We start from the raw sequence: 144,179 nt of genomic DNA on the forward strand, positions 1-144,179 counted from the left end.
AGGCAGAGTAAATTAGATGGCTCAAGATACTGCTTCTCAGGTGACTATACCGGGCTTGGATAACAGATAAGATTGTACTTTAGATTAGCAGAACCCCTCCATTTCTCATGTTCCTCCACTGCAATGTTCCTAAGCAAGAGATCAGTTTTGTTCTCAGAAACTCTGAACTGTCATGATGTGACCCTCATAGAGGAAAGAACAATTTCAACTTTTTAAAAGATCTGTAAACAATGAGTAGCATAGCATTGTTACATGATATATTTTAAGTATTACACAGTAAAAGTTTACTGAATCCTACACAACAATCTGGCTGAGCTTCACCAGTCTGAATTTGGCCATTGCTTTTGTCTAATACCCTGTCCATGTTGGGCTCTGCACATTCATCTACACAGTGTAACAGGCACAGAAAAATATCTGGATAACTAACTAATGTTTGGAAAGCATTTGTGCATTCCAAATTCTTTGGTTGTATAAAACAATTTAAATCTCATGTTTACTGCAACAGGTTAATTGCCTGAATTAGCCATAAATTACAAAAATCTTAATATTGGAATAATTATTTCACCACACCAATGATTTTATGTCTCATTTTCTTCACACAAATCTTTAAAAAAAGTGTGAGAAGTGCCTTATTTATATACTGAAAGAAAAAAAAAAGGAAAAATGTGTCCAATCAACCGGATTCATGAATTTAATTAAACTGATTTTAAAAGACAGATAATGCTCAGATTAGCCTTCCATCCTGTATTCCAGACAGAATTTAGATTGTCTTCTGTGTTCGTCTGATGTTCATGATGATCCCCACAGGATTCCATAGTGACAACACTGTGTGTATTTGTAGACTATCTTCAGATTCCATTTTGGTGGCTTCTAGAAGAATCTACCCCTAACGGTGCATGAATCTGCCAATCCCTCACATCACCACTGACAGTCCACAGGCAATCTAGTGAGCTGAATTAATTAGGAAATGTTTGGAGGGTTTTTAAATTCTTCATTTGGATACTAAGTCATTTCGGATGCTTTTAGGCATCATGCCTGATTGCTCTTAGGCATGTCACAATATTCTCAGACAAAATAGACAAGATTTTCAGCACTGTGAGGTGAAATCTGACCTTGTATTCACCAGTCAGTTAAAACTTCTGTGTGATTATTTGCTTCCCTCAATACATTTTTATAAGTTAATTTCGTTAGTGTCTTTATTACATCCACTTCCCATTTTGACAATGCCCAAGAACTACATGGAATTGTTTCAAATTAATATTGGGCTTGGTGTGTCAAACTGAATCGTGGTTGTTACTACGATTTTATATTCCAGCACTGTGAGCTCAATTTTTTTCCAGTACATCGCATGTATTATTTTACAGCAAAGCTTCAGGGAGTTTTTTGCTGCTGAAAGCCTCTTGCAAAATCATTCTGTTTTGACTGGACGACAGGATATCAGCAGGGGATGACTAGAAACGAGCAATAAGAGAAAAAGTTTCCCTCTTGGAGACTCAGACTCAGCTGGAATGCAGACTTCTCTTTGGATGGGGAAGAATTTTTAATTATGTAGAAAGAATGACTGTAAAAAGAAGAAAATGTAGATAATTAATGACTGGCTTCACCTAACAACAGCAAGCATTCATCTGATAACTTTCAAACAGGGATTAATTATGACAATATTCAGAGTATGAGCAGTAAACTACTTCTTCAGGTACTCTTTTCTGTTTCCTAGGGTAAAACACCCCAATGTGACTGTGTCACTTAAACTTTTGTAAAGGGAAGAAAATCCTCTGAGTCTGCTTATGCATATTCTGATCAGCTCATGGAAATGTCAGAATCTTCACACAAGTAACTGGTGTGTGAAAAGTCTTCAGCATTCAAACGAAGAGGGAAGAAAAAAGCCTGCATATTCTGCCTTCACTGTAATCACATGGGTTTGTAATCAAATAGTACTACTGCAATTTAAAGAAGTTGAAGAGGAAGTCCAGAACAGAAGTTAATCAAGGAAATGGGACAGCAGCTGTTAGAACTGGCCTTCTTTGACACAAGGGTGTACTGTTGGCTTTTGGTCATCTTGCCCACTAAAACCACCACGCCCTTCTCTGGAAAGCTGTTTTTCAGCTATTGGTCCCCAGCCTGTGTTGGTGCCTGGAGGTTTTGTATTCCAGAAGTTCAAGTTTGAATTTTTGTTTTGTTTTGTTCTGTTATGGGTTTTTTGGTTGGTTGGTTGTTTTTTTTTGGGTTTGTTTTGGTTTGTTTTGTTTTGGTTTGGTTTGTTTTTTTGGTTTGGATTTTTTCTAGTTTTTGAGGTTTCTGAGGTTCTTAAAAATCCATAAGTCAACCTATATTCAACCCTAAATGCACTGATATTTTTTTTATAGATTAAAAAAATAAGTTAAAAATAAAAGCACTCAAAAGATATTTTCCTCAGATGGAAAATTTTCTTCACTGAAAGGCTTGTCAAGCAGAGGGACAGGCTGCCCATGGAAGTGGTTGAGCCACCATCCCTGCAGGTATTTAAAAGACATGTGGATGTGGCACTGAGGGACATGGTTTAGTGGTGGACTTGGCAGTGCTATGTTTACAAAGATCTTATCCAGCCTTAAAAGTTGCATCATTCTATGATTCTATGGTTCTTGGAAGCATCGCAAGGCTGCATTCTGCTAACCAATGAGTAAGGTTTGAATGCAACTGTTGATCCTAGCAAATAATTCTTGGTTAGAGAATTATTTTCAAGAAACAGAAGACCAGTAACTCAGACACAATACCTTAGTTCATCTTCAGACCCACCATTTTGCTTTGAGGAGAGCAGCAGTCGAAAGATTTCATTTTAGGAGAAAATGTAGGGCTGAAGGAATCTTCTGAATTTTTTTTTTCAAGCTTCAGGCTTCTTAGAGCAAACATTTTCATAGTGAAAGCAGACATTCTTACTGATATCTCTGCAAGACTTAGCTTTATTTACAACCTGTAGGTATGGGCAGCTACAACCATTTCAGGAAAACAAAAGTTACTGGTATCTTTATTGTGGTTATGAAGGTACTATTGGCAAAATATTTTGCTTTTAAGTTCTCCATGGACCTAAATGGAAATGAAAAAATGATGGTAGACTAAACAGTCTTTAATCTTCTTATTGGCAAGAATTATACTTCACGGGAAACAGACAGGTTTTTTTTATTCTGCCAGGAATAAATTTAAAAAAACCAAACAACCAAACAAAAAAAACCCAAAAACACGGAAATTATCTTATTATTGCTATTATGACCTGCAGCACAGTTTCTCTGATGGCAAGGGTAATCAAGGTGATGGAAACCCACACACTTGATTCGCACTCAGTATCTTAAAAGATGTGAAGAGGCAAGTCCTGAGCTTCTTAAATTAGATAAACTTCAACTAAAAAAAAAGGCACCTGAATAGTAATTTACATTTAAGATTAAATTAGACACACAGTAGCCATTTTTTAATCTGGCTCTCAGTTTATGTTGGTTATAATTATGTTGGTCATCTATAAACAGAATAAAAAAAACAAAAACAAAAAACCCCAAACAAACAAACAAAAAAACCCAACATGTTTTACCCTGCCCAGATAACCAGACATTTAACAAAACATATTTATATGATGTGTTAGGAATTTAATGTCACAAATTTCAAAATTTGCTTTACCCTCATAAACTCTACCTACCTACAAATACATATTTGCGTATTTTAAACTGTTCTGCTGTGCTTCCAAACACTATCTGGGAAAATAAAATACTCTTTAAAGGTTAGTGATAGATAAATTGTCTGAGCAGAGCAAAGAGATGAGGAAGGTTCTTGAAAGACACTGCTGAGGCATTTTCAAATGACAAGAACAGTTGGCAGCACCAGAACAAGCAGAAATAACTGATCTTGTAACCTTTTATGTATGCTTACATTTTTGTGCCTAAATCAAGCCTCTGGACAGAGACTGCATGGTTTGATTAGATTTTGTTTGTTATTTCACTTTCACTGATTTCCTGTTGTTCAGTAATCCAGAGCAAACCATTCACACTATGCTAAAAATAATGTCTGTGGTCCATCCTATGCACACCACAGCAAGGAAGGAACTCTGGTGGAGATGGTCTAACCTATACAGAACATCATCCCATCTTCTCCTAAGAACCCCTGGGTTGTATGAATCCATTCCTGTGGCTGTCCCAACTGTGACAACTGGGCTGTGATTGATAGATGGAAGTTGAATCTAATAGACAAATGCTTTTCCATTCCAGTTACCTAGATGTCCTTTACTTTCCCTGAGTCATTTACCTTCCATACGATTTTGCATTCCACACATCCTTACACACATTCATGACTGTTAATTTCAGACACTCAGCTGAGTTTTCTCAAAGGTGAGAGGAAAATGTTGGTGAAAATGCACTTGCCTCAAAAATGGAATCATTTTCTAGGAGCAATTATCTTGCTTTCTTGGTCTTGAGAGGGGATCTTAAGAATATTTCCCAATTTAAGGAGGGGTCATGATTCCTATTGTCTTATAATCCTATAGGCTTATAATTGGATAATTTCCTTATCATGAGGAAAAAAAAACCAAAACCACCAACCCCCCCCCCCGCCCCCCCCAGGACTGCAGATTGTCTAAGTTTTTCTAAGATTTCTGGAGCTCACTGAAGTAATACTAAAAACATGATTTCACGTAACAGCATTAAAACAAAACAAAACAAAACAAAACAAAGCCCTGGCCAGTCAGATTTTGTCATCCCTAACAGCTGTGTCCTCCTTCATGTACGAAGTGCTTTCACTCATGAAAACCTGTCTTAGCAAAGCTCGATTTGCAAATATGGAGAAATGACAAGGTTCTTCTTGTACTTCTGTGTGTTTTAAAAACTGCCTGAAAGACAGTGGTGAGGGCTGAAGTTAAGACAGTCATCAAGGAAAGTGGGATGCTGGCATAAAAAACTGGTGCAACTTGCGCTCACCCACGATCTGAGAAGGGAGTAATTTATGGTCTTTTTAACTGCAACTGCTTCACTCCTTTTTCTGTATCTCCATGGAGCTCAGCTGCAGACTGGTTGGCTGACCTGACGGGAAGGGGAAGATGGGCATCTGTGTAAAAAAAACCACAGTCACACACTGCCTGTAAACCAGCCCAGCCAAGGTCTTCAGCAAGATCCTCAGGACAACTGAAAGCCAAACCCATGCTCAAAGCATCTCTAAATTTTATTATTTCTTTTTGTTTGTGAATGGAAACCTAAAGGTCATTTAAGTAAAATGTGGTTTGAGACTCATGAAGTAGCAGTGCAAGCTATCAACATTTCTTTGACAAGGGTATTGCTAGTGGCTTCCTGCAGTCTTGCATCGCCTCTCTTGTTGGCACAAAGCTCCTTTGGCAGCTGTGATGAGTGAAAATTCTCCCTCAGTGGCTGTTGTGTGGTCGTTTCTACTGATTTTGTGAGTGCTGTATTCTGGTGTTTTCCAGCTCATTAGAGAAGGTGATACATAATCCTGGGACACAAGTCTGGCCCTGGTTTCTGGAGACCAAAGCACTGCACAACATAAATATAAAACTGTCAGACCTGCTTGTGGGAATGCTTCCAGGTAACTCACAGCAGGGTGCCAAGGGACTTGGTCTCAGGCAGCATCTATGAGAGATCTACATAAACTTGGGGGCATTGTGATGACACGTACAGCCACACAAACAGCACTCAGAAGAACAATGACCCAGGGTATTAAAAGATTAAGAAAAACTACTCCTGATGAGGAACGGATACACTTGATAAGGTGATACACTTGCCAAGATCATGGAATGCTAGAATGGCTTGTGTTGGAAGGGACCTTAAAAATCAACTTGTTCCCATGCCCCTGCCTTGGGGCAGGGACAACTTCTCTACACCAGGTTGATCAAAGCCCCACCCAGCCTGGGCTTGAAGACCTCCAGGGATGGGGCACCCACAGGGTTTATGTGCAACCAGTGCCAGTGTCTCACCACCCTCACAGTAAAAAATTTCCTCCTAATATCTAAATCTACTCTCTGACAGTTTTAAACCATTACCTTTTCTCTTCTATTACTACATCCACTTGTGAAAAGTCTCCTGCTCTCTTGCAGGTGCCCTTTATGTTCTGGTAGGCTGCTATAAGGTCTCCCCAGAGCCTTCTCTTGTCCAGGCTGAACAAGCCCAGCTGTCTCTTTGTGCATGATGAATAGACATGGTGTATTGACACTCAGCAGTGAAGAAGCATAATTGAGATACAAATCCTGAAGGACCCACATCTTTCAGGAATACCTCTGTGACATGACACAGGCTGGTGGTGATGGAAGCCCAGGCATCAGATGCCTCTTATGAGTCCTTTCATTGCTTTGAAGTGTTTTTGCCTGTAATGACAGGAGGAAAAATCAGTTAACCACAGGGAAAAATGTTTAGGCAGGATGTAAAATAATGTAAAATATCTAGAATGAGTTCTGAGTGCCTGAAAAATCCTATTTTGGACAAAATTCCTATAGCCAGACAGTATTTGAAGAATTACTAAATCATTTCCCTCCCTTTATTTGCTTCAGGAGATCAAAGTAATAACTTCATAGTAATACCTTCATTTGATCACAGTTGGAATAATAATAACTTCATTTATTTTCTGGTTAAAATAATCAGAAAAGTTTATCTTCTCCTTGAAAGCAAGCTATGTTGTATTAGTTGCTTAAGGAATTAACAACGCTCACCCTCTTGGCTTCTTCTGGTAGGGAGAGAGCAGCTCAAGTTCTTCCCAAGGAAAATAATCCCATTTCACTACATGTGTCCTTGTTTTGTACCACAGTGAAGGAGCTCAGAAGCAAAATTGTGGCATTTCTTGAAAATTAATGTTTACACGAGTTGTACATTAAGACTTCTCAGCATGATCCAGTTAAATTATTCCAGTTAAGTCAACTTAAATATATTGCTTAGTCTTCTATGTCCTTTACAGGCACTCATACATAGTGTTTGCTTTTTACTCTTTTCATTATTAAATTATGAGATTGTAAAATCAGAATTCAGAAACTTGGTAAAAAGAACAGCCAAATAAATAATCAGTTTGAAAATTCTTTAAACTTCGCTTTAAGTGCTCCATGTTGCAGTGGCAAATCATAATCTGATAGTGGGAGACCTTTAACTGTGTTGGGTTTGGTTTTTTCCTAGAAATCTTGCATATTGGAAGTGATCTAAGTGCATTGCATGTTTTCCCTGCCAACACATGGTAGTTTCAAATCAGCCAGGCTGATGTGCATGGCAGTTCTGTAGGGAGCTCTGCAGTGGCAGTCATGGTGTTTTGTTTCTGACAATAAATTCCTGCTAACTCATTTCTGGAAGTTTGAAAATGCCTTGAAAGAAGACAGGCCTGTGCTTTCATCCTTCCAAAAGTTGGGGGAGGAAGAGTGTGTGCTACCATTACAGTCAAGCGGTATTTATTTCCCATCTAGCTAAATGTCAGCCTTTTAAAAATCCATCTTAAAGACTCATTTCAACAGCACACATCAAAGGCAGATTCTCAGGTGAGCTGGATGGTGTGGAAAAGTAGACAACAAACAGTGATTTAGAGACATGGAGAGTGTCCAGCTGCAAAACCACATTTCTGTGTTAATCTTAAGGGAAGTTCAAGAAAAGTTGAGAGTTTAATCTGCTTTTTGTTCTTCTGGTCTATTTTTACTTTGGAATGGGGAAAAAAGCTGGTTTCACCTTTCAGTTCTTATGCAACAGAACAAATTTATAAAAATGTTTACATTTTTTCCTGAAGGCTTTTGCTCTGACTGTGCCTATTATAAAAGTGTTGTAACAACAAGAGCTTAAAAAAAAATGTTTCTTGCCCTTAGGTTGTGCAAATAGCAGCACTGTGTGCCCTCGGCCAGCATGACTCTCTGATTTTTAAGATGAAAAAGAGGGCCTTTACAACTCAGTTGGTTCTCTTTCCTTAATAACTAAATTTTCCTAAACCTACCAATTTATTTTCTGATGAAAAAAAATTCAAAGAAAAAAAATAAAAAGAGAAGCAAAGAAGTTGAGGAATGCATGGACCACAGGCAAGGCTTGTTCAGTTTCCAGCTCTTTGAAGAGGGAAGCAGAAGGCAGAAAGCAGAACTTTGTCATATAATTTTTTGCTATTTCCTCTGCTTTTCAAAGCACCTTGGCTATTTGATCTCTAGCAGAGAGGCACTGTAGCCATTTTTTGACACCAGAGGCTTGTCTTTATATACCCCTTTTATTTCACTGAGAATGGCAAGAGAAACTACTGACTGATCTTCAAAACCACTTGCAAGCAAAATGGCAAGCTATCACACCATTGTTCTCTTAATTTTTCCTTCTGAGGCTCACTTTAATTTTTTACTTTTTTTTGGATTATGCTCTCCCAATGAATGCGGTGCAATTTGACCTTTAAATGTCAAAATCCCTTTGAATGGTGTTACTGTGAACTCTGGAGCTATACACCACATGTGAATGGCCAGTATAGATAGGAATCAATAGATATATTTCAAGATGCACAGCCAGGCTTATGAATTCATTTTATTATTCCTATCACCTCCCCACCCCCACAAAAACAAATTTTCAACTAGCTACTGCTATTTTAAGAAGAGAGTAGGGAGAGAATATAGTGGCAGGCTGATTGACATAAGTCAGCCAACTCTTCCAGCTAAAGGTCTGAGTCTGCAAGCTGTTTCTTGTGGGTGGATCTCTGTGCTTTGATTGAGAAGCCTGAAGAATTCAAACTGAAATCAGCTAAAGCTAAGTTATAAGCCATAAACTCACACTTTAAAAGATATTCAAGTGAAGAAACACTTACAGAGTGAAGTCACCTTACATATTATTATTATTATTACCATTTTCCTATGAGTTTTAATGTACAAGTGTTGTCCATATTTTTTGTGTGCATTTCTCTCACTTTGGGCAGTAAGAAGAGGTTTCCATCTCTACATCTACCTGGACAAAATCCAACATCTGAGCCAAATATCCTATCTCTTTCCTTGAAAATGTATGGAGAAAGTCAGAGTGGGGGAGCCAGAGATGAGGAGGGAACTGAAAATATTCCCAGTACAGCTGACAGTTTCATTCAGGCTCATGTCCCGAACCCAAGGGTGTTTGGCAATGATTCAGTCATAAAGGTTGTTCTGTACCAATCTCAGCTAGGACAAAACAGCAGATTTCGTCCAGTTCTCATGCCAGTAAAGAAAGGAAGATTAAAGGGCCCTTTCCTCCAACAGTTTCTGAAGCAGAATGTGACAGATTTTGAAACCATTAATTCAAAGCAATTCCCATGGCACTCTACAGAAGAGACTATAGATTTCTACTTGTGGCTGCCCTTTTGCCTGCAAAAGAGGACTGCTCTGTTTTACCCTATGGAGGATCCTTGTCCCTACAGAGAAGACATTTAGCCTTCAGGACGGGAGGATGAAAAACATTATTAACTTGCCATGATTTCTCACACTCACTAAGTCTAGACTGGTGGAAGTGCCTGTCACAAAGAATCAGGATCACGGCTCTGCTGTGCTTCAGAAGCAGTCCATGGCCTGAACGGCCTGCAGGAAACTAGGCACTAGGCAGAAATCTGGGTATTACATCTTTCTGGGTGGCCAGCCAATAAACCCAAATAATCCCATTTTTTGGCGTATGAAAAATATAATCATGCACAGTTGCCACCATTCATTCAATTTTCTTATTTCCTTTTTTCTGAGTTAGAGGACTCTTGCAGGATTTAACTGGTAATGCCTGTCACGTTGAGCTGGAAACACCTCCAGAACATGACAGAATTATAGTGCTTACAACGCCCACAGGAAACAGTTGTTATCCCACAGACAAGTGAGAAATTGAGTCACTGTATCCTCATCATCTCCTACAGCCCAGCCGAGTGTCCTAATTATAACATTCCATATTCAGAACTGTCTAAATAAAATGAAGCCTTAAAGGTAAGTACCTCCATATACTGCGTTGTCTTGCTGTCTCACATTTGAATTACAGACACCTAGGCTGGTGTCAGGGTGACCTTGGGAGGTGATGCAGACCAAAGTAAGGGCTGTTCAATATTCACCTAATGAAATGCACTATCCTGAAGAGAACAGGTCATGGCTATCACTGGGAACTTTCCACCCAGCCATGCAAAGCTCCCTCCGATGTGCTCACTAGTACACATGCTGACCCAGCATTATGTTGGTTTACTGAGCTTTCCTCCCAATCAAGGGAGCTCAGTTGATTACTTAATGGCCCTTAGAAAGCAAATTTAGAAGTAATCATCTATTCTTAGCTCAACCACTTCTCCTTTTAAAAATGTTTTCCCAAGAGCCCAGCCCAAATGAATGGGATGTCAGTGAGAGCAGTACAGCTTGCCTGCAATTTCTAACTCCCAGACTGAAGAAGGTACCCAATAGTTAAAGGTACAGTATAGCAACAAGAATGAAACCCCTCCTTTCATGAACCCAAGAAAATCCTCTTCCAGTTAGGTGACTGTCACCTGAGAACAAGACTACAGGTATCGCAGACTTTTGTGGTTTGTCAAACACTAGCTTCAACTTTTCTCATGGAATGCACATCTCCTCCAAGTGGGCAGACAGGCTGTACAGCCACTCCCCACCAAGCACAGTTCCACTGCTAACAGTGACGGCAATAAATAATCCCATTCCTCCATGTCAAAACCACTGCTGCCGGCAGCTGAAATTGTGCCTTCTAACTGAAAATTCAAAGGCAAAACTAAGATTCAAAAATATGAATCATTAAAAGTCATTAAAAACCTTTGGTATGAAGTATTTCCCACAGATTTTTCAATTTTTAAATTGAAAATAAAATACATATTTTAGAAAAATAAGTATCAACATCTGGTAGTGTATTTTCTTTTTTTAAATTTTTTTTTCTGATATCAAATAGTGTCTTTATTCCAGAAAAGCTGCATGCATGTTGTCTAGACTGACCTCAATTTCCTACCTTTTCTACCAGAAAAATCAAGAAGTTTTTCTTGAAAACTATTTGCATTTCTCTGGTTTGTGTTTCCACTACCCTGTTAAGAGTCAGATGCCACAAAATAACTTTAGATATTGTCACTTTTAATGCTTCCAGCACTGCCTTGGTTTAAAAATGCAGGACAAGATGTATACAAATAGAAAATGCTTATTTGATAAAAGTGTCATACCTGGAGAGAAAATATTCTGGTATTTCTATGCACACTGAAGGGGCCTGAATTTATCAAATCACCAGTCTGACTAATCAGCTCATAGACAAGAGACTTTTGATATCACTGCTTTGTTAAAATTGCCAAAAATCACAACTTTAAACTCTTAAATATCAGTTGTGTTTAAGGTCAGTGAAAAAAATAAAAGAGGGAGACTGACCTGTTATATTTAAAATAAAGATTCTTGGGCAACAACAAAGTGAAATAATTAAACTGATAAGAGCATTGCTCCTGTAGATGTGTGTAATCTAAATGTTGATTTGCCTGTTGATTTGAGTGGGTGAAAAGGTTACACAAAATCTCTTCAGCGTTCCTTAATAAGGAAACCATTTTTTTTTCCTTGATTAAGATTACTCTCAGTGTTATTATACACATACATTCCAAAATGTGAAATGGAATATTAAAAAAAAGCAACTAATAACCTATTTTATTTAACCATTTTAGCAGAGTGTTTTCTGTTTGTCAAACACCAGAGAATTCCGAATGACTGTGAAAAGCATGTGTGTTGCAATGTACATGTAATGACATCAGTGATGCGTTCATTTCTGCTCTGTAGAAAACTCCAGTAACAAGAAACCCTCTAAAGGCTAAACTGTTCCAAGGACACTTGAGAGTTCTGAAATGGAACACAGTGCAGAATTTTCTGGTTAAGTTGCATTCCATCATGAAGTGGCCAACAACTGAAATGGAAGCTCCCCCCACTTGAGCTGGATAAGATAAAGCAGAGTTGACAGGAGCTCTCCACCATTCCTGGTCATCATCCTGGACCTCTGGCTGGATGGCTTAGGCTTCCCCCCATTCAGCATCTGAGTACTCCAAATCTCATGCTACAATTTTTAACTTTTCCCATGCAACATACAGAGTGTCAACAGCACATTCCCTTTCTGGAAAATAACTTACCAGTCCTATATAATTCAGGCCCTCTTTGAATCTACTCTGTAAAGTCCTTTGAAAATCTGGTTCTTAGCATAAAACTCATTCTGTATTATCTGGACCTTTTTTTTCAGAGTCCAGAATCTACTAGATGTTCTTAGGCCATCTTCACACTGTTATACGGAGCAAGTACCTCAGCTATGGTTGCAATCTGCAGCACAAAATAATGCCAAAAACATGCAGGTTTACCTTAGAATACCTTTTTTTCCTTTATATAAGAGTATTACCAGTCCATTAAACTTGTTAAATTTTATCTTTACAAATAAAGAAATTATGGCCTCAGCAAACTGCTTTTGTTCTGTAGCAGAAGAATCTTCCTTGCCTCTGAGCACCATTTTAGATTTAAAATAGTTCCTCAGAGGTATTTAAGTAAACCTTTCAAAGGCTTTTATAGGGTAACACTCCTCCTCTCCCCTCTTTGTACCAATGCTTATTTAAATTTGAAGTTTATATGTATTTTGATTCTGCAATATTTTTATAGTCATGCTGAACTTTTCCTCAAAACAACTCCAGACTTGTAAGGACCAGTTCTGTCTTTCACTGCATAAGCCTGTTATTTAGATTTTAGCAGGGGGTCATTTTGGGTTGGGGATTTTTTGGTGCTGGTGGGGTTCTTTTGTTGTTGGACCTCATCAGAGCACTGGCTGAGAAAGCTGCGGGGTGCTTTGTTCTCTGCAGTGTTAGCGTGTTCTTTTTCCCATTTTCTGTATCTTTAGGCACAGATTGTTCCATCTTTCCTTACTTGGAAATGCCATGGGCACTGCTCCTAAGTGATAGTTGGCCATAGAGCCATTCTAAGCAGTACAATTCAAGTAATTTCCAGTGAAAGTTTTGGTGAGAGGAGAGTGGAGAGACAGTTAATGGAAGGACACAGCAGGCACTGCTGTGGCTGGTGCTGGCACTAGGAAACAGATGGACACCAGGCCAGAAAATAATAATTGAACTCTTCTATGTCTCAGGCTGCAGGTGACCAACTTTAATAAAACAAGATGAAGTTCTAAGTCTGCAGTCCTGTGAAATGCTGCAGTGAAAAAGGATGTACTGCAGACATCAGAAAACACAAGAACCAGCAGTTTAAGCAATTAAGTAGGCAGGGGAGATTACCAGGAGGAGTGAGACAGCTATTTTTGCAAAGAGTTTTGGAATATATGCCCTAAAAACGATTATAACTTCTCCCACTGACTGGCAGCCCAAGGGAACAGTGTGAAATGCCAGATGTCTGCAGTGCCTTTAGCACAAGCTCCATCTTTGTAGCCTTCTTATCCTTCTCAGGAAAGGCTAATTGCAATGATATCCACATAGTGACAAAATGAGCCAAGAGTGAAGAGTGTGCTGTTATCCTGAACCATGAGATACCATCAGATGCTGATATCTACTGTTTAAATGATTGATTTAGTTGTTGATTTTTTTCTGATCTTCACATGTTTAAAACGTGGCTTCCAGTCACACATGAGATCTTAGCATGAAGCAGGGTCATGGAGAGGACAGAGCAAGTGCATGAACCCACCACCCCTGTAAGGTAACCTTACACACGTGCCATGTGCTAACACTGTAAACCCCGGACTGCCAGGAACAATCTGGGGCATGATAATCCCGTAATGAGCAACAGCAGGTGCTAAAGTGCTTAAAGTAAATCACTCCTGCAGTCAGCGAATTGTTTTTTATGTCAGCACCACCAAAGAGTGCAAATCTGACAGGATGGGTGGCAGCCAGTGACCCCTGAAACTGGGGACTGGGAGCTGCAGGGGATCCCTGAGTAGGCAGGGCAGGGCAGGGCAGGGCAGGGCAGGGCAGGGCAGGGCAGGGCAGGGCAGGGAGGGGATGGAGCACCAGGGGCATCTCCCTGGGGCAGGGACACCCACGGCTGGGAAAGGACATCTGCCTGCAAGTGGAACTGGGGATCAGGCCCTGTATGGGGAACCAGGGTCAGGCCCAGCCCAGGATGACTGAGGCATCAACGCAGAGCCAAAGAACTGAGGGTGGTTTTATAATATCAAGATTGTTGTTTTCTAATTTTGATTAGACTGGAAAGAGAGATTTATTCCATCTCTTTCAAGCCTTTTGTTGATTTGAATTGTGAGGAATTCCTATTACTTTTCCAGCTCAGCATATCTGTGGGTACACCCAGAAGCACCAGCCACTGGAGGTACTGATACAATATTCGCCAAGGCAGCAATGAACACAGCACAACACTGTATGTTTCCAGGATTGGTGCTTTACTCCAGATGTCTGGAGTAGAAAATTCAGCACAGACATATGATCCTCCATTCCTCTCCTCTCCAGGCAGTGAAGGACATGGGGCTCTCACACCTCTCTGAGCCGTGGCACAGGAGCAGTGTCCATCCTTGCTGCACAGGTCTCAATGAGACTGAAGGTCTGGCCTGATAAGTGCTTTCTGATGGCAGCCTAAGGCAAGGTAGATGGTTTCATCCAAACATTTTAAGTGTATTTGGACAAGTTATTCTTGCCCTAGCAATATATTACACTAATGAAATTATGCTGTCAGCCATTACAGGCCTGGCAGGAATTGCAAACTATTTTAATCCTCTAAGAACACATTTGCCCAGGCAATAATTTGACTTGTCATCTGTAAATTCTTAACTCAGCTTTTTTAAGAGACAGGAACACACAAAAAGGGATTGATCTCTGGGTTATTGATTCCTATCACAATTGCATCAGATTTTCTTCTAAAGTCTGTAGCAAATTGATCTATGGGCTGTATTTTCCCACCTGTGTATTGGAGGTCTACAGGCTTTGAGGAGGGCTTTTGAGCATAATGCAGCAGCTTGTTGGTTTGATTTCAAAAGAACGTGGACCTTGCCAAATGTACTCAAAGGGAAGAAAAAAAAGAAAGGTAATTTATCCTTGTAAGTACTGATGCAACATGAGAATAGATCTGTGGGCCTTGTAAATTCAATGCCTAAAGAACAGGTCCTCTGTTGAGTGCTGGGCTGCTGCGAAAGAAAAAGATCAGCCCAAAGGAGAGTCAAATTGCAGCTCAGTGTTACTTCCTGGCTGAGACCCTCTACTGGTCTTGGGTGTCACTGTCCCTAGGCAGAGCAAAAAAAAATAAAGAAATTTACAAGAACAGGGTTCAGCTTACCTTTCTACATGCTGGACAGGTTATTCTGAATTTGTCATCCTATATTCTCCTTCTAGGGGAAAGAATTCCAGTTGATGTGTCATCTGATCCATTTTAAGCATCTCTGTTAAAATGAGAGGAGCTGCACTCTGAAGGTGTCTGTTTTGGTTTTTTTTCCCCATTGACTACTCATTGAGTATACAGTGATTAGTTCAGACTTAGATGTATGACTTTTAAGCAGCAAACTGGGACAGATGATTCCCAGGCTAATTTTCCTTCTTTTCATATTTTTAAGAGATTTCTCAGTATCCTATTCCTAATCAGCAGAGGACTAGTCAAGAGAGCACAGCCTTGTTGCTTCATCCTTCTCCCAAAATAACCCCTCAGCTGTGCCCAATTTTTCTGGTCCCCAGTCTGCATTTCTGTGTCACACCACATCATTCCTGAGCAGAACAGGACACTTGCTTGTTGTGTGGAGGGATCAGACAGATGCAGGGGGAAGCGCCTGTTGTAGGGTGGTATGGGAGTGAGGCGTGTCCTGGATCTCACATGGGGTCCTTCTCTTTACAGAGCTGACATTTTTCCCTGTGACAAGACATGCACAGCAACTGGTGTCACTGCTGTGTCACACTGGGTCGTGTTCATCAGGAAATACCCTGACATCAGTCTTTACTGGCAAATCTCTTCTGTAAGCTGCAGCAGCCACAGCTGTTTGTGCCCCAACAGAGTGCCAATATTATCCATCTTCATTGTAAGGCAAAAGAAAACCCATTTGATTTAGGTCAGACTTACTTAGATTCATTGTGGTTTTACCAGCTGGCTTCCCTCCAGCACCAGTGTATTTATCTTTGTGTCACTTCTCAGCACCAGAAACATACTGTTCTCCCCAAATTACAGAGGGGTTCTTGAAGTAGAATTCATCTTCTCCCAGGCAATAGAGGGAGGGGTGAGAAATTACATGGGAACCAGAGCATAGGAACTTTACTAGCCTAGAAATGGAGCCTGCAAGAGCCCTTTCTGTGGGGTGGAGCATCATGTTGTTCCCAGAACCACAGGCAAAGCCTGGCCCCACCTGCATGCTACTCCTGTAGACATGAGAGACCCATTTGATCTCTACATGGTTCTTCGTTGGTAGTTCATGGCACAGACTGATGAAATGCACAAAAACTGGATTCTAAGATGTAACCTATAAGGGACTAAATCCAATGTTTGTATCTTTGGACGAGAGGGTTACACTGATCTGCCAAGTAAATAAGGTACTGCTGCCTTTGAAAGGTCTCATTATCCAGTCCAGAGCTGTCTGTCATTAGTGTGATACCTGTGTGTAAAGAGATAAAACTGTGGCAATTAGCTATAATTTTAGTCCATGCACATTATATCTGCTTCCAACTAGAGTTAGTTCAAAGTACATTTTATTTTTGACACCAGTCTGGCATAACCAGCAGAAGCTTAATAACACAAAGATTTGCTTGCTTATTTATTAATTTATTTATTTGCTTGCTACTGTGTCTGCCTCACATTTGTAAAAGGGTCTGCACAGCATCCTCCTCTACTGGAAATGTATTAAGGCGAAATTATACACTTCATCTTTACCAGTGGAGATAGAATATCATAGGAAACAGGGAAACTGTCAGCTGTACCACCTAGTCAGTTTAAATACAGATACAGAGAACCCATTAAACAAAGTATTTAAGCAATAAAATATCTTCCTTATTATTAATGATGTCCTGAACATAAGGAAGCTCATCACCCCAGTTCTCTGCAGCTTGTGGTTATGCTGCATATTTACACAATAATTAGCCACACAGTCAATGCCTGTCCAATACCCATTTTAATTTTATTCCATCATAGAAGAGTACACTGGTGCTAAACTGATTAATCAAAAACAAATATTATGACTCAATATAATTTTTAATCATGAGACTTCAAAAGAAAAAAAAAAAGGTTGTTTTTTTAAATAAGAAATGTGTGCTTACCAGCATTTGAGATTTTAAATTTATATTTTCCAGAAACACTAGGGGTAAATACTTAAAATGTCTTGGTTACCTCAAAATCATGACTCATCTGAAATTAGTGGAATTACATAAGTAACCATGTAAAGCAGGCATACTCTCAAGTGCTGAGCTAGGATATCAAATTTCCCAGTCCATCAATTAAAGCCACTTACTCACTACAGTCAGTATATCTGGAATCCCAAGTAAATTCTGAACACTGTAGACTGAAGGAAGATGTTTGGTTAGACTCAAACCTTCACCTCCGATCCTGTCCTCCTCTCATGTTTAGCTCCATTCAATCACTGACCACAACTGTCAGCAATTCAGTTTCCCATTTCTGGTTTCAGATTCCTTCAGTGTCATGTATGATGCACAGATACTTAAGAGGAGGCAGACTTTATCTTGAAATGGTTGGCAGCATTACAAAAGATCACCCACTTGTGAAATCAGGGGAAAACCATATCTCACTACACTCCCGTACCTTCCTAAAGTAAGCCTAGCTCTTGATTCTGTCTTCTAGGCCGAAAATAATACTGTATATGCTTTGAAAGAATAATTAATCCTAAATGTACTGAAATATTCATCTAGAAGATATTATGTAAAGCCATCTAACTGTTCATTGCTGCAAATGTCAACAAACTGCATTTCATAAGACAACAAAACAGTAAGATAAGTCCACACAAGATAAATCCAGGAATTTCAAAACACTCATTCACCCAAACACATCAAATCAAAAAAAAAAAAAAAAAATCCAATGTGTTTTGGGAAAGCTAGATGTGTAAAAGTTTTATTTAGATCCAGAGAGACACTTTTGAAACCAAAACCTCTCTTTTTGCTGTTGCAAAGAAATTGGGAGTCATCAAATTCAACTATCAGGTTCGTCCTTATTTTCAGAAAACCAGGAAGAAAATGAAATGCCAAAAAGTATGAGTACAGAACTATAACCATTTTTCACAACAAAGTTTACAGCTGGACATACAATTAGAATGGTCAAACATCACATGTTTAGCAATTAATTATCATACTACTGCATTTCTAATCCCGAATCAAATCAAATTGCTCCTGGCAAGGTGAAGCAAGGACTAAATAGGACATATTCTGCTCTTCTCCCAGATCATTCCTGTACCAATAAATGTCTCTTTTAAGGATTCAAAAAAAAGCCTCTTTTTAAGTCCTCAGAGAGGACTATCCTTGAGTGAAGCACCCAATCTCCTGTTGTGAAAAAATGTTCTGTCATATTAGTGTAGTGTTTCCAGTTATTCTGAGGTGCTACAAAGATCAGACTTGAGTGCACTAACATTTGATTAAGAGACAGCAGTAGGAAATGTTTGCTGCATGAATCCAAGAACTGGATCTTCTTTACTACTGCAGATGTCCCTTGTCTTTTATGCCAATAGAACCATTATGGTGATTTTTTTTCCCTTCTCCTTCACCACAGTGACAAACGTCAGCACAAAAAACATTTCGAAATTTTTCATGTGAATAACACAAACAGAAGAGTGCTAACCTAACCAGCTGTGCTATGATGTGAGGAAAAAACCGACCAGGCAGACCACCCTGCATGTTACCGTGCATCATGGTAACATGACAAATATCTGTAATGAATTCCATATTATATAAGAGAAAAAAAATGGGATTTCCATACTGAATATGCTGTACCATGCTGCAGGTCTTTGCTTTCTGCATTTTAGAATGACACCATTGGTTTGTCTTTTACTGTGAGTTTAATTACAGTGTGACTTTAATGCTGCCAGTAATAAGGTACTATTAGTACTGCTCTTAAAGAGGCCAAATAATTTATTGCAAAGAGTTAGGAATGCTCTTAAAATAATAAAGGGCAGTCAAGCAACCACATTTGCTTTGCCAACAGCTTTTAAGATGTAACCCAGAGGACTGAAGCTTCATTACCAAAACATTTCTCCCACTGCCACTTGAAAAAATTTTGCCAAATTTAATGACTAAAATGTAGGCAATAAAACTGCAACAGTAATTGCACGCTTAAGATTGAAAAGACAAAGTAGTTCTACTTTCACTGAAGAGATGACTTTTAGGACTGGAACTATTTTGGACCCTAAAAGTACAAGGATCAATGCCATTGAAGAAGACAGATTTTTATGACCCTGAGACTGTGGATACAAGAGTTCATCTGAGAGTTCAAATTTCAAAGAGCAATATACCAGTATAGGGATATGTGGTTTTTTAATAGCACATGCAGAGTGTTTAAAAGAAACAACTGTTCCTCAAGATAGGCTCTGAAGATTCCTTAATAAAAAGTGCTCAATTTTTCTGTCATTTCTATCCATTACTGGTTCCTAAGGCAGCTTGAAATGGTGCTGTGCTTCTAAACCATGCAGACAGAAAGCGGTAGTCAACACAGCATCTGTGGCAAGCCAGCTTTTAAAAAAAGTTATATTTAGACAATACTTCAGGTTACATCAGTCTGCCTTTTTCTTCTTGGTTGAGAGGTCAAAAATGCTAGAGGCTTGTTTGTTTTCTGGGCTGCATAGTTCAAGGATATACACAATGTATAAAGACATTAAATACTCTCCAAGTCTTCCAACACCCTCACACTCAGAATCACTGATGAGAAACAGAATGGAAAGGTTCAGAGATCACCAGTACAAAGATGGCAACCAGAAGAGCAATTCCATTAGGCAGGGGAACATTTACACCAAGGCAGCCAAGAAGGCGTTCCAATCTGGGTCTGGCATTGCAATAAGACACAAATGCTTTCATTTTCAATTTAGAAACTTTAAGTTTTTACATTTTTAAAAAGTGACTGGAAGTTCTTGGCATTAACATTAAATCAGTGCTTTAGTTGTGGAAGCTGGTTCACTCCTACAGTCTTTTTAATTGATCGTTTTTGAGGATTAACCATCTTTGGGTTTCCTGGAACACTGTGTCTTCCTCTGAAATAAAACGGGCGAAGTTAGTCAGCAAATGTCTCATTGCCTGTAAGTTTTAACTGCTAAAAATGTGCATGCTTTCTATATTTGCATATCTGATTACTACTGTGAATTAATAAACCTGAGAAAGGAAAAAAACAAGTATTTTTCTAGGTTCACAGGTTAGCAGAGCATCTAATTATTCTTCAAACTCAATCTTCATCTCATGATTCCTGTTACCTAAGTGATGTCATTTGAAGAACATGAACAGAATGCTAAATATTGGGACTAGGAGAGTGATAACTGACTACAGAGACATTTTCACCAGTTAAAGAATTCCCACCAGAAAAGGGGAAAACAGTTCATGCAGATGTAGTTACAGCTCTGCAGGTATTCCACTCTGGAGAGCCAGGCTCTTGAGCCCATGATCACCAGAAATGCCTGCAGGAGATACTACCAGCAGACTTTTGAAGTGGTACTCATCATGGATACATACAGCATCTACATGAAACCAGCATGAGCTTCATCTTGATCTTCTAAGAAATCAGTGGGAATGTAAAAAAATCTCCAGGGAAAGAATGTTGCTTCCCCAAGGTGGAAAGGTCATTCTCCTGACCAAGAAGCCTGCCTCTCTGCTTCTATGCTCCTATCCCTTCGTTTCTCTTCCTGTTCATTACTGCAGAGGAAAGACAGCCCTTTACATACTCTAACAACAATATGCAGAGCTTCAGTGTCTTTCTCAAGCAAAGACATTTTGAAGGAAAATATATCACAACATCACACCATTATATTTGTCACGATACCCAGATATGTGATAGAAACTATGATGATGGTATATGTGCAAGTTTCAAACTTGTGGGGAAAGAGCCAATGAAGTCACACCTAGGGCTCACTAATGTTCTTGGGATTAACAGAGTCTTTGTTCCAGCTCTTACAAGCAGTCTTGGTCTTGAAGGGAGAAGCGCCCATACAGATATGGAGCTACTTCTACTCAGCTGAAAGATCCTAATCCAAGGCCCCAGTGTGCTTGATAATCAATTATTCAAATTCAAATCAGTTGATTACTCAAAATCAACTGCTTAAACTGTAGATCACTGTCAGCTGGACAAAGCAGACAGAAAATGCCTGTGTGGAATTCTGCAGGCAGCAAAACCTCTTCTAGTCAAAACTAGATGGACTTACAGACTTAGAAGCCAGGTAACTGCAGCACTGCAGTGTTGAAACTGAGCTAATAAGTCCCACCATAAGTCTCAGTGTAAAAGTAAAGGTCAGAATGACAATAAATTGGCTGCTCAAATTGCAACAGAGATAAGAGCCATCAAGGCATCCATGTTCTTCCCACTGTGAGCTAGCCTATCTTCTTGTCCTGTAATAACCACAAAAAGGATCTCTGCTGAACTTGCTTCTGTTTTGGACGGCCAGGAAACTGAATGCATCAACAATTAGGGTTCACAACTACTACCCAAAAATATTTTCAGTGTTGGTTTAATACACAGGTTGGGCTTTCTGTACCTGTTCCTACAGTTAAAACAAGCATTAAGCAGTTTCTTAGTATGGTTTGAATTCCAATGCAGGTATTTTGTAAAAGGGAAACAGAGGTGAGATAAGAACTCTAGACAGAAAACTTTCACATTATTCTCAAGAACATGCACATCTTCTCTTATTTTAATGAAATTATTTCTCATTAATGTCAGCTTAAACAAACAATCCCCAGGCTATAAATCAAAACATAATTAAAAAGGAATAATATAACAATGGTTGTAGTTATCTTGTGGTGTTCATGGGGTTCATACTTATATTCTAGTATTTTCTTAAAATACAAACTATACGAAATCCCGATTTGTACATTCATGTTGCCAGCAAAGATAAAAGTTTGTCCTGAAAGTTCTAAGTCACTGGTTATAAAAGTCAATCATTTGAAAACTAGGTCCTTTTATACTAAAGACAATTTAAAGGATGAAAAATTATATTCATGTGTTTAAAGAACATTGAAAAGTAAGAAAAATCCTCTTAGGGAAAATTGATTGAAAGGGGATATTTTGTTTTACCACACATCATCTGAGACCAGCAGTTACAGGACACTTTATCTTCTTTTACACTTTATTTTCTTTTGTTTGATACAAAGAAAATTACAGAAACACACTATCATATAATTTCAGGGTAAGTAATGGTCTACTAAAATAGATTGTAAAAAAACCCCTACCATAATCACAGATCAGTGCTAACCCTCAGCAAACCTCCATATCTGGCTGACAATATTTAATCTCACTGCAGAAGCAGTGAATCCTCCTGGTTCTACCTTTCTGACCTTCTTCATAGGAACCATGTTAAATATCACCAGGGCCAGAAGTGATCATGTTAAATATCACCAGGGCCAGAAGTGATACAGCGACATATGGGGCACTTCAAACCCACACAATGCTTTTTATGTATTGAGAAACTTCAGTTTTAGAACTGTATTCATATTGTACTGCATTAATTCATATTCTACTAATATCCTCTCCTGGAACATGAAGATTCACTGTTCCAATTTATGAAATCCTTTGGTTCTGCGCTTACACAGAATGAAAGGAAAAGGCTGGTAAGCAAATGTGTCTACACAATATCATGTCTATAATTTACTCATTACATTTTTAGATGATCCAAATATGTATTGTGTATACTCATTTTAATAATAAAGGTAAGTGGGTTTGTGGAAGAGTATTTACTGTGAGACACTAAACACATAGAAACCATACTAGCTTAGGAAGTCCCCAAATATAGAGTATTTGGGAGAGTTTCAAAATTGCTGCCACACTTTTGTAGGTATCTGTTTATTGCCACTTGAGGCAGGTGACTGGGTCCAACAAACTTTTGATATATACTCCCTATATTCTTCACACTTTATATTCTTAACATATTCAGTTCAGTTAAAAAATTAATCTCCTCCAATTTCAAGCTTATCCACAAGTATTATAATCAGAAAATAATTTTATTTCTATATATCTCAGAGCAGGTGGACTGTTTTCAAATTCTGTTTCTAACCCGTAAAACTAAACAGAAGTCTGTCAAACAATGATTTAAACATACGTATTTTCAACATTTGCATTAAATAAATTAATTGAAAAGCATTATCAAAAATTATGTTGAGTAATACTTTGTCAGTGGGATTATGCTGTGATATTAACCATGAACAGAAAGCCACAATGTTCTAAACATAGTACTTAGCAAAAAGCAAACAAACAAAAAAAAAAACAAAAAAAAAAAAACAAAAACAAAAAAAAAAAAAAAAAAAAAAAAACCACCTCCAGAAAACAGGGAATATAAAGGAAATTTACCTCAGTATCTGTTTTTCTCCCTTGCCAGTCAGAGTATCTGTTTTTTGCTTTTCAACAATTTTAAGTTTAGCTGAGGTCTGCAATAGACAAATTTTTACAAAACAAGTTAAATCCTAACCACAATCACAGTTTCAGAAGTAAAAAGGATTTGCACAGATTTACTTTATTGAAGGCAAGACATTTTTGAACTTGAGGAATAAAAGATGATGGCTAGTATAACTCATTATCTTATCATAGCTGAGAAGATGTGATTCTGTGATATATGAGGCAAGAGCAATGCCAAGGTTGCATTCACTGTTTTTATGATTTATATGGAGTGCTAGTATATATGATTATTATCCATAGCACTGTTTTTCCTGGTACAGTTTACTCCAGGCCTATCCCAACTAAAATTAGCCATTGTTGTACAAGCAGCTTTCCAGCTGTAGCAATCTATAACCCTGGGCCTTTCCTGCAAAGAAATCCCAGTCACAAATTAGATTCCATTATGCTAGCAAGAGTTTGTAGAAAAATCTGGTCTGAAAGAATGGCCTTTTTAAAGAACTGCTATAGTTCTTCCTTGCTTGGCTCTCAAACTGATTTCTGAACACCAGCAGGGAGTGCCTTTAAGATCTGTGGACTCCAAATCCCAAACCAATGCTTTACCAGATTGAAAACAAAACAAAAAAGGCAAACAACAATACACCAGAAACCAGTGGTGCCTTAAGCATGAGTTCTCAAGATTGTGAAATTTTTAATTTATTTTAAAACTATCATTTAAAACTGACTACATCCTTATGAACCAGACAAGACAAACATCAAAGGCACTCAGAAGATAAATATATTTTGTAAATATAAAAAAAATAAAAGCAGAAAAACACTCAGTAATAAAAAAGGTAAATAAAAGAAATGGCTGCTCAGAAGCATCTCTATCTTCTGCCACAGGCTTCAGGAGAGATCCAAAACAAAGAAGGAAAAACCTAAAACACCTGGTATTTTTTAATACCTACCAGTAAAAAACTTCCATTCTATGATTTTCTATTTTTTTTTTCTTACTGTGAGCTATAAAAAAATTACGAACATAATGAGAGAAAATAAAGGCTTAAAAGAACATTATATCCATTCTCTGTAAATAAGATAGTGCCACTAGGATACATTGTTGTCACAGGATAGCAACACCCTGTGGTATATTTACTGTGTAAGGTATGGAAATTATTAGGCTATGGGTAAATCCTGCTGACTCAACAACAGCCAATATTAGTGTGCAGACTCTAGAACATTGATATTTTAATACAGTTGAAAGAGTCTGTACTGAATGTACATCTACTTCTGCCTCTATTGTTAAAGTGAACTGTTAAAAGAGAAGACATACCTATGCAGATTTTAAAATAATATAAAAGTCAAATCAAAGTCATGGCAGAAGAAGACCTGAAGGGAACAAATAAAGAACTGATCCTTTTGAAATCAACAGTAAACCACAGAATCATAGAATATCCCAAGCTGGAAGGGACCCATAAGGCTCATCAATTCCAACGTCCAGTTCCTTGCAGGGCTACCTAAAATTAGAGTGTCATCCCATTGCTCCTTGAAATCTGACAGTTTTGGTGCTATGACCAATTCCCTGGGGATCACGATCCAGTGATTGACCGCCCTTACAATGAAGACCTTTTCAGAAGTTCAATCTGCACTTCCCCTGATGCAGCTTCATTCCCTTTCTTCATATCCTATCACAAATCACCATGGAGAGGAGATCAGCACCTTCCTCTTCTCTGGCCCCCTGGAGCAAGGTGTAGAGTGGGGTGAGGTCACTGCTCAGTGTTGTGGTCACCCCTTAGCCTTCTCTCATCCCAGCTGAACCAACCAAGTGACCTCAGCTGCTCCTCATAAATCTTGCCCTTGAGGCCAGACCACACTGTTCACCCTCCCCAGGACATACTTGAGTACTTTGATGTCCTTCATAGACTGAGGTGCTCAAAACTGCCCACAGTAGCTGAGATGGGGGGGTGGCTGCCCTGCTCAGATCAGCAATACACAAGGTAGATGTTTAAGTTAAACTACCCACTTAGGCTCTGCTTAGAGCTCAGGAGGAGGGACAGAAAAGTCCCCAAGGAAATTAACTTCATCTTGACCTAAAACAGATGTGACACTTTGCACCTTAGACACGATATTTTCCTCATAGATTACAGAGGATTCCTCTACAGCCATTTTTGAATGGCTATTTGACATTTAGAGAACAAAAAATAGAAATATTAATCTGAAGATGACTATTTTGCTCTCATAGGATACTGGAATCATAACAGTAAATAATTAATTGCTGAAAATATAATGCACTAAAATACCTTGAGTGTTGATGGCAAAATCCTAGACTCCAGTGCCTCATTATGAAATATGTCAGTTACATATATTTAAGTGTTTTTATAGGGAGCTGAACATAGGCACTCCTGTTGCTAGTATGTTCAGTAATAAAATCTGCTTTTGTTTCCTTTCTTCCTCCAAAAATTCACTGCTAATGTAAAGATATTAACAGTCACCATGAGCATTTCCCAGGCTTTTTCTTGATTTCATGCTGGAAAGTTCATTTAAGCAATTCTTTTAGATTTCCCAAAGTAGCAATGAACCATGTGAGGGAATCAGTTGCCCACTGTGCAAACACATTGAAACACTGCTAATTACAGGCTTTTACCCCAGTTAGCTATGAAAGGGACTCAGTGGCAGCAACTCATAAATATCACACTAAGCTATTACTTCTACATTATTTAGGAATTTAGAGCTTTTCTAGAATAAGAAGTACTATAAATCTTTACAGATTCCTTTGCAGGTTCCTCCAGTTTGTGGTATAAAATTTCATGTATTACATAATTTGCAGCAATAATATTTAACCTGCGATTTCACCAAAACAAGGTGTCTTATCCCTGTTATAAAGTTAATGGAAATATGTGTTATATTTCATTCTGAACTGGTTGGATAGTTTGTCTTTAAAAGAAAAAAGGAGAAATATGAAAAGGAGGAATTACTACTTAAGGTGGGTGTCACAACTGCTGATAATTTGCTTCTGTTCGTTTCAACTGCATAGTAGTCTTGTGACTAATGGATGGCCAAGCATCAGAAATTGCTTCAGTTTTCTCAGTTATGGACACTTTACTGTGCTAGGGAACACTGAAACTCCAATTGATACAAAAGCAAAAAAAATATTTAAAATAAGTAAACTGTACAGTCTTGCAATTTATGGCTCTTAAACTTTTTGAAAAGCAGCTTTTGTAAGATATTTGATATACAAGTGAAGTGATAAAACACCCTGATCTAATGGCATTAACAGATGTCGTTATTTTATTAAGAAAGTATTAAAAGTTACTGAGTCACACATTTCTTACCTGTAAGATCTCTGAGAAGTACATGTGCCGCTCATCATTAACTTTGTGGTAAGCCTACAGTTAAAACAAGATATAGGCTATAATTGAGCACAAACCTTAAAAGCCGAACCATAGAGAAGATTCAGATACACAGCAGAACCTTTCTCCAGTGACACATTTTGTGGAACTATTCTATTGCATGTTCCACACACAGTGTCTGTCATACAACTTAACAGCTTTTACAGTCTAGAGGGATAGAGTGATTACAAACCTTTGCTTCTTGTTCCAGTCTAAGTTCATAGTCCTTTAGCTGATTCTGGAGACTTTTCTTCTCTTCTTCTTGCTGTTTAAGAACCCTCTTTAAGGAACCCTGTGATTATGGTAAATAAAACAGTGTTTTACAACTATTTCTGTTCTCTATAAAGATATCACCATAGTCCTTATTCTTAAAGCATTATGATGTTTGTCATTCCCTTTGGTTCCTGTGCATTTTTTGTTTTCATGGTTCTGGCTGGCACACTGCAGAGACAAAGGCAATTAAACATATGCTACAATTATCAGCTATGCACTGCACATTTCCATTGTGTTAAAATGACACAGGTACAGTTTTCCACACTGCTGTTCCTTGGCATCTTAGCAAAATCACCTTGGGGTGACCAGTCAGGATTGCTCCTTTGTTCTAACCAAAATTCCCCTTGATGGCTCTTTTTAAGTAGGAAGAAGATTTCACATCTTACCAGCACATCCATTTTCAAACCACTTGCTGGGCTGGTTGAAGAGCCACATGGGACATCAAAGGTAACTCATATCAATTTGTCTAGAAAGCAGTACTTTGTGGAGAGACTGTCTCAGATGTGCAGCCATCTACCTTTTCTACAATTGGAAGGATTAACAGCAGTAGAGTCCTTTTTTTGGTTACTGGCACTGGCCAAATCTTTGCTTGCTGTGTAATGGAAATAAAACACACATCCAACGCAGGTGCTCCTCTACTTCTAACACAGGAATTTTGTTTTCATAATCCCATTGATAACTTGATGCATTATATCCAGTAGAGACATTATAGAAGTTTCTAACACAGATTTTCGCCCTCCAAGTTCAGGAAGACTGCATTACAACAAAGAGGAATTTGGGAAAACATGCCAGGAGGCCTATGTGGATGAACAAGTAGCTCCTGAACAAATTCAGCTCTAGAAGGAAGCCTAGAGAGGGTAAGAGAGGGTAGAAACAGACTGGTAGCCTGTGAGGAATACAGGGATTGTTCGAACAGTCAAGGATCAGTTTAGGAAAGCTACAGCCCTGACAGAATTAAACAGCCAGGGATGTCAAGGGCAACAAGAAAAGCTTCCATAGGTACGTTAGTGATAATAGGAAGTCTAGGGAGAATGTGTATCCTTTCTGGAGAATGGATTGAGAGCGGTTTTTAGAAGGAAGGCTCGGGGATGTTGGTAGATGAAAATCTTGACATGATCTGGCAATGTGGCTTGCAGTCCAGAAAGCCAACCGTGTCCTGGGCTGCATCAGAAGTGTGGCCAACAGGCTAAAGGAAGTGATTGCCCAGTTCTGCTCTGCTCTCTTGAGATCCCAGCTGGAGCATCCAGCTCTGGGGCTCCCAAGATAAGGATCTGAACCTGCTGCAGCAGAGAAGGACCAGATAAGGACCACAAAAATCACAGGGCTGGAGCACCTCTCCTCTGAAGACAGGCTGAGACAGTTGGGGTTGCTCAGCCTGGACAAGAGAAGGTTCTGAGGAGACCTTATAGCACCTTCCAGTACCTGAAGAGGGCCTGCAGGAGAGCTGGAGAGGGACTTTTTACAAAGGTTATGTATTGACAGGTCAAGGCGTAATGGCTTTAAACTGAAAGAGAACAGGTTAGACAGGATATTAGGAAGAAATTTTTTTTACTATGAAGGTGTTGAGGCACAGGTACAGGTTGCCCAGAGAAGTTGTGCATACCCCATCCCAAGAGGTCTACAGGGTTGGATGGGACACTCAGTAAGACAATCTAGTGTAAGGTGTCTCTGCCCATGGCAGGGGAGTTAGAACTACATAGTCTTTAATGTCCCTTCCAACCCAAACCAAATAGAATTCTAAGATTCTATCATTATTCAAGGTCAGTTTGCATCTGTTTGTTCTTGTGCTTAAATGTGTTTTAAATAACTGTTCTTCCTCCCTTATGTTTGTCCCTAGCATGTACAGACTAAAGACATGAGTGTCTTTTTTCCACATCCATTCTGCTAGGATGATTAAGCTGAACTTGAAAAAATTCTCTTTCATACAGCAGGCTGTCCTTTCATCTTAACACCCTAGTAATCCCTTTGTGCACCAGGCTGGAGCTCAGGCTTCTTATGGCTGGAGAACAGAACTGGCCTACAGTATGCAGTACTCCAAAAGCCATCTCACTGCCTTGAACAATATCAGTAATACTTCTTTACCTTTATAAATTTTAGGATTACATTTTCCTTTTGCACAGCTGCACAGTGATGGCTCACAGTCAACAAGGCATCAGCTAGAATACCCAGATACTCCTCTGCAGTTGTATCAGTTCTCAATTCATAACATAATTTCTTTACTATTTTCTAAATCCTTTGGTATACACTATCAAATTTTACTCACATTTTTAATAATCTAGTCTTCACTGTCTTTTTCTAAATCACATCCAGATCCCAATTATATTATATAATTGGTTTCAGGAGAGAGATATCACAATCTAATTCTACTTTGTGTATCAAGGTCATGCATTAAATATTAAGATTCATTCTAAACCTGGTCCTGGAAGACCTCTGACTGTACTGTCCCAGCAGACTCCTTCACTAATCACCGCTATCATGTTCCATTTGCCAGCTCTTTACTCTTTTAACAAATCTACTCATTTTCATTTTCTCCAAATTAATCAGTCACTTCCCATGTGACATGATATCTTTATCAGAGGTCACAGTGAACAAGATTACTATATTTATTATGACAACAGAACTATTGTTTCATCACAGAATGTCAACAGGTTTGCCCACCATGGGTCCTTTTAATATATCCATTATATTAATTATTAAGTATTCCAATTTAATTTTACAATTATTCCTATCTTTATCTTAAAATTGGAGAAAAAAAAAAGTGATTTTCTCCAGTGCACACAATGTGCACATATTTATTAGAACCACTTGCTATCAGATCAGTGATGTGACAAGTCAGTTCTTTCAGAATCCTAAGATATGGATTATGCATTTCCCTTATTTTAAGCATATCCAGTTCTTTGAGTTTTCCTTAGGATTTGGTTATTGTCAATTCTTCTTCCAAGCACTTGCTGACATTTGCTATTTTTTCCTTTCTCCTGCATTTTTTTTTTGTTTCTGCCTTTACTTAAAACATAAGCAATATATACATGTTTAGTTTAAAGTGAATGAATTCATAATCACTTGATCTGACAGGTTTTTTGACTGGTTTTTCTTCAATGTTCTTGTAGGTTTTAAAAATCTAAAATAGCATTCTGTCCCTTTTATCTATTATTTTCTGTGAAAATGTGCTAATTATCCATTGAGTTTTGTGCCTCATCATTATTAGCACTTGGTTTTTAGTATTTATTTACAAGTCCAGCGTACAGTACATTTTCTGTCAGTAGCCTAATAATATTATAACCAAATTCATCTATCCAACTATTATATTTATATGTATATTTGACTGGATGTATGAGATTCAGTCTGAGGTGAGGGTATTTAGATTTGAGTGTCCAAATGTGAACCGAACTCCTACTAAGAGTTACAGTGAAGACAACCAATGATGTTCACTGATTCATTCAGCTAAAGAGCTCAACTTGGTTCCATCTGAGTTGTTCTAGAGAGTACAAGGCATTCAAATGTGGCAGATGTGACACGTGGGTTACACAAGACATGTCTTTCTGGAGCAGTAACAGGCTACTGTGCACTGAAACATCTTCAAGACTTTGCTTACACAATCATTCTGCTGAAGATGCTAACCAAATAAATCTAGATACAAATCTTTTACTCAGCTAACTGTATTAATGAGACCTGTGGCTGCCTAGAGTAGGATTTAAAAGACCTAGCAAAGAGGTAGACAGCTACATGTAGAAAAGTAAATATTTGTGTCCTAATGTTTGAGACATATTGTTTCAATGTACATTTCAATATTATTTCCCAATACTATTGTGACTAAACTTTGTTTTCCAATCCATCCTCAAGATGAATTTATCCAAACAGCTGAGGAAGAAAGAATCAACAACATTATTGTCAAAGTCTCTCACATCTACTACATACCACATCTATCTCTGTTTTTCTCTTTCCTGGCAAGTGTGTATCTTTAATGCTTGTTATCCTTTCATGTTTTTGCTATCAATGCTATTACATTACTGGTCAGTCAGGTTCTTCCATTTGTTTGCTCAGGTCCCCTGTGTAAAATAAATATCTGTTTTAGATTTTTTTTCTTTTTATTTCTAACACAAGAACCTCCTTAGTCAAAATAGATTAATCCTTTCATTTCTATACTGATTACTTAACCATACCCTTAACAATCAGTTAGTTCTTCTCATGACCTTAATGCTTTGCTAGGCCTTTGTTTACCAGATTTTCCTGTTAAACACTGAAAGCAGATAACAGTTCTCCAAATATTTTCCCCTTCCCTTTCCATGGGAATTTTTAAATTTTTCTCTATTTATCATGCTAGTCTCAGATCCAGAAGGCCAGTATCCATCCATGGTTTATTTCTCAGAGAGTTTATGAATTCTTGCTGCTGGTAAAAAATTACATCTGCCTGTTTTAAGTCTCCAGTCTTTTCTAGCATCTGCAGATTATTGCAACTTTTATTCTTTTGCATAGTTTTCTGCATAAAACATTACTTATTTGGCTCCAAATTTTATTTTTAATTTTAAAAATTCTGGGTTTCATTAAGATTTCCCTGGGAATAATTTCTGTTAAAATCAAGATTTCGCAGGAGCATGGTGAAAGGCACAGTACTAGTAAAACATGTTGCAAGAGAGAATAACCCCTCCCACTGTTCAAAAGAAAAAAAAAGAGATACAGAAGAGCTGTATTTTTGAAGAGTATTTTACCCCTCATTGAACTGTTATTAACTTTAATTTGTTACAACAGGCATACTGGAGACATGAAAAGAATTGAGGGGTAGTTGAAGGGGTTTTTTTCCTAATTAAAGCAGAAGTACCTTGAATGCAGATGAAATCTTTGTCCAAATACAGAGGGCTCCTACAGTCAATTCAGGCAATGTTGGCCAATTTAAGGAGAAAAAGTAAGCTGCAGATTAAAGAGAAGATTTGGCTTAATTCCACTAGGGTCATGTGCTACTTCATTTCAGCATCAGTGTCTCTACAGAATTAAACAAGACAGAGAAGACCTCAGCAGTGTTGAACTAGGAAACTGAATTTTTTTGCCTTCTTGACCTCACCGCACATTAGAGATTATAACCGTGTGACAGCATATTTTGTACAAAACCTTTTATACCACCTACTACATATTTTGTTTTACCACAGTAAGCTCAAATACAGTAAATACAAAATTTCATGCTGCTCTCAAGATTTGTTCTATGTAAATCCACAACAACCTATTTGGTTTTTTTTACTAGATTTTCTATCATTGTTATATAAGACAGCAAGACTTGGTGTTGCATCTATTACCTAAAACAGAGCAATTTGGTATCTTCTCAGTGATTGTACTCTTCTAATTTCTTTGAGCTCTTTCACTTACAAAGTAAACTACTTTTAGATCTTTTTTTTCATTAGTCCTTTCAGAAGCACAGTCTATTTTTTGCTGCCAATGCAGCTGGTCCACTGCAGATGCCTGGGCATTCATTCAGCTCTGGAGCAAGGATGTTATCCAAATGCAAGCAAACAAACCATGCACTACACTGCTTTTGATGAGCAGGCAGACGGAAATAGGTTGGTAATGTGACTAAAAGTATACAGTTACCTCATAAATTGTAATAAACCCATGATCACAAATCTCTTGTGAAATAAGAAAGCTATAAAATGCTCAGAATTTACAGATTGGGAAGTTATGCCCAAAATCAATGTAGGACTGGAATTGTAATTACAGTTCAAGCAGAATTTAACATCTTATTGCTAATAAAGCAGTCTATGCAATGTCTTACATTCTTCACATCTGCTTTTGTCAGATAACAAGGAGGCATCTGAGCTGTTGCTGTTGTGGGTGCCCATAAAACCAAGCTGAATTGAGTTGCCTGGTTTGCTGCTGAAAGCCTTCACGGAGTCTCAATACAAAGCTTCCAAGAGGTCATCCCTCTTACAGGGCTCAACCTGGCAAGGATGCTCTACACATATTACCAGGGCAAGAGAGCCTCTTCTAACATCTTAAAAATTTAACCCAGAAATAAACTAGTTGAGTTACATTTTAGTCCTCTGCTTCCTCAGGAGTTTGCATTCTCATAGCCAGAGAATGACCTTGCCACCGTCACACTTAACTAGTGCTGGGACAATTTTTGAAGCTGGGCTGTCAATGAGTCAGAAATACAAATATTTGCACAGAGGGAGATGGAGAAAGTGAGAAAGGCTGAAACGTCATGTCTATTTCTGGAGCAAAGGCAGGATTTCAGGCACACTTCTTGAGTTTTTCTTACCAACTTGCTATTGGTTTTCTATCTCTAATATGCAACCTGTTCAAATCCCAATCCAGCTGCCTTTCTCACAGCTAATACCTGGGGAACTTGGCTAACCCAGCCTGAGAACAATTATTCCTGCATCCATGAAGCTAATTGATGACACACAGATCTGTATGGCAGTACTGAAGTTCTTGTGGAAATCTCATCACACAGATGTTCCTACTTAACTATAAGACCTCTCCAAGTCCCCAAACACTACAGAATGCAATTTCAAAACCAGACACTCAGAAACTTTAAAAGACAAAACTTCAGAGAGATTCTAGAGGTCTACTTTAGCCAGGAATGGCTGTAAGTTATCTCCCACTCCTACTTTCAAGGCAGTTACTGGGGAACTAGCAGAGTCCTTGTATATCTGAAGGTTTTAGCTGCTGTACATCAATACAAATCAAGAAGTGAGAAACAAGGGCGTATCAACTCAGCCAAATCACTGAGAGCTAGATTTGCCTTTCCTGAATCCTATGGGAGGCATGCAGAAAGAAATCTCACCAAAATGGATTCAATTCTCTATGATCATGGTTGTACAATCAGCTTAGTGCTTCATACTGTAAAACAACACAAAAGTTCACAGAAAACAGAACTTTAAACATGCAGTGACACTAACTTGTAGCAGAGTTCTTATATCACGAAAAAGCCTAAAACAAAGCAAGGACCAGTGAGAACTCAAGCGAACCAGAAGGAGCTTCCCAGCTATGCAGATTCCCCACAGAATGAAAAATTGTCAACAGAACTCCAGGATGAACCACTATGATAAGTTCTGGAAAAACTTTATAGAAATAGTTTAACTGAACCTTGAATTTTTTTCCTAAGGTAGTTTCATTACAGGTTCTTCTATTAAGCTTTATGAATAGAGGGACATTGTATGCCTGAAAAGAAGACATAAGCTGACTAAGCCATTTAACCTGAATTTAAGGTCCTTAGTTTTCAATACATCATCCATGTCAAACCACTCTGAGCAAGCTGGTATAAAAGCTAAAAAGACACACTGAGATTTTAAATGAATACTTCCTTTATATAACAGATTTTTGTGGTGCTTAGCATGATTCACTCTCAGAGCAAAGACACATTAATCTTGTGCTCAGCAATGACGAAGCCCAGAGTTTCACAAAGGGGACACCAATTCTCCAGTTCTTTTTTCCCCCACCATTTTCCTTTCACTTGACTGAAGTTACACACTTGGCTTAATATTGCAAGAAAATGAAATTATATGGAAAGATACTGCAAGTGAATTTTAAGGCCGCCCACACAAGTTGCTCTCATTCTGGATTTTTCCTTGCCCTGCTCTCAGTGGCAACAGAGTTGACAATTTCTAACAATTATTTCATAACAGACAAGGTGAGAAATCCACGGCATCATCAAGCAGGTCAAACTTGTTTTCATCAGAGCCCTGCTCATGCAGACTAATGATCCTTATGGCAATTTGCTTCCTCTTTAATTTTTCTCCACAATTTAGAACAGAAGCAATATATCTGTCAGTTGTGCTGGGGAAAAAAAGCAACACAAGAAGCCTTTTGCAACCCATTCTACTTGATGTTTTTAATTAAGGTTTTTTTAGAAAATAAGCTCCCTTCCCTCCAACACAAGGAGTTGACATTCATCAGGCGACTTAATTGAATCCTTTAACCTACCATTTTAAACCCATTAGTAGCAAAACCAAATAATATATCTTTAGTTTTAGTGAAATGGAAATTGACTTTAGATTGGTATCAAAAATTTAAAAAATCATAATCAGAAAAAATCATACCTACAAATAATTTAGCATAGCGTATTTCTCCAGGCAACATGCACCTGGATCCTGTGAAATCGTCAGGGCGGGCAGGGAAAGGCTTCCTGCGCTTGCCTAAATGCCAAGCGCCCCCTTGTGGTCAGCATCATCCTTAGATTCCAAACCGGACCCGGAGAGGAACCGCTTTAGTGCGCCGTAATAGGGCTGGGATGCTCACTCCCTAAATCGTTATCTCAGTGATCTTCACACAGTGCTCACAGGGGTTATGGGCCGACTGGGGCAGGCGAAGGTAAAACGGAGACCTCCAGCGCTGTGGTTCGGATTGACAGTACAAGGCGTTGCTGATTCAGAAATGTTTCATTTAGCATCTTCTCCTAGTAGGCCTGAAAAAGGCTGGATTCCTTAGACATTTTCTCTGGAAAACATCCCAGAATCCCCATCAATTGCTAAGGAATTCTTGAGAACTGACAGATAGGAATGTCACTTGACTCCAAGATTTTCCTGATTGTTTTCTTTGAAAGACAAAGTGTATTCTGCCTCTGGGTACACCACAAAGTGATTTGAGTGAGAGTCTCTGGTTTGAGCAAGGCCATCAGGAGGAACAACTAATGTCAACTTGACAAGGAAAAGAAAAATGGTCTCTTGGAGGTATTTGAAGTATTTATTTGAGGTCAAATGAAAGGAGTAGGAAGGGGAAGTCTGTGAGGAGGCAGGATAACAGCTCATGGCAGTCAGACCAGAGACAGAACTTTCCCCAAAATACTTCCAGGATTCATGAAAAGCTAGGATACCAGATTTTTTCTTTCCATACAGCCACTGATGGCTTAACCGAGGAAGAGCAACAAGGTTCATTTAAGGGTCACTTGCTAGGAGAATTGTCAAAATTTCCGATGCCATTAAAAGTGCTGATGTTCCCTATAGGCAGTTATCAACGCCTACTGAAATACAAAGTGCAACACTGAAAACACTGCATGTTTTCACAAACCCAAGATTCCCTTCCTGTCACATTGCAATCACGTATGTCTCCAGTGTGACACTGCCACACACTTTGCCTATAGTTTAAAACTGACAGCAAAAACCCTGAGGTGGTTGTGTGAAGCTATCAGCTCTGTGGTCACTGTCCTTATAGAAAAGCAGCTTTGCAAAGCAAGTATCTGGTCCTTAATGTTAGAATTTTCTTCTCTGTGGTGCTGGACATTATGGAAAAATGGTGATTTATCACAGAAACCCTGGTTCCTGGGCTAATCTTAACTAGAGCGTTGCTAAGGCAATGCTATCAGGAGTGTGCTCTTCTGAACTGATTTTGCAGTATGCATTTCAGTATTTGCATACTAAAGCTGCTATCTAGAGATTCATTCTTGCAGAAATGGTGAGAGAGAGAGGAATAGTTTTCTTTCTGCTTATATGGGAAATTATGCTTAGCAAAGAACATGTACTTTACTAAAATTAATTTTATGAAAAAATGCAAACAAATGAAAGCAGCATGTTTAACAGAAGCAAGTAAAATTCACATCTTGTTATACTTTAGAGAGAATGCATTCCTTCTGTAATTATTTCTGAAGTACTGTATGACATTTGTATTATTCATTGGACATAAAGGAAATTACTGACTAAACAGTTTTCACTGTTGGAACTCCCTTGTCCTTGTCACTGTTATTTTTAATCTGCCCTCAGTACACAAAAATTATTTTCTAAATCCTGGCAGTAAGAATTTCTGTGTTCAAGGTATTGGTTCAGCATTTATTGCTATGTGACATCCACATTTTTCCTAATAAAAAAAAAAAAAGGATTATCTCATATCAGTATAAGGACTTCAGAATGATAACTGTATATATAAATGGTGTAGGGGTGTTTTTAATAGAAATAAATTATTCATCAGTACAATTCTAATTCTAAAGCAAAAATAGTGCAAGCCATCTGCAACAATTACTGCAATTTTTCAACACAGAAAATCCTCTGTGCTTCCTTGTTCATCACTCCAGAATTTGCATTTGTATTCTTCTCTTTCATTCAAGTTCTTATAGCCTGCTGATTGCCAGGGTCCCTGATGACTAATCTCTTTTCTTTTTATTTTCCCTGTAGTACTTGATATCAAGAAAATATTTTATGCTACCTATGTCTAAATTGGTTAAATTACTCTACAGACATGTTTTTCTCCCTCTTTTCAGTATAGTAGGACCTTAAAAGACTAGCTTGAGTGAGCTAAATCTCTTTAGTATCTTCGAGATAACTCCATTAAATACAGCAAAAATTGTTTAGTAAATGAGGAACTGTTAGAGATCCTTCTAATAACTCTAATAATTATAATTCTAAGTTTCTTGGGAACACAGATTATAAATACTTGAAAACAATATTTAATTTTCTAAATATGTTGCTCAAAACAAAATCTACTGTCTACTGCTGCTACGTTCTAGAAATTGCATCATCTTGCTGAAAGAACTACTTCTCCATCTTTCCACAGAACTTCACACAATCACAGAATCAACCTTTTTGGGATAATCAAGTCCAATCATTAACCCAGCAGTGCCAAGTCCACCACTAATCCATGTTACCAAGTGCCACAATATGTGTCTTTCAAATACCTGCAGGGATGGTGACTTAACCACTTCCCAGGGCAGCCTTTTCCATTGCTTGACAACCCTTTCAGAGAAGAAACCTTTCCTATGCAATACACTTAGGAAGTATAATTTCATATAGGAATATATTTCCTATTCATATGCAAGTTGAAAGCTGAATATCACAGTATACTTTTGATTTTACAGGCACACACACGATGCTTTATATACCCACTCTCAGCATTTTTACTTTGAGCAAATGTATATTGATGACTGGCTGAAAACTCTTTGTTTTTCTACCACTCACATCTGCTCTTTATCCTCATCTCTGAAGAAGCTAAATATTCTCCCCTAATCCCCTGAACAATTCCCAAAAACCCTAAAAGAATTTGAACAAACTTAATTGCTTGAACACCATGAAAAATTAACTGTGTATTTTAACCAATGTTTTGTCTTCTAAAATTATATATATATAAAAAGAAAAGCAGCTCTTCACTGTCCAAGAGTATCTGTAGATAAACACTGACTTTTCTGATGGCTTCAGTTAAAGAAAAAACACAAAAAACCCCAAACCCAAAAAACAGTAAAGCCCACATAATACCTCAATATTTTTCTGCTCTTTTCATCTCCAAAAAAATCAAAACAAGGAAAAAATGAAACATTTCATTAAATCCTTAAAGCACTTTTCGTTCCTTTACCAAACAGGAGTATTTATTAACTCCAAGATGGAAGAAAAAAGGAAGGACTTGGCATAGCATAGCACATGGGCTCCAGACTTTCCCAGGCTTCACTAAGTGAGCCCAGGACTCTTCAAGCTCTCTTCTAGACTCCTTCTGGCAGTATGAACCTTTCAGCTGGGCTGGCATTCTTCCTTTTATGGGAACAGTAACCAAACCTCTCAGAACCACGGCTCTTCAGTGAGGAGGCAATGCAGTATTTAGCAGGGATTAAAAATGTACAGGATTGGTGGGAAAGGAGATTATCTCACTGGTAAATGCCTCCTGGACTGCCTGGCAAGATGTAATTGGATTGGTTAGGAGAGTACTGGCAACTGGACTGAAATAAATACTAGTGATGCTGTAACTATGCACGCCAGTCTGTGCTTTACAGGCTGACAGGAATAACATTGTCCAAAGCAGACTCTGCTGTAAATTTTCTAGATCAGGGTTCTGTCTTCAAGACTTTTCTTTGAACATAATCCCAATTGTATCTTCAGATGAACTCAGTGAAACAGGAAAGTGGGAATGGGGAAGATTTTGTTCTCTTTTTAATTGGCTGTTAAAGAAAAAAATCTTGCCTACCTACAAAACACCATGGTCTCTAGGACAACACTAAAACTGGCAAAAATGTTGACTATTTGAAAGCCATGGATCACATCAGAAAAAGCAGTTAATTATTCACATCCTGCTTACAGCAAATAAGCATCCTTCCCACTAACAGAGCATGCAGCCTCTAGGGTCACTAAACTACCATTAATCTTCAGAATCTGAAGCACCAAAAAAAGTCAGATGTAAGTAAGTATACTTCTGTAAGTATAAGCAACAGGAATAAAAATCAAAACAGCCCTGCTTCGTAATGTTCATTGTCCCTGCTTGTGTTACAAAGGCATTATCACATCTTTATCTACCATCCCTATTTATAAAAGTGGCTAAGAAGCAGAAAAAGTTGTCAAATATTTCAGCAGATGACAGGCTAAGGAAAAAGAAATAGCAGTTCTGAATCTACAATGATCTTTTACTTCATTTACTGCCTTAGAAGACAAAATACTACTTGGGCTTTTTCCTTGGCATTTTCTTCTCAAGATTGCAGAAAAAAAAATTTATGCTGTGTTGAAATAAAGGACATAAAGTATGAGTGCATTAAGGAATACAATAAAATAAAAAAAAAAAAACCAGATACTTCCTTCAGTGATGCAAAAAATTACTGTAAAATGGGGAGTTTTCCTGTGACTATACTATGCAAAATGTTACGGCAACTATTCATCTAGGTTATCACAGCTGACACAAAACTGGGATTATTGAATGATACAACAGAGGATTGTGTTGCCATGCAGAGGGGCCTCAAGAAGCAGCAGAAATAGGCAGAGAGGAACATTGTGGAGTGGAACTGCAGTCCTGTCCCTGGGGGAGAAATAATCCTAGGCACCAGTATGTGCTGGGCTGACTGGCTGGGAAGCAGCCTGGGAGACACTGACTTTGGGGTCCTGGTGAACAAGGTGACTCTTGCTGCAAGGGTGGCCTGTGGCTGCCTGGGCTGCATTAGGAAGATGTTGCCAGCAGGCCAAGGGAGGTCATCTGACCCTTATCCTTAGCATCTGTGAGATGTATCTGCAGTGCTGGGTCCAATTCTTGACACTTCAGTACAAAAATGATATGGACTTCGTGGAGCAAGTCCAACACGGGGCTATGAAGATGATTAAGAGACCAGAGCACCAGACAGATGAGGAAAGGCTTAGAGGTCTGCAACTGTTCAGCCTGGGGAAGAGAAGGCCCAGGGGTTCTTATCAATGTGTACAAATATGTGATGGCAAGAAATGTAGAGGGAGCCAGGCTCTTCTCAACAGTGCCCAGTGACAGAACAAGAAGACTGAAACTGCTGGAATTCCATTTGGTCACAACTGAAGACATTTTTTTACTGTGAGAGTCGTCAAAGACTAAATGATTCCATGAGGTTTAATGTTTTTAATTTATTCATACATCTAGCCCAGCTATTCCATCTCACATGCCTTACTGCAGATTCAATTATAAAACGTTCATTCAGGTAAAAAAATCACTGCGTAACTCTTCCCACCATTCAGGTTTTATGTACTTCCTGATTCAGGATTTTACTCTATACTTTATAAGCAATTGCATATATGAAACAATAAAAACATAAGCAGAACTGATTGTTTTGGCTTCCAGACCAGGCTTCTGCAATCTTTTGTCATGATAAAACAAAGACTATACAAGTTTTCCAACTAAACTGTGATTTGTTGTTAAGCCAACTAAACGTCACGTACTTACCACAGGCATTTTATCAAAGGTGTGAACAATGGACAGTTTATCTACAAATAAGCAGAAAATTGTGACCTGTTGATATAATTTCAACATATCTAACCCCCACTAATTCTATTGAAAAAGTTATGAATATCCATTTCTACCTGCTGGATTTCCATGAATAAGCTCCACCTTATCTCGAAGCATATTAATTTGCCTTTCCAGCTGTTTGTTCAATTCTACTTGTGTCTCATATCTGGTTTTCCATTCATTATCTTAAAAAAAACAAATACACATCAGTATCTTAAAAAACAAATACAGAATTATTATATTTCCCCAATTAGTTCATGTCATTTTAAGCAAAAGCATTTTTTAAAACTGTTCCTTGTAACTAACTGGGACTGACAAAGTCTTCACTTAGTAATCCTCATAATAAGCATCTTTGCATATAAAAGAGCTTGAAAATATAAATCAAGGAAAATTTTCACTAGGCTTACTGTGGTCAGAATATTAACCAACTCTGTGAACTCATATTATTCATAGTTTCATTAATAATTAACAAAAAAACCCTAGCGTGGTCACATGTAGCATTTCTTAATTTTACATGTGAGGCACCACAGTTATATTAGTCATGTTTGAAAAGTGAAAATTTGAATTTCTATATAACAATGTGAACCCTTGTAGGGCCTTCCCAAAAGAATTATTTTTCTGTGTTTCCTAATCAATTAGCAAGACTGTTGTAATTCACTTACCTTCATTTTCAACATTACTAAGACTTTTTTCCAGCTCTGTTACAGTGTGTCTCAGTTCGAATATTGAGCTTTCAAGCATCTGCCTGTGGTATTAAGAGAAGTCAGTAAATTGCTACAATAGCCAATAAATGGCTCTTGTACTAGTCCTATTATTGAAATTAGAAAAAATTAAGATCAAATATATTTTCAGAGGAAGTATCTATTGGTCATTCCTATGTAGTTACATTATCTTGTCCATTCTTAAATGTATTTTTCTCTATGGTTACTACAGTACCTTTAAAACTATGAAGCATTTCTACTTGGTGAATAAAATTACTTCCACAAAAACCCAAGACAGACATTTCCTAAAATATAATAATTTTCTAGCCGACTACCAGAATTAAAAAAAAAATGTAGAGGGAACATTGACCCCAATTTTTCCTCCAAAAGAAGATGCCCAGTAAGTATGTCCTTTAAAACAGGAATATGCATGAGAGATGTGCTATTTAAAATTCTGAATTAATTCTTCATTTTGACTTACTATGCAGTGATTAATAGTCATTTCCTAAATTGCACCCATATCAAAACCAATCAAAACAAACAATGTGTTATGACTATCAGAAAAGAAAGTGAGCAATTAAAGTAAGATGAATGTTAAAAAAAAATACAGGACCTCAAGGCACCATTTTATAAGGAAATATATTTAAGCCCGTTGATTAATCCTGTATACTGGTCAGCCAGAAAGCTGAAAGGTACCATGAAAACCAGTCTCTTTCTGCCTGGGAAGGTATGACCAAAAGCAGAAGGTAGCAGGGGACTTTGACAAGAGCACAACCCACCTGGCATGCTTCAGACAAGGTGCAGGGTGACTCTCATCCTTCAAAGGGACAGATGGTAGTTTGGTGTCTTACAATGAACCCCATGATCTTGATCACATCAAGAGGACATTACTGATAAGTTATTGACTATATTCGTGCTTACAGCCTGGTTCTTTGAGGGGGATGTCTATGGAGAAATGCTCCTGCCTGTGAGGTCTCAGGAAGTCAGACCACACCGGCACAGGTGCAAGCAAAAAACACAATGCACAAAAATGCAGAGGCAGTTGGTGGTTTTGTCCTTTAAAGTTAAGTTTGGAAGGCCAGCCTTTCAAAAAAACAGTCAATAGTTCTTGGGTACCTCAATTTTTCAGTGCCCAAATTGAGATATTCCAAAAGAATGGAGAACACAAACTCTACAAAGAAGGCCCTTTGGGAAATGCTTTACAATGCCAGTATGATTACTGGTGTCTTTGAAACCTTAGCCTAGTTCATTAAAACATGCAAGAGAGAAAATTATTAGCCTGTAATATTTGGGGGGGGGAGAGACATTTAAAGGAGAGGTTTCATTGTCAACATGGATATTCATTTTCTGAACATGTCCATGAGAAATGTTCTTCAAGAAGTAATTATCTAACCTCTGAAAAACCAAAGCTCTGATGACAGATTGATTACTGAGACATTGCATCACCTCTTGCACTCCTTGTGCTCACATTCAGTTGGTGACAATTCTTTTTCATAGCTTGAAACAACAGATTTCAACGGCAAGCTGCAGAAGCAAACCAACTGGTCATAAGGAGTTGAATAGGTAAGCTTGGAATAAGGAGGGCTGAAGAGCTGAAATCGCAAAGAAATACAAAGAAGAGTAATCTAAGGTAAACCAATTTTGTTTCCAGTGAAAGAGACACGCTGGAGAACAGTAGGACAGACTTCTTGAATGGCAAGGAGAGGTGGGACCATCCCTGCTCCATTGCTCTTTTTGTCTTCACCAACATTATATTAGACAGGGGGCACACTGGCAAAAAATAATGATAGCACTGCTAACTTGCTGGAGAAAAAAAGGACAAGGTGAAAGTCAGCCAAAGATAGCCTTGAAACATGACTCAAAAAGCTTTAGATGTAGGAAAATCAAAGGAAATCTGATTGCTGCTGCCTGTTTTCCCCCACTCCAAATAAAAGAGGCAGTTGGCTAGGAAGAAGAAAGACAAAATCTTCCCACATTGCTGCTATCATTTCAACACAAATAGATAAGGTTTCTGCAAAGCAGGTTTCTATCAACCTCTCAGAGCTTGGAAAAGAGGAAATTAAGATGTCAGTGAGTGCTAAAATAGGATTTTTTAAGAGGAAATAACACTGAAAATTAGAAACAGTCAAAGCTGTAACCAGAGCTGAGCTGTATAAAAATGAAATTGTTTTTGTTTTCAAAGAAATCTTAACTAAGTGCTCAGATGCAGAGGGAAAACACAGGAAGAATGAGTTCTTAAAATCCAGTGTTTCTAGTTTTCAATTTCTGTTACCATCCCAAGACTATATAAAAATTTATTAAGATTTTATTATTCTTTCTGCACCACTAACAAAACTGGAAGCCAAATTCCAATTATATTTTGTTCTGATGAATATATGCACAGAAATGGTAAATTGTCAGGTGTCACACTGTAATTGCTACATTGGCAGAAAGTCTTTTTTTCTGTGTGGCAACAGAAACCAGGTTGGTTTTTGTTTTTGGTTTTTTTTTTTTTTTAAGTATAATAGTTATCAAACATTTAATACACCAGTAGCACCCAGAATTCATCAAGTGGGTGAAACTATATATGCACTATTTTTGGCAGTGCATATTCAGTAAAATGCAATCCCTGCCCTGACAGAGAAGAGCTGTAGAAATAAACCACTTTGAGCGGCTTGGTAAGTGTTACTGGGATTTAATGTATCGGAGTATTTTGCATTTCTGGAGTTATTTCTAAATGTGATAGGAAAGAAGGTCATGGCATGTATCTGTTAGTTGAATTTAATGCAGCTGTGTATAACTGCCTACCTGCCCAGAGACTTGTCTGTGCTTAGAGGGACTGCACTGCACTGCACTTCTTACATGCAACCTAATTATGTGTTAAACATAATTAGACAATTCAAGGCCTATAAATCTTCTCCATTTCAATGGACAATTTACAGTCATCACAGAAGAAAGCCTGTAAATCCTGAAACCTCACATTTAAGTCATCATGAGAACCTAACCACATCTTTGCATGCTAAGCATTACAAAAAAGCTCTTGAGAAGAAAATGAGAAGTGTGCAGTTCAGATAAGAAGGTTCTGATTAAAACTACAAAAGAGAAAAACCCGCTAAATTTCTTCTTAAGGCTGTCTACAAGTTTTATTTTACTTGACAATGGCAGCCACTTAGGATGAAAACAATTTTCCTGCACGTTTTGCTACTCAGGTTTGGACATCTGGAACACGTATCAGGCAAAAGGCTGCCTGAAGCAATTTTCTATAGTGAAGAGAGAAACTCAGGAGAAAAGTCAGGAGAAGCTCAGGGGAAGTCATCAGCTCTAGGGCATCAGCTCTATAATATGGCATATCTTTACTGAGTCCTGTAGAAGATAAAATGCACAGATGCCTTCAGAATCTATGAAGAAAGCAGAAACAATATTGCACAGTGCAGGGACACCACATGGAAGAGCACACTCAGTATTGAAAGCTACAGACTCCTGACACTTGCAGTCAGTAGTGTGCTGGGAAAAATGCTGCAGCTTTCCTGTTAAGGAAAGCCACAAGAAATGAAATCTCACAAGCTGAAGCAACATACAGTTCCATCAACATTACTAAGCAGCTGACATGCATAAATATGTCTTTAAGACCTCTTTGTCTAATAAGTATACCACAGTGATATATATGCATTCTCTCTCTCTCTCCCTCTCTCCCAGAAACATTTGCCATGACATTTCCCAATCAAAACGTGTGCTGAATCTTGATCACAACCATACAGAGCCAGATTTGAGCTGACTTTCATTACAGTCAGAAAAAATTTTGAAAGATTTCACAGCACTACATCTACAATCATCGAGAATCAGTAGGCACATTAGGAACAGACCCCTTACAGACATGAATGATTCAATTTACTCTGTGAAGTAAAAAATCTCTTCTTCATGACTGCTAAATAAGAGTGGTAGGTGGGCTGTTAGCAAACTGCCTAATTGGCACAATAATCAGATATGCCAGTAAAAAGAAGACAAGGGTGAGATGGCAGTGAAGGAATGCAGACATCCATCTGCAAGCCACTCATCCTCAGCTTGCTTTCTACCCAAGGGAGAGAAAGAAACTGGCACCTCCTAGGGTGTGAGTCATCTCACACTAGAACTGCCAGGCAAAGTAGGTCAGATGAATCACACCTTCAAAAAGCTTTTCTGTATCCATTGACTATACACACCACTGGTTCAGATGGAGACGTCTAACGAGCCTGGTCATTGGCAATTAAGCTGAATAAAAAACTCCTGGGAAATAGACAATAATAATACTGTCTATTTGCACACAAAGAAAAGTCGTACAACCCACCCGGAGCTGAAAGTCTCTTACTGTCATGCCATCACCATAAAGGTTTTTATTAAATATACATTTTGCTTTTATGCCATCACCATAAAGGTTTTTATTAAATATATATTTTGCTTTTAAGTAAGCCACCACAACTCAACTTTTTACCTGATCACCATTAATATCAGGATCATGTGTCAGGTAAAAGAACTGGTGCATGCAGAGGATAACTCATCTATTTACCCTGAGAAAATACTAAGTCAGGAGATTTATCAAAGGCCATTTGCGTGTACATTGGTGCAAGTATGTCCAAGATACTTTTTGTGCCATTTTGAATACATAGGGTGCCATTTTGACTCTGTCAGTATTGGGTTTTCCCTTTCCATTTATGAATGAACGTTTTATAAAGTCCACAACTGCAGGACGAGTCTGAAGAAGTCTGCAGTTCAGACACTGAAAGAAACATTGTTCAGGCAAAAAAAACCCAGTGTGCATAGAATGCTTGAAAATAGTATGTAAATGTAAATATTAAGAGTCTTAATTAAGGCAGCACAGGAGCTTCTGACCTTTCCTGTTTTCACTTATTAACACTTAAAAGGCAACCATGTTGTTTAACATGGGGAAAAACATGTAGCTTCCTAAGCAAACTGGGGAAAAAACAGTATCACCAGACATGAGCATCAACAATTATCACAGCACTGAAACAACTGCTGCTTTAGCAAGGAGACTGACTTCTAACAGGAGCAAGTCCTCATCCCTGCAAACTGCATGCAGACATGATACCTTACCTAGAGGTCTCAGAGATATTTACTGACACTAAAGATGGGTGAAATCCAGCTTTCCACTTTTACTCAACATTGTGGAAAAGAAGTGTGCATAAAGAGTGTCACATGGTCCATTTTATTTGTCTGCCCACAGCGAGGCATGCGCCCATGTAAAAGTCTTCTCTGTTTTTCCCCCAAAGTGGCTTCTCAGCCCAGTGTACTGTGCTTCCCTTGGACACATCTAATTCTCTCCATAGTAGGAACTATGGGACTATGTTTCAGATTCGTGATGAAAACTGTGTTGCTGGCACAGTGATGTTTTGGTTATGGTCGAGCATTGCTTACACTGGGTCAAGGCCTTTTCCGCTCCTCACCCCAGGAGTGAGGCCCAGGGGTGCACAAGGATTTGGGAGGGGACATGGCCGGGACAGCTGATCCCACTGACCAAAGGGATATCCCATACCATATCATGCCGTATTCAGAAATAAAAACTAGGGTGTTGGGGCTTGCTGGGGCTGCTTTGACTGGTGAAAGGCACTGTCCCGCTGGTGGTGAGTACCTGGACGTTTTTGCATCAGTTGCTTTTCTTGGGTTTGTTTCCTTTTTGTTGTTGTTGTTCCTTTTTAGTTATTAAACTGTCTCAACCCGACAAATTCATCTCTTTCACCCTTCCTTCCTCCTCCCCCCATCCCACTGGGAGGAGAGGGAGCGAGCGGCTGCCTGGTGTTGAGCTGCCTGCTGCGGTTAACCACGTCAGCCGGCCCTATCTTCTTTTACGGCTGACATTATTTATTCCGCTTCTTCGGGCTTCTCGCGCCACTAGCATCCCTTGGGCCAGCCCTTCCCGGTGCCCAGCAGAGCCAGCGGCGCTCCCGGCACAGCCGGGCCGCGCTGAGGGGCTCCGGCCACACCGTGGGCCCAGCCCGCTCCCCTGGCCCGCGCTGCCAGCCACCATTTTGCCGCAGGGAGGCGGCGGGAGCCCCGCACGGGCGGTGCCGCTGAGCCGCTCCCGGTGCCGCCGCCGTGCCCGGCCTCGCCGCCGTGCCCGGCCTCGCCGCAGCCCCCGCGGGACTCACTGCTTCCGCCTCTCCCGGCCCAGCTCCAGCGCCAAGCGCTCCGGCTCTGCCGCCCGCCGGCCGCCGCCTTCCCCCATTGCCGCCGCCGGCGCCCGCCCCGCTCGCAGCCGCCGCGTCGCCGGCGTTGCGCGGGGTGACGACTGCGAGCGGCCGGCGGAGCCCGAGGGAGCGGCGCGCTTGACATCGCTGTGACTCCTCAATGAGCCAGTACAGCTCCTGAAACATCGAAAACTTACGTAGGGGAAAATGTTTAATGTTCGCAGTTTCTGCTGGTTGGTGATCTCAAATGGCTTACCAGCTGCACCAGACTAGATGCAAGGGACAGAGTGAAACTGGGAGTAATTAGTGCGCTCTTATATCAACTCACCATTACGCAAGACTTAACACTCACTAGAGGAACTATCTGTTCACTTTCCCAGGAAGGGGGTGGACTTTGATTTTCCTTTACTGATATATTATGCAAAAGGGTATGGTTTTCTCAGTTCAAGTAATTCTGTTGCACGAGTAGCAAGCCAAATGCCACGGCCCTAGCACTTGCTGGGTAACAGAGGCATTGCTCTAAAAGTTTAAAACATGGGTTATGTATTACCGTTACTTTAACGGGAATTGCCATCCACAAATCAGTCCTGAAATGCTGTGAACTGTAATTCTAAAGTGGTAGTGTGTCACGTCGGAATTGCCCAATCTACTGCCTCACCGATACTGCAAGAGCAGGGCACTAATTCAGCAGGATCTAATGACTGGGAGTAGAACAGTAGGATGGTGAGTGGGAAGCTTGATTCTAAGACGAAAAAGTAATTATAATTTCACTTGTCTGATATTTATTAGAGCAGGAAGTGATTTTTGAGTCTCAAGTTATAACTGATGCTATCAGCTAATCAGTGAATTATCATCTTTGGAATTCAGAATTTTCTGATACAATTTAATCAAGAAACAAATGTAGAGGAGTGCTGCACTGTAACTGCATTTAAATTTAGCTGCTCATTCTGCCTTCATGTTTTACTGAATGGTACCTTTTTAAGATTCATACTGAAAACACATTTCATAACAAACCAGTAATTTAAGTAATGACTTGGACCTAGGTTAGCATTCATAACTCACTAAGTGTACTGAATATTAACAGCAAAGGTTTTCATCAGTAACCATTTTTCTTGTTACCAGTTTTTATGAACAACTGCTTCAAGATTAATGTAACCACCCTGATGAATTGTTCTCAATGGGTGGGCACATTCAGAAAGCTCAGAAAGAGCCTTGGAATCACAGGAAGTCTGAGAATAGAAGGCACAGGGGAACTGAGGGCTGCATCCCCGCCCACAGTATACTCTTTCTGCCCCAGTAGACTTTAATTTGACCTCCTCTCCAGGATACTTTCAGGTCCCAAGGATTACTAGTTGTCTTAACCAGGTAAGCTCTCAGGAAGCAGGTCACTGTGCACATAAGGATGAGCTCAGACCACACTGGCTGGGCTGGCACAGCACAGCAGGTCTAACTGAGTGCTTCGCCTGATAACTTGGGAACTGGAGTGAGAGAAAAACAAATGTGTCTTGTGGACTAAGGTCTTGTGTGTGTAAAACTTCAGAACACCAATATTTTTAACAATCACAGCAGTAACATAGTGACACTTGCAACACATAAGAATTTTCCTCCATTTCTTTATTCCAAATAAATTGGTTAAAATTAGGTATATGGATACTTCTAAAGGCATTATCATTGTTTTAAGGCTTTTAATGGCATGAGATCAAAAATTTTAGTGAGAACTGATAGGAAATTTGATCACAACACAATGTTTTGAAAACAAATTTTATACTTAAATATGTATTTATGATATGTGAAGGCATTAAACACTTAAGTTACTTAAAAGCAAGGTAAACCAGTTGCTGAAGGCATAAATTAATTTTTACAAAGAAGTTATTTCTGTAGTTCCAGTAACTATGGCATGATGAATGGCTGTGTCGGCAAGGGGAAACTTGTGGACGTGGTATATTTTGACTTTACCAAGGACTTCGATGTAGTCTCCCACAGTACTTTTATAGCCAAATTGCTGAGTTCTGGATTGGATAACTGGGTCATAAGGCTGCTGGAAAATTGGCTGGGCCATCAGGCTTGAAGTGTGGTGATCAGCAGTATGACTGCTTGACTCTGGGATCAATACCTTAGCCAATACCGTTAATTCCTGATTGATAACCTGGAAGACTGAGCACCAGCTCAGCAAATTTGATGACCATGGTAAGTCGAGAGGAGCAGTTAGTCTGTAGGAGGAAAAGAGTGACCATTCACAGGTGGTTGTACAGCCTGAAGAAATCTAATGAAATTCAACAAAAATAAAGTGCAAAGCCCAGTATCTGGCATGAGTAAAAACCCATGGATCAATACAGGCTGGAGCAGTATCTAGAATGCAATGTTGTAGAAGACACAGGCTCCCTGGTGAAGAAGCTGCCATGAGCCAGCAACAGCTTATGGCAAACAAGACTGACAGGCTCCTGGGCTGCCATAGCAAGGGCATGGCCAGGAGCCTGAGGGAGATGGTTCCTCCACTCTGTTCAGCACATGCTGAAGTACTTAGCTTTTTACTCCCAAACAAGTACCAAGGCCTGCATTAGGTCAGGAACTTGCCTTTGTTCAGGCTGGAGAAGGCATAAGGAAAGCTTAGTGCTGTAATCAGCTATGTAATATTAAAGTCTAAGGAGGATGGAAAAGCCAAAATTTCCTCGTTTCCTCCAGAGTGCATGGTGGAAGGATATGCAATAGAATGCACTTGCATATAAAAATGTTTGGTTTAGTATAAGGAGAAATATTGAGCAGAGTCAAGTTGGGCTGTCCAGAGGTTGCTGAGAGGGGCTGTGAAATCTCCATCCTTGGAGATAATCACAATGTGAGCAGAATTGAGGCAGAGTACTGTGCTCCAGGCTGGACCTGTTTTGAGCAGGAGGTGGATTACAGATTATGGGGTCCCTTCCAACCCTCACCTTTCTATTGTAAACTGGTCAGCATGTTGTTTGTAATGGAAGGTAGGTTTACCAATTCTTTTTAAAGGATTATGGATTTATTCAGGGAATATAAAAAATAGGCTATTCCAAGTCAGTTTTAAACCAGTATTAAACAAACCAATCAAATGACCCTTGGAATCTAGAGGAATCCATTCAAATATAGGGCTTTAGATTTGGGATAAGAACCATGGTTTATATCCACAAAATGATGAACATGCCAGAGCTGGCAGTAGCTTAGAATGACTTGGAGATCATTTAAAGTAATCCTCTCAAGGCAAGATTTGAGACCAATTATGCATTAGAAAAGACTTTGAATATATTTGGAAATAAGAATGCCTTAGGAAATCAGGTAGTAGTTCATGCACTACATAGCTTAGTAAAACTTCTAGGACTGCCCTGTATCAAAAGATGTTCGGTGTTCAAAGAAAGAAAACCAAGCTGTGGATAGGAAGACAGGAGGTTTGGGGATCTTAATATATATGGTAGAAGGGAGAAAAAAGCCTATAGAGTTGCTACTCTGGCCCCAAGAAGTGTCAGGTGAAGCAAGGTAAGTTCAACAGCACTATACTATGAGCTGGGAAAATTAACTAAACTTTGGAACAATGTAAAAGGGAAGATCATGGATATATCAGATTACAAACTGTAAAATGGGGTAGGCATCACTCAAAAAATAGTTTTAATCCATTTTGAGAGACTGGATACACATGAAGAGAATGTCAACAGCAGGTTGAGCAGGACACCACTACTTGCTTGATACTGACAGCATTTAATGTTGTTTTTCCTCAGTCTGCTCCAATGTGCTCTTTTGAAGACTGTAACACTTTGATTGTTTTAACATAACTTTTTGTTTTGATGGTTTATAGATGAAATGAAAGAGTATGAACTATATGCAAAACCTGAAAATGGGAGGGAGAAAGAAGATACAAATACCCATATCCCTATTGTAAATACAGCTCACAGCAACAAAAATGCTTTTGCTAATGTGAAGTCTTTAGCAGTCTTTAACTGGTTACACAGGCTGGCATGTGGCAGACTATAGTAACAGAAATTGTTGAAGTGTACTTTGGATGGAACCTTTTAGTTTGAAATATTTAAACTCTATAGTTGATGAGCTTGTTTATACTGTAGATATACCCTACTACTGCTATTTTATTACTTCTGAAGAAGTCCTAGTTTTTTTCCACTTATAGATACACATAGTAGCTTCATATCATTAGAAGGTCAAGCACAGATTTTTATCTTTATTTCCATGTATCAAAGTTACACTTCAAGTGGTTAGATCCTTTCTTTCACATTTCTCAGCTTAAGCACACACCTGCAATAGCTACCACAAAATATGCACCTATTACCATTCTAACATACTGTAGTTGTTACTGTATTTTTTCAATCTTCTACAAATATCATTTGCCAACAACAATTTATAGTTATTTTCTCCATCTGCATGAAATGGAGATAAGTTGTAAGTTGTTGGCATTCTGTCTGCTGCAGGTCCAGCCAATATCAGAATGTGCAACAGCTTTAAAACTCAATAGTAAAGTGTTAAATAATTAGCAGTGTCAAAGCATCTCAAGGATTTAACATCTTGAGTTATTTTACACTGTGCTACAAACAGGATGAGAAATCTACACAAAAATGTCTATTCTACACAACTCTTCATTTAAAGGGTTTGTTTTCATAGTCTTTTTAAACATTTCACACCATTGTGCAACTATGACTTTAATGGAATAAAGATGATGACTATTAGGACTATTTGTTCAAACATTAGGAATCTTCCATTAGGAGGTCATAATATATAATCTGATTCTTTCTGGATCAGCCAAAAGGTACAGAATGCATAGAATTTCCTAGTGCCCTCTAATATTTTCACAGAAAAATACTTTAATTTATGCAAAACCATACTTATCCTCTCTACATAAAAACCTGAATTTCAAAGAATCTTCCTATATTCCTTATGGAGTCAACTGGAAAATGCATTTTTTTAGATCTGTAAATACCCTCTTTTAGAAGAAATGCTTGGTATCTTTGGTTTACTTATATGCTGGATGAGGAAAAATAAAAGTCTGAAAGGGAATGACTACGTAATTACCTGAGGTTCATCTTTCATTTCTCCTAACATTTACTTTGGATAAGATCAGCTGTTTTGTAGGTGAAAAGAGAAATTCTCTACAAAACAATGAAACACAATGTTTTTTTAGTAGTGCATATTAAATAAGACAAGGCTTGATTAGTAAAACTAATTCTTAAGGATAGTCATAAAGCCAAAACTGGTAATTCTACTTGTTCCAGAATTAGTAATCCTACTTTTTCTGTATCACCACCTTCTTTATAAATATAAAGTGTTACAAAAATATTCATAATAGTATTTCTATATTAATCTATTATTCCATATATTATTTTGTAAAAGTGCTTAAAGAGGGAAGTATATGAACTGCAAACTCATATCCTTCCAGTTGCCTAAAGCCCTGATCCAGTTGTTTAAACCCTTGTTCAGTACAGAACAAGGAGATGACAACTTTCATTTTTCCTCCTACAAATACTCTTCCTACTTTTACATTTTCCTGTCAAACTAAGTAACAGTTGCTTGGAAAGTACAGTGTGACTTATGTTCAGTGTCAGATGAGCAATGTAGTTACTTCTAAATAGAAAGTTTAATCTCTAATGTAAGGCTTTGAGAAGTATTTAATTGCTTTCATTTTTTACCCTTCTTCTCATTATCCAATACTTTGTATTCATCTAGCACAGCATGGCCAGTTTCCTTTGCAGTTCTCTTTACAACAGATTTGATACCAATATTTTCAATGTTAAATGCTGTAACACCAACATTGATTGCAGAATTCACAGCGTTGTCTGTAGCATGGCCAGCATCCTCTCCATACCTAAGGGAAGAGAGCAGTTTTGTAGATTTGTATACTTAGTATTTTAGTCTTCATTGGAATTCTTTTGAGAGCAAAAATTCAGGCATTACCAAGAAAAAATAATAAGCACAGTGCCCAAATGTCTAAAGAATAAAATTAGAATTTATGAAGCCATTTGAAAAAAGGCTGCTCCTCATATCAGATCAATTGCTCTTTGAAAATACCAATATGCTTCTACTCTTTTTCTTCACGAACACTTCCAGTCTTTCTCCCTTTTTTCCCCCCTAATTTTGAAGAATAAAAAAATGTATCTATAGAATGATAAGAAGGGATGGGAGAGAAGTTTTGTGCAATAAGGTTCTTTTTCACCTTAGTTCTTAGGTAAAATTCCTACATCTTCTATACAGAAAGCCAACTGTACCCTGGGCTGCATCCAAAGCAGCATAGCCAGCAGGACGAGGAGGGGATTCTCTACTTTTCTCTTGTGAGACCTCCACCTGGAGTGCTGCATCATACAAAACTCCAAAAGGCTCAACAAAACTATCTTGAGGACACAATGAAAATTATGAAGAGATAAAAACCTTTGGTCTCTCCAACAGGCTGTGAGTACAGCTTCTTTATGCTTTAGTGGACAAGCTGGCAGTCTCAAACTAATGACTCAATCATGAACAGAGAGCACAATGAGAGGACAAGAGTACAGTGAAAGCAGTAACTCCCAACTGTTCTGGGTAGCCACATATTTCTTCAGAGAGCACTGCAGTCAGACAAACCAGGGCAAAGGGAAGTATTCCTGGCAGCATCAGAATCCCAGCAGTCAGCAGAGTTACATTTGCCCTGTGCTTATTATGACCAGAGATTCTTTGAGGACCTCAAGATAAGACTAGAGAGGAGCAAAAAATATCAAACAATCCAAAAATCTGTAATATATCAGTACAGCAGCCAGAGCATGTAGCTGGAACTATCAATGAGACCAAATTAAAAGAATGAGTTGTTTTTTTTTGTTTTGCCTTTAATTCTCTGATAGAGCAACAGCCTTGAATCATCAACATCAGATTTGCAGGTCAGAGAATTAATCTCACAGCAGAAGTATTTGATTAGTTTGTCAGTTTGATTAGTTTGATTAGTTTGTCAATTTGATTATTTTCACCTCAGGAACATCACAAGCCAGTATAGTATCAGTAAAATAAATAATCACATTTAAAGTAGGATTGTATGTTATCCACTACAGTAAGACTAACAACTTCTTAATGTCTGATAACTAATTTTTTAGTTTGCCTGCCTTAACTGCATAGTTTTAAACTTATATACACTGCATCTATTATACAGTTTTCTAAAAAAAAATAGTAGCACGGGACTTTGGCAGACATATTACTTCTGAGGCTACATTTTCCCCCCATTCCAATCAACATGCAAATGATGAGCATCTCTTTAAAATTCCATCCACAAGGGTATTGCAGCTAAGTTTTACCCTCTTTTTATTATTTAGAGACACTGATGGTGCTCCTTTAGCTTTGTTTCCATTAAGTGGAATTTAGCTCATTTGCTAGTATTTTAAGTGACAGACATCTTTGTCACTGAAATAAAAAACCAGCTTATAAAAGGGAGATTATATACAGTTTGAATATAAGGATAGATTTTAAAGATCACATATCAAATATTTTCAATTTCAAAAATTTAAATTTTCAATCAGTTAGCTACAACAGGTAGTTACTTATTGTTTTTCACTCTTAGTGTCTGTTGTCTGCTGATCTCCATATTTCCTATATTTGTATCTAAAACAAAAACATTAATATGAATTTATGTGAAAGGAGTACCAGTACAACTTCTTCTGACATTCCTACTGCAAACAAACATTAGCAAGAAACCGCAACTGACTAGAACTTTGCTATTTGGCCTCCTATTTGAAATGCATCACAACACAGCCCTGAATGCCAATCTGCTTAATACTGTATGCTGATGTTTATCTTGTTACCATTGGCTTGTAGTCTGTATGCACTCTCAGCAATCCTTTCAGTATCTCTTTTGCTACACTTATCACCGATCCCACTGAAACTGCTTGCTTCTGCTTACTCTTCACTTTCTATTAAATCTACTGCCCTTTCTGTGAGGGGTGCATTTCATCTTTCACAGTTATTTCAATATATTCCTTTATTCTCCACAGCATATTCCAGTACATGCATACAGCTTTCATCTTTCCATCAACTTAGTAACATCATCCAGCTTTCATCTTTCCATCAACTTAGTAACATCATCTTAATCCCAAATGTTATTGTCCTCTTCCCCCACTATCTTCTTCAAAGAACATCTGTATTCTGCAAGCCAAGGCTGTTCTATTATTGCTATATATGCCTTAGATTTCCTTACAAAATTTTCTCTTTTTTTGTACTGCCTTGCTTTAGCCAAACCAGCTGATAGATGAGGTTTTTTTTTCCCAAATTTAGCTAAGTTTGCATAAATTCAGGATTAGAGCTGAGAAGTTTAAACCAGAATTTTTCTTCATAATGATATACCATAGAGCAAAGATATAAATCTGAACATCATTTGTAACACAGCCTGAAACTGTTATACTTCTACTAAGAACTAAAAAAATACTTCCTACAATCATTTACTCATTTCAGATTTTTGCATACAGGAGATGCTCATTACTGTGCACTTACCACCTTATCACGTGCTACATAATTACAGCAAAGGAGGCATTTCTGTTAGCTTCCCTGCACTTTCATAAAGATTTTTTGCCAGTATTCAGAGACAATAACAATGTGCTGTGGAAGATGAAAAGAATAAAAAACATAACTTACTTGTATTTGACTGTTTTTACAGTCTCAGTTGAAACACTTTTAGCAATGCACTTCGCTGCACTTTCTAAACCTTGCCACACTGTTGAAAACCCTGTAGAAACAATCAGCTTATTTGAGTTCATACTACTAAAAATATGCCATTTAAAAAAGTGCAGGGAATTTTTATTACCTTGAACTCCACTTGCTGCTACAACCAGAGCACCATCAAAAGTAGATTTGCCATCTTTATCTTTCTTTAGGGATTCTGGAACTAATTTGCTGCCGTGCTTCTTCACATGTGGAGCCAGCTCCTTTCCAACACAGCTCGCTATAGAACATACCCCTTCAACTACCATAAAACAATAGTACGCAGATTATTTAGTGAGAACATGGAACATCCTTCTTTAAAAATCTTTACTCATAATTAAGAGGAAGAAGCTTCACTGAAGTCTTAAGTGATGCTTCTATTCAAAAATACACTCATGTGAAAGACAGGCTTGAATGCACATGCAAGTGCCCAACTGATACAGAGCAACCTTGTTTTTCAGGTTCTATAGAACTCCAAATCCTAAGAAACAAGTAAGGTTGGCCTGGTGACTAAAAAGTGCCTTAAAAGACATACATACACATCTTATACTCAAATTTAAAGAAACTGTTTCCACTGCTTTGTTATCTCTAACTTGTAGATAGAGAACAAGCTGCTGCTTTCCTGACTTGACTTATGTAGAAGTCTTTCTAACAAGCATCCCAGCTCTTCAAAGTAGTTTTATAAGGTCAGCACAATTTACTTTTGAAATTGATGAGTCACTAGACGGTAAATAGAAAGATTATATGCAAATAAATAATAAAATGAAGTCACTGAGAGCTGTTAGGGTTGCCAGGCACCTCTGAATACCAGGCCATTTCTATTTTGATATTTATACATAGTCAGATAGACTTGTTTCAGGTGTGCATGTTTAAAAATACGCACACACACATTCTCTTGTGGTACTGTATGTTAGTAATCAGTGTGAGTAGAGCTTTTAAAAAACATGGTTATCATGGTTATCAATTTAAAAAAAAGAGAGACAACATTTTGAATTAACTGTCTAAAGCTTTCAAAAGCATGTCCAACTTAAGGCTATACAGACTATTCTTCTAGGAAAGAAAAGGATGCCTCAAGGCCAAGTAGTATGTGCTAGTCCTAAAGCAAGTCCCTTGCAGGAGATAACTAGGCACCAGCTACTGATCTCTGAATTTTATCACGTCAGTACCTCCTCTAGTTTACCGGCTAGAGAAACCAGCTGGCATTTTATGAAGTTTTTATTGTTTAAGGCAAAAATATTATATTCTATGAGATGGAAATTTTTACCTAAGAATTGGCTGACTTTCACAGCTCCTCCAGTAGCCTGTTTTGCTACATGCAGTCCCTTTGCCACAGCTGGGTTGACTTCCACAGGCTTTTCTTCTGGTTGCATGTGCTCTCGCAGTTTAGAGGCTCCTTTGTGAATGGCTTTACCCGTGTATTCTGCTCCTTTCATTAGGCCCCAGCTTACCCAAGATGCACCTTCAAGGCAAAACTTGTTTTTCAGTTTTACAGACTGTGATTACTTCAGCTATCCCTCCTCTGCAAAAAATGTTTAGAAGCATTCCTGATTACAGCCTGCAATTATATTCTCCCGTGAATGGGGCAGCACAGAAGTCCTGCAATAATTCCTGCACCTACACCACCAGTTTTTACATTCATTTTATTTAAGTTTAATACAGCCAGCCCACATCCAAATGTCAGCCTAATACAGATACTCAGTTTTTTAATGGATATGCAAGCACCAGCTGAGTCAGAAGGGACAGAACTGCACATCTCAATGCTATTAACACTCGGGAAAACATACAAACTCAACCCTCTAGCCCCCCCTTGCAGATTCATATTTATTACAATCAGCTGGTGGTCATTACTACATTCCAAAGCTTCTCAGAGGAAAAAAAAACACATGTTTATCTGCAGAAATCACAACAGATGCCTGCTGTAATATGTGTTCATAGAGGGGTAAAATTGTTCTGTCACAGTGGTTTGAGTCCCAGCAGGTGATATTCTAACAGAGTCATATGAGGAGCCAAATTTCTTTGCAAAGAACAAACTGTTGGCAATGGATTTATATTCTGCATGGTTTTTATAAAGCTCATCAAGGTATCCTTTAGAGGATCAACACTGGAACTAGTGAACAACTACTGATCACTCAGCTTCTATCAGCACCCATGCATTTAAATGAAAATACTATTTAAATGTCACTCACATTGGTTTCTATTCAACACAGTCCCCTTATTACAGCTGTACCTGACAAGATTCCATGGGCAACTTTCTCACTCCATTCTGGTAACTCTTTCTGATCTTCAGCTTCTTCAGGTTGTGGCTGGATATGTATAGTCTGAGGCAAGTGAACTGCATCACTAGAGGCTTCAGCAGGCTGACAAGTGAAAGCAAACATCTGAGCATCTACTTCGTGACATATCAGTATTTCTGGTTTAGATCATACATATCCATTATCCAAACAAACATACACATCCAAATAATACTAAAGTATTGCATGCCATGGGTAAGTGTGCAGAAACTCAAGCTAAATTTAACACTCAATTACTTTTTCCACAGAAATCCAAAAAAACTTATCAGACAGGTCAGCTTTTTTGTACTCTTTTTTCATCCAGCTACAATGAAAAGATTTGCTTGCCAATGCACCCATATGGCCAAACAGCTAAGCAGGGAAAATTTACACTACTAGTTCACCAGCAAAACAGATAAGAGACTGTCCATCTCTCATTTTTATCTTCTCAGACAAAAGTCAACTCTATTGTTATTCAGGATGGGAACTGCAGTCTTTGGTTAGAGAACACAGCTGCACTGAAGGAATGCAGCTGTTGAGGTTGTTTTGTTCCTCATCCTGGCCTCACAAATTCAAAAATAAAGGAGATTATTCACGCTTTGTGCTGTTGCTGCTTTTTCAAACTGGCACAGCCAAGGAAAACATCAAACTGTGCACAATACTGACCCCTATTTAAAGCTGGGTGGACAGATTCTGTTACTTCATGTCAAATGATTTCTGGAGTAGATGTTAATCATTCAAACACAGCAACCACTACCACAGGCTGCTTAGCACTTCTAAAATGTGTGACACGATGTATAATTGAACTTTAATTACAGAAACCTAAAAAAATTGTAATAGGTTTAAGTTTGTGTTAAGAAAACTTTTCCAATATAAAAGTAAATAAACCCCCCTAATATTTCAAAAATTGAACACACTGCTAGTTATTGACAGAAAGAAAAAAACATTTTTGTTTAGCCTAGAAGAGTCTAAATGAAAGTATTTATAGATTAAACCCATAGGCAGATCAGAATACACAATACAGAACAGTATTTGCTATTACAGGGAATTCTGAAATTCCCCTGAAATATTTACTGGATAGAAAAGCAAGCTTTGCATACAGCTGAATGTTGTAGTAAAACCAGCATTAACAGGAAAGAGTAGAGTAAATCTTAGGAGGTTGCTACCCAGAAGGTTAACAATGTATCACTGATATGTGCTACATCATCATTTACTGCTTGACAGAAATATGAAATCTGTGTTCAAGAAATGTCTTCAGCATGTGACCAAAACACTCTGAGGGCTGGGCAGGGGAAATTACTTCAATAAACAGATAAAGGTAAAAAACAAACAAACAAACAAAAACTATTAAAAAACTCAAACTATGTTCCAGATGTAATTTAATTATGCCACAGGTTGGGTCACTATATAGAAAACCAGTCAACAAGACTTCTAAGATCTACACTAAGGAGCAAAAATGGATCTCTAAGAAGACAGGGGACTCAGTACTGTAATTATATTAAACATAATTAGTCAATTAGATCCTCATGATTACTATGTAAAACAGACACTTTAAATGGCCATTAGACTAGGCTTTGGCATACTTGTACTATATCACATTTTTTAAAACTTCAGAAATATGCTGATTTGAAAAATGTGGCAGGCTGCTGTAACTGAATTGGTGTTTGACAAGAAACCAAACAACAACAACAACACAAAAAAGCCACCCAACAAAAAAATAACTACAGGACACAGCATACACAGCTGCTGTCAATCAAATCAGCAGTTCTAACATGCATTTCTGTGACTTTTTTTTTTTTTTTTTTTTTTAACTATAGGACTTTGGAATGTCCTGGGATTTACCTGGACTTTGTGGCCAGACCTCTGTTTAAATTTATCTTCAAAATGTGCTCTCTTAGTTGCTGGGAGCTGTGAAGGTAACCCTACTCTGTCATGGGATCCTGGCACCTGCGACATCGTATCAGGGAACATTAACAAAAACACAAAGTTTTAGGGAAATAAGGAACTATTAATAAGATACCAAATTTGAACTACTTCTACGCAGGAAAAATGACAGAATTTTATCCAGTAAGTCAATATCCCACAATTCTGTAGTACTTTCCCCTTTTAAGTAAAAATTAGTGGCCTCCTGTACTAGTGAAATTCCCTGCAGAATTCACAAGGATTTACACTGTAACAGAATTCCACCCTCATTGGATGTTCCAAACTGGTCCTCCATCATCACTGCGTTCAAATTTTGGTGATTTAACAAAATTTTTCCATGAAAAGATGCTAAAATCTTTTAAGTAGTTATTGTTTACTGCTCTTCCTGAAATGATGCTCCATGGCTCTTACAGCAGTATTTTCCACTATGCTACAAATCACTGAATCTTACTGCACATTTGTTAGACTACAGAGGTTTTTTTTTTGTTTTCTCCACATGTCCACATCTTACTGCAATAAGGCACCAGATTTTTCTACTTTGAGATCTGGAAGGCAGATTTTTGAGGTACTTACTATTTTGATAGATCTTCTCTGAGGCAGCTTAACATTTTTGAACAGTAAACACATTTGGGCACAATATTCCAAGAATAGTATCACCAAAACTACACAAAGAGTTGCATGCATATACACATAAGAAAAAGCATGCTTTCTCCTGAACACATAATTTCGAGTCCTATATTCTTTTTCAGAAAAATAGAGAAAATATAAAAACTGGTCTCAAATTCCACTCTGCTTAAATTTAGTATTTTAAAATTTCTGTTGCCTCATTTCATAGGACCTACCGTTTCACTACAGAGCTGCTTTATTACAGCTCCTTTTTCTATTTCTCACAGATCAGTTTACTAACCAAAACAAAACATCTGTCTTTTTACACAACTAAATGCAAATGTGAGAATGTATTGATGATTTACACCTTTCCTTATTGGTTTATAAGAGACTGCCCAGAAATTTACCTGGATACGTAGGTCAGACATTTGTTTCAAGAGATCCTCAAAGAGCTCTCTGTCAGTTGCTGGAAGTTCTGAAGACAGCACTACTCCCACATAGGACCCTGGTATCTGGGACATTGTGTCAGGGAACATGTAGACTCCAGTATTGCAGCACAGAACAGGAGACTGGGTACACATCAGAGGATACAACCAGTCACAAACCTAGGAAGAACAAGTACATAGATTCAAAGGATACTTTTAAAAAGAAAGATAGGCAGAACATACTGATACACACCATAAACTTAATTTTCCATAAAGTTTCTAGTGAAACCTTATAGTGAAAGGTTCCCTGCTGATGGCAGCAGGGTTGGAATTAAATTATCTTTATGGTCCTTTCCAACTCGAACTGTTTTATGATTCTGTGATGAAAAATAAAAAGCCTTATACCATCTTGAAAGAAAAACAATCCCCGTGATTGAAAAAAAAGTGATTCTGGAACTATCACTCTTGATTAGTTCTGACAGTCTAATACAGAGAAAATCCTAATTTTCACAGGATTAGAATTCAGGCTGGTACCCTATTAACTGAGGTCTCATCTTGAGGCCCAGATGAAAGGAACTGTCAAACAAGGATTCACAGCACCTGTACCATTCTGGAGATCTCAGGACAGGTTTATATGACAGAACAAATAGAAATGCATGGCTGTCACTGGCCTACAATTGAAGACTGCTAACATGGGTGGAGCTGAACCAGCAGACCCAAAAGCAGGATCCAACCGAACCCAAACCACCCAATCCTAGCAGCAACAAGGAGATCCACATTCAGACTCCAGATCAGAATCACAATGTTCATTACAGAACATGCCCACATGAAACACCGAAGGACTGAAAAAGTACAAATAATGCATCTTCTTTTATTTGTAGTTCTGAGTCTGGATTAACATGGACCCTCAAATTCAAATTACCAATTGTCATAACTGCAATACCTTATCACTAATTGAGAATGAAGTGGGTAGCACCCAACCCCATTCTATCTTGATTTGTTACAACAGGTGAACCAAAATGTCTTTTCTACGTAACAAAAGAAGTCAATGTTATAAAATGGAAAGACATGTTAAGTCAAGTCCTTTACATACTGGAATTCACTGGAACAGTGAGCATTTGACCTCGGGAAGACAGAGAGGGGCTTTTCAGAGAGTCGTAAAAGTGTGTAATTGCAGAAAACCATTTCTGCAACACCCATAACATCCTTCATATTATCACAGGGATATTTAGGCTCAGAAGAGCAAGAACCTAAGAAGGTTGCCTGTTATAGCTTTGTAACAGTTCTTGAAATTTTAATTAAAGGAGAAAATTATTTTCCTGTTACCTGAAGAAATGCTGGTGGACGATCCCGAGCAGCTTCACTATCTGTATCCAAGAACTTCACAATGCGCAGATATCCAGGATATGAAGGAGCACTAACCTGCCCATCAGGAGTCACAAAAAATATCTGTACTCCTTGGGGAATCAAGATCAGCTCATCTGCATCCACTCCCAGGTTTTCCAGGGGAGGTGGCTGAGTACATTTGTTGTTGTAGTAGTCCTCACTGACAGTAGAAAACTCCCCAGAGTCTGTGCCATAGGACACAGTAAAGTGGCCATTGGTAGCTTGAGGAGTATAGGCAGGAGGTGCTTCATTTGGCAGACAAAGAGGCTTTGCAGCTGATGGGCTCATAGCTGGAATTTGCCCCTGACTCACAGCTGCAACACTTCCATCTGCTGCAGGCAGCTGACTTGGTACAGACAGAGAATTAGGAGGAGGGGGTCTTTCTGGCTTTTCTTTGGAAGGAATGGAGGGGTATAACTTGGGCACCCCAGGAGGGGTATCCATCACAGCAGGAGATGCTTGTCCCGGTGGGGTGTTTTGCTCCAGACTGCCGAGTCGAGCACGAACATTTTGCAGGGTCTCCCTCATCTTTTGCTGCATTTGCCTGGCTGACTCCCACTGGGACCCTACACACGCGGGACCCTCTGATGGGATGCTAACTCCCCGGAGCAAGTGGCCAAGCCCTTGCTCATAGTAACTTCTTGCCTCTTCCTTCTGACCCAATTCATCTGTATTCAGTCCTTTATTGATAAAAAAGAAGGCTTTCCTGTACTCTTCATTAATGGCTTTAACATTTGCATCTTCTCGAGTAACCGGATCCTGCAGTTGTTCCATTACTGCAAATTTAAATAAAAATCAATATGAATATACAGAGAGAAAGCCAAACAATGTTTACCTTAGAATAAAATATCTTCTTAATGATGACCCTACTGCATGTAATAGCAGAAATTTATCTAGTTGCTTGGAACAGTGTCTGATATGTTATGGTTATCTCCTAATAACATTCAGATTCAGCTGACATGTCTCCAAGACAGCAAGAAATCTATAACAATCAAATCTAGTTACATCACAGATATTTATTTCTTAAAAGTTAAACATCAGAAGACCATGGACATGCCTGATACTAAATTTTTCATCTTCAAGATCAGTAGCAAACAAGAGGAATAAACAAATAACTTTAAAAAATCTAACTTTTCCAAAAACATCTCTAAGGTACTAAAAAATTCAGTTACCATTTTGTCTATTTAAATAAAGGCTGAACTTACAAACAGTACATTTCTATTTGAATAATTTAAGAGAAAACACTCAACAGATTTTTAGATCTTGATCAACTAACATGAACACAGAGAACTATGAAATACTTAAAACAGTTAAAGCTGTGCTTTACAAAATAAAAACATGGAATTACTTATTTCCTTTACAGTGTTTATAGAGTGAGAAAAGGCAATTGGTGTTTTACACTCCTTGCTCCCCTGGTGACAAAAATTGAATGTATCAACATGTACAAAAGTTTGCAGGTTCTAGGTCTGTTTTGGAATGTATTCCTCAAACTGCCTCATTTACTTCAACTGAAGAGCAGAAAAGAAACCAGTAGGTTTATCTGAATTCAAAAATGTGTTAACTCATTGCTTTAGCTGTACACAGATTGTTGTTGGTCTTGGCCAAACACAGGAAATACAAATAATTAATTCAAATGAATTTTGGTTTGGTTTGTTTTTTGGGGTTTTTTTTGTGGGTTTTTTTTTCTGGCAGCCTTCAGAGGCATTGTTAATTCAGGAAAATCAGGCAATGATACTGGAAAAGAATAATGATTGTGGACAACAAAAATGGGATACGATATTAAACTAAAGAGCAGATATTTTCAAGCAAAACCATGATTCTCTGCTGTAAGGGAGATGAAAGAAAGGAGACATCTGTCAATGACAATGATATTAAGCCACAGAAAACACGGGGGTAAGTCAAAGCCAAAGTGCAAAAAAAAAAAAACAAACTTCCATTATATGAGCAGAAGCATTAACACCACCGTACAGGCCATGGGTGAGAATTCAGACACTGAGCCACACTCAAGGAAGCTGTGCCAGAAGAGGAAGAGGTGGGCAGGTTACTGATTTTTTCCCGATGAATCAATCCCTCTTCCCTAGAAAGGTGTAGGTTTGGCTTACCAAGGCAATACAACAAAGGCTAAGAGATTGGGTTAGTTTCTACAAATATAATGGATGAAAAGAAGAAAGTAAATCAGTAAAGAAAAAATAATCATTGGGAAAGAAAAAAGAATTTTGTAATAAAAACTGTAACAAAATCCTGAAATAGTACCCACGTTTAAGTTTACTTAATGTCTCTTCTTGTTTTAGACTATCAACAAACTAGAAAAAAATCTGGAAAATATCCTTCCTCTACTCCAACAAAAACAGAAACTTACGAAATGCAGGTCATGAAAAGATTTTAAAGAGGCAAAGAATGCTGTCTTCTACTCCCACACTCTTTATAATCAAAATGCAGACAGCATTTAGGTGACTGATGCATCTGCAGTCACACAAGAGAAGTGCCATGTAATCTGGGAGGCATCTGTTTTTCTGATACTACAGAATCCAATTTCACGTACAAGTCAAAATGTGTGCTGTCAGTACAATAACAGACACTCGGAATATAACAGGGGTGGCTTGAGAAGGCAGCCCAGTGGAGTGGGTCAGCAGCAACTAAAGCCACCAGGGTCACTGCCCATCATGTAGCAAATTTTGGGCCGGAGAAGATTTTTCTGATTGACTGCAGTCACTTGTTGCCAAGAGGTGCAGCATCTTTAAGCTAAAGAACAACACTGGCATAAGTGTATATTTACTAATCACCAAGGACATCACCTTTAGAAGTTAAAAGTATGCTCCTGACCAGCACAACAGCAAACAATTAAGAGTAAAAGCAACTGGAAAGAACTCCTTGTAAAGTTGTGAATATAGCTGGATCCGTACAGCCAAAAACACCTGGTGACAGCCAAACAACATCACTGTGTGTCAGCACTTGTATTTACTATTGAAAAATCCACTTTTCCTTTTAAGTAAAGTATGAAGATGAAAACAGTTTAACAGCAAAGACCTCTGATTTGAGAATTTTAAGTTCTTAAAACACAGAAAATGTTTTGAAGACTGAGAAGGACAGACAGGTTTAATCTATCATCACCATTTACTTCTCTATTGAGCAAAGTGTACTGGTTTGAGATTTTTAGTGCCTATATGCCCAAGCCCGTATAAAGTCCTTTCTCAAGGCTTGAAGTAAATAATTTATTTGTGTGAACACAACTGCAGTACAATAGCTCCCTTTGCCCCATGTTTATTGATTTGGTTTTTCTCTGGGTGAGGCTAAATGCAAAGATACCTTTACAGATTTCAAATAATTCTTTTGCTAGTGATTATTAGCATATAACAAGTATGAAGTAAAATGCCAACTACATTTCAACTTAATATTTAATTGATTTACTCTTCACGGTATAGTTCTCATACTGACAGCAGCACTGTTCTTGCTAAAGCTGTCTTTATTGCACTAGAAAAGGTCTGTAAGGAAATGGAGATGTCAGCACCATCAGTGTCTACACAGCACAGCAGAGCTACAAAAGCTGGCTCAGGAACTCTGATTGTCTGAAACATCCCAAGTTTGCAGTACATGCGGAGTGTAGTTACCTCCAAATAATGCATTTGGTTGGCAGAGCACTTGGAAATAGAGGAAAGACTTCACAGTAGATTTCAAGCTAAACATGTGATAACTAAAAATCAGCCCAAAGAACTGAATTTCACTCTTTCTTAGTAATTGACTAAAACTAGTACAAAAGAACGGATGGTATTAAATAAGCTTATCCAATGGCTCCCTCACAACGCAAGAAAAAATTTCTCTGAAAGAGAACATTTAAATAGCAATCTGATCATATCGAAAGAATAGCCTCGTTCACTATTATTTTCAGTGTACCATCTTAACATGGCATTTAAGTGTCCTGCATGTTTTAACATTTATCTGTAATCCACTTCTGTACAATGCTGAATCTTATTTCCTCTGTTTTAAAGCTGTAATGAATGGAAAAAGTGTATTACTGAATATTGAGAGCACTGCAAGCCCATCTTTGATCCTATGGCCTGTTCAGATCAGCCCAGATCTGTACCGTTTAGCCTTAATTAAGATTTAGAAGAACTTGTCTCAGAGAAAGCCAGTCCAAAACTGAGATAAGAGCTAAAGGGCACTGTAGATAATCACAGATCAATCCAGCACTTCAGCCCTTTTTCTTTTATCAGTCCAGATATACTCTGTGGTTTTAAGTGACTTGACCAAGGGAGGCTACAGAGCAACAATGAAATAAATGTGAGTTTAGTTTGAAATTGTAAGCTAACATCAAACGCATCCTTCCTCTGAAGCAGCAAAGCCCATTTCATTAAAAAGTAATGTATATTAACAAAAATACAGGTCAATGGTGGATCTCACTGCTAGGCTGTAAACCTGAAGTCTCAGGCTTATTAAGAAGATTAAACAGCTTGACTGACAGAGGTAGGATATACTTGCCAACTCAGTATTTTTGAAGGAGAGTAGGGGAGGAAAATGCAAAACAAATTATAAACACCACCCCCCCCCAACTAAAACACCCTTAATCCAAGACTTTTTCTTATTTGTCAACTGTTTTTCTATCAGCCATCAGTTAAGAAGTGCCAAGCAAACACAACTGTTTAAGCCTTATTTCTGTATGAAAAGAGCAAGTAAGCAACTATTAGTAACTTTAAAGAATTAAATGGTATCTAGAATATAAACTAATACAAGCCATATACTAGCTAATAGATTTACCTTTTTATGCTTTTATCTTACTTAAATTACTTTGTTTAAAGAAGCCTTTACATTTTTCATGAAGTGGTGGCCTACTCCTAGATTTAAGGCAAAGAAAAAAAATTGTCAGGCTAGATAATATCACAGAATAGACAACAGAAAGAGTTAGTGATATTAAAGTAATTCTTACTCTCAAAATTACCAAATACTTCATTAACTGCCATTCTCTGACATTTCAACCTACACCTTCTTCTCACGCTGGTATCCGAGCACCTACATTCACTCAGCCAGCACGTCTAATTTTCCTCATCTACCGCTGTTTTAAGATTACTTCTGTCTAAATAAAGAGCTTCCTTCTTGACTCCTTGGTCTGCACCTCCATCACATGCTGTCACCACAGAGCTTTTATGCCCCGGGTGCCTACTTGTGCCTTCTCTAGAAGAGAAAGCAGAAACCAGCAGGGCAGATAATGCCTTCCCATCTCGCAGCTGCGCTGCCCGGCGCTGACGCTCCTCGCAGCACCGAAGTACAAAGACATTGTACTGCCATTCCAAAGTATTGCAAGATCATCATGGAAAATTCAGTGTTATGTAAGACTGCTACTATTTCATCAGCTGCGAGTGCCTGCCGGTTTCTGATCACTACCGGCGTTCTACCAGGTTCAAGAAACTCAAAACAGTCCGACACGAATCCTTTAAAAACAAAACAGCACAAAATAAAAGGAGCAGTTTCCCGTAGTATTCTGACAAATAACTTCTCAAGACAGTCGGTACATTATTTACCATCAGGGTTACTTCAACCTGCCCAGGTCACGGCCCTCCCGCCGCTCCCACCCACCACCTGCCCGCGGGGGCTCTCCGGCGACAGCGCGGCCGCACCGCGGGGTATCACGGCGGCCGCCCGGCCTCGGCCCGCTCCGCTGCCTCCCGCGGCCTCCCCCTGCCCGCCCCGCTACAACCAGCGGCCCCGGCTCCGCAGGGAGCCCCGGCAGCCCGGCAGGGCCCGACCCCACAGCCGCCTCACCGATCCGAGCGCCGCCGCCGCCGCGCTGAGCCCAGCCCAGCCCAGCCCCGCCTCCGGCCGGGTCAGGCGGCAGCGGGCGGGGCCCAAGGGTCGCGGCTCGGGCGTCACCGGCGGCGCGGCCTGAGCTCCCGGCCGGAGCTCTGTCATTAATAAATAACGCTGAGCTGTGCAGTTTGTCCTGGGTTTTGGTGGGGTTTGTTTGTTTTTTGTTTTGGTTTTTTGTTGTTGTTTCTTCTTTGTCTGTTTTCGTTTTGGAGGCTTGCTTGTTTGTTTTTTGTGAGTTGGATTTTTTGTTGTGCTTTGGGTTTTTTTTTGGGGGGGAGGAGGATTGGAAGGCTACGCAGAAGATTAAAAACGCAAAATTGAAAATGCGTTTAAAAAAAATTAGGCATGCTGTGTGCCTAATTAATTTTTTCCCCTTTTTTAAATGCTCTTGATGTTTGGGAGGAACAGAGGGCTGCATGTTGATTTCACTTCGCTAGAAGTCAATTTCGCTGGAAGATCACTTCCCTTGTCTTATGGTTTCTGTGGCTCACACCACCATCTGGGATCAACACGTCAAACTGAAAAATAATGTATAGCCCCAGTGATACCATGGGGGTTTTTTCCCTATGGTTTTTCAGTAGCTAAGGGGCTTTGCCATTTGTAAGGAATTGAGTTAGTAATTTAAATCCATGTATCTCTCCATCTTTTAATAACAACCTATAACTCAATTAGCTGTATATGTGTTTATGTGTGTGTTCAAAAGCACGTATACCCAAATTCTAGTTATGGTGTTGGTATGAATATCCAAAAAATGGAAAAATAAGGCCTAAAAGCTATCATTCTGAAGTCTCCCCTTTCATGTCATGTTTTCACATTTCATTTTGACTGTTACTTTAATTGTGACAAAGAGGCACTGATCAAGGTTGTGTTTCCAAAGGTGTCTGTCTCCAGATGAGATTTATTTATCAGCCTGGGTAAGCTGGAGCTGATTGGTGCCCTAAGTGCTGGGCTGTGGTTGGCGGGGGGATAACTGCATTTGTGCACTGGTGCTGTGAAAAAATCAAAAGAAAAATGATCCCACTAAACATCCAGCACTTGCCTTAGAACATAAACACTCATGTTCTCAGTCAAACTTCCAAACTTTCAGTGAAACTGCTGCTCAGATTACTGGGTATAATCTGGTCATATATTAGGGATTTGCAGCTTTGATAATCGGTGCTAAAAACCTTCTGCAGCTTAACTTCCTAGTGGAAAATTTCTAGCCTGGTTAAATCTAGCAAAGATGCATTCCATGGTGCATGACTCTTTACCTGTGCTAGCTCTTCCAGATCTTGCTGAGTTCCAGCCCTGTTGAGGCTCACTAACTTGCTTTCACAGGTACTGTATGTGTATACTGACTGTGAATCAACCTTTAACACGCTCAGGACAACAGACCATAAGAAATTCATAGTAAGTATTGACTTTAGGTCGTGGCAGCCCTGTCCAGCACTCCCTTTGGCACATGGGTTTACCTCTTAGCTTCATTTAGCTCCAAAGTATCTCTGAAAATTTGTCACACGTTGTGGTTTCTAGCATAATGTTTTTCTAGGAATTCCATGTTCCAAATTTTTCACATGCCCACTCTTCAGTCCTTTTCCTACTGACAAGAAACAGAGAGCAACTTGAAAGAGAGAAGATTGTCCACAAATCAGGGAGAGTTCCTCTTTCTGAACAGCAGTGATGATGAGAGACAAGTTCCTCTTTCCAAACAGCAGTGAGGATGATATTTGTATGTGAAGCAGCATATAGACAGATGAGGGTTTGGACTGGCAGAGAGGGCCCTAAAATTTGTTTAAACAGATGGCAGGTTGTACTCAGGTAGTTAGATGTCATTGGATTATGTTATGTGCGTATACACAAAGTTTACAATGAAATAAAAAACGTTTTTATAACAAAAAGTGACACTCTTTTGAAGCAGGGCTGTAAGACAATAGAAGGCCTTTTAAAGCTTTTTAACCATGCGGGGGGGGGTACCTTTGCCCCTTGTTTTGTGGGAGCAGACCTTGTGAGATCCAGAAGCTGATGAAGGGCACAGCGGTATTAGAAGCAAGGGAGGGATGAGCTGGACAGGTGAGTACCGAGGCTGTGCTCTGAGCTGTTATAGGAACACATACCAACCTTTCCTTCCACCAGATGATGATCTGCTCTATCACCCCCCACCTGATAGGGCTGTTTGTATCTGCTGTGAATTTATATAAGCCCTAGTACTTTTCCTTTAAGTCAGAATTAGACTGAGAGGTGAACCGCTATCATGACATGTTCCCTCCTATAGAAATAAACTGCTTTTGCCTCACCAGAATCTCCAAATTTTAAACTGTGTGGTTTTTTTCTGCAAGTCTTCAATCTCATTTGTAAATGCTAATTCTGCCTGTGGTAAGCTATGTCTTTAGTGATTTCCATCTTGACATCCACTGTAGGCTTGCTTAATTTTTGTCTGCACTTTCAGAAAATTAATTTCCCCCAAATATCTCCTTTTTATGATTTAATAACATAAAGTTTTATGCAAGATAGGCAATATCTTTGAATATATCTGTATTAAGGTATATAGGAATGTATATATATCTCCAAGCTATTTAAACATCACAAACAGTAAAATCATTGAGGAATCTCAGACTGATCTGTAAATGCTAACGTACCTGGGGGAGTGAGGCTGTAAGTAAAAATGATGTGAGAATTCTCCCAAATCACTTAGTTGTATGCAAATAAATTTCATTGACTTACGCCAAATGTCTGTGCAGCTGTAACCTGGTTACACATCCGATGAGAATCAGGCTACATAACAGAGTGCTTTTAGTCATCAGCCCCCGAATCACTGATGGAAGCACAATAAATCACTGCTGTGAGGGTACAGCTGAATATGTAATTATTCCACAGCCCCTAACAATAGTAAAAACTTTTGTGGTAGATGAAAAGATGATCTCACTGTGATTATTACCTTTTTTCTGACTTCAAACTCCATAATCATTTGCAGAAAAATTATCCTGAGGCCAAGCAAGGGAACAGCAATAACGGCTGCCTGACAAAGGTAATGCACCTTTTTAAAATTATGCCAGCTACTGACCTCGGACTGAACTGGCACTTTGTTAAGGTGCAAGAACACATCTTCAGCATCTCTGTGCAGTGTCAACAGCCTTGAACTACAAGCAGGGATAATGCACTTAGAGCAGACGAGTATGAAACATCTGGAAAGGCACCTACTTCCTGAGACGATCCCATCTGGGATAGCCAGTCCCAAAGGGTGGTGGAATAACCTGGCTGTTACCAGTACAGCCCCGGGAAGAAGGAGGCTCAATTCAAAGAAACAGATCCCGGTCCAGACAGCATTTGTGTGCTGCATTTGGCCATGTGCCAGGCTGCTGCCATCTTGTGCAGGGTTTTTCTCTGCCTTTTGCTGGGAGCAATTATTTGCATGTGTGCAATCACTAAATGCTGTCTCCCCAGTCTGCTGTATTCTTGTGCTGTACCTACAGTGCAAGCACAGAAAACCAAGACCATTTTATGGGACCCCAGATTTAATATTTCTGACTGTCAGCGATACTATAAACATGGTCCTCAAGTTCACCCTCAGGGAAAGGGATCAAAGTGCTCTTGGAGAGTGGGGGATAATGGGGATAGCAATGGGAGAACGAGAGAGACAGGTGATAGGCCAGCTTAAGCTGACTGGGAATTCAGTTTGTTTATTCAGCAGTACATAAAATGAGTTCACAAAAATGGTCAGAAGAGGAAATACCAGGGAAATATCTGGCTCTGTAAAGACTAGTGGCAATAAAGCTCTTCTGTTGGATGGTTTCTAGGTGCTGGGACAGACCACAGCAAAGCTGGCACCACAAAACTCAAGTTATTCACACATGTTGATACAATATTGAGATGCTGGTTGTTCAGTTCAGAGGAAGAATAAATTCAAATGCTGATGGACTCGCTATTCCATCATGCCCCCTTTTGTGGCACTTGGAATAGTGGATACTTTATTAGATAGCAGCTACATGTTTTCCAGAATGATTTGACACACTGTCAACTGCAGAAAGCAGCAGAGGTGTTGAAATATATTGCTTTCAGCACCAAAGTTGGAAAAGTATGCTGCTGTCAAAAAAAAGAGACTACTGAGGGGCACTTTGTGCTTCCTGAGTGCAGGAGTGAAATTGTATACAGCTAATAAATAATACTGAATTATGACATCCTGGGTTTCTTGGTTGTTGCTTTACAAGCTTTTTGAAGGGAGTGGAAGGCTACACAGAAGATTAAAAATGCAAGAAAGTGCAGAGTTAGAAAGCAGTGCATCTCATACTTAATTCATAATTAAATATATTTTTTTAATACTCTGGATGTTTAGGAGAAACAGAGGTCTGCATATTGATAGCACTTCACCATAAATTATTTTCTCTGGGAACATAAAAGGTAACTTCTCTTCTGTCTTCTGGTTTCTGTGGCTCACACCACCATAAAGCACTTATATGTTGAACTGAAAAATAGTGTATAGCACCAGGAAAATCAAGTGCTGTTTTTTTCCATATTTTTCAGTGTCCAAGTGGCTTTGCCTTTGTGATAAATTGAGTTAGTCATTTGATTGCATGTAGTCTCTTTGTCCTTTAACAAGAAGCTGTAATTCTAATTAGCTCTGTGTGTGTGTGTGTACAAAAGCTAATAAATCCAAACTTTACAGTGTGCTTTTCCAAATTTATATCAGCAGAATTAGGGCCTTGTGATATACTGTATGTAAGAATAAATTTCATCAAAATTTTGCTACAGATGATGTGGGGAAACATCTTCTTTTCCTAATGATTTAGATGAGACAATCTGCAACCCTGCCCATGGAAGTTCTGGGTCATCTCTCAGTCTCAGCTCTTCACAATTTGAAATCCAGACCAGTCTCCTGTTGCTTAAATTTGAATGGGTCTGAGGGCTGTTATTTTGTAAATAACAGCATGTTTTCTTGCATGTTCCTTTGATGAACCTGGTATTGGCCAGTTTTTAGACTAGAGAATTCTATGAACTGATCCTATGCAAGGATATTTGTAATATTTTGTGTCCTGTTTGGCACAGTTATATGAAATACTAGATTTAAAACATCTGCTTATGTAGATTTCTGTTGTTCTTTGGGACACGAAAGAATGAGGCAGGCAGCAGCAGGTTAGCAGGAAAGGTCTATTTTTATTTTTTTGACTTCATCTTATATACAGTTTGATCAGTAGGCAAAAGATTGGCTACGCAGGTTGCCACCTCTTCGACCTTGTTGGTGAACATCACCATCAATCAAACATTTCTCTTCCCGGAGGAGAAATATGTAAACAAAATAGAAAAATTCTAAAAATATACATAGTTTTTTTGAATCTGCGTGAGAACAAAATGCAAATAGTGAAAAGCAGGCAAACATAAGGTGACAGATTTCCTCTCCTCTTATGTTTGAGTTATGTCTGTCCTTGGATGAATTTCACAATCTATTTGGAATCCCAATATGTGTGTGCTAGATTAAGTAGACTTTTTTTTTCCTCAGGTGGGGGAAGTGGATAGCTTTTCCAAAAGCTTTGTACTTGGAGACAGTGTGTTTCACTAAGTGGCATATCTGTCCTGTAATTACATCTCTTTTCCCCACCTAGGAAAAAAAATTGAAGGAATCATATATCTCTATTTGTTTTGAAATATAATCTCCTCAAATTGGTGGGCAGGAGTTCAACCAGAGTAATTGTAGTTATCCACTGAGTAAACTCAAGCAGTCTGGCTCTGCCCAACTCTGTACATAATGCTCTGGATGAAATGTGAAAATCAATTCTAGTTCCCAAGTCTAGGTGCTGAGATCACCCATGGCCTTCTCAGTGTCAGGACGAGTCCTGTGCATGGGTTTTCTGTCTCTTGCTCCTTTGGTTACCCAAACAGTTGTTCAGTGGGATGCTTGGTTGATCGACATCTTGAGCATGAATTGATATTCATCCCAAAGTGCCTCCATATGCCCACAACAGAACTCAAACAGTACTATGAGAATACTGAGGGTTCAGCTGACACTACATAAACACTTCCACACCGTTTATGGATCAAATATAACAAAATGGATATTTCTTAAACAAAGTGTTTTGTAGAAATGGTGATCTTTGGTAAATAAATCTTGAAGTGGAAAATGGATCTAGACTTAAGTTTATATATGTGTGGTTTTAACTTTATTATTAAGTGCATTTTTTTGAAGGCATGTATAAACCTTTGAAAAATAAAATCATACATTTGTAAAATACTTCATTCACAAGGCGTGTTCACCATCAGATGAAATAATTTTAACCTTATTGTTCTTATCCTTTCAGTTTGCTGTCAAAATAGTATTTTATAATACTAAAATTTCTTTTTTAATAATGAATGCAGCATTCACCTTTTTTAATTGACAGAAGTGCAATTGGAAATTTTGTATCTCTATTCTGCTCTATTCCAAACTGAAACTGAAAAGGTTTGTGTCTAGCAGAACTGGACTAGAGGTATGCTGATACTGTATAGCTAGATGGCAGCATTCACATTGCTTTGAGAAAAAATATAGTTATTTGTATGATTTGGCTGCTCTGTTACAGTTAAATGGCATGGTCCTGTTCTGAAATGTGCTGTCTGAGAATGTCTGAATAACTAAAACATCTAAAAATCTGACCATTTCATTTAGGTTTCTAAACTGGAGGTTTATACTTTGGCCCTACAGATAATGAGTATGAAATGTAGTACTTATCCATTTATCTAAAAGGATAAAAATCTGATTATGTGCATACATCTTTTTAAACAGGCTAATGTTTAGCCTGTTTAGCCTGAAATCAGGCTTTGCTTTATCTTATACAAGATTCCATTTACATGAGGGTTTTGTATCATGAAACAACCTACAAGCTTGTTTGGATGACACACAAAATTACTTCCTTTCTGTTATGGAATAAAATACTTAACGAAGTCTTTCTGAATGGCCAACAGGCTCCTCCTATCATCTATCCCAAGCCTTACCAATCTCCTCAAGTGTAACCCCACTGCCTCTTTCTTTGCCCTCTAAAGGGCCAAGGACACCTTGCAGAACATTAGCCCTTTTTTCTCCCTATTCATTGAAGATGTTTATTTGTCTAGTTCAGGCTACTGCACACACAAGCATCCTGTCCCTGACATGTCAGCCCTCATGAAGGGGAGACTTGGAAGACCCAGGACAGGGAGCTTGGGCCCCGCTGGCTCACACAGTCTGAGACATACACAGAACACTCTACTATGAGCAAAGTTTTGGCTGTCTCCAACTTGTCCTTTCAGCTTTCTGCAGGATGACCTGAGCCCTGAGGCTCATTTGCTAAAAGCCTGCTTTGCAATTATATGCAGCTTTGGATGCGCAATGCTCTATGAGAAATAGATTTTGATTGCTCTCAGCTGAAGACCACAGTGAGTTGCAAAGGGCTGAGTGGGCAGAAAACACAAAGGAGTGAGAGCAGGGAAATGGGTGTTATGGGTGGAAAGAAGGAGACAAAAAGGCATGGGCAGTGGTTCTGTGCAGCACAGACAGTACTTTGTAAACCAAAGTAAAGGCTTTGACACTATTTCCCACAGCATTCTCCTGGAGAAACTGGCTGCTTGTGTTTTGGACAGTTGCACTCTTCACTGGGTAAAAAATTGGCCAGCTATTTGCGCCCAGAAAGTGGTAGTGAGTGGAGCTACTTCCAGCTGGTAGCCGGCCCCTGGTGTTCCCCAGGGCTCAGTACTTTATCAATGATCTGGAAAAGGGGATCCAATGCCCCCTCATTCAGTTTGCAGATGACACTGAATCAGGCAGGGGTGTTGACCTGCTGGAGGGCAGGGAGGCTCTGCAGAGGGATCTGGACAGGCTGGATCAAAGCGCTGAGGTCAATTGTGTGAGGTTCAACAAGGCAAAGTGCTGGATGCTGCACATGGGTCAAAACAATCCTAATTTGTGAATGTAGGATTGTGCTGACCTGATCTGGAGGAAAAAGGAGATCCTGGCATTGTCTTTTCTGGTCATGTCATCACATTTTCTGGTTGTTGTGGCCTCAGCAATCAAAACAGGACTGAGTTTATCTCTGCTATCGCAGTTCAATTACTTATGTATTTCAGCTAACTGTCCTTGGAGAAGCTATTGAAAGATTGAAAGAATCTTTTCTGCTGCTCTCTGTACATTTTAATCTCTTGTTTGTGGGCTAAACTGCAGGAAAAAAAAAGCAGGATAGCTATGTAATGTACAGAGGTGTGACCCTGAAATGAAGTAATATTGCAGTGAAAAATTCAGGGTTTGTTCAGCATCTGTACTGCAGATTATAGGATAGCAGAGAGATGTTTACACCTATTTTCAATATTTCTGCATAACATTGAAGGTTGTACTGTGGGCATATCTACTTGAAGTCATAATGTAAAATGTAAGCATGATTTTATTAGCTAAAATGCACCATTAGGTTTCAATTCAGTAATTCTGGATTTACAGCCTTGTTTTGACTGCATTACTTGCTAACCCATAGACTAAAAACTTCGTGATTTTTCTTGATTTCTGTAAATCCAGTGCCTGTGCTTTTTATTTTATGAAAAAGTTGTTATATTTACAGGTTTGATAGACAAAAACTGCCATCAGAAACTGACATAAAGCTCCAAAGTTTTTTCAGATGGGTAGTATCAAGTAAAGGTCAGTATATCTCATAATAAAAAGCTGTATAATATGGAACAATGGGCAATAGTTCATTAAATCTAATCATCAGAAGCTGTAAAAGTTGAATGAAAAAGCCACCTGAAAGTTCACAGCTCTGTTATTAATACTTAGATAGGAAACTCAGTGGGAAGCCTTGACCTTGAATATACAGGTAAACATTCTAGGTAATACATTAATTTGCAGTATGATTGGATTTATTTTTAAATTTGCCAAAACATAGAGAAAAATGAGACCATAATGACGCAGACACCTAAGTACTTTTAAAATGTACTGGACTGACCTACTGTAAATGGACCTCCATCTGTAGGATTTTGTCCAAGTATCTAGAGAATTTCTGACCTGTTAACCTTTCTGTTTATGCTAATTCCTCTTTCCTAGGTAAGGAGGCTGCATCCTTTACCCAGAAACGCCTCATGGTTATTCCAGTTTAGATATTACAATATTTAAGTACCTGAAGCATATATAAAAGTTGAACTTCAAACAAAAGCTTCCTTATTGTCTTTATGTACTTCCTTAGGTAAACTGCCTAGTGTAAGTGTTGTCAATTTGTTCCACTGTACAAACAAGCTACAGTAAAATTACTGTTTTCTTCATTCAGTCTTCTTGAATGAGGAGAAATATATATTAAATTTAATGGACATAAAATTTTCCTGAAATGAAATTGGTATTTTTAAACTTTCTTGAATTTATATTAAACTTCAGAAATATTGAAATTGAAATATTTAATATCCACCTTTTTTATAAAGGGATTACAAGGAAAACCCTTTGGGGACAAATTTAAAACAAACAAGTCCCAATAACTATCACTGAGAACCCTTTAGCCTACAAGATAAAGTATGTTCATGATACTGAAATGCAAGTAACAAGGTAATATCTCGATTACATTTTAATGAGTTTCATACTCTATTCCCTCAGTGCCTGAGATATTATTATATTCCAGAATGATTATTTTATTACCTCAAATATTATTTATTTAATAAAATATTTAAGAAAACATTATATGCAGCCTAATTAAAGCTAGGGGTATTTTTATGTACATCATCTCAATAAATGTTGTTAAGGAATTTACCTGGCTTGAAGTCTGTACATGTAGGACCAAAACATCTTTTCACTTTCCTCCTTGCAGACCAAATGAACTAATAGTCATTTCACCCTTTGAATAATCAGGAATTCATGCTGTTTGCATGCTAGTGGAATGCAGAAGGGCCAAGGGCATAATGACCAACAATCAAATCATCCTAGTTTAAAAACCAACCAAACAGAAAAAACATGTGAAGAACTGTTTCTTTTCCTTTCATTTGACAGTTGTTTTTATGCCTTTTATGCCACTGAAGGTAGGTTTCCATCATCTGCAGACCTGATGGGATGACGAACTGCAGCACAGAGCTGAGAAACTTGTTGAAATAAGCCCTGCTGCCAGAGAAAATGCAGCACCACCAGCACCCTAAGGATCTAAAATACACCCTCTAGGCTGGTTCTGTGGTGTGCAGTAGTTAGTACATTTCTTTTGTTTGCATATGCTAAGAAGAAGCAATAGGACACGGATCTCTCTGCAAAACTAAGGGGCTGTGAGAAAGGCACACCTCTGTGCAAAGGGAAGCACCGGCATTTGGGGATGGTGGCTTGCATCATCCAGGAAAAGAACGCTTCTGCACAGTACCAGTACTGACAACGAAAGGTAAATTAGCTTTCGTCACAATATGCCATGTTCCTCTTGGACTGTTCAAATGCTTACTTTGTTCTAAGTTAAAGAAAATGTGTTTTTGAAGATACTCATTCTCTATGACGTGTTTTTACTTGTAAAGTGCTTTAAATTCAAGACATATTTACTCAAGGGGAACTTGTTCCACTGTTCTTGTCAACTGCTTATATTTTATAAGTATTTTCAAGAGCTGCCTGAGTAAGAAAATAGATATTCAAGAGCAGAACATTGTTCTCCTGACTTTAAGGATGGGTAGTTAAGTTGTTTATACAACTTGTTTTCCTGTTTTGTTTGAAGCCTTTACAAAAAAAAAAGTTCCTGTATACTTTTTTGTCTGGTAGGCATGAAAAAGTCAGCATTTTAAAAATACCTGTGGAATGAAATTAAAGTGTCAATTGCAGCCTAAATTTGAGTTAACCCTTATTGAACGGAATTCTGTTTTAACAGAACTATAAACATTAGAGGTGAGAAGACTTCTATTAATTTGTTGAGTTTGAAATACTCAAAGAGGACTTATAGCTCCTCTGAAACTCTCGTTTTCTTGTATTAGATCTTTCTGCCTCAGCTTTTGCATTTACAGTAAAAGCAGCATTTTCTACAAATCAACTACTGTCCTGCCATGAATTTTCCCTTCTGGAAAAGATTATAGACAAAAAGATCTCAGAGATTAAAAATGAGTAATAATGAAAAGAAACCTCATGTAAACCAACAAGTGTGGCAGATACCACATTTCCCTAAAAACGTGGATGGACTGCTCCCTCCTAAAAAATATACTTGCCTCTTGTAACCTTACTGAAAATAATTCTATTTGCTTGTTAATCAGCACTGACTATGCTACCCTGTTTAGTAGCACCTGATGTTAAGATCAGTGCATGAACTTAGGTGTTAGTCTGCATTAAATGCACTCAGAGATATAACAAGACTCTGACACTACCATAAAGTCTTGAACCAAATTTTTAAAGAGACTGGTGGACCAAGAGAAGTTAACATGAACCTGCTAGCAGGCTGGTATTGTATAAAAGGAGGAAACAAAAGACAATATATGACTGAAGTAATATCATATGGGTATGGAAAACTGAAGTTTTACGAATAGTTCAGTGATAATCAGGACATTGCTACCTGTGCTAATATAAGGGCTCTGGATGGGAGAAGAGCCCACTCCAGCCTAGTGCTTACATACTCTTTCTGACTGTAAAGCAGAAAAACTTGATGAGGTAATGGGAAGGTTTATGTAATTAAGAACCATGGGCCAACAAATGTTCATTGTCAACTTGGGCCAATCTAAAGCACCTCAGGCACCCATGTGATATTGTTAAATCAAACTTGACAATTGTGCTGAAAATACATCAAACCAAAGTTAATTCAGAAATTCTTTGAACAAATTCTGTCATTAACTGCAGAAAAACCTAGCTAATCATCTTACAATAATATACTGTTTAGCCCTGAACACATAATTGATAGATTTACTTTTTGGATACATTCTTGAAACAAGCATACTACTTTGAAAATATGTAGTAAATGACATAGAACTTTGTGAATAAAATAATTGTTAGTAAAATAATTGAATACAGTCCTCAGAATCAGCAGGATAACCCCACCACTTTCCCACTCTTAAAGGCGCTTATTGCTGTAAAGGCAGTTGCCGTGTGTGTTCTTGGAGTACAATGCACAGTGCAGGGCTTACTGCTGGCAGTGCAAGCCAGGACAAATTCTTCACTTTGTGCAGTAGCCCCTTTCTGAGGAGCAGCAGTGGTGGCTGCAGCTAGTGAGGGCTGAGAGCTCTGAAGCTCGAAGCAGAAAAGGACGTATGTCCAAGGCCTTGTTCATGTCTTGTGATTCACTTTCTACAGAGCCCAGGAAGTGTCTCACTGTGAGACAGGCACAATACACAGGTTTTCTGTGAAGCACTTAAAAACTGAAGTGTTTTCAGTCTCCAGACAGAAAGAAGGTATGCAGGGTCACCAACCTGTATTGTCACCCTGACTCCTGAGGAAGTCCAGGAGTGGTGGGGAGGTTCAGGCAGGCACTCCAGCACTGCTTTCTCTTTGTCAAAGCAGCTGCATTTCTTGCACAAGTGACAGTCAGGATGAATAATTTGCAAAACTGCAGGAAGGTTTGTCTACTGTAACAGGTGTAAATCTGCAGGAATGAGGCCAAGGTGATGTGGGGTGCCAGCCGTGCTGGGAGTAGCTGGGATGTCAGGGAGTGGTGGCAGCTGTGAGAGTGCTGGGTGCATTGAGGGGTAATGGGGGAGCCCCAGAGAGGCAGCCAAGGATCGGGACAGGGACAGCCCAGCTTGATGTGTAAGGGCACATGAGGCTGTGTGTGGGATCTGGCACAGGCATGTGCTGTGGGAGCTCCTGTAGCAGCAGTTGCTTGAAAACTGATGAACAGTATCTTGCTCAACCCCTGCCAAGACCTAAGGAGCTAAAAAGTTCTTGTATTTTGCAGCCTCTCCCCGTGGTACATCCCACTGCCCTGGGGGGACAGCTGCCTACACTGACCCTGCAGCTTTGATGTAAGCAGCTTGTTCTCTGTATCAGCTGGAGAAGCTGATTTTCACAGCTCATCCTTTATCTGTAGAATCGCTCCAGCTCTTCCTGAGAAATGGCTGAGTGTCTGTGATTCCTTTGTCTGGTGTATGCAGTTAATTAAATTCTCTGGGTGCAAAACTTTTTTGAATGAAGTGTCCTAAATAAGTATGTTATTATCATTGCCAAAATGATTTTGAAACCCTGCTTATCTCCATATTCTTTTTCCCAGTTTGGTTCCTTTGGAAAAAGACATAAAAATAATGAATAATGTGGTGATACCATCTTTTATATTGCTTTAGTTTTCTAGATGTGTCAGTATTATCTGTTTCAGCAGTCATCATTGCACAGAGTAGACATAAACTCTTATTAGGAGACTGCGTTACAGCTTAGATTACACTTAGCCATCACCTTGAATTTGTTTGTTTGTCCTTCAAGCAAATTCTAAGCCAGAAAATCATTAGTAATACCATAGTACTCCTGGTGTACATCACCTTTACAAACAACTCAAGTGTTAATAAATTAAGAAATAGTGATCTGTGTTCTCAGAAATGAAACAAATCCTATCACTTTACTTCTTTCTAGTTAAAACTGGAAAACCACTTGGTTTATTACTTGGAGAGAGCAAGTAAAAGAAAAAATTATGCATCACTCATTGATTCTTTTCTTCTATACTAGTATCATCTGGAAGCTGCATATAAGTAAGTATTCCATGTTGATCAATACACAAATGTCAAAAGGCACATAGAGAAGGTGGCTTTTAAAGAGTCAGTTATGAAAGACTTCTTAGAGGAGCAGTTACCAGTGGAAGAGAGTGGCCTCCCATGTATTTGGTTTTGGTATGAGTTTCTACAGGTTGTAGACTCGATGTGTATGCTACTCCTAATTAGCATGATTGCACTTCAGCTGGAAGCGTTCTCAGCAGCTAACATCAGCAGCGCTACAGATCGCTGTGGAACTGAAGAAACGTGTGGCTGTCACTGCTGTACTCTGGTCTTGGATTACAAAGGTGTTGCAGTTTATTAAACACGTCGCAGGTTAGACGACCAGGTATTTTGGAACTTACAGCAGTAGGGCCAAAATCTACACAGGCCTTCAGGTGGAGTAACAATTTCTTTGAAATAGACTGAACAAACCCATTATTTTTTAATAATAATAACAACAACAAAAAAGTTATAGGTATTTTTTAAAAATCTAGATACAAATTTGAGCACCAGAAAAGGTGTCTGGTAAATGCTGAAATAAAGACCAAAGAGCATTGGAGACAAACATCTTTATAATCTTTTTGCTACTTTCCTCTCATATTAGCTTCATCCATTAGGCCCAGAGGGGGTGCATGGGGCACCCCACCAGCTTTGCCTTCCTGCAGAGCCTTGCAGCAGCCAGCTCTTTGTTATTGTTTTAGTTACATTTCTCAGCTTTTCTTTGAGTTTCTAAGTCCTGTGATTTATCTTTTTTGCTCACCAGAGGGAGATGACAAGAGTAAACCTCTTTATTCCAACAGTGATAAAAGCACAAGAAGGAAAGATGGCATCCTTCATCTTCCTTCAAATCAGCAGAAGATGGTCTGAGAGAATGCCGTATGTGTGAGGTTGTGGATTAAGGAGGTGTATTGAACCAACATGAGGCCAGGGCAGTTTGCTTCATCCACCTGGCAATCCAGCAGTGAAAGGTTTGCAGGAGAAAAATACTGTCTGCAACAATTCCTATACATGTCTATCCAAAACATCTGTCTCCTAGGGGGAAGAGAAGCAGTAACAAATTGTTCAAAAACATGGGTAGCCAAAAGATCTTGACCCTGCAAGCTCCATATCACAATCTCCTGTAAGCTTTGGGACCAACTTGTAGGCAACAGCTCTCCCAGAATTCTAGCAATTCATTTTGCAGGGTAAGACTATACTGGGAAAGTTAGTGATGGCAGACTTAGCAGGACAAGGTGGTTTGCTTTTTCCCGCCGTGGAGAATTCAAATAATCTCCTTAGCACTCTTGGCCCCATGGGGGCCTGAGGGCTGTTCTAGGCCATTGAGACAATATAGATCAAGAATTAAAGGGTGACCACTCCTGGTCTAGACAGCACTCTGAGCATAAAGGTCTCAACTTTTTCTAAATATAGCTTTTTCAGAAAGAGATGTTTAATATACAGAAATCAAAATGATCATAGAGCCCTTGGTGGCCCAGCTCATTAAACTAAAGTTCCTTCTCCTGCTTATTACTTCAGCATTGTCATCACCAGCACTAGCAATTTTATGAACCTAAACTGTTGTTTCCCACACTTCTCGGTGGTCTTAAAACAAGTCCTCAGGGAAAAAAAAAAATCCTCTGTTGCAGAATAAAAGAAATGCAACCCCCTGGAAATACTCGTGTTATCTTAATATCCCTTCTTGGCTTTTTGGTGGATTTTTTGGTTAAGCCAGAAAAGAAGAAAGGAGAACTCTACAATCTTGATCTAAACTACCAGGCAGCAGATTCAAACCTTGGGTGTTTATCAGTGTGACAGTGGAGGAATTAATCTCACTGGTAGCCCTGCTCTAGGTAGCAGGACTGTGATGCTTGGCAATGCATTCAGCGGAATGCCAGGCATTATCAGTTAATAAGGATCTTGTTACAAAGCCTGATTTCTGTATGCCGAAACAGTCATGCATGTTCCTTACTAAGAGGCCATGCACATTCTTTTTAAATCCATTGTCAAAAGCACAGAAGCAAAACATTTTTTTCTTGAATGCAGCATATCTTACTTTTCTTATGTTTTTACTTTGTGGTGGGTTTGTAGAGATAATGCTGTACATGGTAAAGTATATGTTGGCAGTATTGTTGTATAAGCCAAATATAAGGGAAGAAAAAATATGAAGTTTATCTCATTATCTTTAGGAGTCTCCAGATAAAGTTGCTAATGGGTGTGTTTTCATAGAGCTTTTCAGTTTTCACCATCTTGCTCTAATTAAAGCTTTGCGTAAATTCAGACATCTTGTCATAAGCACAGAGAAAGTATGGGGAAATTAAAAATTCAAGGCATTCATACAATCTTTTAATTTTGCATGTTTTACTATCTTTGTTTTGAACTTTTGCAGGGAAAGTTAATGTTGTCCTGTTAAGAGAGCTCTTTTATATGTGTATGTTTTAGCCATAGTAGCAGTACCTGCATGTGGAACACAAAATTCACACGTGAAGCTGAGTGAATGGAGACACACAGAGACATCCACCCTCTGCCCAAGAACTTTGCAGTACAATTTAAAGTGAGTTGCAAGCAAAAGGAATAGTCATTGGGAAGAATGTGGGGGGAGGAAAGGATATCTCAGATAGTACCAAGATACAGAAGCCATTGTAGATTCAGCTCCAAGTCCTTCTTTTAATTTCCTATGTAGTGAGCATTTGACTGGGTAGGTATTTCTGGCTGCCTCTAAAATCAGAGAAAAGCCTGCTCTGCTGGCAGGTGCATAGACATATTTGTTCAGTGGGACATTTCTCCCTCTCAAGGCCACATCATATTTCCAGAGTGCCCCATAAAAGCTTATCTTCCTGAGAGCCAGGTTGCCTTTTTAACTCAGGGCAGTAGCAGGGTATTATTGTTACCTCATTATTTGAGGTCTCTCGCTCCTGTCAGTCAGGGTTGCCCCTGAGTCAGGGAGCTGATGTGCTTTGCACAGCAAAACCTTGTGAGAGGCAAGGTGATGTTCTCATTAAAGAACATGGTGATGTTCTCATAACTGTGAATCCCTCAGGAACATCCTGACCTTCAAGAAGCTCAGTTTTTTGTTTGAGCTGTTTTCTTCAGAGAGGCCACTGGAGAGCACGGAGGCAAGGTCTGACGTACAGTGCACACACTGACACGTCGGGAAGAATCACAGGAATATGTCATTGATGAATCATTCTGTATTAACTCACCTACAGCTCTACAGAGAATAGAGCTTGTAAAAAAATCATAAAATGTTACCTCAGGTACTGCATAGAAAATCAATTAATAATTAGTAATCCATTAATAACAGCCAATTTTTAAAATTTAATAAAGTCTTGTGATATGAAGTTGTTTCAGATGGTTGTGGGGAATACAGATTTTAGAGACTGTAGATTTTATATCTATATGTATATGTTTGATTTCTTATTGCCTTGGATTTTGTATAATCATATGCTTATGGAAAAAATGCTGCAAAGCTCCATCAAGTCAGACTGACAGAAACATAGTTTGGACATTTGCAGATGACTGGATGGGTGGAGAATTACATCTTTTATGAAGCCAGGGGTGAAAGACCAGGCTCCAATGTCTAACTTCCACAATGTGAGATAGGAATGTTTTTAGCAATTAGTTAAGTAAAAGTGCATTTATCCTACATAGTACTTGTTATAGTAGCTTCTGAATATGTTGTTTTAGCAGTCTTTATTAGCAAATCTCAACAGACCATGCAAAAAAACTGAATTGTGTTTTGACAGTCACAACATTAGCCTGCTAGACTTTTAAAGAGACTGTGGTAAGAGAATTTTCTAACAGCTGAAGTCCAGGCACCTGGCAAACAGAATGTTTTGCAAGGAGATTGGTTTATTTCACTTGACAATTTTATTAAACTTTAATCACCTTTTCAATGAGTGTGTTGTTTAGTACCCGCTGTTCCTATAGCCTAAATCAGGGACTTTCAAAAAGATGAATACTTATTTTTCTGATTCTCAGGCACGGTGCAGTTCTGCTGTCTCTCATTATTAACTGTAAACCTGAGATAGAAATTGTGTAGATAAAAGAAGGCAATAAAACAAAATTAAAGTGCTGTCAACACTAGATTTGTCAGAAATTTAATGAGCTTTACCATAATGGGTGCTGATTATAGGTAATATTTCACAATGCCATTCATCACTCAACAAAATAATATACTTTTAGGAGACAGCTGTAACTGTGTTCTGCAATGATGGACGTACTTATAGATGAGATTGATGTGTGCTGTGAGCAGGTGCCATTGCTACCATGCTCCAATTAAAAGCTATATGGATTATATGATGCTGAAGCTGTCTCTTACCAAGTATTCTCTTCACAAAGCCTAAATAACAGTACCTGAACACCCAGCTCAGCTGGAACTGTCTGGTGCTAGCCATTCCTATGGTTTTATGCTGATCTGATGTTTTCCCCCATTTCCCTCTGATCTCTACATCTTCTCCATGCTGCAGCAATGCCCATGGCATATGGAGGTGAAGCTTAATATGAGTCAATAGCCAAAGGTGTATGGTAAGGCTACTGCCCTGTCTGGAGACTGTGGATCCCCCAGCCATATGAATAAACACCCATTAGCAGCTGGGCCTCATGGGGACAGCCTTTATGGCAAGCACTATACAGTGCTAAAAGTTCTGGCATTTTAATTGCTTTATCATTATCCCAGGTACCTTGGAGCCTTGCTTCTAGCTATTTTCCCCAAAGAGTTCACTGATGGACATACAGTTAGATTTTCCAGCTAAGTCAGATATTTCATTTGCCTTCAATGCTTTTTTTCATAACTATGTCTTTCATGGTGGGGAATCTGCTTGGAAACCAATCTTTTGTGTCCACAAAGAGACTTCAGCATGGACACAGGTACTCAATCAAAAGCAGGAAATCATTTCAATTCCAGATTCACCTTTATGTTACTTGCTACTTTGGCTGCCATCATACAAAAAGTATTGGCTGGATTTCTTGACAGCAGAATTTGAGAAGACTACATCAAAGCTAATCAAAAAGGCAGTTTTAGAGGAATGCTATGCTATGTCACTCCCAGTCCTTAAAATCCTTGATCCTGGTAATCTTACTCACACAACCACCTCTTCATTATTAGAGGCCTCATTATCTGAAGGAGTACCAAAGAAGCTAAAATCTGGTCACATATTACCTGGAGGTTCAACACAATAATATTTCTGAAGTAAAGAGAGAAATTGTTTATATGCACTAAGATTTTAATTGGTACCCCAACCAACAGTATTCAGCATTCTTCAAATATGTAGCCACTGCTTTATTTTAACTACCTTTTGTCACTGATATCAAGACATCAGGAAATCAAGAATGTAGGAATGAGCCTATGGACAGTAATGAGACTATGGCAGATGTTCTGGGTAATCTAATTTGGATGGGGAAGGAAAAAGAAAACACATATTTATCAATGTCTCCCACCATACAGCGCACATAGAACTGGACTGGACTTTGACGTTGAGTTACTTTACATGAGTGGCCCAGGGTAAATCAGGCAAACTAGCCAAGGCATAGATTGTAAAGTTTTGCCTTTTTGAGGCATTCCCAATCACTTTTGGATTGAGATTTGTCAAAGTGATTTTCTTTCCTTTTTCTGGACACTCTGAAAGATGCTGACAATGTTGTTAAAAAGACCCACTAGCTCTTTAATGGAGTCCAAGAAAGAAAGAAAGAAAGAAAGAAAGAAAGAAAGAAAGAAAGAAAGAAAGAAAAACAAAGAGACTGGAAAAGCCCATTTTGTCTGCAGTTATGGTTTGATGAAGACACAAATCTCCTGAAATTCATTACAAAATCCAAAATGGTGCAGCCCAGTTCAACACCTGGTAGCCTGAAAGTTGACTCGGAACAATACCTGAGGAGTTTTTATACCATTGTTTCCCTTTGGTTATTCATAGTGTGTACAGATGTTCAGTTTGGTGTTTCTTGTATTTCACGGGGATGAGATCCAAGCTCAGTGCCCAACACTGCCCACACAGCACAGCACACCCTCAGTCCAGTGCCTGCAGCACCCTGAGCTCCTCAGGACTGAGGGAGAACCATGTTCCTTGGTAACTCCCTTTTCTCAGACCACAGTTATTCAGGGCGTCATGTCATTTGTTTCAGCCTGTTTTTATTGACTGAGTAAATAACTCCCTTGATTACAGCAGTTACAGTTTTCCCTGGGGTTACATTTGGCAACAACCCGCTCACCCTTCTTTAACTGCACTGTTAATTAGGAGGCCTGTGTTTCCCTTCTCGTCAAAAGCAACTAAGCTCCCTGCCACTGGAATTCTTTCTTCTCCCTTCTCCTAGGGTGAGAGAACAGTGATTGTTTGCTTGGATACGCCTTAAGTCTTTTGTACACTTTTAATAAAACCTGTAATTAATATTTTGAGAGGGTGTTTATTCCCTTCTTTCTGAGCACATCTTGAGCACAACTTTTCAATGGCAATAAACAAAAATAAAGAATGGTTAATTGCACTCCCAGCATGACTCTGACATTACTTGGAGTGTTGCAATAGCTTTGGACTGCTACATAATTATGTCTAAAAGAAGTCAGTGGGTTATTTGTAATAAGCAACCTGGCTCCATTAACATGTTAGAGGGAGAAGTTTGGCCAAACACTGTCAAATCTTTCACGGTGTTAAAATCCAGAGACGCTGGACTTTCTGGGTACACAGGGCAAGTTATCAGTGCCCTTTTCCTATTTCAGAAGAGAGCAGCAATCATCTTTGTCCTGTTAAAAAATGTAAAGAGCATAAAAAGCTTGCATGGACTCCAGCTGAAGACAAAGAAAAATATGGACATGTCAATACAGGCAGAAATAACATTCCCACATGGAAAAATAATAACAGTATAATTTCTAAATACTGAATAAATATTACTTACTGCCATCAGATATCACAGTCTGAGAGTTTAGACTTTGAAAAAAATTAGACATTCATATGCTTCTAGATACAAAATAATCACAAGAGATTGTATTCATCTCACATGACCTGTTGAGAGACTCTGTCTATAGCCAAAGGAGGGAGAAAGGCACCTCCTGAGGGTGACTCAGGTTTTCAGTCTTTAGGTTCCAAGTTTAAAATGAGATGTTCCCTTCACTTGCAAGAGAATATAAATTTCTCTTGACATTAAGAGAAGATAGATTTTCAAGTAAGACATACTGTATTTTTCATATCTGGACTACAAGAACATTTTCTCTTATTTATATGCCACTGATCACTATCATGACCAGAAATCTGGAATATAATGAGAATGTAGCAATTTCTGTAGTCCCACAGTAGGCACTTGAAAGAAACTTTGTACATTTTGATGTGTTGGTCCTTGCCTGAGATAGGCAGTTCAACTAAAGGAACCACTGATCTTCTAGGAAGACTGTCATGTACTTAATAATAACTTCTATATTCTTACCTATTTTCATATTCTTGTAAGAGCTTTATATTACATTTTAAAACCTTGACCTGACTTTCTGAAGAAAATTTGTGATTATGCAGAAACACAACTGAATGAAAAATATATTTATTGGCTCTCAAGAATCATACTATTCCCTACTATGAAGTACCCTGCTCAATACTTACAAACCCTTTAGCACTTTGTACTGTAACATTTTTATATAGTTTGATTTGAAGGCATCCATCTGGTTCTGAGAATCACTTTAGTACCCAAAAATGAAATAGATTGAGTTTATTCCAATGAAATAGATTAAGTTTATTACAATGCCTTAGGACAGCAATCAGAGGTGCATTTAAAAATGTGAGCCTGGGAGAGAGTATTCTCATGTGCCATATCCATGCAGCCTTCAGGACTGACTGTGGAGATACAAGAAATAGCAAGTCTATCACATGCAAAGTGTGTGTTAGATAAAGTGACAAGGAGGTGGATTGAAAACTGACTAAAATGGCAGGCTGAAAGGACTGTAGTCACTGTCACAAAGTCCAGGTGGCGGCAAATCACTACCAGAGGTCAGTCCTGAGGCCAGCCCTGTTTTAACATCCTCATTAATAACCTGGATGATGGGAAGAGTGCACCCTGAGCAAGCTGGCAAAATAGAAAATAGGGAGAAGTGACTGATACAGACAATTGGTGTGCTGCCCTTCAGAAGGACCTCAGCAGGATGAAGAAATGGGCTGACAAAAGCCTCACAAAGTTCGGTACAGGGAAATGCCAAATCCTGCATGTTGGAGGGTAAAAAGCATATGCTGGAATCTGACTAACTGGGAAGCAGGTTGACAGGGAACAATCTTGGGGTCCTGATATAGAGAGCAAGGTTTCCCCTGAGCAGGCATGTGCTCTTGCTGCCAGGGTGGCCAGTGGCTGGGCTGCATTAGATAGAATATTGCCAGCAGGCTGAGGGAGGTGATCTGTCCTCTTCACTCGGCATTGGTGATGCCACACTTGGAACCAGTTCTGGGATCCTCAGTACAAGGTACAGATCTCTTGAATGAGTCCAGCACATGGCTACAAAGATGATTAAGTGACTGGAGTATCTGACAGATGAAGAAAGACTGAGAGAGCTGTGACTGAGGAACAGAGATTCTCGTTCAGCTGTGACTGAAGAAGGAACCAAGCTCTTCTCCATGCTACCCAATAGCAGGACTAGAGGCAGCAGGCATAAACTGAGACACAGAAAATTCCACCTGATCACAAGACAGGACTTTTTTTACTGTGAAAGCAAACATTGCAACACATTGCTAAGAGAAGCTGTGGAGACTCCATCTGCAGAGGTAATTCAAACCCAGCTGGGCAGAAGGCAGGCAACCTACTGTAGCTGACTGTGCTTGAGCAAGGGGGATGAACTAGAGAAGCTCCAGAGTTCCTTCCCAACCTAAGTGATTTTGTGACTTTGTGACAAAAACCCTTCATGACTCTTGAAAGTCCTAACATCGCTAATAGCTTATTGTAAACACAGTTCCCTGCAAATGCAAACTGAATGGCTGTTTGTTCTGATTTTATATAAAGTTTCCAGAAGCTTAGTTAAAAATACCCCAAACACATTTGTTGGGTCTTTTGTCCCCTCACAAAATCATATTACTTCAATGAAAATTCCTAAACATGGTTATCCATGTGTTTAATTTTGGAATATTTTCATTTCAGAAAACTTTGAAACTCCTTCCTATTTCACTTTATGCATTTTCATTTCTTATTTTTTAGTGTTTCATAATAGATAAGAAATAGTAGTGCCACAAGGTAGATGGAACACTTTATTTTTAGGATCACTAAAGGAGTTAATACATTTTACTGATTGAAACAGCTTTTTAAATATCTCAGGTTGATTAACTTCAGTGCACAGAGAATCTAGAAAAGGTATTCTGTACAACCACAAAGTAGTGACCCATCTTCATGATTCTAGATTAAAAAAGGCATCCAAGACTCTGTCTGGATGGTCTCTGGTGGAGGAATGTATTCAGGGACTGGCAAATATCCACACTGGCACCGTGTGCTGGGGAGGGATCCTGAAGGAGAACATCCACGTGGTGTGTGAGCATGACAGCTGTGCAGAGGAGCTGTCCCTGCCTGCTGGGGCTGACCTGACAGTTACCATGCTCCAAAAGGAAGACTGACATCAAATGAACAAGAAGGAGACACTTCTTACGGCAGAAGAGGAAAACAGTGACATACATGTCTTGTTTTGGGGCATCTAGCTCCAAAGTCTTCCTTATTCACCCTAAAACAGTGGGATTCCATGTCTCCTTCACCCTGATGCTTAAATCATTGCAAGAATCAGGTATAAAGCTCTCTGCAGTGCACCAAATACATTGCTGTCAGAAAATAAGATCTGAAACCTTGAAATACGGGTAAAAAAATAAAATCTCTCTACTCTCTTGGCACTAAGCATGTACGAAAAATTTTAAAAGCAATCTGAACACTAGACACTAAAAGGAAACCTAAATTCAGGGAATGAAAGACAGCTCTGTAAGTACTGTCTCTGACAGCATGTTCTTTTTTCAAGAAAGGCATTCATTTCTCACTATCTTATCAGTACCCTAGTGGTAGTCTGTGAGCTAGAGATAAACTGAAATTATAATTTTTTCTGGCTAACAAATGAATCCTTACAGTATTCTAAAATGACTGCAGTTTTCTCACCTCTCAGACGTCTATCTCTTTTCAGAAGAGTATCAGAGGTAAAGTTTTCCCAGGCTTTAGTGACAACCAATAGATGCCTATTAACTACCTGAGAACAGGACATGGGTTGCTTCTGGGGTGGAAAGTAGGGAAGGATGAAAACGGAGAATGCAGCAACTGGAGGACAGAACAGGCACCAATCTCCTGACTGTCCAGAGTAGGAAGGGAAGAAAGAGTTTGTTACTATGTTTTCTAAGGAAAAAGCTGCTTCCAGCATAAGGAATTAGGTAAAGAAAAAAAGGCAGGTGAAAACTTATGGGGTCATTCAGTCAGTGATGCTACAGCCCAAACACAGCTCTGCAGTAATTTTCAGAGAAGATTTCTTTTGATCTTAAAGGCCAAAGGTCTATTAGATCATCTCATTGAGCTTCCTATTAGCACACCAAAACCTTTTTTTTCCCAAGTTACTCCAGTACACAGTCCAGAAGCAGGAATGTTTTTGGATAACATACATCTTTAGTAAAGGCCATACTGAAAACCTTGAAAGACATTCTGCTTTCCCCTGGGGGCTTGCTGTAATGGGTGATGTTACAAACATTTGCTTTATGTCTAATTGGAATCTGACTGTTTTCAGGTACCTGTCACTGAATCTTATTATCTCAGTGTCTGCTAGAATAAATGGGCTTTGCAGGGTTGGTATCTTCTTCCCAGGGGAATCCTAATGCAATCCTGTCATCTTTCTGTCGTCTGCTTAGTAAGATGTTAAGATATTTAAATCTCTTCCTATAGGGCCCTTTTAAAATTTTTATACAAAAACCTCCACATTTTTTTCCTAGCATTTATCCTGTTCTGCATGCCTTGCTACATTTTTAACCCCTTTTTAATATGTGGGCACTGGTTTTCCCTATTAAAGTTATTCTGTTTTCTACGTTATGGAATTATTCTCCACTGGATTGAATTTGGAAATTCAAACTGTGATCTCAGAGCTTCTCAGTAGTCCAAGATGTAGCCAAGATTAATGTTATCAAGGCAAAGAACAAAGATGAGTACCTGAATAGGCTTTTTAAATTTTAAACAATGTAAAATAGATGTGCTGAATTTTCCAGTCCTCTATTTTCCCCTCCTAATTACCCATCTCCACTGTTTATATACAGATTTGCTCTATATTTAGTAATTGGATTATCCTATTGTTTGGATTTCTTTATTCACACTAGACTTTTAATATCTTTCCCTCCTACAAGGTCATTTTTTGCAGCTCTGCATTGCATTTTCATGCAAGGTATACAAGTGAGAGGTATACACTTGCAATTACAAGTGGTTTTTTGTGAGAGTTATGCACTTGCAATTACAGGTGTTCTATTAGTCATCATCACTGTGAATCACAGACATAAATAAAAAAGGCTGATGAAAGACCTTCTACTGCTATCAGTTATAACATGAAACAGGTTACACAGACAAGCTGTGACCTGTGAGATCAGATTGGTATCTAGAGTTTTAATCTCCGTTCTTGCTGTGGTAGAGAAAAATGGCTATCATTTATCACAGGCAAAGCATGCAGCAAGCAATAAGAGTGTGGGAGCTCAGCTACATTAAATAGTAGCTGCCGTGTATGTACATAAGCAGTGCTGTGCCATACGTCTACTACAAACAATACGCTGCAATTATGAACACAGGCACATAATAGGTGTCTTGAAACAGCAGAGTTCAGATAACTGCAATGGCAAAGTGTAATTGTAGTGAGCAAGTGTGATTAACTATTTACTCAGATAATCAAGACACAACTAAAATTTCTCCACTACAGTGTGGAGAAACCACAAGGTATTCCAATTAAACCAAAGAAAAAAGGCAGTGGAACTCTCCAAGGAATGGAAGAGTTTGGCTACTTCTGTTTCCTTTTTCAACACACTGCCCTGGCCATAGGGCTAATAATCCTGGTATACAGTTTGTGACAAAGTGCACTGTTCTTTCTCTTTAGCCTGAAAACAGCAAGACTGCAGTGCTCCAGGTATGATCAGCAGAGTAGAGCCTATTTGCTTCACAGGTTATGGAATCCACATGGATGGTTTGATGTCTCATGTTGCAGCTCATCTAACAGTTTTAATGAGTCTAATCACTGACTTCTAGAGGAAGCAGGGGAAAGAGTGCCAGGGACAAGAATCCACCTGGCAATGGCTCTGTTAAGCCATCCTCTAATTTCTACTTTCACCCACACGTGGTGGCAAGTAATCCTGTACTCAATACGTAAGGCATAGAGTTCAGAGGACAACCACTCTTCCAGTTTAGTTAAAATGCTACCAGATCCCAGCAATACCAAATCTTGCATGCAAAGCAACAGTTATTAGTCATGATTCATTCTGATAAATGTAATTATAATCATTTCCTCCAAAACCAAAACATGCATTGTTTTTGTTCCAAGATTTTGTTATGCTGATCTGAAGCCTTTATGAATAGCCTTTTTCTTCACAATACTATAGAAGTTGATCATTGCACCTACTTTTCCAAACAACAAATATAAAAATCTATTTTCCAAGATTACTGTTGCTATTACTATAAATTTTGGTTTATTACTAAAAATTTTTGTTACAGACAGTTGATCTTCAACTAGTCATGCACACAAAACTCATATGCTTTATATGTATCTACACCACTACATTTGAATTACTAACACAAACAAGTAGAACCGATAGCAACAAATTCATTGTTCTTTTCATCTTAGAGTGGTTTGGATTGGAAGGGGATCTTGAAGATCATCTAGTTCCAGTCCCCCCTGCCATGGGCAGGGACACCTTCCACCAGACCAGGCTGCCCAATCCAACCTGGCCTTGAACACCTCCAGGGATGGGGCATTCACAACTTCTTTGGGAAACTTGTGCCTGTGTCTCACCACCCTCACAGAAAAGAATTCTTTTCTAATATCTAATCTAAACCTACTCTCTTTCAGTTTGAACCTTTCTCTGGTCACTACATGCTCTTATAAAAAATGTCTCTCCATCTTTCCTGTAAGTTTGTGAGAGGTACTGCAAGGTCACAATTAGATTCTGCCTTCTCTTGTCCAGGCTGAACAATTCCAGTTCTCTCAGCCTTTCTTCATAGGAGAGGTGTTTCATCCCTCTGATCACCTTGGTGGCCTCTCCTGACTTGCTCCAACAGATCCATGTCCTTCCTGTATTGAGGACCCCATAGCTGGATGCAGCACTGCAGGTGGGGTCTCAGCAGGGCAGAGGAGCACAGATGAGCAGAACAGAGGAGCAGAATTCCTCCCTCACCCTACTGGCCACCCTGCTTTGGATGCATCCCAGGATACAGTTGGCTCTCTGTCCAGATGCTGCACTCTGAGAATTTGTTTGCAATTTGTAACCTGAGAAACAGTCCCCAAGAGTCAGCTTCCACAGGGTCACCAAGTCAGAGCACGAGTTTCTTTTGAAACTTTTCAACTGTCAGCTTCTAAGTAGAAATGAGCAGTACCTGTCAATAACAGCTGAGTAACAGATTCCATTTGTATAGGGACCATAAATTGGGGCCTGACTGAGAAAAGACCTATCAGCAAGGGCATTTCAGCATTCACTTCAGCAATACCTGGCAGAAGAACCTGGCAGTGGAGCTAGATGGTTATTAAAGAGGGTGATTTGAAGAATTCAGAAATGGCTGTTTCTGAATTATGCAGCACTGTTTCAAGGTTTTGTCAAAGTTATGGGTGTTTTGCTGTGTAGTTCTGAAATGAAAAACAGAGTTGAGATATTAATGTTCTGTGAAGGACATTAATTTAAAACATGCACAGTGCTAAAGCTTGCTATCAGCTGTTTTATGATACAGAGAAGCTTGTAAGGGAATAAAATATGTTTAGCAGAAATGTTTCATTTTAAGTTTGATGGTTTCTCTTCACATGCAGCACTAAAGTGTATAGTTTATGTCCTACTATTGCTTTGATACTGAAAAAGCTCATTTTCTTGTACTCCTGGGTGAAATGGGAGTAACTGCAGTGGTGCTGGGCATCCTACATAGTCACAAAGCTAGCAGGAGCAGACTGCTGTGGAGAAGCAACTTTAAAGCTGGAACTCTTTGGAGCTTTATTTGTCACTTTTTACACCACTTGATTCAGAAACATCTTTGGGGTCAATTTAAGCCTATTCTGCTGCTAATCTGTAGCACAAGACACTGAGGCTACCTTAGTGTACCTTATGACCCAGGAAAAAATGCACTCAGACTCCATAAGCTATTGCTAAAAACACCATTTTCTGGAGCTAACATGAGAAGCAGAAAGAATATATGTAATCTTACATCCCTTCAGATGCTGGGAGCCCTGAGCCATGCAGCATCTCACAGACCTCTACTCAGGGCATATGGTGCAGGTCCCATTCTGCAGGAAAACACATTTTGGTTTTGAGACCTCTTGTAGAATTTTCTTAGATAAAAAATAATGTATTCATCATATCCGTTGTCAAAGGGCTGTATGTTCATATGAGAACTTGCTGCTCTTCTTTAAGATAATGCCAAGGCCACACAGGTGGTGTAATTGCAAACACGGAGTGGGAGCTGCCTGTGGCCTCCTCTGTCACCATCACCCTGCTGAGTTTATCCTGAAGGACAAGCTGTATATGCAGCACAGGGCAGCACAGCCTGCTCAAGTTGATACTCCTCGTGAATTGCTAACTCTCTGATGCACAATAGTCTTCCGGTTAGGACTGTTGCAACCCCAAAGGGGAAAGTCTTGCAGCTGTTCAAGGCTTTAGGCTTTGCTTCCCTGCTGGGCATCAGCTGGTGCTCTGTGACACACTGGTAGGTTCCACTGCCCCCTGAAGTGAGCTCTGCCTATTATCACACGTGAGACAGAGTAGCAAAGGATTGTTTCTGGAGGTTCCCTGTATTATCTAGGATGAGGCCAATGCAGGCAGGCTGTGCTCCAAGCTTAGGCAACCTCCTGGGATAATAAAGAAGCAGAGTGCATCAGGCTTCTCCCAGCATCAACCACCCATGTACGACACAGCTGCAAGCACAGAAAACAAGCAAGAGTCCTGATGTTGAGGGAGCAAGATGCTTATGGCTCTGTCTGAGACATAGGATATATTGCTGCTTCCCTTCCTTACACAGACACCTGGCAACTTCAACACATTATTTCTCTTTCCTATAGCAACAGAGGATGAGTAAGTGCACAATACAAGCAAATCTCACATTTTACCTTGCACTGCATTTGTCAAGAACACAGACTATGTACTGCAACTCTAAAGACATTGAACATCTGGGGAACAGGAATCTGCTTTTGAGAGCTGCTCTGGGATCATTACAGCTCTTCCTATACCAGCTTCACATGGTTGTCTCCAGGCTCTTCTGCCAAATGGATTTTCAATAACATTCTACTTAACAAGGTCCTACATTTATTGTCTTCCCTCATGCCCACTTTACATTTAATATATGAGTTATAATGGTATGCAGTATAGCCAGAATCAGGGATTGTCTCAGCACTCTGTGTAACAAAATAGGCTGCTTGATTGATTCTGCAAGCCAAGCAATATGAACCTTTACCATTGGTTGATGATTTGTCTTTAGGAATATCACTCAGTTCACTTTCCAGCTCTCATATTTGATAATATGCCATCATACACATAATGAGTAAGAGTTATTAATTTAGCACTGTTTAGAAAGATAGCTTTAACTCTAAACCTTGGAGTTAATTAATTTTTTAAAGTCAGGATATTAAAAAATACACAAAAGTTGTATGACATCACAGCCTAATACACACAGAGAAATCATAATTTTGTTCAATGTAAAATTATTTGTTTATGGTGGTTTAATTGTTTTCTTTTTTATAACTGAAAGGTTTAGTGCATGAAACCTAGTGGAACTTGCTTAATAGAAAACACTAGCAAATTTGATCACTGAATGATTCTGAAAGGCAAATATAAAGTATTTTTCTAAAGATGTGTAAGGAATACTGATGCATTATAATTAAAGTTACATAGACATCATTCACAGATGCATCACAGAGGGGAAACATAGATGTTAAAGTATATCAGGTGTGCATAAGCAACAGTTTAAAGAAATACACCCATTGGAAGAAGTTACTTTCTTTTACATCTTGTAAATTAAAGGTAAATACTACACAAAGCCTCAGCTGACAAGCATACATGTAGCCCTATTTAAACTATACAAATTAACACTAGATAATCACTTCAACCTGCACTATTAAGTTTAGGTTAGGCGTTAATAAAAAAAAAATAAACATCCCAAAATATTTTCTGTGTTCTAGGACTCAGTTATTTTTCTAAAACTTTCCTAAAATGTTTAAGAAAAGCAATTTAGTTTTGTTTTGAAACCGATTTAAACACAGTTTTCTTCCTTTTAAGCTCTGCCCTCATTTTGCCTTTGAAGGTGACAGAATGAATTATAGCTCCTGTTTTCTTCTACTTTTTCATTGAGGCAACTCTAACTTTGCAAAAGCTACAGGCATTTGGAAAAGTTAAGAAATGGCAAAAGGAGAAACATGAGAAGATCAGAGGACACCAGATGGCAGATTACTAATTTGATTGAATCCTGACAATCTTTTTCAGTTATGGCCTTTTTTGAGCTTCTGGAACAGACACAATTCTTACTCTCAGACCATTTCTTCTACACTTAAGAATTCAGGCTCAGAAAAACTGGTGATATTAACCTTTGGATTATGCTTACAAACTGTTGAAAAGCACAACCTGCTGCAGCAGCAGTGACTATGTCAGAGTTGTAGCAACAACTGTATGGGACAGATGACTGAACTGCATGGCAGTGTACATTTTCTGGCGCTTTTTAATCCACTCTCGTAAGCCATGCAACACAGACTGTCTGTGATTGCTGCTACCAGTGATACGGGATCCTGTCTGTTAAGTGCTTGGGGGCACAGAGCTTTTGGGCTGCAGGGCTATCCAAACTCCAACTCAGTGCTGACTCTCTGGGCTTTCATGCAGAAGAGTGCGAGGTAAGCTCGGACTTGAGTGCGGTCTTGGGCATGAGCTACATGCCTAGTATAGACAGTGCAAAGTGATCTATCACCCTGTACGTGGAGAGTTGGTGGCTCAACCAAGACTGTGTCTTGGTCTTGTCTGTATGTCTTGGCCAACTACTCCTGAGCCTTGCACATATGTCTTACCTCTTGACCAATTTTCTGATTTTGGTGGCTCAGAAAAACACCGAAATTCAAGATACAGTCTAGGAATTCTTAAGTAACGTGAAATTAATTTACTAGTAGGATAATTAGAACACACTGCAGCCAGAGGACTATTCACAAGCCAAGGAATCATGGCCATGTGAAAGAAGTCATGTTCTCCACTGCTTTGCTACATTAAGACCATACAACAAGGTCCTGATGGGATCTTGCAGGTCACTGAGTCCAGGGTCTGCTCTCAATGTCAAGGAAACTTCACAATTATTTTTAGAACCTTTTAACTCTAAGACTGCTCCTACAGCACATTTTCCAGGGTGTTATGCAGCTGTGCATCAAATTTGCTATTCAGGACAATTTCCATTGCTGCTCTGCCATATAGCTGACCTCAGAAGAGTCTATGGCACACATGGACCCGCTGTGTGATTGCTCAATGCTTTGGTCTGGAAAGACTTGCCAAATATTGAATGTGACCTAGCCAAAGTCATTGTAACTGTGTCAACCTGCCTGAATGGGTTTTCCTATATGAGTATCATGTTGTAATTCAATGTGAGACTTAGAGGAGCGAGGCTGGGAAGTTGCAAGTCTTCCATGAACTGCTTCTCATCTTACACTTGCACTTAATTGTAAGACTATGGCTGTTTTACTGTCAGTGAAGATGCTACTCCCAGGCTGCAGGCCAAATAACTATTAAGGCCGAGCTGGAAGCCTAGGGATTAAAGCACAATAAGGACCCAAAAATACTTCAAAGGCTGAAGAGAGAAGGGGACAGCTGACAGTGGTTTAATTTGTGGGCAGAGTGATCCATGCCCCAGACTGTGAACTGAAGCCTGTGCAGAGCTTGCTGCGTTAAAAACTGGGAATTAACAGTGATTCTCAGAGAAAAAACGGGAACCAGTGCTTGTTCCCACAGCATGGAATAAGACCCCTTAGCTGAAAAAAGCACCAAAGGTGGACAATATTTGAGACAAAGACTGCAAAATGGAGAAAGAACTAAGGAACTCGGAAAGACTGACAAGACAAGAGACAGAGTGCTTTAACACTATCTTTTCCAGAGTTACAGAGGAAGGAAGCATCCTCGCCAAGTCAGGAATTGCTCTGACTTCTCGGTCTTCCTAGAAATCATCAGTAAGACAGTGATTACTGCAAGAAGCCCTAAGAGTCCACTCAGGAAGGCTTCAGCTTCCTCTCAAGCATACAGGGAAGCTCAGAAGTAAATGACTAATGACCCAAAGCTTTATTTGATTTGCTGCTACAATTAAGTAGTGGCTGGCAAAGCTCACTGGCCTCCCTCAGGTACTAATCTATACTGGGCCGTTTCAAAGAGTTCCTGAGAAACTGGAGCCTAGATAACCTCATTAAAAGCATTTAAGAGGCGTTTCAGTTACATTAATGCATGATATGACTAGTGAGGATAGCCATATGCTGCTCATACATAAAAATATTAATAAATCATCTGTTGGATAGCTGAGGTTCCTAAGTTATGTTTAAATGGAATAAAGATATCATGGGTACTCGGATATAAAGAATGTTCACTGACCGAAGATGAATTTGGTAATCCCATCAAAACAAAAGGGTAAGGAGTGTTTAAAATTCCACTTAGGCTAATATTTGATTTCAAAGGCTGGCAACTAGACTAATTTTTTTTTCAGAAATTAAAACTTGTCATGAAAATGTTTAAATAACTGCCTCCAAGTGAAGTGTTCCTTGTGCAGACCTGGGGGTTAGAAATTAAAGAAAGAGAAGAACATGGGCATACAGCATAATCTTCTCTTCTCCTGACTTGCCTTTGCCCACACCTGTAGCTGTGACAGATTCACTATAGTAACTACCTGTTTACAACCCTATTGCTGCAAGGACATGGAGCCCCTCCCATCCAAAAGGAAAAATAGTGTGTCAAGACCAATGGATCAAATACAAGTAACATTTTTCACCTTCAAACATACCACTTGCCCCTTATGGTAAATTCCTTTTTGGGGGTTCAGAGGGAGTCAGTTAAAAAAATAAATGTAAGAAAAGCGTGAAGAAAAAATACAGTTCTTTAATGCAGATTGGATCGTAAGAACTGCAAAAACCAGTTCTGGCATAAGACTCTGCTTGATATATCCAAATTTTGGATCATAGCTTCTACATTGCAATCCCTGGAGAGCATCTCAAGAATAGCCAAGGCACAGACAGTTTTGACAAAATTCTCTTCAATTTGGTCTTATAATGCCACAACAAGGGAAATTCTAAAATTTTCCAAGCTGTCTCTTCTGGGGCATTGCAATTCTGGTATCTAACCTAAATCTGATGCTGAGGTTTCCGCTGCTGTAGTTCTTGCTCTTTAGGCTTCGCTGGACTTTCAGAGGGCTCATGCGCCACACAGGCTATACTCCTGTTTGTTCCTGCTTGGAACCCTAGTGAATGATGCTCAGGCTGAGGTTCACTGTAGCCTCCTGGTTCTTCTTCATGGAGCTGCTGCCTACCTGGCTGTTCCCCATCCCACATCCCCATGCATCCATTGGCTCTGACCTTGCACTTGTGCTTCAAGAGCATCCTGATTTTCCCGAACATTTCTCCTGGTTTGCCAAGACCATTTCAGAAGTCTCATCGTGTTCCCCAGCATGGCCACTATCTTCCCAAAAACTGAGCACGCGCGCTGCCTGTATCACTACCTACATCGCTGCTGACAAACTTTGGTGGTTTGACTGAATGAACCGCTGTGTCTCCCGTGCTGGCAGCTGAGAACTGCTTAGCCGTGCAACAGCACAGTCAGGTCGGTCCCTTGGCTTGGACTTATCACGGGAGTCAAACACACCCTTGAACGAAATAAAAGCTCCTTTTTCTCGCTCGTCCTTTATCGAAGAGAGACGTCCGAGCCCAGCTGTTCCCACAGAGCCGCCGCTGTCGCACATCTCTTCCTCCGCGCGTTCGGAGCGCAGCCGGTGCGCGGGCTCAGCGGCTCCCGGGCCGGGCGGCCCCGGCGGCCCCGGCAGCCGGCGCCCCGCGGGCGCTGCGCGGGCCGGGCCGTGGCCGCGCGGGGCCGGGCAGCGCGGCCGGGCCCCGCCGGGGTCACCATAGCGACCCGCGGCCGGCGGGGCCGGCGGGGCGGCGCGCCGGGGGTTGAGCCGCCGAGCTCCCAACCGGCCGCGGCCAACAGCCGCCGCCTCCAGCGGCCGCGCCTACATAGGGGCGGTGGGCGCCCTGGGCGGCGCTGCGGGGCGTGGGGCGGTCAAACACCTCCGTGGGCTGGTGGCGAGCGGAGCCGGGCGCTGCGGTGGGACACCCGTCATCCTGCGGGGCGGGCGGGAGTGGTTGCCCGGGGCGCATTTCTGGTCGCTCGGAGGATTTTTTTATTTTTTCCCCCTCCACGACTTCGTTTTATTTCTGTGGTTTTTTTCTCTCCTCCGAAAGGTACCGTCGGAGAGATGCGTCGCACTGGAGAGAAGAGCCGTGCGGGGCGGCGGGAGTCCTGCCCCGCTGCCCTCCGCAGCAGCGGCGGCCGGGCCGTGCTGGGGGTTCTGACGGAGAACGGGCAGCAGCAGCAGCGGCCCGGCGGCCAGGTGAGCCCCGCGCCACAGCCGCCCCCTGCCCGTAGAGCCCGGGCTGAGCTCCCCGGCCCGGGGCTGCAGCGCCGGCAGGAGCGGTGCTCGCACCTGCCTCGAGGTTGCCGGCAAAGGCCTGGCGTGGCGGGGTGAGACGGTGACTCGGGCTCCAGTTCTTAAGCGTGAGTTTCCCGAGAAACCCTGCTAGTAACCGCTCAGTCCTAACCTGCAGGTGTTTCCCCGTGGAAATAGTCTGAGTAAATAATTCATCCTGGAAGGGAGAGATACTACTCGACCACTTACCCTCCACAGTTTAGGGGGTGGTCTAAGGAAGGGCTGTCCACTGACCCGAAGCTGTCATTGCTGTGTGGCTAGTCGTGCTCAGTTCAGGGTGCCAGAGCCTTCAAGAAGTTCAAGTTAATGACATGTCGGTTTTTTGCCTTTCTGTCCCTTCTGGTCTGCTGGTGGGGCAGGGATAATGTTACTGACCTAAAAAAGCAGCTGGTGTGTGTACACAAACTCTTCTTGGTTTTGGCTGTGTAAAGCCCCTAACTCAGCTCATGGCTTACTGGCAGTAGATGGTGTGAAGGATTGTAGCCTGGTAACACGTAGTCCTGGGAAGTGCCATGCTCAAACTCAAAAATTCAAACTTCAGTTTTTAACTCTGCTTGAAGTGCCTTCTTGCCAGTGCAGTCCTTCCTAATCTGTGGCAGTGCTTGAGCACTTTTGTTAAGTTGCTGCTCTTGCAACTGCTCCTGGCCAGAACTGAATGTGGGGCAGACTGCACTTCCCAGCCCCACTGGAACTGAGCAGCACCCTGCTTCTCCTTGGTGGGAGGCACTGAATATGATACTGCTTCCCCTGGTTTTCTGACTTTTACTACGCTTCATTCTTTCTGTGAGGAGTCTGTCACAGCAAGACAGCAAGAAGTGGCACCAACTTCAGAGGCACCAAATGTAGTTGGTGGCTTTTCCCGTGAACTTTTGTTATTGGTGTCTGTTACACAAGGAAAGTGATTTTATTTTTGAAAATGAGTGACACTCTGTTTTCCTCCTGAGTTGCCCTCCCCCAGCGTTACCGTGTGCTCTGCTTCAGGGTGCTGCTGTTATCAAGCGCTTCTCTGGCTTTGAAAACACCATCCCTTCATCTAGAAAAGATGAAGTGCCCAACTGCATGGTCAGTGCTGTATCAAAGCAAGGTTTTGCTATCTACGTAGATGACCCAGAAGATAAAGAAAACTACAGCTGCCAAGTGTCTGAAGAGCTAGAATCTGGCCACTGTGAACTGAATACCAGTGCAATGACATCCAGTATTCATCTGCTGCTGGATCTGAGTTCAGGTAACTCCTGTTACTACTCAGATGGTGTCCATAGCACAACCACTACATCTAGGGTGGCTATGAGTTGTGAACTGTAAGCTAGTGAGTAGCTTATGTTACAATAAAAAACACTACAAGCTAACTTGGGTTGTGTCTACATAAGGGGCAACACTTCTGAGCTAAAATTAACAAGAGAAAGTCAAGAGATTAACTATACAAATGTCTTGCTGCTCCCTATTACCTGTTAGGCTCTCCTATGGTAGTGGACACATCTTTCCAATCCCAGCCAGAGGATCACATGGAAGATGTTGTAACTCTGGCTGTGGGAGAGTATGCAGAAGACATTCATCAGTATCTCCGAGAGGCTGAAGTAAGTTGCTGTCAGAAGCTTATAGGTATCTGTGGTAGGCTGCAATACTGCAGAGATCCAAGGCTCCCACTGAACTAGAAAGAAGAGAAAGTAAATAGTAAAAGTAACTTCTTAAGGCAGGATATAGTAGTGATAAGTTCTTGCAGGATTAATGTATCCATGTTATTTCCTATGGTGGGAGCATCTCTTTACTGTTTGGTATGAAGAATTCTTGCAAATGGGAGTAGAATGCTGAGAAGATGCTGAAGAAGTTTGATGTGATCTCACTGATAGCTCTCTGGCTATAGCAGTGGTTTTTCCTACCTTCTCATGTCAGAGCAGTGAAGTGCAGTCCCCTGAGGAAGAAGGGGGGAAATCTAAATGGTTCATTTTCAGGTCCTTCTGAATGGCTCAACTATTTGATGGCAAAGGCTGTCCATAGTCCAGGAAGTGTTTTACTATTCTCCTGCCAACACTATAGCTTCAATCTGTCTCTTCAGTGTAGAAACAATAATTTTCTAGGTAGGAATAATTACCACTAGCACAATAGTTGTGGTTAGTACTTATTAACAGTGGGACAACCCTTACTCCTTTTAGTGTAAGTATAAAGAATATTCATCAGCTCAGCCATCCATGGTTCTCTTCAGAGTGATCATCCTGATTCTTCAACTCTTTCCAAACAGGTAAGATTTAGGCCCAAGCCCTACTACATGAAGAAGCAGCCAGATATCACAACAGGAATGCGTGCTATCCTGGTAGACTGGCTGGTAGAAGTAGGGGAAGAGTATAAACTTCGGACAGAGACTTTGTACTTGGCGGTGAACTTCCTGGACAGGTTTCTTTCCTGCATGTCTGTTCTCAGAGGGAAGTTACAGCTTGTAGGAACAGCGGCAATTCTTCTGGCTGCGTAAGTGTTTCATCTTCTGAAATCTTGGTGATCTGAAGCCTATTTTTGTCCTTAGTCTTGTAGTGTAATTGGAAGGAAGGAAGGTTGCATTAGTAGGTAGATTTAGCAATGTGGCCGCCTGGCCTCCTTTGGTAATATTAAACATTAATGCTGAATGTGAAGAACTGTAGTGGTGAAAGCTTTTAACCATAAACGCAGTAGCAGAAGCAGTATGGTGTTAAACTGCCAGCCTGTAAGGTTGTAAGAGACTCAGTTGCAATCTACAGGTAGCCTTTATCTGCTCTAACTAGACAGGGTAAGCAACATAGCTTAGTGCGTGGGTGTTTTCTGGCGTGTGCTGTGTTACTGAGACTTCCCCACTGGAAGCTTGCTGTTCAGAGCTAACAATGTGAGTGTATGTCTGTCTAGACTGATGACTTGGAGTTCCTCTAAGCATATTTTCCCAAGTTTGAAACTAAATTGTTAGCTAGCCTGAGGGAACAAGTAAAATCAGAGCTTTTCACAAGTTTTAGTAATGTTATGTTCTCATCCTGATGTGGGTCCAGCACAAATATTTTTTACTATCGCTTTGAAGCTGACAAATGTGGCTTCTATATCCCTTTTTCAGGAAATATGAAGAGATCTACCCACCAGATGTGGATGAATTTGTCTATATAACAGATGATACCTACACAAAGAAGCAGCTGCTGAGAATGGAACACTTGTTTCTCAAAGTGCTGGGTTTTGACCTAACAGCCCCAACCGTCAACCAGTTCCTCCTTCAGTATATTCAGAGGCATGGAATCTGTATGAGGACAGAGAACTTTGCGAGGGTATGGATTATCTGCCTTCAGGGACTGAGGGGGAAGAAGTGATCCTTAAAATAGAACTACTTGGATTTCATGAAGCTGTCTCTGCAACAGGCCTAAAACTGCATATTTCATAGCTGTGGCTTGTGTGCTGAGACTTCTGAGTAGATGCCTCATAGAAATCCTATTTTGGTCTAGCTTGTCTGGTCAGGGATAATTCACTGACTAGGCAATTAGGTGGTAAAAATCTGGTGGTTTTTTCAACAGTGCCTGTGTCGCAAGTCTGTCCTGGATTTGGTGCTACTGCCTATTTCTGCACAATGACACAGAACATACCTACAGAGCTGCATAGGAGTTGCCTGAAGTAGGCAACCATGCTTACAAACAGGAAAATTACAGTAAAACATCTGAGTACCTGCTTCTCTGCAAAGGTTGTAGGATTGTACAATGACTCTACTCCAACAGAATATTGTGCTTCTTAGAACTGTCCATTTATCCCTGATATCCAAGTGGGGAATACCTATATAAACAAGAGCCTTAGCAGATGGGAAGGATGTGTCTGTCATTTTTATGAAACTTGACTTTTCTGAGTCCCTACCTGTAAAATCAAGTCAGATCTGATGATGGAACCAGAACTTCAGATTAGAGTAGATGGGTTAGGCTTTGGCAAAATGTGGTCTTTCTGTCCCCCCTGAAACACAATAAAGGCTCTTCTGTAAGATCAACAGGACTAGAATGCTAATTCTCTTCACTAGATATGTAGTTTATGATTTTGTGCATCACACTGAGACCATTGCCAAACTTTAATACTTGCTGTATTGGACTGATAGTACCAGCTAGGTTGATTCCTTTTGAAAATTTGGGTTTTCTTATTCAGTATCTTGCAGAGCTGAGTCTCCTTCAAGCTGATCCTCTTCTGAATTACCTTCCTTCACAAATTGCTGCAGCAGCCTACTGTTTAGCGAACTATACAGTGAACAGATCTTTCTGGGTAAGAACAACAACTGTATGTTAATCAATAGCTCAAGTTTTTGTTATTGTTAGAACTGTGCTGAGAAGGAGGAGGAGTAGCTACAAAGTATGTTGTTCTCAAGGCTGAAATCCTAGGATGAGTAGCTGTTACTGAGTTAATGAGACCACCTGATAAATGACTGTTAAGTAAACCTGAAATATCATGCCTCTTCTCTGAAGTGGAAGGGATTTTACTGTCTTGCTCACTTACATCAAGGCTGTACCAAAGGCCTCACAAATCTCCAAAACTACACCCCCACATATGATTCAGGGTCTTTCTGGGAGAAAGGGAAGAACTGAATGTGTCTACTTGAGTGTTTACACTCAAGTGTAACACTTGAGTGTTTACACTGTGTGGCTGCTTTACCATAAGCCTTGGTAGACCTTCCAGCTGTGTGTTGGAGGAATAGCTTTAGTACAGAGTAAGATCCAGGAGAGATGTAATAGATGCATGTGTTTAGAGGAGAAGGAGCTTGTCAGATCTCAGGGCACCAAGGAAGACCTAGAGTGAAACTGATGGCACAATACAACTGAATCTTTTTCATGCTTAAAGAATCTAAAATGAGCTCTCATGTAGTGAAAAGGGTTTCTGCTTCCATGGGAAACCCAACTTACAGGTGACTGCTGACTACAATAGAATAACACTTTTTTTTCTCATCTGACCAGCCAGAAACACTTGCTGCATTTACTGGATATTCATTAAGTGAGATAGCGGCCTGCCTGATGGACCTGCACAAAGCATGCCTTGATGTTCCCCATGGCCAGCTGCAAGCTATTAAGCAAAAGTATAAGCACCCAAAGTAAGTTACCAGTGTGCCAGTGTCTGGGATGGCTGTAAGCACAGGATGACTCTGGTTTTGCATCTTGGGCTGTGGCTGCTGTAGCTCTCTCACGGTTGTCAGCTTCTAGTTCTGAAATAGACACCTCCATCAGCCCCTTGAGGGGAACACTTTTCTGACCAGGAAAGTGATTAATCCATAAGTATGCAGATGCATTGGATAACAACTTTGTCTGCAGTGTTGCAGGATGATGCTTCTCCAATGTATTGCACAATCAGGTGATTGTTCAGCTGACAAATCTGAAGCCAGTATCTGTAGTCACTGCATTTCTATTCCAGGTACCTGCAGGTGTCTCTTCTGGAGCTCCCAGCAGTTCTTCCTCTACACTAGACACTGTGGATCCTGGACTTGAAGATTACTGTGTCCCAATCAACAAAGCTGGTCTAACATTTCATAGAACACTGCAGGTCATGTGTCTGTAACCATAGTGATCAGAATGGTTTTTAAGCTAATATTTTTTAATGAGATGCCTTTTTAAAAATCGGTATTAGACTATAGCTCTTAACATAACTGACAGCACTTCCAATAAATGTCTTATTACACTCTACTCCTGTGAATCTTCTGACTCCAGTTAATACCTGAAGTAACAGTGAATGGAATGAATTTTAGCATGTTGTTTGTTCGTTTGTTTGGTGGGATTTGTTTTTTACTAAATGGCTGTAAGCAGTTATAAGCTGACCAGAGTGGATAAGGCAGAGCTCAAACCACCACAACCTGACATCCCTGTAGGCACAGGTGATTCACTGTAGTCCTACTAAAGTTCTTTCTTCATTGAGACAAAATCATGTGGGCATGAACAGAAGCTATTTTCTGTGACTTGTTTACCATATCAGACCAAGATCACCCACATGCAATTGCTCTATGAACTCTGAACATGTTTGTGGAAAATCATCAATGTTGAGTTAAAAGTCAGACTTCCCTTTATGGAGACAAAATAGGGGACTGCTCTGCAGGGAGTTGGAGGAAGGGGAGATTGTGGCTGGCAGAGCTTTAGGAACCTTTCATACACTGGTGAACAGACTGCATTAGAGATCAATGCTAAAAGCTATGTGGTACTGGAACGGCAGAGTTGATCTAGATGGCTCCTGAGTCATGTGTCTTGTGGTGTGGAGTGGCGTTATAACAAACCTGTCTAAGATAACTCTCATGTCACTAGAGCACTGGTGGTCGTGTGTGAGGAGAGGGCAATGGGACATAACTAACTATTAGCTATCTTAGCCTGAGCTGCTACATGGTCCTATGTCCCACTGTCAGTTATTTGTTAGGTAGTGCTTTGAGAAAAAAAGCCAAACATCCAAACAGGACACCACCTTGTACTCTGAAACACAACCCCTGTCCAAAGTAGTTTAAAAATCAGTTGGTTATATTGGTCAGCATGTAGAGAACTATAATCCAGTCATCTAAATGGTAAGGTAAGTCTGAGGTGTGCTCTTACTGCAAGAGTTTAAAATTTCTAGGGCTTATTGCTTTCTAAAAGAGCAATTTGTACAGTGCATTATGTGTTTCCAAGCAAGAACAGGTTTAACACTTGACACCAGTATACAATTCAGCAGACATATAAGTACCAGTTAACAAGCCTCTTATTTTAATTTTAAAATCTGATTATGCCAATATGTGTGTCATGAGGCTCTTAACTTTGGGCATTCCCTCAATGTATGTAAGACTTCCCTTAATTCCTCCCTGTGCAGCCTGGTGGATCTTTGTAGTAATGCCAACTCCTTTATTTCTCCGAAGTTGAGGTAGTGGTCGGGACTGCTTCACTTGTCTCAAAGTAAACATCTTTTAAGGGAGGGGAGTATTCTATTTCAGTCTAGCACAGTCTTGTGCTGTGATTTCAGTCCAGTTCTTGGTATTTTGCTTCAAACGCTTCCTAGTCAGTTAAGTGAATTTGTCTTGATATATACTGATAATGATAGAAGTGACCAGATATCCCATGCTCATGTCTATGGTATTCATTTTGTGGTGGGGGCCTCAATCCATAGATTGTCCATGCACTGAATTTCATGGCTCATGGGCGTATGTCCTAAAGGTGGGGTATGAATTTCACTCCTGCCTGCAGTCAACTTCTTTCAAGAGAGTGTCTCAGCACAAAGCTGTGCCAGTGGCTCTTTACCTACACCAGGCAACTCTTGGTTGCTTTTTTCACAAGAAAGTGGTGAGTGCCCTGAGCTAATGTTGCTAAGTCTACCCAGCTTATGAGCACCAGCTTGTTTGGTGTTTCAGGCTGAACATAAGATATTCTGAAACCCCATGTTAATAAGACTCTACTTGTAAGTAATAGTGCTCACTGAACTGCAACTAACTGTAGTGTTGGGTATTTTCAAAGCAGAAAAAATGTCTCAAGTGCAGGAATGTTTTCCTTGTGTTACAGGAGATTAAAGATTTGTGTGCTCATGCTGCAGTAGTAATGGGGAAGAGTTGAGTTTTGTTCTTACAAGCAGTCTATAACCACAGTCATGTCTCATGTTCCTGGGCCAATAGATTTGGTTCATCTAACAAAGTAGGGGTCTACATCTGGAGTCTTTCTAGAAGCCACACTTCTGTTTTACTTTCTTAGATTTAACTTACAACTGCAAGGCAATTGCAGCAGTTTCACTTCACATTCTCAGAGCTTCAATTCTTTGGTATACAAATATACCTGGGGTTTTTTTTTGGCTTTTTTTAAAGCTGTAATATGTGAAGATTGTGCTTCATCTGCTTTCTTGTTTTATAATTATTTTTCAACTCAACTTTTGACCTAAATATTGTTTCAGTCCAAGACTAAAAAGGGTAAAAGAAAATAAGTAGTTAAAGTGAAGAATCACATAAGGCTGCAGTGTGAATGCTAATAATGAGTTTGGGCAAGGTGGATTAAATTTTAATTTATGAGACACAAGAAACTCACCTTGAAGTGGTCTCATCTGAGATCTGTAATAATGTCGTTTTGAATGTTCCTGCTCTATTCTCACTTCCTTTTGTTGTATTTGCCTCATTCAGAGCAAGGAAAAAAGACTTATTGCTGTTATAGGAGCAACTTTGTCTTGACTCTTCCAGGGTGAAAACTGAGTGCTATCTCCTCTCTCCTGCAATGTGAATCATCACACTTAACTCTGGCCTACCCTTTGTAGGCTGTTCTCTGCAGATGATACCTGAGATCAAGGGATAAAAGATTCTGCAGATGGGGATGAAGTGGTAATGAAGGTGAAACAATGCTGTTTTAATAGAGGAGGCGCTTGAATACAGGTGCAAAAACATGTAGGAAAATCAGGTACGCAGGAAGATGGATTTGTAAAGAGGCAGATGAAAGCAACCCAAAAGGAAGCTTTAAGTTTCATTGATGTAGTGCCTATGCTATATGGAAAAACTAAGGTATAAAGCTCACAGCCTTGTGTGATGCTTGAAAGAGGACCATACCTTTTGAAGACAGCCATATCCTGGAAAAGAAATAAAAGGTAATCAGCATTAAAGCCTAAACTGAGACAGTCTCAATTCCTGACAATTTTCCTTAGTGGCTTGTAAACCATGGCCACAAATAAAACCTTTTTTAGTTGTTGTTGTTGTTGTTGTTTTTTGTTCAGAAAATACTTCAACTGTGGTAGTTTTGGAAATGCCAAGGCTGATCATGCTCAGTTTTCTCTGCTGTGAATATCAGTCTGTTGAATGTCAGCATGTGTATTTCAAAGGCTGAATATTGACTTCTATGCAGGTCACAGTATCTTCCTGCCATTAAAATTTAATGGGACAAAACCTACTGGTGAAACAGCAGGCTGAGCACATCCAAGGAGCTTTGGGGGATCACTTGATTCTCCTAGTGGAGTAGGTTGGAACTGAGAGGTGTTGAGGGTTTTATCTTTGACCCATGATGTTCAGTTCAAGGGGTCTTTAATATTGGTATTAAAACAAACACAAACATCCCTAATCTTATTCTAGCAATTTCCATATTATCATGCTGTGACTTTCAGGAGACTTGGCTGTATGATCATGGTTTTCTATGTTGAAGTTAACATCCCTAACCAATATTTTCTTACAATATTTTAGCCATCTCTGGTGTCCTGTGAAAACTGTTCTTATACCTGGAGATGTATTGCGGATCCATTGTTCCTTTAGGATTAAAAGGGATAAGTGCAACTTGATACTTTATGGTAAAAGGTACTGGTTTAAAATCTATGGTCTGCCTTTGTTTTCTTCTTATCTGGGATGAGTTAAGGGTGCCTGAGAGGTAATTAGGTATTTAGAGAGAAGGCTTTAACTGTGTTCAGAACAGTAAAGCAACAGAAGGTTGTCTGCCTTGCTGGGAAATCTGGCTGTGTGATTAGTCTGTGTGCAAACCTGCTTGTCATCAGTTCTACAAATGACTCAAATGGGCTCTGATCGCTGAAGTGGGTACTTATTTTAGCCAGTGACCTTGAAGCAGTTTGTGGAGCTGCTCTTAAGCATGAGAAACAAGCCAGCAACGTTAGTGATTGCTTCCTGGGTTTAAGCTTTTTATCGTGCAATTTTCCTCAGCATCTGCTTCCCCAGAGCAAGATCGTCTTCCTGTACTGAAGAACTGTTCAGACAGTGCTAGGCAGATGTGAACTGGAGGCAGCACAGACCCATCCCCTACTACTCAGATGTTCTAGAGCCCTGTCAAGCTGACTCTCAAGAAATTTCTTGGTCCTCTGGTGTTCATTGTGTATGTATGTATTTTCTCATTGCATAAGACAAGAAACACACTGAATACTTATTTTTAGCTATTTTTTTGTTTCATAAGTTTTACAAGTTCTCTTGTATGGCAAGCTCTGACTTTCTTTTGGATGGTCTTTTATACTGCATCTTCTTAATAGCAAAAAAGACAATTTTTTGCATGATAAGATGCCAATAATGAACATTGCTGACAAAAAGTTTATGAACAATGTGCACTGCAGAGATGTAGAGAAGCAATGGCTTAGGCAGCCTGTGTGAGAAGTATCTAATACAGCCAGTCACAGCTCTTCTGTGCACTCCTTGTGGTTTGTCACTGTAGATGGCAGCCCTGCAAACATTGAAGAGAATTAGGATACAGCCTACAGACGGATACTGTCCATACAGTAGAGTTACTCCTAAAGTACATGCCTACCTGCATCAAATTAACTTGTGTCTGGGCCAAGAAAGAACAGGCAGTCCTGGCCCTAATCCCCCTGAAGTTACTAAATTTATGGCTCTGTCTTGGAGTTTTGTACAGTGCTTGCCTAGTTAGGTTGTGCTGGTACTGAAAAATAATTGTGGGGCAAGGACTGGTTCGTGGCCAAATGTCTGTCTCCATTTGGCTTGTTTCCTTGATGCATAGGGTTGGCTAGTTTTTTAAGTAGATTTGTCTTGGAGAGAGCTTTTGGAGCAGGACAAAATAACTCAGTGTGAACTAACAGGCTGTGAGGGTGTCTTTGCTCAGAGCTCGTGCTTGCAGTCTGCCCCTCTTTTGTCTCGGCAATGTGTCTAGAATGACCAAGTATCCCTGCCATTAATACCAGTAAATACCTAGTTAAACCACAAGGGAGTCCTCGGTCCTTGTTTTTCAGATCTTCTTTATTTGGACACAGAAGAGCCTGACTGGAGCCAAGTTCTGAAAAACTAGACTCATTATGAAGCATTGAATTCTGGCAAGAAATAGTCTCCTCCCTCCACCATCTGCAGCCAAGCTGCCTCTTCTGCTTGTTTACTGTTGTTTGTGTTTTGATGTGTAAATAACTTGAAAAAGTAAGAGAGGGCGCTAGACCCCACAGCATTCAACAGATGACATGAGCTCCTTACAGTAGAATAATGTAAACTCCATCCCTGTTTAGGCAGACACTGAAACGGCATGTATCTCAAAACAGAATAATCCATTTGGCTATTTTTTCCCCTCATAAAGAGGATAGAAATATTTGAGCACTAACAAAATGGTTGGCAGAACAGAGTGCAGATGAGCAGCAACAGCAGTGCTGTTCCTTCATGTGACAACGGAGTGAGACATTGAGGTGGCAGAAGCAGGTTCACTCTGAAGCACATTTGCATAGCACATGTTTTCAAACAGCACACTCGGTGTACTGTCACCTCTGTTTACTGAAGAGGCACAGCTGGGTTCAGCCGCGCAGGAAAAGACCTTGAGCCTTTTGTTTTGTAAAACCAGAAAGACACTGTATCCTGATGGTCTCCGAAGGACAGGACCAGAAGAGGGCACCAGCATCCTTGGTCTGGGGCTTGAGGGGAAAGCCAGCCTCAGCGTTCCCCAAAAGGGTCACAGCCCCACAAGATGTTTGGTCTTGGGTTCCTTTTAACGTGGTTTACATGTAGACGAGCAACATGCACGATCACTGCAACAACACAGCTTCGTTCAATTAATTTTTCATTAAATGTAACCAGGATTTAACACAGTTGCAATGTAGGGTTGTCAGCTGTGCTGCCTACCTCTCACAACTAATGATCCATGGGTACTTAAACAAAATAAATTATCTTTTCAGAATATCTCTGGTCTTGTATGTGAAGCTTGACTCTTTGCATTATTCAATCAAACATTTTCTGTAAGATTTTTTTTTCTCCCTGGCTATAAAAGTCAGGCTGATGTTGACTGAAAGCTTGATTCAGAGAGGAAAAAAATAGGATGGAAAGTGCTCTGCTAATATTCATGACATAAGTGTTCTGTGGAAGCAAGTCTTATGTAGGAGTATCTCCTTATATTGCAGGTTGGACCGATGAAGCGCTTTTAATATTACAGATCTTGTATCATTTGTGCAGGAAAGGGGAAAAATTAGCTGTAATTTTTAGGCTTGAATGTGTTTCTCTTGCTCATTGAAAAATTTGCTGGGTTTTTTTTCAGTGTAATCTAGCTATATGGGGAGTGTTTATGTATGACAATTGTTTCCCAGTTCAGGTATTTAGGTGTCATTTTTTTACCTTGGTTATTTTGTTCTTGTCCTGTCCCAGCTTGAATTCAGTTTTACTTTCACAAACTGCTCACCCATTCAGATTTATACTTGTCTTTTTCTACAGCTATTTCTAAAATGTATTTGCTCTCATCTTCAACCTGTTAAATAGGAGTCAGAGTCTGCACTGTCAGTCAGTGGAAAACTTCTATCCAGGGCAGCCATCTGAGTGCTGCAGTGGTATCTAACAGTTCAGTAAAAACCTTGTCAATAAAGCTTTTTAAGTCAAAGAGAAATGTTTTCTCCTTGGACAGGTTTGTTGCTGAGTTGTGACTGAGCCTGTGTTCCTTACCCTTTCTGAGCAGGTATTTGTACAGATTTGTTTTAAGACCGTTGCTGAACTACATGTCATGCACAGAGCTATGGGCTGCCTGAGGCACTCCATGGACATTGGCTAGAGGTAAACAAATGTTTTGTTCTGGCAAACAGTAGCAGCTTTTAGGAGGTGGTGTTGTCTCTGAATGAGAGAGGTACCAGGGAGAGGAGAGTGTGTTCACATCATTCAGGCATGTCTTCAGTAGGCAATTGAGCACCTGTGAACAAATGTGATTTTCCACATATGCCTTTGTGCTGCTAGCTGGACATTGTACTCCTTCGTCTCTCTCTTTTCTTGTCATTTGGTGACTGCTCACAACTTTCAAATGAAGTGGAAGGATGATGTGGCCCTGCAGAGGCTCCTTTGCCAGCAGGATAACACTGTGCAGGGCTCCTGGCACAGAGTCAGCAAGTAATAAATATCCCATGGGGCAGGACTGACACACTAGTGTTGAACAGAGCATACCCACTTTTAAAAGTACCTCCCTGAATCCAGTCTAAAACATGAAGTTGGCTCTTAATCTTTTGTTGGCTACTTGTCCTGTATCACCTGGTAAAAACACAAACCCACCAGTAAGAGTAAACAGCCTCTGACAGCCCTATTTTTTCTGTAAGTAATCAGTACAGAAAGCTGTGCTGCAGTTTGCCAGATTTTGCCTCACAAAACTTTCTGTAAGTGGCTTCTTGTTTTAGTGCATGGACTTTAGGCCATCGTGACACTTGTACCATAACCACTGCTCGTGTTCCCAGATCACTGGGCTGGGCAGTAAGTGATGTACGAGTGGGTTCTGCTGTTGAATATCATTCTCTGGTTACTATATGGGAACTGCTGATCTCTGCAACAACCACTTGTGTTCAAGCAAATGCTGACTGCACTTAACTGGGGAAAAATCCTTTATTGTATTTTCAGATGAAACCTCCAGAACCTTTCACAGCTGTATTGTAGAGAGAGAAGCAATTTTTTTTAAAAGCTAAAGAACCAAACACACAAAAAATTTTACAAAACCCATCACCCACCAAACTTAAATTCATTAATCAAAGTATCATAAATATTATGCTGTCAATATTGCATCAATAGTGTACTGAATTGTCTCTAGCACAACACAACATTAATCAAAATTTGTCATTTCCTCCATCTGAAGAAATTTGTGGATGCTTTGGGACGGGAAAAGTCTCCCAGAAAGGTTGGTTGGTAAGTGTCTGTAAAAATAACAGAAGATTTGTTGGTTTTCCTGGTATGGTGTGATAGGAGTGATCATTCTAAGGATGCTCAAGGAGATTGTAGGAATTCCTTTGTGGCAACTCATCTTAAAGGTACTGAAAAATTCAAGAGTGACATTAGGTGTAATGGTGTAAAATTCAATGTAACATTAAAGCTAAAGGAAAAAGGTCATTACAGTACTGAATGTAATGAATCCATCTGCCCTTGATCTATAAATAGATAGAGATTTAAGGCTATCACTAGATTTTTGTTTTCTAACCTTATTGACTCCCCCTGTCTTCAACTAGTGTAATCTTCATGGAATCTCACGCAGTCATGAAATAGGGCCTGCATTTCATGGTCAGAGTTTAGCATAGGAACATATTTTACAAATATTTTTGCCATACTCTTCATCCAGGGATGATGATAATTTCTGCCTAGAACCTCCATTTTTTGATAAAGAGCTTGGCTCCTATTTTTTCCTAAGGAAAGATCTATTGCCACAGTAGAAAGCCAAAGAAACTTATGAAGCCTCCACTGCTCATCAGTAAACACTTGGACTGAAATGAGTGGGTAGTGTTACTGTGGCTGATCCCATTGTGCAGGGCTGAACACGATCATGGCTTCTTGTTCAAAGAACATGATTACTCTTTTGCTTAATTCATTGTCTCATTTGTATTTGTTCTGTCTTTAATAAATGCTTTGTAGGATCCTGCTGAGCAGACTGCTTTTCATTTGTTTCACCAGTGAACCTTTTAAGTTACTGTGTATGAACAGTCTTGAAATGTACTTCAGCTGTAGAAGAAACCTATGTTTAAAATTTGAAATAACTGGTGTGTTAGCATAGTTGTGGGCGATGGTTAATTAGAAGGCTTATTGCAGCTCAGGCTTTGGCAACAAAAAGTGATGGGGTTTTTTTGCTCAATATTGAGTCAAAGTGTACAGAGGCCTTAGCTGATGTTGTCTGTATAGAAGCATTGATTTTTAAGGTCAAAAGCAATTATCAGGCTTTCTAATGCCCTTAACCATGTTTGGGTGCTGCTAAATCCCTGTTGATACTGGAACCCTTCTATTTTTAACTTCTATATATCTGACTCAAATTTCAAGTCCTTTAGTTTTCCTTTCACCAGCTAGGCTGAAGAGCCCTTCACTAACTGCATTTTCTTCTTATGTGAAAATTCAACCACAGCAACTAAGCTACCCTACAGTTTTTCCTCTTGTCAACAAAATGGACTGAGTTTTCTATGCTTGGGTTTGTTTGGAGTTCTTTTTATGGTAATAAATTATTTCTAGCCCTCGTGTGTTTGCAGCAGTCTTCCCCAGTTACTGAACATCCTCTAAAAACGGGGGCATCATGGGCTGGGATGCAGCTCTTATCATGGTCTCATGAAGGCAGGAGGTGTAAGCTGCAGGTCTGCAAGGTCCACAGTGCCCAGGAAAGTAATTTCCTAATGAGTACTGAGAGTAACTGCTGGCAGCTTCACGCAGCTGACGATATGGCTCTAGCTGAAGCCTGCTTGTAATGAAAGCTGATTCACCAATTTTTTTTTTCCCCAGTGTATACAAGTCAGAGGCAATCTCTGTGCCTCCTGGCAAGCTACCCAAGCCATCAGTTAGACAGGATTTGGCCAGATGTCTTCCATGCTGAGAAGCACTGCTAATGTATACTAACTGTAATTATTATGCTAGTATTAAATATCACCTTCTGTATTTTATCTGAAATCAATGTCACTAGATGACTTCAGGCTCTTCCAGTATTTCTTTAAGTTTCAGATGTAATAGCATGGATTTTGATCCCTGTTTCATTTTTAGTAATACCTCAGAGTTGCTTGGATGGTCAGACATGGCTTGGACTTCTTAACTCTCCTTTTTTCAAAGTGTACCAGAACCAGATAATTAGGGTAAAGGAGGATAAACAGTTTACGAAGTTAAAACTCTGAAAGGAGCAGGCAACTTAGCAGTGAAGGACACAACAAAGCCTGAGGCATGCAATGGTGTCTTTCCCCTAATCTTTCCTGGCAGCATCATGCTGATGCCTTCCATCTGCAGTGGAAGAGGATTGAGTTAGGGAACATCCAATTTCATGGCTCTGCTAGGTGTCTGTGGGGAAGTGCTGGCAGTGAGGGGCTGCCCCGAGCAGGACACAGATGGCTCCAGTTGCCTCAGACCCACACACCGCAAGGCACAGCTGAGCCATGCAGCCAACCTACTGCTCCTCAGGAAAAGTGCTTTTGAGAAAGGAGAAAAATACCTGACAGGAGGGAACCTGAGGGAAGACTGAGGCTGGAGGCAAAAGGTTCCTCTGCAGCACTGGGGAAGGGTTCCACACCTCAGAGCAGAGGGAAGTGTGAGGGAGGTGGAGTGTCACAGACAAGCCACCGCAGACTGACTGCATCCCCGTGCACTGCAGTCTGGAGGGAGGCCAGTCCTTGGGAACAAGGGAAGGAAAGCTGTTTCAAAGTTTGCCTTTCTTTCCCACTAATCAAATCAGTAGTTAAATATTTATTTTAATTGGCAATAAATTAAGTGCATTTTCCCCAACTCAAGTCTGTTTTGCCCACGACTGAGGAAGCAGGATTAGTTTAGCCTGGGAAAGGATGGCTGAGGAAAATTCCTTTCAACTGTGTAAAAGAGGGTTGTTAGAATGCAAGCATGGGATTTCTCTGAGCACATGGCTGAGGCTGGGATGCTGCAACAGCAGCAAGGAAAACTCTCTGTCTACACTTGAGGAAAAATATTTCATTATAAGACTGGTCTTAAGCAGAAATATGATGGAATTTCCTCTCTTGGAGGTGTCTAGAAGTTACTGGAACAAGCCTGGAACTCCTACTGTGACTGTGACTTTAGCTCTGCTGGGCTGAGGGCTTTCAGAGGAGAGGTGTAACCTGCATTTTCCTGTCATCCCACAGGATGGACAGATGGAATGGGCAAACTTAAGTGTAGAGGGGCTGGTTTTTTCCTGTGTTCAACAGCTGTGCTGAACAGCTAAATGTTAATTAAAATGACATAAAATGACAGTGAAGGATGATGAACAACATTCTCTAAAAAGCGTGGAGTAGTCTCCCGAGCTACTGTGCAGAAGAGTGTCTGCCTTTTAGTATGTCCTGTGTGAGTTTGGGTTTTTTTATGTATATCTATACATGCATAAATATATTTGTACACATTGAGGAATAATGGTGAGGAGCCGTGCCTGACCCAATCATGTGATCTCAAAGGCTGAGAAAATGCTGACACTTTTGGTCATCTCTTCTGACACCCGCACAAAATTAGGAGCTATGGTCAGTGAGAAGCAGTCCAGGGGCAAGTTAATCCTCAAGAGTAAGCAATCTTCAGTGTTGAACCTTGGGATGCATAATACAGCTTGGGAGATATTCTGCAGAGCCAGGTTGATACAGCAGTTGTGTTGCTGTCGCTTGGAACAACAGGTATGGTGCTTTGCTGCCATATGTGCCAGAAGCATGTGGTTCTCATAATTTTGTATCATATATGCCAGTAATATTCTGGTTTCATCAATGCTTACCAAAGCCAGGAGAATAAAATAAAAATTCTAAAAAAATTTAAAAAAAAAAAAAAAAAAGAAAAAAAAAGCACACTCTTCCAAAAGCAGAAGGCACTATCTTCTTCAATCAACTTTGTTTTACTTACAGGGTTTTCTACTTTTTGTTGCTTTGTATGTACCTGTGCACACAGCACTGAGATTTGAACTTGTTCTTAGTCACCTGTGTGCCAACATGCTCCATTAATTTTGAGATGCTGCACAGAGCTCCAATGTTTAATCTGTCATCTGTGGCCTCCATTCTGTTACAGCCATCTCTGTCATAACTGATGACAAAAATGTTGCCACAGCAGTTTTCATAACCTTTCTCATGCCTGTTTTATCCTTTGTGCTATCTGCTATCACAATGAGCAGAAAAGTTATTTGGTAGCTTTGATCTTTGTAACCTAGAAGATTAAATGAAGCCAACCCAATCCATGGTATCCTGTAACTTTATTTTGAAACAACCATGGGCTAAAGCTGAACTTGGTGTTGGGTGTGACTGGTTTCAGTTGACTGACCCAGGACCTGAAGAAAGTTTTCAGGAATGCCTGAATGACTTAGAAGCCTACAACTTCTGCAATTTTTGAGACTCACACTCCTGAATTATTTGGGCACTTGAAAACTGTCAGAATCAGTGGTAATGCTTGTCCAAGGTTCACTGAGCAACTTGTTCTCATTTTGAAGTGCAGTAAGAAGATGATTAACTAAGTCACTCATCTCTAATTTATTTTAACTGATTGCACTACTAAGATAGCAATGGGATGTTGTAAACTGTAGCAATGTTTCTTTGATGCTATTTAGGGAAAAGCTTATTAGGTATTGCAGGAAGTGAAGTGTTATAAGGTACCAAGAGCAGAGATGGCTGTCTGGAGCCTCAGTGAAGATTTTGGATTTTCAAAGTTGTGCCAGGATCCACCTCTAACATATAAGGGGGGACACATACTGCAATTCTTTTGGTCATCTGGCACTTTGCTAAACACTGTACCACTGATCTTGGTTATGGCAGAAAACTTAAAACTTAAAATAGTCTTTGCATTTTGAAATTACTATGTAAACACACTTATTCGAACTTCCATAGGAACCAATGCTGTAAAAATGTCTCTGCAGTAATCTGAGAAACATACTCTGTTCACTCCAGGGCTGGCAGTTATGCATATTTACATATTGCCTCTGCATTAATAATTCTAGGCATAATTGATTTCCATTTCTGGAAAAGACTGCATATTGCATTAGATGTGTTGAGCAGATCAGCAGCTGCAGTGTTTATGCTCTTTTGCCCTTTCATGTATTTTATGGGAAATGGCTTAAAGGCCACATTGGTATTACCTAAGTGCAGTAGCTTTATGCATTTTTTTTATTATTTTTCCAGAGATTTTGCACAGTTGTTTTGCAAAATGCTGTGTTTATAACTTCCTAGAAACAGATGCAGTGTTTACTGACTAAAAGGAGCCTGGGAGTTAGGTCTTGAACTGCTTTGAGGCAGAAATGTGGGGTAGGGTTTTCAAAGGCACTCCGTGTTGAGCTAATCTATATTCTCATTGAAGTAGGTGGGAGTGTCAGAACTTCTAGGCCTGCTTGAAGGAATGATGTGAAGCATCATTTTCTTAGTTTCTCTGCCTGCAAAAATGAAGGTAATAATAATCTCTCACAGCCATGTCAGTTGATGTCTAGTAAGAGGAACAAAAAAGCTTGTTAAAGTGTCATATAGCAGGAAAATTTGTGTATTTGTGACCCAGATTTTTCTGGTTTGGTGTTTGAATGATCTAAGTTTGCCTCCCTTCTTCTGCAAAAAACAGGAACAGGGAACAGAGTAACTGAGTAGGCATCTAGGACTGGTGACATCTGTTCAGAGAAGGGATCTGGTCAAGAACAAAGACAGCTAGTACATGCAATACATGAGGTGCAGGGATAGGTTGCTGTTTGGAGCTTGCCAAGAATGAGGGATTGCAAAGATTGAAGGAGAGAACATGGGGAGGATGAGTCTGACTCTTATTAAATAATCTGTGTAATCTTCCTTCTCCAGAAGCCTTTACTCATGTGAGTTAGAGCATTCAAAAGTGCTTACACAACCAGGAGAAGAATAAAGCAGTGTGGGAGGGGGAGGAAAAAAGAAGAAGGGGAAAAAAAAAAAAAAAAGAAAAAAGAAGAAAAAAAAAACCCACACCAACCTAGAAATAAAGTAAAACCTTCTAAGTCTTTTGGGCTTGATGCCAGCCCTACCAGGAGTAAGACTCCTCTGGAGGAAAACAGGAGGTTTAAAAACCTTGTTTCCAGACTGTCCAACAGCACTGTTTTGCCCAGGGGCATCTCTGGATAAAAGCTATGGGTCAGAGACACCTGCTGTTGATGGTTTACATGCTCAGGAGCTCCTGGATTCAATTGTGTTCCTACTAGGGCAAATTAAGCCTCTTCAGTTTTTCATGGTAATTGTGACAAATGGGAATCCAGGGGCTCAGCCCATTTTGTCTGAAAATCAAGCTTTCTGCATGGGTGGTTGATAAATGGCAGTCCTGAAGCTGAGAATGTTGCCTTCTGTGCCTTTTTTTTTTTTTTAACCTGTAAACCTATTTCAACATAGCTTTCTGGAGATATTCTGAAGCTTTTTCCTGAACAATTAGCAAAATATGTAAAAATGTATATGATATAAGAAAACAATATGTTAGTTGTAAGAGTATGAACATGAAAATATTTCTATGGGTGCTGAAAAGAAAGAAAAACCAATTTAGCCACTGGTGGGGCTGGGAAGGCAGAAGTGTTAAATGTCTTTTTTGCTTTAACCTTCACCCTTTTGTGGTTGTAGTTGGACTGTTAAATATTGTTAGTGACAACAAGATGAGAAGTAGAGCTACAATAGATATACCGTTGAAAGAGTGAGTCATTAGCAATCCCCTTCCAGAACTGGAGGGGAAGTATGTTTAAGAAAATTGTAAAAAGAAAATTTAGGTTTGTGTGGGTGTTTTGTTTTACTATCTAATTTTGATACGTAAATTTTAAATTTTTTTTTAGTAAGGCTTTTGTGTATGATGACATCTAAATGAGGGAAATATGGGTAAGTCTCTGCTGAGCAATACTGGTATGGATTCTGCTGCCTCAGAAATGGGAAGGGCAGATAAGTGCATGAGAAGATGCAATAGGATGATTTTTATGAAACACTGTAGAACTGGTAGGGCAGAACTCATACAACATTGTTTTTTACACATTTTCCCAGGATATGAGTAAAAATATGGCTTTTTACCTACCACTTCTGCCTAATCAGGATATAGCTGGAGGGCTTGCTGACTATCCAATCGATTGTTTTTGCTCATGCTGGCGCTCATTAAAACATGGTTTGGAAATGCTGCTGATGCAAGGGAAGAGAATAAAAGCCAGCTCATGCTCTCTTGGCTCTGTGGACTCAGCACTGTTATGTGTATTCATACTGTCTTTGATGCAGCTGCAGATAGCCCTCAGCAACATAATAGCCATATAGCTAAAATGAATATTAGCCACAGGGACTTGTCCCAATTGTACTCATACATAAAATGCTCCATATTAAATAAAATTATATTAATAATGAAATTGTGGTGGGTAAACATGGACATCTGAAAAAGGTTACGCCTTAATGCTTATGGAGATCAGTATCAAGTGGAAATTAAAATGCTGATATGAAATCACTGTTTAAAAGGGCAAGTGGTTTGTCTTTGTACTTTTTCAGGGAAGAATGTGATCTGTCCTTCAATAAAGCTAACTGTGTACCACCTGGTACCTTGCTTTTCTGAGCCGGCAGCAGTGAAAACATATCTCCCAGGCTTTTAAGACTTGAAAGTCCAAAGACCTCTAAGATGAGATGTGCTTTCTTGGAAGCATCAATAGAGCACAGTATTTGGAATTACATATTTGCCTCACTTTTTTCCCCTTACAGTTGAACTCAATGATCTAAGTCTTTTCCAATCCAAATGTCAGAATGATTCCATGTTTTTAATTTGGTTTGGTCACTTCTTTTTGTTTGTTTGTTTTTTGAAAATAGGAAATGGCAGAAAAGGAGAAGGTAACTCTAGGACTTTTGACTTTCAAGACTGCTCAGCTGAAGAAGAATGCAGAGAATGAATTCGGAATTTCCACAGTAGAATAGAGATGATAGATTTTTCTGCTAGAGTAACTCAGCAGGTATCTAACCCAACCTGTTAATAAGCATGCAGTGGTCAGCCATAAGGGCCCATCTCTCTGCTCAGAACTTTATTCCACCTGTTCTTGAAAGCCATTAAGAGCAGAAATGGCACAATCTCTCTGGGCAACCTCTTCTGCTCTTCACTATCCTCACAAAAAGTGCAGAAGTTTATATAGCCAGCTTGAGTATCCTTTTTTTCAACTGATGATTGTATCTCATCCTTCCAATATGCAGCATTGTGAAGAGCTGAACTCTGTTCTCTTTGATAAGCTTCTCATAGATATTGCACAGCCCTTTTTCTCCCTCACTTCTATTAGTATTATTTTTTCAGTTTTATCTCCTATATTTGTCCTTGAGTGTCAGGAAATTATTAATATGCCCATTTTCACAGGGAGACAACAAATCCCAGCCAAGTAAATTTATTAGTTTATTTATATGTCCTGTTGATCTGACAGTAAGGTCTGACTCATCTCCAGGTTTAGACCCATAAGTTTAGGTTTCCACATTGTTCATGCTTTCACTCCAAGTGTGAAAGCTCCCGTTACACTCAGTGGAGCTGAAGTCAAAGCTGACATCAGAGTGAAGAGGTCGTTTGTCTCACACCTTGGTCTGCTTGGCTGTCTTGTTCTTAGGATTCTATGGGCTATAGTGGCCCTGGCTCCCACACAGCCTCTTGCACTGCAGAAACCTGAATTTCAAAAGGAGGAAATGGCTAAAATTGATACAGGAAGTCAGCAGCAGAGCATCATTTGAACTCGCATCTCAAGTGCATGTTGCATGTCCTACACACTGGAAGAGGTGTTCTGTTTTGGAGGAGCTGTGTGACTTTGTTCTGTGAGTATCAGAGAACAGAGAGGCACAGTCTGTTGGGAGCAGCTTAGAGAATGGTGAGCACATTTTTTTATGTACAGAGCTTTGTTTGACAGTTCTGCAACACATTCTCTGTGGTTTTCAGTTCAGTGGCATTGGAACTAAACACTGTGATTTATTATCTCAAGTAATTGAGATAACTTTGAATAAGTTTGAATAACTTTGACAGCCTCCTTTTGGACTGAGATGTGGAAGTGACAGTGAATTCAATATTGAGTAAAATTAATGCCTGTTACAGTGGTGAGTTCAATGCACATGAAAGTAGAGTGACAGTTGTAATAATTTAACACTTCTAAGGAAAGAGTAGTTACTCTGATCATGAAAAGCCTTAGAAATTCCAATTCCTTCTGTGGTTACTGCAATGAGAGTGCACTATTAAATACATGAATAGTGTAGAATAATGAAGAAATACTGACAGAGGTACAAAATATCCTTGCTGTTCAGAGGATTTTGCTTTGTGGCATTTATCTGTACATTGATGTCTCCATGTTCTCTAGCTCCTCAGGCTCTATCAGATTGCATTCCCCAGGACCCGTCTGACACTGATGGTTTCGGTAATATCCCAAGGAGCTTCTGTCTTTCAGGATGAGGATTTTTGTTTAACCGGGCCAGGAAAATGACAAATAATCAACTGGAAATGATCACAGGATGACACTGGGCTTTACTAATGATCAGTGTGATGATTGTTGCTTGGAAAACCTCTGGTTTTGGAGTTTAGATGGTTCTAAATTACTTTTAAAAGAAAGCTATAAGGAGTCAGTGAGTCTTCTATAAGTATGGGGAGAGAAGACAAAATTTTGGTTTATACATTTAGTCTCCTGGGAAGATAAAGATAGTAGAATTATGAAAAATTAGAATACTTAAAACTGTAAAATTTTAATAATCAAACCTAGTAATTCTATCATTTCTTCACTACTTCTAAAAGACCCATGCCTCCCATTCTGTTTCTATTTCCACTTCTTGTCCTTTATGACAGATATTCTGAAATAGAAAAGCCAAAAAATGTTGAAATCTTAATATGAGTAAGGCTAGATATCTGCAATGTGCTTAGTGCTGCAGTGATTTCATCTATGTACAGTTCTGGTTGCTCACATTCAACAATCTACTAGATTGAAATCCAATGAGCAAGAAGTGGTTAGTAGGATGGCTGATCCTTTCAGATGGATCTATATTCCCAAAGGAAAGCAAACCTAACTTCTCTAGTTTATCCCAGACTGGTATTCTACTCCACAGACACAATATTTATTCTTGTATGATTATTAGGCGGGAAATAATCTCTCCAAGCATGCTTCTCCAAGAAGATGAAACTTAGTAAGTTTATACTGGTTCTAATCATTGTGGACATGACATTCTGAACCTGTCTTCCAGCAGGAAAAGACCTACATTTATGTGGCATACTTGTTAGTCATTCAACCTGTCCAACAACAGGAAGAGTGTATTAGGTGGAGGTCTTGTATTTTATTGCATTTTAGAAAACTGTATCTCTCTTTTACCCTTTTTAACTCTGGAGGGCAATGATTTTCCTCCCCTTTCCTAAAGAGCATGTAAGCTCTCCTAAAGTGTAACAAGTTGCTGGATTTCTCTGTGGCTCAGGTAAAGACAGAGCTGGAGGGCAGGTGGCCAGCCTATGGACAGTAGATGAGGATTGATGGACTGTGGGAACTATGGGAAAACATCTTGAAACTCCGAGTTTTCTCTTTTTCCCCCCTCTTCACTAGTGCTAGCCACAGCCCATGTTGATGAATCACACTCCTGAACCTGTGTGGAAGCCCAGAAGCAATCTTCTCATGCAGAAGGAAATCCTTGCAGAGTTTCCAATTAACATTGATAGGAGAGCAATTGTAAGGCTTTCCCACAGGGAAAAGGTCCATTGACCCCTACATTTGGGAAGGGCAAAGGCTCACATTTAATCTATTGTCTGTCTAAGAGTTAAAACAACAGTGTAGCCTGAGTTTGGAATTTTTCTCAGAGCTTCTGGCTCTGAAACATAAAACAGTGAATCTCTGAAGTACTTCCATTGTTCCACTGCTACCTTTCAGGATCAATTGTTACCATGGGCATGTGCAGCTGAGGAAGATGTGCTTCTGAATTTCATTTTTGAGCAGCTTATGTGCCACTAATATTTATATAAGGTTGTGGCATTTATAGCTCTCTTTTTCAAAGGCTGAAACTTGTTCTAGAGTATTTTCCAAGTTTTTCTTCCTTTTTACACTGTACTAAACCCAGTATTTTCCATTTACTAATTGAATCAAGCTCAGTTTTTGACTGAGAAAAACAGAAACAGAAATAAAGGCAACTATCTCCTGCCCTCTTTTCTTTAAAGAAGCTGAAAACATATGGAGTTTAACTAGCCCAGGCATCAGGTACCTGAAACAGAATGTTTTTAGTGATGTCAGGTAAAGTCAGAAAATAAGCTTATTAATGAACACTGTCATTAATGAACTGTTTTGCTCTATATGTATATTGCTTTTGCACAGGGAGAGTGGCCATCTTGGGGTACCTCCTTTGGGATTGAAATAATGGTTGGATCATCTGGTATTCTGGGAGGGGAGTGTGTGTCTCTTGTGATTTGTGTTTAATAGTGATCTAGAAATAGATTGGGTTAGTTTTAACTATATGATTTTAATGCTATCTTTATATCTACTCCTGACTTTTATGTATGTGGTTGAAATCTAAAGGTTCATGGCTCACAGTCCTTCTAAAGTCCTTTATTCCTCCCTTTTCCTCACTCTTATTTTACACGAGAAAGTTTTCCCTATCAAATGATACAAATGATTCTATCTAGGTGAAAATTGCTGCAGTAGATAAATGTATTTTAAATTAATATATTTATTAATAAAAAGGGGAAGTATTGTGTTTTTAAGCAAAAATAAAACAAAAACCATGTCTACCCTTTCTCTGCTAAAACTCTTCCATCAGTCAGGATACTGAGTATGCATTTATATTACAAGATCATTCAGAATTATTTTGCATTTACTGCAGAATTTATTCACAGATAAAAGAGCACCAACATCCTTTCTTTTCTAATAATCAAAAATTCTGACAACTCTGTAATTTTTCACTTGTTTTTGGGATACTTTATCTATTTGTCTAAGTAATTAGTCTTATATACACAGGCCAATGATTAATTTATTGACTTGAGAATTTTACAGAAAAGATCTTCTTGGATTTTTATCCTACTTGACCAGACAAGAAATATGTTCTTATCTGTACTTCCAGGTGGAGTGCAGTAGGTAAGTCCCCTCCCTTGCCATTTGACTACATTTAAACTCACTACTCCTGCTTTAATTTATATTTTACAAATGACTTGGAGGTTCCATACAAAAAAACTCCCACCCAGTTTAAATTTTGTGTTTATTATCTGCTAATATGAAAAGTACACAACCATCAATTTGTCTTATATTTCTTAGGCCAGTAACATTATAATTTTTGTCAAGAGGGTTGAGCAGTCCTATGAGGACCAAATCTCAGAGTCCAGAGGCTTATTTGCAATGTCTGATAGCCACACAAGCATGCAGGCTCAGTACCCGCATGAGTTTCCCTCATGGTAAGCAGCAGTGAATTTTGGTCTTGGAAAATTCACTGGAAAAACAGATCCTCTGTGGCAAACCAGGTCTCTCTGACAGGAAATGAATACCAGCAGCATTGTATGAAAAGCCAAATCATGCCTCTGCAATAATATCCCACACATCACTGACCCCTTCAGCAAGGTCTTGACAAGCCAGTTTCCAAGGGTAAGTGGTAAATGTTTTTCTCAACCATTTTCAATGATCTTTCTTCCTGGACCCTGCATATTTTTTCCCTACTGTGTGTGTCAATGGGGCTTTGGGCCTACTGAGATTTTTAAATAGAACAAAGATCCTCCAGAATCTAAGCTTCCATAGAAATATGCCTCTAATGCATAATAAATCTGTATGTAAGCACAGGCCTTTTTATACATTTTTCACATTTAGTCAGTAAAGCTTTTGCAATATCAAGAGAGAATTCATTTGTTTGATCTAAAACTCAAATGTCTTGTCAAAACCAGCTGCCTGAGCTTGGACTCCCTACAGTCCATGGAGGGAGAAAAGTACCTTCAAAAAGTGTTATCCCCTGTGCCTCACACACCCACCTTAAGAGGAGATGAGTGACTCCCTCAGGGCGCCAATTTCTTTCTGTTGGTGCTACAGGAAGCTTAACCTCCACATCTAATCTTAAACATCCACAGAGATCCCAGGAACATTTTCTTTAGCTTTCATTAGCATCATAGGTTGTATTGATGATGTAATTGTTGCAGAAAAAATATGCAGAATAGGGAAATGAGAAAAGGGTGTGTGGGGAAAAAAAACCAACGTGACAATTTTTCTACAGACAATAAACAAAATAGTGAAATGAAACAACATAAAAATAGCAGTGGTCCTAAAAGGCATTAATTTTTTCTGCTGAATGAGGTAGTAAAGCACAGAATAAATAGCAATGTTTAGTCATTATTTTAGGGTATTTTCTATCCTTCAGCTCTTCTCATGTCTTCTGTTGATATCCTTAGGATATATTGTGGTTTGGTCTCAAGACTGAAGAGCTCCACATTCTTAAGAATCTTTCCTCTTTGGTAACTAAGATGGCTCTTTTCTATCTTCCCTAGAATGATCTTTTATCTCCTTGCTGTCATCTCCAAAGTCTGCATATGATTCCCCAGTTTCTGTCTCTGGTCTTCTCTTATTTTTGTAACTGTGCCCACTGAAAGTATTAAAATCAACTGTTTAAAGTGACCCATTTCTCTTTCATAGTCCATCCTTGCACAGAGTTTCTGAGAAACTTAATTATTCTGCTAGAAAGCAAGCCTCTGGAGTGCTCTAAGAGTTCTCTGAGCCATCAGGGTACCTCAGCTTCATACAACCATTTACAGCTGATCATCCAGTGCAATTCATCTGGGGAACTGACAAAGTCTGACTCAAAATAGACCTTCACAGAGCCAGGAAACTCTGTTCATGTCACAGAAGGGAGAGCATGTACTTAACTGACTGTTGTGTATCTCTGATGGAGGAGAGGAAAAGTGTAAAAGAATATTCCTCCCCTTAAATACTCAGTATATTTCTAACCCCCAGCAGAGCTGAGGGGAATGTGGCATTTTAGACCCCAGATTCTCATTAGTTTGGAAAATTATGCTTGAACTGAAAAGTTATTCTTGAGCATGTTGTCCTGAGTCAGTGATGTTCTAAGGAGGAAAAAGCTTTTGTTCTCAGGCTGTGTCAGTACTTCAGCCATCTCCTGTGGTGTGTGGCGGAGCTGTGCCCACACCTCCCACCACGCTCATCAGCACTGCTGCCTGCCTTGGTGGAACCAGTGTTCCTCCTCCTACCTGCCCGAGATACTGAGTTTTGCAGCTCTTCACATTTCAAAAAAACACTGTGCTGTCTCAAGGAAAGGTTTAATTACAGGTTTGGGCTGGTTTGCTTTTTTTAATCTTTACATTTTTAGGATCATTAATACACTTTAGTACCTGAAGTCTTTGTTCTTTCCAACTGCTGGGCAGGCAGTGCAAGACTGCAGAAACAGTTTCTCTGCCTTCCTCATCTATGTGGAAAAGAAAGAAACATCATCTTTTCCAGTGTGCCACAGTGGGCTCCAGTAGGTAACCTCTCCTCACCTGGCTTTGCAAGCTGACTTTCTGGGCCTACTTGTTCTTATAAGATGCTATTCACAGATCTTGAATTGGTTACTATTATGTTACCAGTGATAAGAGTTGCTCCTCCCTCTGGCTCTCTGAATCCAGGAGGGATCATGGAAACCACGACTCGTATCTAGAGTGTGAGCAAAAGGTGTTGTTTACTGATACAAAATAAGCAATTAAAACATGTTAAAAAGTAATTATATGGCATTTTATGCCGCTTCATAAACATCACTAGGTTTGGATTTTTCTTCTGCAGATTTTCCCCTGCACCTTTTTGAATATTAGTCTTAATTCAGAAGCTCAGAACAACCACAATTACTAATTTAAGGTAACCCATTTTTTAATTTTTAACATTAGTTCTGACCCTAGATAATTTTTGGCATGTATGTGAGGGAGAGAGAACAAAACTCAGGCTCTCTGGTATTTTAATACTGTAACCATCCTGAGGGGACACCTCATAGCAGTCTACAGCTTCCTCATGCGGGGAAGAAGAGGGGCAGGCACTGATCTCTTCTCTGTGGTGACCAGTGACAGGGAATGGCCTGACGTTGTGTCAGGGGAGGCTTAGGCTGGATATCAGGAAAGTGTTTTTCACCCGGAGGGTGGTTGGGCAGTGGAACAGGCTCCCCAGGGCAGTGGTCACAGCACCAGCCTGACAGAGTTCAAAAAGTGTTCAGGCAGTGCTCTCAGGAACATGGTGTGACTCTTGGGGTTGTCCTGAGCAGGGACAGAAGTTGGATTTGATGGTGCTTGAGTTTCCCTTACAGCTCAGGATATTCTATGGTTCTATGACCTTGGAATTGCCTTGGCTGTGTTTTTGTGTTTTGTGATATGTAAGGCTTTAAAATTCAAACCTCCATGCTCAAGAAAATGATTTCTGGGTAAAAAATGGAATAGAATTAAGCAGTAAGATTCCTTAAAATTGCGTGTCATGCTGAGATAACCCAGACCTCAAAGGTGGTTTGTGAACCAATTGTCAGTGGCCTGGCAGAAGTGTTATCTCACATGAACACAATCCTTGGGGTGTGCTGTTGCAAAAGTTAATTGACAACTAGAAAAAAAAAAAAAAACAAAAAACAAACAAACCTGTGCACAGAACTACCTGCAGTAAGTCTTTTAAATAGCATAATTTTCCGTTAAAAATGGTTTAATTGAAACTTTTAAATTTTGCTTAGAGGAAAAAATGTACATATTTTAGACCAGATTCTTAAAAGTAGTCAGTCACTAGAATGACAAGGAAAATCTGGCTCTCTGTTCATGTTTTTTTGTGGAAATGCGAAGTGTGTAAGTTATGTTCTGTTCATATCTGCATAATTACATATACCCCCAAGGAGTGAGCTCTAGTAAGTTCCAATTTTGAATATTAATTTCTTAGGTAAAACATTTAATCATAAAGCTGAGAGAAGAGTAACATTTAATCACCATCAGAGAAGTAGGAGCTTTAGGAAAGGGACACCAACATGCAGGGACACTGATGACCTGCAGAGCCATTCACCTTTGGTTCACTCTTTCCTGTCAAAGCTTCCTAGGGAATAACCAAGAGTAGTTCCTGTCTCATGGTGTTTCCTTGTGTACTTGAGAAGAACTTGTGTCTCAGGCCACCGCCCTTTCTTCAGCTGTGACCTGGCAGCTTCAGAAGACAGTCAAAAATGTGGCTGGCTGCAGAAATATCAGGGCTAGCTAGAGGAACTGGAATTCCCACCTGGGAGGGAAGCTTCACCTGTGTGAGGGTGACTTGCCCCATTAAACTTTCTTTCCACTGAACAGCTAGAAGGCTCCAGTCCTCACCTTACACCAGCAGTCTTACCACATCAGCTTTGCATAGGGATTTACTTTGTCTGAGATGTTGTGCTTATAGTCATGGATGTAAAAAACCTCCAACAACCACACCATTACTTTTGCCCTTGGCTGGTGATATTGGCAGGTAAATGGTGTTTCCTCTTGTCCTTATCTGCAAAACCATAATGGGCTGTCCCATGGCTGTACTTGTCAGAACCCTGCAGGCTTGTCAGTGCCATCCCTTGTTTCCCAGAGTAAGACATAAGACTCCAAACCTTCTTGGAGGGCATATAGAAGTGTTTATTAGAAAGCAAATCTTTTTTTATACAGTTTTCCAATACAATTGGACATGACTGGTCATTCAAACCAACACCTCTTCGTAAACATCTTTGCAAGTAAACAAGTTGGAAAAACAGCAGGTGCAAAGATTAGAAATTGTTTGGAATGTCTTCTCACAGCTCCCCAGAGCATTGCCTGGGAAAGTCTATCTGATTTTCTGTTCTGACCAGGCTTTCTGCACCCACACCAGAGCAGGGAGGCTCTGCATGGTTTGTGTGTGGAGGGGCAGCCTGTGTCTGGCGGAGCCTGACCCACAACGTTGAAGGCAGCTCTCTTACATACAGTACCCTCTAACAGGTCTTGGTAAAATCCTTGGCTGGGTAGAGGAGAGAAAGTGTATGTGCCCTGACTGTGAGAAAGGCTGCCATCAGCCCTCTGGTGAAATTGCTTCAGTGATGAGCCAGAGACACTCTTTGATATGTCTGTGCATATTATGCAAGTGGCACTCTGAGCTAGTTAAGATATAAGAACTTTGCTTGCTATTTTATGAATCATACTCCTTAAATGTATTGAATGCTATCAAACACTTTCATCAAAGAAGCACAACGTTATATTTTGATCTTCAGAAATAGCAGATCCAAGGGTAAGTAAAACAAATGTATTTTCTTAAGAGATGATCCAAGTGAAGCACACTTTAAAGGCTTTAGAGCTGCAAGTAATAGTTGTACAAAACAAAAAAATTCTTGTTCTGTCATCTTGCAATACAGGTATATCACATAAACTCAGATGAGGTCAGTGAAGTTGAGACACATTTAAAGAAGATGAGACAGATTATAAAGAATCTCTGCACTGGAAAAAATCCTTAATATCATCAATGTCATGCTGCAGGTTCTCCAGTCCTCAGAGTTACATTTGCCTCAAAGGAGGAAAAGTCAAAGTTTGAAAAATAAAGTTATCTGAAGTATAAAAGTACTTTTTAACCTGTGCCCTTTCTCCTGTGCAACTGCAATGAGGTGGCATTCTTGTAATTTAAAAATCATTGCATTTTGATGTATGGGTGAAATGAGCTGAAACATGGAAGTACATTTTCTTCTGTAGCACTCTGGAAAAAGAGCTATTGCAGTCAGTTATTTTCTGAAGGAAAAAAGAAATCTTATTATGTTGAGTTACTGACTTGAGGCTGAATTAGTCTGCTTGGCAGAATTAATCAAACATTGATTCTTGGACTAACTTTCACTTTACTGTGTGAATATGTGATAGCAGAGAGAATAGTCTGTACTGATGAGGTATGCACACTGGCTTCCTCTCTCTGTCTTTGCCTTTGCAAAGCTTGGAAAAGCTTTGAACTGAAGCCACAAGGGAGCTAGAAGGAATTAAGAGGCAAGTCCCATGATCAGAGGCAGCAGATAGAAGTCATGTGCAGTCCAGACATTTGTCATGTAAGTATTAAGACTGGAAAAAGGTCCTGTGGCTTATGTTCTTTCGTGATGTGGAAGCCTTCTGTGGAGCTCTGCATGGTTATCAGCCACAGCTTTTCCTCTTTACAGGAGGGCGGATAATTCTTCCTAAGAAACACAAATTCTTGAAATGAGATTGCTGCAATGGCACTCTGAGGTCTGGACACCGATCTTGGACTAAAACAGGGCTTCTGTTCTTCCTCAGTATATTCTGGTATTGGAAGATGTTAAAATCAAACAGGGTTCTGTTAGGTGGCTTCTAAGAGTAGGTTAAAAGAGACAAACTCACAATTGCTTTAATAAGATGTAAGACTTGCTGAAATGTTCCCAAGTGTTTGTTGTATGGTTCATGAAAGAGTTCGTTTTAGAAGAAATACTTTCCTCCTTCAGTGAAGACAATATTTTCAGAACTCTTAAAAAATTAACTAATAATAAAAGTTATCATGACTGGACACTATCCAAAGAGAGGTGAATTGCAAAAATTAATAATTAGACAAAAAGCAAAGGTTAAATTTCTTCTAATTAAAAAAAAAAATAAAGAGTTGTCAGTTATAAGCTTAAAAAGATGTCTCTTCACCTGTCAAAGCTGATTGTCTTTTTAGGTACAAAGACTCAAATCAAGGGTTTGCTCATGTTCCTTCATTGTAAGAAAGATATGAATAAAGTGCCTAGTACTCTTGTTCAGTGCCTGTTTCTGTAATGCTAATACTGGTAAGAATGTTCTTCCATTAGGGCATGAGGGATTTAAATCCATAAATAACTTGATTGAATTGAATTGACTTCTTATCCCTCAAATGACCAAATTGATTTTTTACAATGTACAAAGAGAGAAGGTGCCATTAATATTGAAGGGCAATATGTCTAAATGGTTCTCCTGTGATTTCTTCAAGAAAAGGCAGCCCCTCTCTGAAGCTAGTGAATGTCTGCTGTATACTGCAAACACTTTACAGGCTTTCTGTGCTAAGGTTAGTGGTAAGGGCAAAAGCAACAGTCAGTACACTTGCTAGGTTATATAAAATGCATTTATTTTTGTAAAAAGTCAGAGCCTCACACTGCCAACATTTTAATGAAATATCACAGTTGCTTTAACAAAAACCCTTCAGTGATCTGTTCTGTAATATGAAACTAGAAACTGATGAAATGAAGAATGAGATGGAATGTCTTCAGCAAAAAAAAAGTGTGTTTTCATATATTTGAATATAAAACAGCGTGTCTTATTCATCCATTTCTCTGCCTGTATACAAGTATGACAGATGAGTACCCCAGGAAGCTGGGCTTTGTGCCCCCTGTTCTGTTCCATATACACAGGCTGGCAGTAACCTTGAGATGTAGCTTTTGGAGCACAGTTCCAAGATCAATTTTTCCAATTCAGCATCTCTAACTGGAGCCTTAGCTGATATTACTTGCCTGTCAGGGTTTGTTATACAGGGTCTCACCAGCCACTGCTTTGGTATGAAAGGAGCTTTAAATGAAAGCCGAGTACTGTATTTTATTCTCAAGCCATCTGTGTGGAAGGACAGGTAATTAATTCGGCATGCAAATTAAAAGGGATAACTGGAATCTGCTGGAGAAGTAAACAGCCTTGCTCTGGCGGCTGCCTGGGCAGCACAGAGACCTTCTGCTCCCAGCACCAGGGACACCAGACCTCCCTGCAGCCTGCAAGCCTCCCATCACCGGGACCCGGCAGGACCAGTTCTTCCTCAGAGCTTATCAGCCTTCCCACATTGCACAGCAGCCTCTGCTCTAAAACCAGCCCTTTTGTTTCCATGAAGACTAAGTCCCAGGATCTAATAAGCAGCTGTGAATGAATGCAACACAACAACACTGACTCACCTTCATTTGCAGGTTGCCTGTAGCTAGTTTGGTTTTGTTGCTTATTTGAACTACTGTCATTTCCTCTCCACAAGCTGGCAAAACCCACACCCCCCTGCTTCTGGTAATGAAGTGCACAGCTAGACTAGCTGACAAGGTGTTTTTTAAATGAAAGGCATTTATGCTCTGGAATTTCTTTAACGTGGACTTGCACAGAGGGTGGCACAGAGACCCAGCTATGAGTTTACTACTATTAAATAACTGAAATGCCCTATGAAATGTCAGTGGAGATCTTGAAGTAATTATACCCAGTAAACCCCTCCAATTAAGATGCTACTTTCCATCAGGGACAACAGGCCAGATTCTGTATCTACGGTAACTCCACAAAGCACGTTGGAGACAGACTGATTTGTGCTCAAGCAAGAGACAGTAGAATTGATACTATCAATTTTCTTTTATGGTAGTAGCCCACCAGAAACCTGAAAAATACTTGTCAAAATTATTTATATGGTAAACTGAGGTAAGATAAATAAAGATTTATTTTAGAGGCCAAAACCTCTTAAGGAGGATTCACCAACAACTTAGGTTTCTCATACTGGACAGAGGCATCACTGCTGCAGCAGATTTGTTGGATTCCATCTATCATGTTCTTTGCTGAAACTGAAATCACTGTGGTTAGGCATTTAAAAATCTGGGCCATGACCTTTTTTAATGTACTGTCACAAGGAAGATGCAAAAGCATAAAAGCTTCAGCCTTCACCTTTGGAGCATGTTCAGGGTGGCAGCACACAGTGTAGATCCACTGCATTTTATTTATGTGCAGTACAGTCCTGTAATTCCTGACCCTCATTATAGACAATAGAGTAAATAAAAGATATATATAACCAGATGAGATATATGGAGGAAGACTGAGAAGAATAGCAAATTTAAACCCATACAAAAACTAAACAAGCTTAATAAAACCTACATACCCATTTAATAGCACTCTGCACAATGGAAGACCTTCCCAAGACCCTAGAGAACAGGGCATTTTCACAATCTTGCTAAGGTGCTTCATATTCACAAATAATTTTTCCAATGAAACACTGAGTTACACAGGACTCAGTGTCCATGATGACAGACAGGGAAGCTGAAACTCCACAAGAGGATGATGATGTTGGGTGATTACAATTAATCCGTGAACACTGGCTCTTCTACTGAGAATATAAAACTCCTCTTAGCTACATGCAAAATTTACATCCTTTTACCCCACTGAGATTTATGGAGATCGATTTTTTAATTCATCTCTCTTTCAATGTCCTTAAATCTATCTCTAAAGCTCTAACACTATGGCCAGTTGTACCAGAGATTCTATTGTGTTTTCTAATAAAGAATATTAAATATATCACAACATTAAATATATAATAACATTTTAATGAGACAGAAATAAATAAACTGGAAGTAAAAGAAAAAAACCCCAAACATCTAATGTGACATCTCTTTTTTTTGAACGTTTGGGGCCAGATGCTAAAACTGAAGTGCTGGGGGGTCTACAGGCACAGCTGGCATTGTTTTCATGGCACTGTTTTGCTGTAGCCCACAGAGCTGAAAGTGCACATCTTCAGGACATGCTTTTAACCTGACACTAGATAAAAGCTTCTCCCAATAGTGTATTGCCATGTTAAAACAAAAACAACAACAAAAAAAACCCAAAAAAACAAACAAAAAAAAACTAGAAAAAAAATTTATCATATTTTTTATTTTACAGTCCCACAGAGCTGTTGTGATTATATACCTACTAGTGATATGAAGGGTTTTGAGGATACTACCAATGTAAGGGATCAGCTCAGAGTTTATCTCTAAGGTCTTCAAGAATATATTTATCCAGGAGTGCTGCTGCATCAGCCCTAGTGACACATCACACCCTTTGGCTCTGGAGCCTGCCATGCTCACTCTCAATTACATTTCTGTAGCAGCACTGGAAGCTTGTGTCCCTTCTTCATCTGCCAGCTGGGTGTTCACAGTGCTCTGCTGTCTCAGTGGAAGGTGCTCCAGTTTCTATCAGTTTGACATTTATGTTTTACATTAACAATTACAAATTTGGTTCAAGGTTCTCTTTTAACATGAGGAATCAATAATATTCATTGAGAAAATTATATTGTCTCCCTTCTAAAAGATTATAGCTGTTTTGAAGTAATTTCAGGTGTTTGGGTAAATGCCTTTTGTTGACATTAACAGTTACCACTTTAAGTCCTTCCTTACACATACTTTTCCTGTTGCAGGGAGCCTGCAAGATCATGCAGAAGGCTATTCAATTTCCAAAATGCTCTTTTTTGTCCCATAGAAAATCAGATGAGAACTTAAACATGTTTCTTGCTTTCTCTCCAGATTCACCTGCTGTCAGAATCAGTGCACCTGACCCAATCACCGCACACTTATCCATGGCAAAAACTTTGGATGATCTTCCCAAAGAGGGAAGATCATGATGATCTTCCCATAGCAGGACAGTGGCTGATCTCCAGTGATGTTTAAAAGAAAAGTCTGCAAGGCCTGACAAAGAGATTTAACCTACTGTGGCACCGATATTCAAATGCCGGTTACACTGACAGAATAAAAATGTTTAACATCCCGGTTTATATACCAGTGCTTTCCTCTTCTACCATTTGACAATAATTTTAATCAGAGTGACATTTGATCCTATGAAGCTGATTGTCTGCAGTTCTAGAAATGAGTACTTAATTCTTTCTGTTCCATCTTTCAGCACATATGTGTTTTACATTAGAAGAATGATGTGATCTGGTTATATTAGCCCATGAAGCCACTTGCTTCCAATTGCTTTCTCACCTTTGAATGAGATAACTGCAAACCCTAATCCCTGATATCCACTAATCACCTACTTGAAGTATTGATCTGAAGCCCTCAAGTCTTCTGGGGATGAGAAATGGCCACATAATGACGTGATTCTTGCAGACAAACAACTGGAAAACGTGCCATACTGACAGTTTTGTACCAGTGGCTTTACCTGCCTCCCAGCTGTGCCTGGATTATAAAAACATCCTCTAAACCCCAAAATATACCCTTCTCCAATGGCTGCTGGTTCTGGTTTTGGATTATATCCCATTTTACAATTAGCAACACTGCCTTTTCTCCTTCACAGCTTTCAGAAAATTACACGAGTAATCAGAACAAAATGCTTGATGTTTTTCTTCCCTGCTATGTTTCCAGAAGTTTTATTAATGGGTTGGAATAATAATCTGCTTTTCTCTATTCATATATGCATCCATGTAAATCAATCAGGGAGAAACAGAAATCCAACACAGGGACTAGATCCCACAGACATCCAATTAAACCTTGGGTTAAATTTAACCTTGGGCTGGGTTAGGTTTAATTCTGGAAAAGAAAACCAACTAGCCTTAGGTTTTCACAGCTGAACCACAAGAATGTACCTTTCATAAAACATATGTGTATACTCTGTGCTTTACAACCTAATTGTCATCTTGGGCTTAAATGATTCACATGTTTCCCTGAAAGTCTGCATTTTCAAAGACATTTTGGAAAGAAAAAAAAAAAATTCAGCAGAGGCTGCAGAATCAGAAAGGTTATCAAGAACAAATTAGCCCCAAAATTCTGTACTGTGCCATGCATTATTGAATAATAAATGCTTTGGAATATGTCACTGCTTAATTGTCTGTTTTTGAAAATGAATTATTTTTGAAATAGGCAATTTTAGTTTGGAGACCTTTTGTTGTGATGACTTCTATGTTAAGTCACCCAAGAGAGTGTTTTTGCATGTAGTTTAAATGTAAGTACCTGCCTTTCCAATTATCTAAAAATTTGTTTCTGCTGTATAGTAACCATGGGTGCAGACATTATCACAGGGTAGAGACGGTAAAAGGGAGTGAGAAAGCACCAGTGAAAGGAGAAAAACACAATACACATAAGAAAAATAATGGGGCAAGCAAATCCTTAGTTTCTGTATTATGACATTACCCAGCAATTCCAAGTCACTGTCTGTAGGAAGCAATAATGCCACGTCAGCAGCCTCACCACATCCTCCCAGAGGGTCAGAGACCAAGGTATAAATAATCTCCTCCGGGGAATGATTCCCCATTTTGTCTTTGAGGAAAGAATTGAGCAAATAGTAGCAAAGAATCCCACCCAAACCACTCTAGGGAGACATTACAGCAGCTTTCTGGTGTCTAAAGAAGGCAACAGTAAGACTGGAGAGGAACTTTTCAGGAGGGCATGTAGTGACTGAACAAGGGGAAATGGTTTTAAGGTGATGGCCTTCAGGGAAATGGCTTTAGATTAGATATTAGGAAGAAATTCTTTACTATAAGGCTAGTGAGTCTCTGGAACAGGTTGCCCAGAAATGCTGTGTACTCCCCATCCCTTAAAGTGTTCAAGGTCAGGCTGGATTGGGACCCTGAGCAACTCAGGGTTTAGTGGAAGGTTCCCTAACCATGGGAAAGTTCCATGTTGGAAATAGATGGCCCTTTCCAACCCAAACCATTTTGTGATTCTATGATACTATGATTCTATCCTGTTGTGGAAAAATCAAGTTAGGTGACTGGAGCATGTAAGAAAAGAAAACAGACAAAATAGGAGAAAACAGATTTTAGGATATTGATGTAAAACAAGAAAAGAAACAAGTGCCTATTTTCAAGTGAATCACATTAATTATGTTGAAAATATAAAGTCTTCCCAACACAACAATCTCTGTCTGTGAGTATCTGCAGTAAGGGAATTGTGTGATAGCCTGTAACATACTTCTGTCTGCACAGGATGTTGTGCACAGACAAGAAGTTGTAATGATAGAGCTACTTGATCCTCTAACAGTTGTGAAGGGAAACGTCTAAATATTATCTCAGATCCTACAATGTGAGGCTCCAGCCTTTCTGCTCTTGTCACATCTAGAGGTGGCTGGTGTTGTAAGCCTCCATCCTCTTCCTCTCCTGTAAGATGCCTTAACAAGAGATATATATTAGTAACATGTAAATTTACCAGACCAGCAGCTCTTGCATCACAGTACCTGAGTACCTGCTAAAGGGCTTACTGTCCACTAACCTTGCTTTAGCTTATAGCTTGTCTTCATTTTCCTGAGCTGAAACACAGCATACAGGAATAAAAATTTTTAAAAAAATAAGGGAAGGGTTCTCATTCTGGCTTACACAAATACGTCTAATTATATTCTGTGCCATTAGCATTAAATGCATTGCTGTTTCTGCTGGGAGTTGAGAGCCAGCAAGTTTCAGAGCTGTAGCTGTGCCTACTCCATCAAGCAGGGGAAATTTGTGTGGAAAACAACAGCTGCCTTTGATGAGGTTCATAACATGTTTATTGGTAACACGAGCCATTATGAGGCATGTCCTGTTATGTATTTTAATATAGGAAAATACTTCAGCCCCCTTCACTATCAGCTGAATGAACTCACAAGGGCTTCTGAGGTCATCACATTAGCAATGTGCCCCTTTGCTTCAGATTGATATCCATGTTACTCATTAAATCTGCGACTTCTTGAGCACTTGGCTCTTAGTACTGAATTAATGTAGATAAGCTAAGAAGAATTTAATTTATGCCAAAAAGCCTGTGATACCAATTGGTCTTTTTAAAGCCCCTAGGACTTGAATTTAGGTAGAAATATTAAGATCTCTCCAGTTATTTGAAAAGACAAAGATTTTGTATAATCTTATGTTAATACTGCAGAAATAAGAACATTTCAGATTTTGGCAGCGTATTCATCTATTTATTTATATGTCTAGGAGTTTCCTTGTTCCAGTCCTATCATGAAAAATCAGATCTGCTGAAACTTTTAGTCAGCTTCTCAGGTTTTTTAAGAAGAACAATGGAATCTAAAAACATTAGTACATTGTTATATCGACCAAAGGCCTGACATTGAGAGCGTTCCTGTTTAATTTCTCAGAGGATCATTTTTGGGTACATTTTCAGGTTACCCCTTAGGCTTTGGTCCCAGGTAATGGAGGAGCTGTGACTGACTGAAAGCATTCCCACACAAGCTTTCACCTACTGACTCTCATCTGGAGGCACAGGCCAAAATCTGATACCACAGGGAAAACTTTTTGTTCCTACCAAACTGTGGAAATGAAGCACTTACAGTATCAGGCCATTTGGCAGCATTGTTGCTGAGCAGGTCCTCTTCTGGAGTTGGCAAATCCCTGAATCCCTCGTCAGCTCATAGAGGGGAGCAGACACAGCAACATCAACCAAAAGACTGACAGCTGTGATTCATGCCGAAGTGTTTCCTGCTGGGGCAGATTGAAAGCACTGAAAAAAAATGCAGGTGGCCTCTTCAGACAAAAAGGCTTTTATTTCCCTTTTTTTCCCTTTTTTTCCTCTTCCCCCTCCCCACTTCTGATATGTCCTTCCTGTGGTGGGCACAGTTAGTCTCATCTCTCCTCGTTCATTAAGCTTGTTGAAGACGTATCCCTAATTTGAGATGAAAATTCCTATAATAAGGGTAAGTACCCAAAAGAAGGTATATTACCTACACTGCTGTTTGTAGAGAGCAGAAACATAATGAAGGTAAGAAATTCTGGCTTTTTGGAAGGGTGCTGTGCAGACTGCAGAGCCAGGATCACACAATGGAAAGCTGGGCACAGGGGTCTGGTGTAATCCTTCTGAAAAGCGCCTGTGTTTGTAAGTAAGATTTAAGTCACCTATACCAGGGATTTCCAATCCATTCCCCACCGGTTGCAAGTGACTGCTCATCTCTGCATTTATTGGACCGAAAGTGAAATAATGATACCTGAGTTTCTCATAATTTCTCACTGCAATGTGTATAGCTTCAGCTCCCAAATATGTCTATGTACTCTTCCAAATATGCCTTTCTCCACTAGATTTAAAATTTCTTGTGTATCTAGATTTTTTTTACCTGTAAAGGTACTTAGGCACAGGCATCAATCCACCAGTCATGCTACTTGTGATACACTAAACAATCTGATTCTGTTAAGTTTCTCACTGCAAAACCTTTTCTCTGATCCTCAAAGGTCTTAGAAAAAAGCCTACATTTAGTATATTTATGTAGTAGGCTCCACAGGCCCGACTTCTTGGCCAATCCCCATTTGTGCCTTTAAGGAGGCTACAAGATGTAAGTCCATGCTGAAAAGTAAGAGACAGAGAACGGAGGAGTTTTTTTGTTTGGTTGGTTTTTGTTGTTTTGGGGTTTTTTGGTTGTTGTTGTTGTTGTTGTTTTTTTTGACACCTGTTAATGGACACGGAGAAAAAATGCTCTGGGCTTCTTGCAAACTCCCAACAACAAAGAGTTTTAAAAAGTGAGTGAAGTTTCTGTTATTTATTTTATAAATAATGGATCTCCTTTGCTTTTAATCATGCACATGAAAATGGTGGTTTATTGTATATTTTTTTAGCATTTTGGTAGTGATCTGCTGTTTCCCATTCTAGGCAAAGAAGGAAGATGGAATAACAGGCTCCTTAACAAAAGTAGTGTGAACAGGAAAAAAAGTCTCCTTCTCTGACTGTCTGTGGAAGCTATTAGCAGATAGTGAAAAAATATTTAAAAAGTAAAAAGTTTCAGGAATTGGCATTATCTAATTTTGCAAACTGTAATGGTGTATTTTTTAAAACATTTAGAGCTGAAGCCTTCCTTAGAGAGAACAAATTGTAGTTTGGTAACCATCCTTAGAATGACAGAATGCTCCCTTTTGGTGATTAAAGAAAATTATTACAACATTACCACCAAAACTTTATATATTGCATAGTGAAAAAAAAAATCTTAGTAACAGTGAAACATAATCTCTCTCAGAGTATACTAGACAAATAATACAACACTCCTTTGATGAAGATATAAGTTATCTTAAAACAGGAACAAGGGACTTCCTGGCTGGTTAAACGTCTGCAGTGTAGTCATCTATACCTGAATTTGACAGCTTTGGTTACCCTTGGGGCAGCAGGGGAAAAGTCACTTACAGGACATGTGTCAAGTAGTCTGGTTTAGAGAGCTCCTTTAGGACAAATTAGTTACACCCGGGATCTACCTAGATGACAAGTTCTGACATAGAGAGCCACATTTTCCCATATGGATGTTCAGCCCCACCAATCCTATCCCTGGTCTCTTTCTCTTCCACAATATGCATAGCTTGAACCACGTAATTCCCTTCCCCTTCCTCCAAATTCTCACTACAGCGATCTTGTACACAATCTGTCCCTACATGATAGCAGTTC

The 144,179-nt window shown here is 39.5% G+C and overlaps 3 protein-coding genes and 1 long non-coding RNA gene across 12 annotated transcripts in view; 2 read left to right on the forward strand and 2 right to left on the reverse strand.

Annotated features, from left to right (window-relative positions):
* Positions 1 to 663: 663 nt before the first annotated feature.
* Positions 664 to 47,548, reverse strand: CCDC169 (coiled-coil domain containing 169). 5 transcript variants are annotated; one of them, XM_066176014.1, is made up of 9 exons: positions 47,471 to 47,548; positions 41,313 to 41,395; positions 40,725 to 40,835; positions 31,838 to 31,926; positions 26,942 to 27,040; positions 26,692 to 26,745; positions 23,342 to 23,418; positions 6,237 to 6,325; positions 664 to 1,561 (listed from the first exon to the last, which is right to left on the reverse strand). In XM_066176014.1, the coding sequence occupies exons 1-8, from the start codon at positions 47,545 to 47,547 to the stop codon at positions 6,280 to 6,282; spliced, it is 636 nt and encodes a 211-aa protein (XP_066032111.1). In that variant the 5' UTR covers position 47,548; the 3' UTR covers positions 664 to 1,561; positions 6,237 to 6,279. The 5 variants fall into 5 exon arrangements, with proteins under 5 accessions (XP_066032111.1, XP_066032112.1, XP_066032109.1 ...); XM_066176015.1 differs by lacking the exon at positions 664 to 1,561 and adding an exon at positions 5,026 to 5,058; XM_066176012.1 differs by lacking the exons at positions 664 to 1,561; positions 6,237 to 6,325 and adding an exon at positions 16,647 to 20,048.
* A 4,122-nt stretch (positions 47,549 to 51,670) lies between these two features.
* On the reverse strand, positions 51,671 to 68,619 carry SPART (spartin). Of its 5 annotated transcripts, XM_066176021.1 has the most exons (10): positions 68,541 to 68,619; positions 62,727 to 63,562; positions 61,383 to 61,580; positions 60,289 to 60,393; positions 58,404 to 58,533; positions 57,441 to 57,635; positions 56,280 to 56,438; positions 56,111 to 56,201; positions 55,024 to 55,084; positions 53,246 to 53,333 (listed from the first exon to the last, which is right to left on the reverse strand). In XM_066176021.1, exons 2-9 carry the CDS (start codon positions 63,558 to 63,560, stop codon positions 55,024 to 55,026), a joined length of 1,773 nt encoding a protein of 590 aa, XP_066032118.1. In that variant the 5' UTR covers positions 63,561 to 63,562; positions 68,541 to 68,619; the 3' UTR covers positions 53,246 to 53,333. The 5 variants fall into 5 exon arrangements, with proteins under 5 accessions (XP_066032114.1, XP_066032116.1, XP_066032115.1 ...); XM_066176017.1 differs by lacking the exon at positions 55,024 to 55,084 and having other exon boundaries at positions 51,671 to 53,333; XM_066176019.1 differs by lacking the exons at positions 55,024 to 55,084; positions 68,541 to 68,619 and adding an exon at positions 68,300 to 68,332 and having other exon boundaries at positions 51,671 to 53,333.
* Positions 68,620 to 102,466: 33,847 nt separating this feature from the next.
* Positions 102,467 to 108,598, forward strand: CCNA1 (cyclin A1). The gene is made up of 9 exons (XM_066177441.1): positions 102,467 to 102,571; positions 102,709 to 102,857; positions 103,935 to 104,178; positions 104,406 to 104,527; positions 105,190 to 105,413; positions 106,021 to 106,225; positions 107,079 to 107,192; positions 107,879 to 108,012; positions 108,330 to 108,598. The coding sequence occupies exons 2-9, from the start codon at positions 102,723 to 102,725 to the stop codon at positions 108,379 to 108,381; spliced, it is 1,230 nt and encodes a 409-aa protein (XP_066033538.1). The 5' UTR covers positions 102,467 to 102,571; positions 102,709 to 102,722; the 3' UTR covers positions 108,382 to 108,598.
* A 33,740-nt stretch (positions 108,599 to 142,338) lies between these two features.
* The window catches only part of LOC136285935 (uncharacterized), a 7,027-nt gene continuing 5,186 nt past the window's right edge, over positions 142,339 to 144,179 (forward strand). The window contains exon 1 of the long non-coding RNA XR_010719596.1: positions 142,339 to 142,455. This is a non-coding gene — a long non-coding RNA (uncharacterized lncRNA). The remainder of the gene's footprint in view (positions 142,456 to 144,179) is intronic.

The sequence above is a fragment of the Chamaea fasciata genome, unplaced genomic scaffold (genome assembly GCF_029207755.1).
Source record: "Chamaea fasciata isolate MVZ Bird 193981 ecotype frontalis unplaced genomic scaffold, bChaFas1.0.hap1 SCAF_2, whole genome shotgun sequence".
NCBI lineage: Eukaryota > Metazoa > Chordata > Aves > Passeriformes > Sylviidae > Chamaea > Chamaea fasciata.

Coding starts and splice junctions, on each gene's coding strand:
- SPART (XM_066176017.1), bottom strand. CDS start 63,560: ATGGAACAACTGCAGGATCCGGTTACTCGAGAAGATGCAAATGTTAAA. Junction 61,581..62,726: donor GTCCACCAGCATTTCTTCAG/GTAACAGGAAAA, acceptor TGTTCTTCCTAG/GTTTGTGACTGGTTGTATCC. Junction 60,394..61,382: donor TGTCTGACCTACGTATCCAG/GTAAATTTCTGG, acceptor ACGATGTCGCAG/GTGCCAGGATCCCATGACAG.
- CCNA1 (XM_066177441.1), top strand. CDS start 102,723: ATGCGTCGCACTGGAGAGAAGAGCCGTGCGGGGCGGCGGGAGTCCTGC. Junction 104,179..104,405: donor GCTGCTGGATCTGAGTTCAG/GTAACTCCTGTT, acceptor ATTACCTGTTAG/GCTCTCCTATGGTAGTGGAC. Junction 104,528..105,189: donor AGTATCTCCGAGAGGCTGAA/GTAAGTTGCTGT, acceptor CTTTCCAAACAG/GTAAGATTTAGGCCCAAGCC.
- CCDC169 (XM_066176012.1), bottom strand. CDS start 47,547: ATGGGGGAAGGCGGCGGCCGGCGGGCGGCAGAGCCGGAGCGCTTGGCG. Junction 40,836..41,312: donor TAGTAATGTTGAAAATGAAG/GTAAGTGAATTA, acceptor GTTTTTTTTAAG/ATAATGAATGGAAAACCAGA. Junction 26,746..26,941: donor GACTGGAACAAGAAGCAAAG/GTTTGTAATCAC, acceptor TTTTAACTGTAG/GCTTACCACAAAGTTAATGA.